The following is a 144,179-nucleotide window of genomic DNA, read 5'->3' as shown; positions in this document are numbered from 1 at the left end:
ACTGATAGTGTCAGACTGGTAAGCACATTGCTGATTTTATAGAATTTGTCATGCCTAACGCTAGTAAAATGTACCTGGGGAGCCTGTTAGCTGCAAGCCATTCTTCAGCACTCCTCACAGTATGCTTGGAAGATGCAATGATAGCAATCATGTAGTCCATCATATTTACAGGACATCTTTGGCACTGGAATTACCTGTAAATTCTACTATCAGGGGAAAGCACGCTGTGCAATGACCAAATAGCAAACAGATCATAAAATGAGCACGGTCACGTCGTTCCCAGAGTGTAGGCACGTAAAGGAGATTCCACCTGGAAAACGGCAATAACCTTGAACTGGAGAGTATACACGAAAAGCGTTATAGAGAATATCGGTGGGAGCTGAGAGCAAGAAAGCTGGGCTGAGCAAACAGCATTCAGGCAGTCTTGAAAGTGTTGGCTTTAATTTTGTGGTTTCTGTGTGGTGGCACGTGTGGCCAGACCTTCTGTACAAATGGAACAGCTTCTTGGGGATTTAAATTCAGTTGAGAGAGCTGCTTTCCCCCATCAGAATGTGCCAAGTGTTGCTATGTGAGACTCGATTTGCATTTTTATTATGAATAGTTAGCTTCTGTGGATGTTTTTTGTAGTTAATTACATTCATGTTTTCTTCATCGCACTTATATTAATTATTTATTGCTGAAAAGCTGTTAGTGAATTTGTACATTTAACGCATGGTAACAATTAGAGACAGTGATCAAGATTGGAAGATATTTAGGCAGTGAGGCTTTTCAGTGTCTTAACCCTGCTTCCTTTGCTTTTTACTATCATTTTGCTGCATAATATGATTTACACATTGACTCGCAAGCTTTTTCAAAGCACATGAGGAAAGCGCGATAATGTGAAAGGCAGCACAAGCAAGTGAAGGGAGAAGAAACCTAGACTGAAGGCATTTTCACTGTTATCGTATCGAGTCAATATTACTGCCGGAATAAGTGTTGTGTGTCTTCAGAAATGCATCAGGATCCAGCTTAAAATTTGTTAGGTTTTTTGTGCTGACCTGTAGAAAAGACGTCTGAAACTACACTTGATTCTATATGATTAAAAACTTTGTCATATTCAGAATAAATTTAGAGTGTACCTTCATGGCCAGTTTAGAGGAATTTGTTGCTGTAAAAATGGTCACCTTTTTCATCATCTTCTAATATATTTTGCCAAACAAGTCTATATGGCTCAACACACGCAGCTCATACTGTTTATTTTTTGCTTATCCATGCTTAAATTACCGTCTTACCCATTTATGTGCTGGTACCACAACATATCTACCTAACCTAGGTATGTGGTACTTAATCACACACTATTTCCCTCAGAGTATCTTATTACATTAATTGCATGAGAAAGAATTCAGTGGCTTCAGAGAAAATTAGGTATTATCCAATTTTTGAGTGCCTGACTTTGCAAGCCAAATAACTATGAAATGAAGTGACTTTTAATATATATGATTTATTGAAGTTCATTGTGGTAACAAAGTAGCTTAGAATAAAATTGAGTAGATACCATATTCATTATGCACCATTATGATAAAATATGAGCATGCATTAGTTATAAAGCTTGAGATATTTTTATTTTCAAATCCATATACTCTGAAGGTGATGATCCAGCCTTCTTAATGTGAAAGTATTCGTTTTAATGAGCCTTGAATAAGGTGAAAATGGAATAATTACAGTTCTGAAAGCAGAAAATAAATGTGCTTGTGACAGCAAGATTCAAAATAATGTCATAGCAATTTGCCTATGCACTATTGCCAGGTTTTGTAATTTTACTGTAGTGCTAGCGTGTTCACTAATTTATCTTTGCAGTCTTCTCTTTTGGGCTGATATAATAATCTTGCACTTTGAGAGAAGAAATATGACTGGCAGTGTTACAGCGTCTCTTCAAGCAACACATAAGTGCATTTTTGCTGTGCTCTTGTAGGTGTTGACAGAGGCACATTCAGCAATGTCTTGCAGATCTCTCCTGTTGTAGACATTCTTTAAAAAATAAAATCTGTACATGTTGTCCCCTAAACAAGTTTTCTCCTTATTTCTTTTGCCCCTAAACTGTGCTGAGGTTCATCCAACAGTGCAGGTCCAGTTTCTGAAACTTTAAGGGTTTTCTGCAATTTCCTGATGCCCATTACTTCTGGCCTCTTATAATTCGCTATTATTATCAGATTTGATGATTATGAAAAGTATGCTATTAGTGTGTATTCTCTTAGTTATTTATGAAGGTATTATATAGTTTTGTTCCCTAAAAAGCAGCTTTTGAAGCATCCTTCTTTTCAGCTTGAAAATTATGTTTGTTTTTTTGTCTGTGGACTATTAACCTTGGTTGTATATCTTCCATATATTTTATCCAAATTTCTTTTGCAAACGAGCCTCTCATATAATTTTACGCTTTTGTTATTACTGTTGTGTGCCTAGGAGCTCAGAGCCTTCAATCAAACATACCTGTACTTGGCCTAATTCTTTCTTCCTATGCTGGAATTCATGAAAAACAACTCCACCGAACTCTGTAGTGTTACTCCTGGTCTAAACCAAAAAAGCAAATCAGGCCCATATGTTTGCTGCATCCCTTCACTTACTTTTAATTTTCCAAGGGATGTGTAAATACAACCAAGTAATTTAAATAAATATAGGAATCCTTATAAAAGTTTACTGGATCTGTGAAATTATCTATTCAGGCTTTTGTGTGGAATTTCTCACAAACTCAGGTTTTGAACAGGTTTGAAACTGCACCAGAATGGCATTTTCTGTAACGTAATTATGTGTCCTTTGGGAAGCCTGGGTTCTAATGAGAAATCCAGGGGAGTGTTGCACATAGAAATCAATAGCCGAGGCAACTCTTCAGATCTGCAGAGCTGAAACACTGAATTTTTGCCTCTAGCAAAGTGGGAAACATGTATGTCAACAGTAGAGGTTTCTGTTCATGACAGTATTATTGCTCTTTGCGACTGCAAATTAAGAACTGAGTAAATTTAAGTTACCATGATAGCAATACAACTAAAACCATTGAAGATTAGCAGGGAGATGGCCTGAAATTAGGTGTAAGCGCTCAGTTTAGCAAATGCTCTGAAACATGGCTAAATCATATCTGAGAATTTGAAGAAAAAAATAGCACCAAAAAGCTGAGAAACATCTTGGCACAGAGATGAGTATGTTTTAGCAGCAGGTATTGTTGCCCAGTCTGTCCACGCTCAGAATAAACCCGTTTTCTTTGCTGAGGCGCGATGTGCATCAAACGCAGAAATGGCTGTGAAAATGTCAGAGCACCATACAGGTGGTTCATTATGGAAGTGCTTAATCACTCACCTGCATTAGGGAAGAGGGGTGGATAACCAAAAGTTAATTGCACAGTAGCCATTCAGCCTTATATAAGCCGCATGTGGACAGACACAGGTTTTGCAGGTGTGAGAAATCATGGAGGAAATTTAGCTTTTGCTAGGGAAGGAGCTGGTGACTCACCTTTCTAAATCAGTGGAGACGAGGGAAACTTTCCAAAAGGAATGAGGAACAGCTCAAGCTCTTCTTATATTTCATCAGGAATTTAGGAATGAGCTGTGTGAGGCAGAAAACATCCCCAAACCTGCGTATTTGCTGCATGGAAAGATTATTTTTGAAGTGAAAGTGGATTTTTTTTTCCCATTTAAATGAGATTAATGTCAAAAAGCAAATGACAGTTTGAGTTCTGCATGGCTTTCAAGTAGCTGTTTTGCAGATGTATCCAGAATGTCAGCGTTAGAAAGCTACAGATGAAAACCAAAAATTGCTGTGTACAATTCCTTGAGATAAAAAAGCATAGATACTGCCTTAACTGTACTCACTCTACCAGTTTAAGAAGGCAAAAATATGGATTTGGGGTAATAAGAACCAGCAGAGCATTTCTGAAATGTTTGCAGAAGTTTCTTTCTGAAAAATTTTCACCATCTGATGTCCAGTGTCAAGTGCAACAAGGATCTCCAGAGAAGATGTTAGTGCTTGTCTTTTGCTGGAAACATTAATGAAAGGTGTGATTAAGGCCCTTGGCACATAACAGGGATCAGCTCTTCTTTTCCTGGTCTTCCTTTACGTCATTTGTTTATTAATGCAGTTAATTGGCTACCCAATATAGAGCTTGGACTCTAAGTGTGCTGGATATCTGGTTCTGGCTAAGTCTGGAACAGATTAGTCAACAAATAACTTTGGGGCTTTGAGTCTAAAAAACCTGTTATTGGCAGCCAGTATGGTGGATGCTGGGTGGAAATGCAGGTGAATGTTGGGTTGTACCAGGCATGGAAAAATGATGGCACCCTTAAGCATCACCGAGGGAGGAGTGTTTAGGAAACATTTTGCATTGCTGCTTAATCTTGCAGCTGAATCTACAAATGAATCTTGATAATGCCCTTTTGGGACTATGCATTTTAGGAAAGGTTTTAAGGTCGGTTTGTCATTTATTATTATTCTGCTCTTTGGCAGAAATGATGACAGATGGAAAAGCAATTGCAACAGAACTTGCCCTTGTATTTAAATATCATTAATGTATGCTAATCTCTATAATACAGGCTGTATTCAGAGACCTATTAGGCTTTGATTTATGAATTGGAAGTTAGAAAAGAATTAATTTCAGCAATATTCAGTTTATAGACCTGGATGGTTCGTTATAGTGAATGCTGTTGCCTTCATTATGCATCATAGAGCAACATCATTTATTTAGGACAGGTGTATCTTGTGTTTGTTTGTGTTTTTTTAACCAACTAAAACAGTAAAATATTTTACTAACTTCTAAAATGCCTTGAAACTGAAGATGTAGTCAGATTTATTTCTGAAGAAGAAAGTAACTGAGTTAAGTTTAAATTAGTTCGGTGTGCTGAGTAAACACATAAATCTGTATAAAATCTGAGTACAGATAGTGCCCAGAAGCTGATCTCAAATGTTTTATTAGAGGCAGCATAGGTAAGCATGAGGGAGTCAAAGTACTTTAAGAAGTCTCATTAAGTGTATTGATGAATTTGAGTCAACCACAGGACTTCTTTGTTGTCCTCTTATTTCCCAGCATTGTTTTCTGTAGCAGAAATGGACTTCACCAGTTATGGCCATGGGAAGTAAACTCAGGTCAGAGACTAAGTGACTGATGCTTATTTGTTTGTTTTAAGAGCTCGATCCATTGCAGCAATAAATCTTTGCTGCTTTCTGAACTTTCTCCTGGACTATGGACTGAATAATATTCATGATAGTGGCCTTGATTCAACTCCCTTATATTGGGATAAAGTAAGAACTATTTTACAAACTTTTTTTTTTTTCCTAAAAAGCAATACACGTTAATTTAATGGCTTTCACATCTTTAGAGTCTTGGTAACCTTCCTCCACAATGATGGAGGGCAAGTATACTAGGTTTATTGAAATTGTTGTCTGTTATTACTACTACTTTCTTTGATACTAGTACTATTTTTTTTTTTTTCATATAATACTGCCTAATAAAACAAGATATGAGTTTGGCAAAAGGGACTGTGATTTTATTGCTTTATATTACAGAATAATTAAGAATCAAGGTTTCATTTTCTTGTTAGAAGAAATCAGGTTGAAATAAAGGTAGAAGTTGCTAAAAGGTGTCAGAGAAAGCCGACAACTGTTATCTATGTGAACCAGTAAACATGTGCAAACACCCTGGCCTCTTGTTTTACCATTGAAAAATACAATATAGGTCACTATACATCTTTTAAATGCACATAGTTTTACTAGATTTAGAGTTTTTGTTTGTGGGTTTGGCTTTTTTTTATTTAGTTTTAACCTATAAATTGGGAAATAGATTTAAGTCCTGTCATTATATTCTGCAATAACAACTAGTATATCAAAAAGCAAAGGTAGCAAGACCTGCTGTGCCTTGGGTAAGTTGTACCCATTTAACATGTGGAATCCATGGATATATTAGTGTGAGATGAAAACAGCAGGACTCTGAGGCAGGATGGTTTCTTTAGCAAATTGCTGGGAAAATATGCTTTGGCTCCAAGGTGCAAATGTCTCATCCAATATTAATGAGTATGCCCTGTCGTAATTGCTGCAGGTCAAACCCGCACACATTGTGAAGATGAGCACCATGCATTTCTACAGGGGCACTGATCACAGTAGTTGCTGCTACAAACTGGCGTGAAATGACATTAGATGTCAGAGATCAGAGCTTTTTCATTTTAATTCCTGAGTTTGCATCCCATGAGTTACAAACCTCTCCTGCCCCTGAGAACCAGGACCTGTGAGCAAGCCGAGAGCAAATACTGAATTGGATATGTATCTCCAGCATCAAGAGTTGCTGTTTAAAAGAGCCTTGCCATTTTTTTACACAAGTTTGATACCTAACTTCAGGTTTGCAGCTTCAGCAGTATCAGAGTCTAACACCACTTCACAAATGATTTTCCTTTGGCGTCATAGTTCTAGACAAATAATGAACAGCAGTAATCACTCTGAGATTAGAGCAGTCCAAGAAGCTTCCTAATCCAAAACAGCAAAACCAGACAGGGTTTGATACCAAGGATCCTTCCTAAAAACCTGTTCTGGTAGATGGTCTGTAGGGGTAGAACTGGATTTTATCGTAGGTTCTAGTTTTAATTGTTGAACAGCACTTTTACATCCTAACGCTATAGGACAAGAGTTGGGCAACCATATGTATCCAGTGTCACTTTTCAGTCTGTTTGAAGCTCTAGAGAGGGCAGATCTGTAACTTTATTCTTGTGTCAGCTGGAGGTAGAAATGGTAAGTGAAAACAGAGATATCGCTCTCATGGTGTGCTGGGGAGTACCAGAACAACCCGGAGCTCTCTCTGGAGCATCTCCAAGTGCTCCTTCGGGCACTGTCAAGGCTGCTGCTTTTGTGGAACATTTCAATTGCACAAGGTAACCCCAAGCAGATAAGCAATAAAATCTGAGCTTATTCTGTTTATATGTGCTGTTAATGCTCTTGGGTAGCCATTTTCTTACCTTCCTCTTGGTGGAAAAACATTTGATTTCTCCTTGTTCTTACTACTTGAAGTGAGACAAATCACCTATCCCATCTCCCCGTGCCTTTTACAGGGTGCATTTCTAATTGCTGCTTCTGTGCCTTTTGTCTGGCTGCTTTGGAAGGAAACTTAAATCATTCTGTTTGTGAGGCAGAAATGTCCAAGCTGTTTTTTTGCCTGCTCTATGTAATTTGTGTGCTTTCCTCTGTCAATCTGACAGATACACCTTCTCTTCACCTGTCATCACCCTGGTGAGCTGTGTGGAGGGAGGAATGCTCTGTCTTACCACTTTGTCTTTGTCTCAGACTCTCATGGATCAAGCGAAAAAGAAACATCTTATTTCTGTGATCCCTGAAGTTCTTGAATATGAATAAACTGGAATGATCAAAGCAAATTATAAGCACTCACTTCTGGCACAACTGTGTTGCGGATAAGTAGCATGTCCTTGGAGCTGCATTGCCCGAGAGCTGACAGAAATCAGACCATGACCACAAAAACACCAGTGTGGTCTCCAGTTCCCTTTTTGTATCACGGCACAAGCAATCAGCTGGTGTTTTACTGAAAACAGATCATTTCCCCTTGCTGTGACCTCACTGCCCCATTTACAAGCCTGGAGCAAACTTCATACTCATCTGTATGAGTCTGGGCTGAACACAGGATGAAGGTTTAATAACCCATTGAACCCCTTCTGGTTCACCAGTTGTGGAGGGGGAAAAAGTGGTCTTAAACATCCTTATAAACACAAAACTGAGCTGCATCCTCTTCATCTCCCATGTAAAACAGGCTTTATAAGTGTCACGGGGGGAAACAGTCACTTTAACTGTCAATATCTGAAACATGGATCCATTAAAAATATGGGTGGAAGGAGATGCTGTGCAATAGTGCAGGTTTTTAAAAGTGGGAACAACTGGGGCTAAGTGCAAAGAGGTTAAGTTTCAGGGGTTTAAAATTTCGCTGCAAGGACTGCACACAGATCTAGCAATGCAAGTGAAAAACAAAGTGATTTTTTTCACTGAGGAAAGCACAGCAAGCTCCCTAGCAGCTCAGCCTGCGGCTGTGTGTAAGAGATTATTAAGATATGTTATTTCTACTATTTTTTAATATAAGTTGTTCGGGAAATCTAAGTTAAGTCTAAAAAATGAGGTGATCAAAAAGCATGTAAGGAAACGTCAAGGGTTTAGATTGCAGGGTGACAATAAAACCCTGGCAGATGTATTGTTAACCTCCTCTTCGCCCTCTTCCCCCTTTTGCCCCTCCCTCTCCCCCTTTCCCACTCAGCACAGGCGATCGGGAGGGAAAGAAGGACAGAGAGAAGAGAGTTGGAAAAATTAAAGATGTTTTACTAATGCTACTAATAAGAATAGAGAAAATAACACAAAATATACAAAACCAATCTTGAAAGTCTCAGCAACTGCAGAGCTGGCACCCGAAGTCCTGGACTGGACTCTGCAGCCAACTGGAGCTGGATTCAGTCTTTCACTAGGCCTCAGTTCACAGGGACGACTAGCAAGGTCCTCTCCTAATGTCGGCCATAAGCAGAAGGGAAAAAGAAGGGCAAAGTGAGACGAGATCCTCGTGATCTCTGACTTTTATATGAAGTATTCACGTGAATGGAATGTTATACACAGTTGGTCAGTTTCTTGGTCACCTGTTTCGCGTTGCCCCTCTTGCGAGATGTCTATCCATGCTTATCAATAACTTTGCATTCCATTGCTATGTTTACCAAAACATGTATCTGGTTCTCCAGGAAAATGCAGCTAATATGAAGCTTTAGCTGACAGGCAAATTCACTAAAAGAGAAACTTGGTTTTTAACAAAACCAGGACAGGGAAATATGGAGAAGAGGACTTTTTTGCCCCTATGTCTGTGATAAAAGTATACATAGTCTATTTATCTTCTATAAAAATCTCCCAAAAGCAAGAGAGACCACTTTCTTTCCCATTGTAGATGTCAGGGATATTTGTTTCAAGTGAGAGGAATCTCTATCTTTTATAAAAGAGTGAAGTAATTGAATTTAATTAAACTCTGCTCTACATGGAGCGTTATAGCTCACTAGTTATTTTCCAATAGATCCACCCTTTTCTAAATGTCTTTTCTAAAGAAGGAAATTGCTTATTTTCAAGTTATTTATCTAATTTATTAATACCTATCTTACAACTAAGAACCTTTATTCTCATGTATGTATGGACTGAAACATACCCAAGAGAATATCTGCTTTAGCTCTTTTAAAGTTGTTTTTAAATGCCTGGTGAAGTGGCCACATTTAAAATCCATAAGACAGCACTTAGTTACAAACGATGCCTTACATGTCGTCTCTGGCCCCACTAACTTATAGCTTACAGAAAAGCCTTGAGCTAACAAGGTCATTTCTCAACGCAATGTTTTGTAAGGTTTTAAAGGCTGCAAGACTGTTGCCAACTCAATTTTTAAGACAGAAAATCCACTATACTTGAACATTTTTCAGAATTATTTGCAGACAGATTCTTTTTCAGGTGATTTCTGCTGGCATTCACAAAATTAGATATTCATTACTCCTCACTGGGTGGTTTTGTAGCAGCTTTTTCCTCAGCAGATTCCGTATCCTCGCACAGAAAGGGGTGAGTGTTGTGTTTTCAGTGGGTGTTATTGAAGTCCCTCTCTGGTACAACACAAGTTAATATTTGCTACTGATTGAACACTGAACAGTTTGCATGAAAGGGATTAGGTCAAAATTCCCGAAGGAGAAAGTTTCAAAGGTTTAACCTGATTAATGCTTTAATTTAGTCCCCAGAGCTGTGTAAATGTAACTTGCAAGTGTAACTGAACACCTGATTGTTGCAAGATTGGATGGAAGTGTGATTTTCAATGCTTAGTAGGAGCGTGGTGTGCTTTTTAGTTAGTGGCATTCTTGACATTGCATTTTCCACAACTGTGTCGTTCCACACTTATTGTATTTTATTATTTCCCGAGAGAGGGGAGACTCAAGTCTTTAGTTATCACCTGATGGGGCAGCTTCACTATGAAAGTCTCTGTGTTGGCATAGTCCTGACTGGGGGAAAAATCCTGCTCCTATACAGACATTGGTGTGTTTTTCATTCATTTCACTGCAAATTAGATGGTGGCAAGGAGTGCAGGGATCATTGATAGTTGCCTTATTTAAAATAGACTTATAGTTAAAGAAGTTGTCAAAGCAATACCTGACCTTCCTCAGCAGTGAAGGGACTCAAACACGCACCAGTTACCAGGCTATTGCTTTTATTGACTTTCCTGTGCATTCCCTTTTCCATTGACCACCAAAAAGACCCAAAGCAGTTCTTGTCTGACACTATCAAAGAACAGGAGCAACCATTTAATACACCAAGTTTGAGGCAATGTTAAGGGATTAATGTGAACTTTTTGAAAGGTGAAACTGTAATCATTACATTCTCTGCATTCAATTCATTCTATTCCCAGTAGCAACCTGAATTCTGATAGTTGGTAGTAATTTTATGTTCCTCTCTGAATTTTGCTGGTAGATAATTTTCTTACTGGATTGTGATGATCTAAAGACTATACTTGTGTGTGGGGAAATTTCTTTTTAAAAGTTACACTACCCCGTAGTCTTACTTAGTTTGGAGGTGTTGGTTTATTTTAAAGTAGTGCTTTTCAACAGATTTCAGTGAGCATACTAACATTTTCAACTACTTTTCCTCCTCTTCATTTCATCTCATCCCTTTATGATTACTTGTTTCATGAACAGTGACTCATTTCTCATGTTTCCATGAGTCCATAATCATACCATGCAGCCCACCTTTTTTCTCACCTTGCTCTCTATTCTCTCAGAACTAATTTTATTCTTCTCTTAGTGATTCAAAGTATGAGGTTTCAAAAGGGGCGGTGGGAGGTGAGCTAAAAGAAAATGATACATCCACAAGCAATTGCAGAGGAAGGTTTGGGGAATCTTTCAAATTTGCTTTTGCAATTTTTGAGAGGTTAAAATTAAAGAAACAGAGAGATGAGCATCAGGTAAAAGCTCACAGGGCTTTGCTATTCATGTGAATGTAGTTTTGAGCCTATTCACTGCAATGCTGCCAGTTTGTTCGCTCATTAGGCTGCAGGAATCATCACCGCAACATGTGGCACCCAAGCATTCCAGTCCCAGACAGAATTGCCATTTTTCAGCAGTTGCCATAGTAAGCAGTGATTTGGAAACAAATTTTTCCAACTCCTTGAAGGCCGAGCACGAGCATTGCCTGTAGTAGCATCTCAAATGGGAAGTTTAATATTTGAGGCTCTTCACTTCTGGTGGCTCCACGGTCGTTGCTAAGGGAAAGCTGCATGATCAGTGGCACTTTTCCCCCAAATTCTGAGGAATAATTTATGGCTGTCAGCGTGTGGGGACTCAGGCATTTCTGATTCATGCCAGGATGACAGAAAAGCGATTACCTGTGTCTGATGCATTCCACAGCTCAGTGAGGCCACGGGTACTGATCCTGAAGGTTGCTATTCAAATCCCACCAAAAGTGAGATCTCTTCACAAACAGAAGCTCAGGCTAAACTGTAACACACGGTGTGAGCAAGCACTAGGAAAATTGCACAGAAAGCCAGTTACAGCCTGTATGGGTTTCTTCCTAGTTAATCTGAAAGTAGTAAATTCATTGCAAATTAAAGATTAAATGCATTTCCTTTGTGGTGACATAAATTCAGAACAATGAAATAATGAAAGTTTCGGCAAATGCTCTTTCTCTCTGTACAAAGGGGCGTCTGTAATGGAATCTTGCCAGAATATCCAGCAGGACAGGCCAACAGTTCAGTAACTAACACTGAAGTTCAGAAGAAAAAGGACCTTATTTTCTCTGGGGAGATGAGGTACATGGTTTGTTCCTCTCATTTCCACAGCTCATCAGTTTTATACACAGTTAGATGTGCTCTCCTACTTGTATCTGACTTTGAGTAGAATTTGTTGAAATTTCACTGCTATTTAAAATGAATTTGAAGTAGACACTAAATCCCAATGAAGTCTTTGGATTTTAAGGCACTTTTTCTCTTTTCTGCGGAAAATGAAGGATTGAATGATGTCATTTTGTACAATTTTTCTCAGTTATTTTGGAGTTTTTTGATACAATGCTACTGTCTGGTTTTATCACCATGTAGTAAATCATGGGTGGCCCCAAAGTTATGCTTTAGTTAGAAAGAAAACACCTTTCTGTTGGAATATTTAAAATTGAAATATAGAATTTTGCTGACTGACTCAGTGACTTATGAGTAGACACTATGGCCTGGGTGTATATATATAAAATGTTGATCATGGGACCTGACTGCACGCAAAATTGAAGCTGATTTAGAGACAGAAGTGAGACACTACTAATGAAAAATATTGACATCAGAAGCAGATTCATATTGTAGAAAAAGGGGTGTTTTTGAAGTCTTTTAATATTTACGTTGATCATCATCATAATGACTATGCTTTGAAATGAATTGCTTCTGAATTAGAGGTGTAGCTTACATTAAAACTATTCAAAGTACAAGGAACAATATACTTCCAGTAGCATCACACCCATATCATGAACATACCCAGTCTTGGAGAAGCAGCAACTTTTAGGAGACCGATGTTCATGGCTCTGAGGTTCGTCTGAGGTTCTCTGCATATTCAGCTCTATTTATTTTTTACTTATATTTTTATTTTTAAAATTTATATCAGCTAGAAACAGTTTTTACATCAAATCTGAGTTTTTCACCTCACTGAGTGGTTCCACTAGACAACACTCTGATAATGTTTATGCACCAACCCACCTCTCAGAGCTTCTGAACTAGGAAAATGTAGCAAACAGCTGTGCAAGTTTCATTGGTTGCATCTACGTGTTTTCATTTGGGGTAATTTCTGGACTCAGATGTACTATAACTGCATCTGAAATAAAGTTTAAGGAGTTAACTTGAAGAACAATCTGTAGGGTCAGGAGAGAGAACATTAATTGATACAGACAAATTGAGTTGGACGAACTTAAAGACCTGGAGAAGAAACACTGATTCATGTTTCAGCCAGAGTAAAGCACATTTTCATGGGTTAGAAGTGTTTTCTTATGAGTTTCATAAAAACAGAGAAACCAGAACCCCCACAACTGGTTACTGAAATAATATAGTTTATGCTATTAAGTGAGGGTGGGGGGAGATGATGATGCTTATAGGCAGCTAATGACTAGTATAGGAAATATAAGGAAAGCACAAATAGGAGGTTAAAATAAAACTTTTTTTGAATAGAAGTGTAATATTTTGGCTGGAAAAAGAATATTAACATGTTGCCTTTGTTGAGTCTTTAAGTAAAGTTAAAATCATATGAAATCTAAGTTTAATAACAAGTCTAACTACTAATTAGAGCAACTGTGAAAATCTCCATTGGGAGAGCGGAAGGAAACAAAAAGAGATTAACTCCTGCAACATAACAGCAGAGCTGAAATGTGAGGAGGTGGCCCAGATGGAGCTTTGTTTCCTTCCCTGCACGTTGCATCTGGTGCTGCCGACACACATCAAGATAAAAAGTGGTGAATTAAAGTCACGCGTTTGTCTGGCAGTCTGCACAACCTGATTGCAAAGACTGATTAGGGATTAAAGCCTTCTGACAACTGAAGCACTTAATAACAGAGGTTTCATAAGGCGGAAGGCTCAAGGCAATTGGACTGTGGAACAATTAGTTTTTCTTTTGGTAGAAAAACAAAAATAAAACATCACTGGAAAGTCCAGTATATTCACTGCAGGTAATTTGTTTTTCTTTTGCTTATTTGAATTAATTCTACCTTCCTTGTAGAATTAAGCATTGACCTTAAAAATAAAACATTTGGGTGGGGTAGATGAAGCAGGCAGGCAGACAAAAAGCAGTGCCATTGAGTTTTAACTGGCTCCAAAATGCATTGGAATTATTTATCTGAGAAAAGTTTTGCCACTTAGCAATTGTTAGAAGCAGCTCAGAGGTGAATTTTGTAATAAATAAATAGAAAAAGTTGACATCTACCAAACCCTGAAGTGCAGAGTAGAAATCGAAACTGGAACCTGTCTCTGGAGCTGAAATACTTCTTGACAGGACTGTTTGGGGTTCCGATTCATAGCTAGACCCTCTTTTTAGGTTTGAACTAAGTGTGACAACTTGTGATAATTTCTCCTTTTAAAGATTCCTTGAACTTCTTACTCTTCCTCTCAGAAAGTAATGCACAGTAAGTCAGAAGAAATGGAAGGAAATTACTTTTCAAATGTGAAAGTGTCAGTGGTAGTAGAAGTCTATATTATTAGCAAATTTCTGAAAAGAAACATTACTGTTTAAATCATGCTTGTTTGTCAGCGTGTTCTCAGTTTATTTTTCCCTTAGGTGAGATTAAGTCTGAACTAATTAATCTAGAATTACACCAGCATTACCAAACTAAAGTGATTGTTTAGCATAACAAAGCTGGTAATTGGGATAATTCTAGAGATATTAGAATCAGCAGCAGTGAATACCCCTGTGGGATTTACAGCCAAATTGGGACTCTCTGGAGACATCTCCATTCAACAACATTGTCTTGACCAGCTCTGTTATCTTGAAGCTCTTTTGGTGGTAACTTCTCCCTCTGTCTTGAACAACCACAAGTTCTTCAGATCTGTAACTGCAGCAGCTTTTCTTGGACAAGCTTGGCCAGATACAGATAATGATCAGGTTGTGCTTCTCAGCAGATGAGTATTGATTAGGTAGCCAAAAGTTTCCATCAAAACAGCCTGATTACCTCTGTCCCCAGTGCATTTGCTGTTCGGTCTCTGTTATTGCTCTGGGTACCCAGCCTTCTCACTGCTGTTGGATCAAATAGATCCATAGGCATGTGGGGCTGTATTTTTTTTTTTTTAGAGAACAATTTGACTTTCAGGGATGAACTGCCCCAAAGGCACCTTAAGAGGTTCAGTGCAGGGGTGATGCGTTGAATGCCTTCTAGATCTTCTGCAGCCAAATCTTTACTCTCCAGGAGCTTCCAAGTGTCTTGACGACATTGGTACAATTTGGGCAGGTGTGACATACATGAAGTAGAGAGGGCAGATGTCTTCTGGGCAGTGGAGTTGGGATGGGCAGGTGGTATTTTCATTTGTAAATTCCCTCATATTCAACTCACATCTCAAAAAACAGTTAAGAACCCAAACATTAATTATTGAATGTGGAGTAATGTTTCTGTTGAATACTCAACTTCAACCAAATCACCCAGGAAGCATCAGCAGATGGTATCTCTGTGGGGTTGCTGTAGGAGTCCTTGAGGGTCATATACCTACTGTCTCCATGTAAGGAAAGCCCAGGGACACCAACGTTTGTGCTTGCCATCACTTATAATTTTTTTCTGGGTTCTCTGAATTGGCTGAGGTCTGACTTAGAGGTAATTTTACTTTCCTTGTCTAATATTTAAGTGTCTGTTTTTTTTTTCAGTTTAGCATAATTTTTAGTTAGCAAATACAAGGTAAATTTCCTCCTGGACTGGCTTAAATTTGGCTCGACCTTGGTTAACAGTTTGCTTTTTCCCAAGACATGAAATATAATTTAATAATGAATTTTATAATGAAAATTGCCAAGAGGATCTCATCTAATTAATTATTTACTAGTATAAGTGTTTTCTGTGCAAGTGAGAGAGGTGATTTAAAAAATTTAGTTTCTCTGACCCACACATCAGAGTATTTGAGAAACTGACATAAGCAAATTCTTTTCTGACATCTTCTTTCTTAGGAGACTAAGGCTGACATTGTCTTCATCTCTTGCTGTAAGATTTCTGGGGTCTTGCATCTTGCAGGGGAAATGAAAAAGCTGTTATAATTTCCATACCATAGCTGGATAGTAATAGTAGATATCTGGAAAATTTTCTAGGAGTAAGGCAAATGAAATTCTGCAATAGATTGCCCAGGGAAGTTGTGGAGTTTTTGTTAGCTGAGGTGCGTAAGAATATAGACAAACACAAGCAAATTCTTTGTTCAGTTCAAGTGATCTGGCATTATATGTAATTTCCAAATCTGAAACACGTTGTGGCAACAGCATCAGTTGGCAGAAATCTGAGGACTCCGTTATGTCCTCGAAATTTCAGCCATGCCTTCTCTTAAAAGTAATTTAACTATCCACTCATTGCAGTTATTTTCACATCCCTTAGTCCATTGACAACTCTCCTGTTTTGCATTTTTGCGCAGCTATGGAGAAAGGCAATACCAACTTTCTGTAGTTCATGGGTGCAAAGTTAAGCTGGAAAATGAGCAAAGGGACATTGTAGAAATTGTGGCTTTGGGCAGAATAGCGTATTGTTGTCAGAGAAGAAGAGCGAGAATCAGAAAATCTGCATCTTATTCACAAAAGTTCCTTTGACCTGTTGCGCAATGCTGGATAAAGAATGTTTTAATCTGTTCCTACTCCCACTTTTTGTCTGTCTGTTTAGAATGCTACCTCAGACTTTTTCTCTTCACAGAATCACATAGAATCACAGAATGTCAGGGACTGGAAGGGACCTGGAAAGCTCATCCAGTGCAATCCCCCTGCTGGAGCAGGAACACCCAGATGAGGTTGCACAGGAAGGTGTCCAAGCAGGTTTGAATGTCTGCAGAGAAGGAGACTCCACAACCCCCCTGGGCAGCCTGGGCCAGGCTCTGGCACCCTCACTGAGAAGAAGTTTCTTCTCAAATTTAAGTGGAACCTTTTGTGTTCCAGTTTGAAACCATTGCCCCTTGTCCTACCATTGGTTATCACAGAGAAGGACCTGGCTCCATTCTCCTGACACTCACCCTTTCTATATCTGTAAACATTAATGAGGTTACCCCTCAGTCTCCTCTTCTCCAAGCTCCAGAGCCCCAGCTCCCTCAGCCTTTCCTCACATGGGAAATGTTTCACTCCCTTAATCATCTTTGTTGCCCTGCACTGGACTCTCCAGCAGTTCCCTGTCCTTTTGGAACTGAGTGGCCCAGAACTGGACACAATATTCCAGGTGTGGTCTCCCCAGGGGAGAGCAGAGGGGCAGGAGAACCTCTCTGACCTACTGACCACCCCCTTCTAATACACCCCAGGTACCATTGGCCTTCCTGGCCACAAGGGCCCAGTGCTGGCTCATGCTCATCCTGTTGTTCACCAGGACCCCCAGGTCCCTTTCCCCTACGCTGCTCTCTAATAGGTCATTCCCCAACTTATACTAGAATCTGGGGTTGTTCCTACCCAAATGTAAGACTCTACACTTTCCCTTATTATATTTCATTAAATTTTTCCCTGCCCAACTCTCCAGCCTGTCTTCTTTGTCTCTACCCTGCTTTGTACAGCACAGGCTCAGCCTGGAGCTGGTATTCCAGAGTTTCACTTGAAATGGTAAATATTAATTGCAGTGAGGATGATCTCTTGCTGTGTAACTACACAGCACCAAGCAAACACATCCCATTAGGCTGAAGCTCTGCTTAAATTTAATGACAATATTAACTGGTAGATATCCCATTCCAAAAACCAATGTTGTCCAAGCAATGTATCCAGAGAAGCCCACAAAACTGTGTCCCCGCCATGGTTTTTGCATATGTGCTTTAGGAAATGACTTGCTAAAGCTGAACTTCATAGGGGAAAATTATTTGCTTGCAAGTTGAAAGTGTGGCTGTCAGTGTACTGAATAAGAGAGTGTCAGGCAACTTAAAGCACTCTGAACTACAGTATAGATCAAGGTCTCATCAGATGAATTGGAGAAAGGGAAAATCTGGCTGTCATTAGAAGTTTTTCACTAGTAAAACTGATTAATGTCTAAAGGAGGACCATAGCACTAGAGATACATAGCTGGGGGCTGGGCAAATCAAGAGGAAAATGTGCTGTAAAGATATTTTTTTACTGGAAAAGAGATGGCCAGGACAGTTCCCATTCCCAGTGTGTAGTCTGCTCTTGTATATATTTCCATAAATAAAAGGGATGTTTTTATCTATAATTTATATATACCTATAGCATATAAAAATGTTTGTGTCTGCTTTATAAGTGCTGCAAGAATCATGTGCTGTTTTTTGCTGCAGCTATTACATTATTGATATTTCTAGGGCAGATTGTGCCACCCAGCAAAATTTACTTATAACATACTCAAACTAACCAAGTAACATCAAAAAGCCCCCTCACAAATAAGCCAAAAACATCAAACAGAAGCTCACAAATAACCAAAAAAAGCAACAGCTTTAAAGTTTCAGTCAATAGCAGAACTGGGTCGTTATCTAATTCTTCCTATGTGTAGGCTTGTGGACATGGCTTTAGTATGAGTAGGTGTTGTAGATATAAAAATAATTGTACTTTATAAAGCACAGGATCAGTGCACAGACTTGAATACATTTTCAAAATATATATACATAACAAAGTGTTTACTATTCTGCCCTTCAGTTTTATTGCAGAAATTTTGCAGTGGAAAGTTCAGCTGGTTATTCTGGACCAGCAGCTAAATTTTTGTTCTCTCAAGCTGGTATCAGTTTGATTTTTTCCAAAATTTGTGATATTACTGATGATTACAGGTTTACTGACATAATTAGCTGTAGTAATAACATAATAATAACATGATAATAAAACAGTAATAGCCCCATTGAGTTGAATGGATCTCAAACGATGAACTGAAATTTCTATCCTGGCTTGTTCTACATGCTCGAGGTTGGCACTTAGCAGCGTGTGATACTGTGACTTCTGCTGTGGGACAAGTTCAGTGGGTGCAATGGTGTAAAGCTTAACTTCATCTAGTGCTGCATTTGTCAGTGTAAGTGTGACAGACTGAAATCACAAATCTGAAGGAGTTTTTTGGTCTTGAAATTTGAAATGTCAACACCCTAAAAATAACTTATTGGTCTGTCTCTCTTGCCATTAGCACTGAAATAGTGGGGTAGATTGTTCTGATCATTTCTTTCCATTTCTCAATTCTAGAAGAGTAACATTAAATTGATAATAACTGCTAGATTCCAAGATGTGAGGCATTTTGGCTTTATAGGCCAGGAAACCAATAGACAAAAGCACATTACACAATAGCATCTGAGATAATGCCATTGCCAAACAGGCCCTAAAAGTTTTGAAATAAACTGCACAAGCAGATGGTGAGACACAGTGTGAAAAATCCCAACCTCAGGGCTGCTTAAAGCTGCTGCTTATGTAAAAACAAAGCTACTTGCAAAAGAGAAAAAGTCTGATTTCCCAAGAAATATCACTTTAAAATGATGAGTGTTCATGACAAAACAATTTGTTGTTGTTTTGTTTTGTTTTTACATGAAAGAGACAGAATTTTAAGGGCACTTTTGTGCATTCTGAGACAACTGTGAATGCCCCAGGGAACAGAGCCCCAAAAAGCAAAGCAGCAGTGAACCAAATTGATGTTGTCAATATACTGAGAAACAGGGAAGCACCACTTAGTTCTGCACCCAGGGTTCAAGCTGTACTATAGGAACCTAGAAGCCTTGACACATATTTTAGCAGGCAAAATTAAGCTGTTAGCATGGCTTTTCTTTCACAGATGCTCCAATTTGCAGCTCTACACTGTATTTCTGGACAGTGCAATGAGTCACTGCTTCCCAGTTGTCATATTCTTTAAGATGCTGATCCAGCACAGTGTCATGAAGGGGAATGCTAAATAGATTATATTTCCAGGAAAGTACATTCAAATATCGAGCATGTTAGCTGCATGCAAAAGCAAGGTTAAGACAACAATGAACACTCCCAGGTAATTATAAACTGTGCATTGGAGAGGGACTGAAATGATCAGCAGATGGCATTTTTATTACTTCTTTTAGACTGTGGTGCTGAGGTCAAAGTTTTGACCTAGTGTTGGGTCCCCTTGGACTGTGAAGTCAAGTCTGAATGACAATAATTGCCAAGAAACTTCCATAACAGACAGCATGGAAAAGACCAGGGAATAAAGAAACACACTTTACCAGTAACTCTGCTCTTGTTCTCAGAGCTGCCCACCTTGCTAAGAGCTAGTAAATGTGACAAAATATTCTGCAGTAGATTCCTCCAGTGCCCTGCAAACGTCAGTAGCTCCTGTATTTTTAATCACAGCTCTTGGCATGCATAAAATGGAAAGCTCTGTCCTTGAAGAGGACAATAATTTAAACTGTGTACTGGATGTTGCAAATGGAATTATTCATATGCATGTTTTACATTCCTAAAATAAATTAATATAATTAAGGTAGTTGTTTTGGGAAACAAACCAAACCAACAAAAATCCCAACCCACGGTGCTTTCTTGAAGCAGTGACTTTGTTGTGTGAAAAGGTATCAGGATCTTCTTAATCCAGTGAAACTCTTGATCCTTGTTAGTGTCGGTGAGATTTTATAGTGATTGCTTAGTGACTTTTTCTGTCTCAGCTGTCTTAAAGCCTCTCTGCCAGTACAGCAGTTTGAAACAAATACATTTAACCTTGCATTAAATGTAATTTCTTCAGAATAATACTTTCTCTGGCTAATCCCGCTGGCAAGCATCCCCAACATTTGTAATATATGTGGCACATTCCTATTTATTTTTAATAAATCTATAGTCAAGACTGCAGGCTACAAAAGAATAAAAGAATGTTACTGTAAACTAGCAGAATAAGTTCAGATATTGTGTGGGCTCATTTTTAGTCTGTGCATTTTTGTGTAGACCGAAAGAAAAACTACACAGATGTGTTACAAGCCAAACAGCTTAAGGCTAAAATGAGAATTAGCTGGTATCAGGCTGGGATCGGCCTTGTGAAGGGAATGGGAACATATTGGAATAGTTTCTGAAATAACTAGGAAGTGAGGAGGAAGGAGTGGAGCTGCTGTGGCAGGGATGGGATGCACATGGTTCTTAACTTCTCTCAGTGCCCAGCAAGGCTGGGGACTCCACAAAGGTAATGGCATTGAGAATGTGGGCAAAGACAAGACAGGTGATGGGAAGGAAGAAAACATCAGAAACCACCCTGGAAAAAAGTACCAAGAATTCACTGCAATCAGATTTGAGTGACTGCCCCAAAAATTTCAACCTGTAACTCTAAGGAAGATCCCAGCCCTTTCCAGGTTTGTAAATTTATAAATATATGTATAGGTATACTACCAGATTAAATGAAACAGAATAACAGAAACATATAAACTATAGATGGATGAATAGCTTTTTGTTCAAGATCTCAGTGACCAGCCCTCACAAGAGAGAGATCACTGTACCTTGCACTGTGGTTTTTCAATATTCATCTTGCTGGAACATATCTTTTATCTTCATCAAATTGCTGCTTCTGAAGTATAATACTATTAAAATACAAGTAACTATGTTTAAATGTCTGGCTTGTAGAGGGAATAAGGTAAAAGTATGTTTTTTTTTTTATTATAAACTCATGAAATTCTCTCCGTGATGCCTTGTCTCATTTCTGGCAAAATCAATCACATCTTCATTTGATGTTTCTATGCAACTATTAACAGTAACCCATCAAAAATACTCAAGTGTATGATCAAATAGGACAAACAAAGGAAAGAAAGAATACAATATGGGATGTTGACTTAAGAGCAATTGAGACTACATGAACAAATTTGTATTCCTTTGACTACCCTCAGGCCCAGGAAATTTATGTTTACTTGCAGAGAACTGGAAGTTCTGGATAATTTCCATCCTAATATTTTGAAAACAGAAGCCTGGAGCAGGACTCTGCATTAAGAACAAGACATATTTTATTACACTTCTGTTTAGGAAGCTAAGAAAAAATGCAATTCATACATTATTAAAGAAGTTGAGGGAGAAGTGATAAGGCCCAAACCAGTTATTTGGTTTGAATTAAATGGAAGACAAAGATTTAGAAACAGACTTGTGAAAGGAAACAACTTAAATATAGAAGTAAAATGGGGAAAAAAAAAAAGAGAAAAAAGTAATGTAATTCTACAAAAAGTATATTGTCAGAATAATCTCATTTTTCTTTGATTTTAACATTGATAATGAAGAAAATAAATTGAAAAAAATGGTAGTAAGTTGAACTGTTTGTCACTGTAGTATTTGCTATAGTATCACCTGTGAAATTACTTTGGGTAGGAGGGGACACAATACAGATTTTATGAAGTGCTAAGTAAGAGAGTGGCTGTGAGGAACCAGCAACAGGCTTTGTTGAAAAGGAAAGTACTGGACTAAAGAGAAGATGATTACTTTATTTCCTCAATAAATATTTTTAGGTTCCTGGCAAAAAAGAAGGAAGAAAGGAAGGAAGGAAGGAAGGAGCGAGCTAATAAATTCCTTCTTGACCTGTAATAGAAGATGAAAAGTAAGTCCAGGTTACTAAGAGAAAAATCACTTCTGATGTGCTTTAATAGTAAAAAAATGTTGGTTTAGTCAATGAAGAACAAAACCTATCAATCCATGACAGTAGAAAAGGGCAATATTTCAACACTTTTTCTGCGTCAGTTAACTGCAAGCAATTCAGATAATTATGGGTCTAGAGGACAGGAGTATTTCAACATAGAAATGTAAATACAGTTTCCATCTTTAAAAGTATAGCAAGAGGAGAAAAGAATGATAGAGCCTAAGAAAATAAATTCCATAAATTTCTATAAGAGTCTGAAATAAATGATCATATACTTTATATGGAATACCTGGCAGGTAACCAAGTGTGTTACAGACTGGGTGAATTTTCCAAGAAGAAACTGTGCCAGCCAAAACAAAATATCTCTCTTTCCATCAGACATGATGAGCAGAGCAGAACCAGGAGATGCCATTAATTTTGACAGTAACTTACATGATATTTTCCTAAATACAGAAAATGCCTGCATGTTTACTATAGGGTGGATACAAAACAGGCTAATGGATCTTCCCTGGGGAGGTTTTATGCATTGGTCAGCATCATAATATACTAAATAGTGCTTTGCAGAAGTTAAGAATAGTGCATTTCTGCAAAAGGAGTCACTCGTAACGGGGTGTAAAAGCAAGAGAGTGGCTTGCAAGTTGTTGGCTCTCCTCCCACTTTCTTAATCACAAGCAAGATCCCACCTGGTCTCATTTTGACCACTGCAGTTTGAGAAAGGTAGAGAAAATACATGGAAATGGGAGGTGGTTGATCAGTAGTGTAGAAATTATAATCTGTGAGGAAGAAAAAAAGAAAGAAAAGAGAGAAAGAACCAGGTTTTGCTAGCCTGAGGAAGAGAAGACTTGAAGCAAACTGAGGCATCTCCCAATACATATGCCCCCCGCAAAACCTATTAAAGAAATGACTGGCACAGTCTTCAAGTCGCAGGGTGTACAGGGGTGGTCTGTTCTCCCTGTTCGTGCTGAATAGGGTTGAGATTCTAGCAGATGTTAGAAGAAGCCCTTTTCTAATGGTGAGGATATGGCAGCTTTGGAAGAGACTATATTGTCAAGGTGTGGTGGTGTCAGTGCTGCTGAGTTGGAGAAATATTTATCAGCAGTGACAGTCATAACTGAGTCTGTCTTGGTGCAGGGCAAGGACTCCACAACCTCCTAAGGTGTCTGCCAACCACTCATTTCCATGATTTTGTGACTGCAATGAAAGATTTGTGCCAGGTGAACACTTTCTGTTTACTATATTCTCTTGCCTTCCTGCTTGTCAAAATGAAAAATAGCCCATTCTGGCACAGAACTGTTCCAGATGAAAGTGTCCACCAGAAAGCTCAAGGCCACAGGAAAGCTGCTTTGCACATACATCCTTTAGGAGATTAACTGAGCAGTTAGCATACCGATCCCAAAGCCTCAGAAAGTATATAAAGGACTTGTAGAAAACTGCCACAACTTCATCAAAATGGCATTCATCCTATCCTCAGCACTTCCCTAGTAGTCTGTGGTCAGTAAAACCTGAATTAATGGGCTATTATTATTCTGCATGTGTGTCACAGCTTCTAATTGCTCAAAGATTTCACTATGCACAAAAATGGGGGCTCAGGTATCATGGAGAAACAACTATGAACTGGTGTGTTCATGACAAATGTGAGCTTTGTTTTTCTGACATTGTCACTAGATAGGCACAAAAAGTTTACAAGGACCAAATACTTACAGCAAGAAGCATAAACCAATGGCCAGAAAATGTTTTTTTTCTCCAAACCAACCAAACTAATGTAATGGATTGAAATATTTTTGAAAATGGGAACAGCAATGTAGTTTGGCATATTCCTCTGAGAAAACAGTGTATTAAATCAAAAATAAGCAAGAAAGGAATATGCAAGTTCCTTGATAATTCCAGGTTTCACTAAGCTTCAATATGTAAGACAATATTGTACTTCTGTGCCTGTGTTTTTCTACATTCCACGTTGCAGTATCCAATGATCAGTCTACCCAAATCCAAGAAACCTGTGACTCTAAAGTGAATATAACCCAGCTTTCTTTTGCTTTCTTATCATCCTTCGATCTCATTTCTGAGGATAAAAAGATTTTCCTATTTCTCTGCCACTTGCTGGACTCTCATATCAGCAGCATATTTGTCAGGTACAAAATATTGGTTGGTATGTGGCCTTGGCTCGTTTGGAGGCTGCACACAGAGGAGCAGAATTGACTCTGGGATGAAGATAGTGACTTCTTGCCCTATTTCACCATTGACTTGCACTGTTGTCTTCAAACAAATCATTTATTTACTCTGCCTCAGTTGCCTATTGGCAGGACTGAGATAGTGCTTCACCAATAGAGGTGGCTCAGTGACATTATGGCAGGTTATTCAATAAGTAAAAATTCTGCTACAGGTTTGTGCAAGCTGCACTATTTGGACTATGACTTAAATTATGGTTCACTCTGGCATCCATTGCCAAATTTCTTCATAAAATTTCAGGTAAGATGAATGAGTTGGGAAATAATTACTGTAATTCTAATTTGAGTGCTGGAAGCAGATTCTTAATTTGATTTATAAAAATATTCAAGGAAGAAATACCTCTGGAGAAAACTGACAAGTTCTTATTTCAATAAAAAATTACTTCAGCAATTTATTTCAATAAAAGTTATTGTTTTAATAACTCACCTCAGAGTTAGAGTTTAGTATTTTGTTCTTGCCTTGTGAATATTCGAGATGAACTTCGCTTCTGTCATTAGAGGGAAGAAATATTTGAATCTGCATTTATGGAACTTTCAAATGTAAAGTAGAAAATACACCGAACAATTGTATCCGGTGAATTTGTCTTACTATATAGCATAAGTCATGGATCATTCTTGACCGACTGGCTATCCAGAAGGACTGAATCAGAAGTATAGATTTAAGTTTTGAGGAAAATGTATTATTAAGCAGCATATGCTTGTACTAAAACATTACTCATTGCATTTTTTTCATTACGTTCTATTTTGTCCTATGACTTCATGTAAAAATCTTTGTAGATAGTCACAGATTATTATCATGCTATAGTTCATGACCTATTAGAAAAATTTCTATAATGTTATGTAATAGGTATAAACATGAGTGTTGAATTATGCCCTTAATATGTACTTTTACATCAGCTCTGAAATCAAGACATACTAGGAAGGGAAAAATCAGTAGTGAAGACAAAAAAGGATGTAAGACAATAGCTTCTATTTGTTTAGCGTATTTTTTCAAGTTAATTGAGTGTCTGTTTGTTGGACCTGGTTACACCACAGTATCAGCAGTTTATTTTCACTGTTAAACTAGAGCCCTCAGACACTTATACGGTAATGAAAGCAGCAGCGCACTTAAAAGGAATAAATTTTCAAAAAATCCAACTACTATCATGGGAGAAAGATGAAAAATGTTAGCAATTCATAAAGCAATGTCTTCAGCAGGCAGAGAACAAGTGTCCCTTCCCAGGAGAAAGGTGGTTATTAGCAGCAGGCTAATAACCTGGCAGTGGTTATTAGCAGTAGGTAATCTTGCAATTTCTTGTGTTGACACTGAAATTTGAGGATTGCGTTTTCCTCAGCACCTGCCATACAGAATCCTGTCAGCTATGTGGTCTGCTAAATTATTCTTTTCAATTATTTTTCGAGCAGATCCCATAATCTTCATTAGAGTTTGTGGTGATGTGGCATTTCATAAGCAGCAATAACTCCAAGAACGATAAGAATTTTCTGATACCATTCCCAAAGAGACTTTTAAAAAGGGAAAATCAAAAAGGTTGAACTTGTGCATGTGGGAGTGAATGCTACAGTCATCAAGAGCAGTGATGATAAGTCAAACACATGAAATCACATTTTTGTAAATATACAAAGAATAGTTGATCAGAATGTTGGTGGGCTGTAGGATTTCCACAGTAGGTTTCTGTGCTGATACAATATTGAAGCAGGGTTTGTTTGATTTAATTTCTTTTGTTGTAAAGCAAAATAATGAAACAGTATACAGTATGAAAAGATAAGGCACAATTTTGTATTAGGAGTGCAATATTTCCCCAACCACTCTATTAGCAGGTCAGGATAACAAGCATATTGTGATTAATACCTACAAAAGAAGTTTCTGGGGATTAGGTACTTCAAAAAAAATTCTAAATAGCTCCATGCAGCAGGTTTCAAACTAATAGTATTTTGATCCACATCTCCAGGAGCCATAAACTAGCTTCAGTCCATTGCCTTTTGTGAAATAACTCTGATTTATATTAGCTCAGAATACCTCCTTTGTATTGTCAGAATTGTTACTGCATGGTTTCATTGCTCTAGCTATGAAAAAACAAGCAGCAGCAGCCAAGGCTTATTTATAGTTTTGTTAAAGATGTAGCAGTGCAGGTGTTTTGGAATGAACTGAGCTGCAGGTGCTTACATTCAGTTTGTAGATGGGGCAGCATTTTGGGGTTAGGGGTGTTTAACAAATGGAAATTAGTAGCATAGCTCCTAGAGAACTTCCACTTCTCATTCTGGCTGTTCATCAGGGCTTGATTTTCCGTAGAGAAAAAGGAAAACAGGTGTAAAACAATAAGGAAATGGGTTTCTTCATATTTCAGAGCTTTAGTGGACTGTTAGAAGAAAACGGTGGTGCTTTCTTGGCCTTTGTCAGTATTGCTGCTCTTTTCAAAATGGATTTCACTCCTGCAGCCCTGTATATGATCCAGTGATTATCCATAAAAACGGACACATGCATCCAGACTTTGTGTTGTGAACCATGCTAGATTAATCAATTTATCTTGTAAAGCTACATCAATTAGTCACCTTCAAAGCATCAGACTCAACTGTGTGTATAATGGTACGTAATGTGTAGTGACAGGACACGATTTACTGCAGTGAAGTCAAATGCAATTACCTGACTAAACCCAGTATGTGTTATTTCCCTGAACTGTTGTAGTAAGCCACAGAAATTCAATTTACTCCACCCTTCCACAATTTCATAAAATTATACAAAACCATAAAAAAGTGTTAATAAAAATAACAGCAGTGATGGAGCGCTCAAATTATTTACAGAATGATACCGTTCCTTTTTCTTTCCTAAAGTAACATCTGGATGCCTATTAAATTCACTGATCTGTAGGGCTGGTCTCGCTGTTTTGGCTGTCCTGTTCTACTGGTGCATTCTCCATGCTGCTTCTCAACCACCACTGAGGAATCCCTGGAGGTCTCAAGGACAAGTGAGAGGTTGAACGCCTTGTTCTCAGGGGTGAACAGAAGATCCATAGCAGTGATACAGACTTACCTACAGATCATATGTCCAAAGAGCTACTGAATTATTTTGCGGTTTCCCTAGGTCCTCTAGGTTCACTCTCTTTTCTTTAGAGTTTTACTGTTGTGCCAGATATAACAGGATCTCTTCTTGAGACACAAGACTTGGAGTTTGTGCATGGTCTCTTGTAGAGCTTCAGCCATTAGGCACTACATTTATACTTTGTTTCAAGTGGGAAATTATTGTCACTTCTGAGTGTCAGTTTGCTAAGGTTTCTGAACATCTTTACAAGAAATCAAGGCAACATCAAGACTAAAACGCTCTAAACCTGTTCCTCTCAGCTGCTTTGTCAGTGTTAACTGTTCTCTGGCTATTAAGCATCATTCTCTGAGTCCTGCACATGGTTCTCCTGTCTTTCTTGTGTAGCCAATTTTCTTTTTCCTTTGCTGATCCAACAGTAGAAATAAACATGAAGACCTATACTTCTTTTCCAGGTTCTTCACATACATGAGTCTCTCTGATTTTTATCTTAATCTGCCTTGACTGTGTTTTTCTGTGCCCGGTTTGACTTGTGACACCTGTGAATCCCAAAGAAGAGACTAAAGATCTTAATCTCTATAGGTAAATATAGATCCCTATGCTGAGGCTTCTACCTGAGTATTAGTCAGCAATGACCTCTGTTATTCTGTCTTCAGGAGACATTGAGAGATGGGTTCTATATTAACTCTATTTTTTTCACTGCTATATCACTGTCTTAGTTCAGTGAGAATGGTCTGTAAGTGCCACATGGATATATGTTCTCAGTACAACGCTTTTGAGGTATTTAAATTAACACATGCCAAGAAATGAGCTTTAGTAGCCAAACTGAATGGAAGGAATTGCAGGTGAAATGAAATCTGAGTCATCTTAAGGTAATTATCAAGTCCTATTGATGTCTTATAAATGTAGTTAAATCAAAGCTCATAGGTTTTAAGAACTTCTTGACAGACCTAAGGTGTGTGATATGCCACATCTCGGTTTTTCTTTTAACTCACAATTCACTGTGTATAATTTATTAATATTCAGCTCTCTACTTTGACAGAGATAAATACAAATTTGAGATCTTTTCTGGGCTGGCTGTTCATTGCCTGGTCCTTGTGTATCACATTATGGGTCTCTTTCACAATTACAAGGATTTATGTACTCTCAGAATTCTTCCAAAACAGCTCTTCAGGCATAGTTCCAGTGTAGGTTATACTAAATAGGAAAAAGACACTTTAAAGCTGAATTAGAGAGCCTAGCATGGTAATTATTCTTGACTAGCTGTTTTGGTAAAGTTCCAAATGCAGACAAATCCTAAGAGTTCAATTAAATACAACTACTGAATACATTTATTGGAGTTGCTCTGTTATAGTAACCATTGAATACTTTTTTTCTTTTTTAATTGCTCCATTAAAGTAATAATAGTTGTTATTTTTTAGGACTGTATCTGTCTTGTTTTATTTCTTATCTGTCAGCCAAACTTTGCTTTGAATTAGACCAGCCCTTCAGTACAGAAAGCAAAGCTGCGATAACGCCATCTAGAAGTAGGATGAGATTTACCTCGGTTCAAAACAGTTTTTTATCCACTGATTACAGGCTCTATGGAGGAATAAAACTGGGATATCTGTGATGTTTGGGGCACTGGCACAGGGCTCAGCTCCAATGCCTACAGGTAGGTCACTGCTTTTGCCTTTTGCACCTGGATTTCTCCTTGAGGATTCTGGTTCATGTGCCTTCTCAAGGATTAGCTGCCCTGAAATCATTGTGCAAGCAGTTTGTGCAACAGATGCAAATACAAAAATCTGCAGAGGATCAGTTCAGTCATACCAGAAATTTACTATGAATTTGAGAAAGCTTATCACAGTTTAGAAAAACAATTTGCCATTATGTTGTTGACTTGTATTTTGTCATATTCATACGTACAAATATCACAGTCATAGAGTGATGAAACAAGAGATGGCAGAGGATACTACTATGCAAGACAACTCTATAAGAATGACAAAGGTAAATCATATGCAAGACAGAACAATGTATTGTAACATATTTAGAAAGTCAGAAAAACATAGGGAACCCTCCATAAATTTGTGGATGATACTAAAAGAGGCGAATGGCACTGCTTTGCAGAGTGGGAGGTCAGAATGGACATGGTGGGAAAAACCTTTTCAGTTGGGAAATAGTGCAGTACCATTGCAAGATTTCCTAGAAAGGCTGTGGAATCTCCCATCCATGGAGGGTTTTAAGACATGGCTTGACAAAGCCATGGTTGACATCGTCTGTTCTTTGCAATGGTCCCATTTCTAGAGGAAGGCTGGGGGAGATGATCTCCAGAGATCCTTTCTAATGAGTATTTCTATGATCTTAAAAGTAATAATAACTACTGCATAACTTTCAGTGCATTTCATTCCATTGAAACCTTTTCCGCAGAGCTGTTCTCTGCCAGACTTTTCATTACACTGTCTGCTCCTGAGTTTTCTCTGCCTCCTTCACCCAGTCAGACACTGGTTAGTTCACTATTTTTTTTTTCTTAATGGCTGTATGTTACTTAATTAGTAGCATACTAATTAAAATTAGTATGCTAATACATAACCATCCTTCAGAATTCATAATTGCACCTCCAGCTCTATTTCTGTCAGTTGCTATTCATTTACAGTCATCATCACAGATTTAAATTTTTAGATTATCATGGGGTTTTTTTTAAGATCCACAGGTCTCAAAAGGTTCTAAGATGATATAGTTTATTTCAGTTAGAATTTGTCCAGAAAAAACCCCACTAAGGACATTGAAGGTTTTACCTTAGGAAGAAGCACAGATTATGCTCTCCTATAGCAGTGCAAATTGATGTTTAAAATTTGGCTGTCCTAGCAGGGGTTTGCAGAAGGCTGCAACACTGTGGGATACAGCTGGAATATCATGTGATAAACATGTCTGTTGATCTCTTTTAAGGGAAAGGGAATCTCTTCAGGAGTGTTTCTTCACTGAAACTGTTGACTAAAATAAGAGTTTGCTGTTTTTTTTTTTTTTTTCCTTTTTGCACCACAAAACAACAACAAGACCAATCTAAAAAAGAGAAGAATATTTTGTTTACTACTGTGGAAACAACACTTTGAAGTAAGAGTCCCTCTAAAAGTCTTTAAACCACGTGCAATAAAAGCTTGCTGAAGTAGTCAGAGAATCTATTTCTTTAACTGCTGGCAGAAATGAAACAGAGCAAACCTGTCAAAAGTTCTTCCACCTACTCCAGCTGAGGAAATAAACCACATTAGACCTATTGTCCCATGAAAGACTGAAGAGAATCCACCGACTTTCAAGAGCAGTACCTGCAGATAACTTGGGCAGTAGAGTTCTGTAAATATAAAACAAAAACAATTTGTCAAAACAACTTTAGGTTTGAAATCTACACATTAGTGTGTCGTGGTGTTTAACGAAACCATTAGTATGATGTAATATTGACTTTATTTGTGATTTTCAATGTAGGTTCCCTATATGACTTCATGTTTTTCTAGTTTAATTGGTTATGTCAACTTGAGAAGTTTATCTGGGGAATAGAAGGCGAGAGCCTAAAGCAGGGGTGTCAAGCTCTGTTTCACCGGGGGCCGCATCAGCCTCGCCATTGCCTTCAAAAGGCTGAATGTAATTTTAGGACTGTATAAGTGTATGAGTAGTTACATTTCAACAGCCCTAAAAGTACATTCAGCCCTTTGAAGGCAACAGTGAAGCTGATGCAACCCGTGGTGAAAAGAAGTTCGACACCCTTGACGTAAAGGATTTGCCATATATTAAACAAACTGTGAGCCTGATAACCCAGCTCATTTTACATGAAAGGCACAGAACTAATGAAATTTTAGATGGGTCTGGAAAATTACATTTGCTAACCCCTCTAACCCCATGATGGAAAATCCATCATTGCCATTAAGTTTTAAAAATGTAACGTGTGGAGCTGGTACACTAAGAATTCAGAAATTATATTACCCCTATTAAAATGAAGCTTTAATGTCCTTAAACAATTAAAGCTCAAATATTATATGCCTGTTAATGAACTTCATAAATATTTATAAGGTGCTATTAAGGTTTACAGTATAAAATGAGTAAGAAAAGACTTCATCTGCCTTTTGCTTAATTTGAAAGTATTGTGGCATAACTTGGAGACTACCTATCTGTTGCATGCAATTCAGTGTCTTTTGGCCATAGTAAATCAGAGGTAATTACATTAATGTCAGTGAAATTATACCAATGTCAAAACAGTATATATGAAATATCTTACCGTTACACAATGTTTTTTTTGTCTCTACTCAGTCTGCACTTTGGCACCAGAATGGCTGGTATAGATACAAGGAAACCACAAGATTGCAGATTGTACTGCCAAGTTTAAATCACTGCTGGTTCATGGATGGGCAGGAAGGTACTAGAATTTTCAGTTTTTTATAGCTGTGGTGCAGTATTTAAGAGCTGCATAGAGAAATCTTTTCAGCAATGTCCATCTTCTATTCAAATGCCAAGAAACCCTTGTTCCACTTAAATCAGGGCCAGTGAAGTTAATGAAACTTTATTCATGTAAAACTGATATGCCTGAAGGAAGGGATACAGCACAGTGGTTTTAGCTCTGGTTATAGCTCTGGTTTCGACCCTGTTAAATGGTTCTCTTTGTCAAAAAGCCCCATTGTAATAACCCCCTCTCTGGCTGCAGCTGTGGAGCCGTAAATACTCAGATTGGATAGTGGGGATATGTCTGGATAGCTGGGAAATGTTTCCTTTCTCCTCTGTCAAACCAATGAACTCAATCATATTAGGTGTTTATGAGTATTTAGGCATTCCTACTTTTAGGAAGTTGTGGAAGTTGTTGATTAAAGTAACGTGAAAAAATATGCTTGTAAACAAGTTAGTTAAGCTTCAGGCTTACTGCACAAAAGCAAAAGTTTTTAAAAAGCTGCCCTTGCTCTGCTTGTTTTCCCTCGTCAACATGTTGGCCTTTTCTTATAAGTTGTAATAAATTCCTTTCACATCAATTTATTCCAACTCTTCCATTAAGGCTGGAAGACAGAAAACAATTGCAGTGTATGTGCTTGGACAAGAGACTCATCTCCAGCCTTTGTCAATGTGATGGCCCATCTCAGTCCATTACCTTAAACTATTTGTTCTCCCTTTGATATCTGTCTTGGGAACCTCTTGGCTGGCATCACACAGCTGCATTTCCACATTAATGAGTTTTCATTGTATCTTCAAATATTATTGATATTCACTCAAAACCTACCTTATTATTTCTGCCTTAAAAAAAAAAATCCCATTAGAAATACTATATCTTAGTTGCTTTGTCTTGTATATTTGAGTTTCCTTACCATAGCTGCTGGATAGCAACTAACTTAATAGATGAGTCTCTGTTTTTCTCTGTCAATAGCTCACTGCATCACTGCTGCTACACAGCAGACCCCAGTGCATTAGTAATTGCTTCCCAGATGAAGGTGAAATGCTTGTAGTAAGTGTTGGAAACACGTAGAAGATGAGCATAAGCAGCACCCTTTCAGACAGCACTCTGGTGTTTTTCAGAAATTACAAGTCCCCTTCTAGACCAATAACAGATGGAGTTTCCTGGAAATATTCTTCCTTTTTGATTCTTTAGGCCTTGCTGTAGCTGCCTGAATTTCATCCATGGAAGTGGTACAATTTTAGAGATACAAAAAATATTCCCTTACTGGAGGAAACAGAGCAGATTCGCTGGTACAGGAGGGGTTATACTTTGCTTTAATTATGCAAGAGATCAATAATGAGGCAATTTTATTTGTTTAATCAAAGTTACCGTTTTAACTTCCCAGAGTATTTACACAAGGAGAAAAATAATTAAAACTCTACAAATGCTGAGATTTAAATCAGAGCTGACTGATCATGTTTAATTCAAATGTCTTAATGGCTGTATATTTGTATTGGGTTTGCATTGCAAGATTTTGGTAGCCGGGGGGCTACAGGGGTTGCTCCTGTGAGAAGCTGCTAGAAGCTTCCCCTGCCTCTGACAGAGCCAATGCCAGCAGCTCCAAGACATGGGCAAGGCCAAGTCCTTCAACAAAGGTGGCAGCACCACTCTCTGATAGCATATTTAAGAAGGGGAAAAAAGACTGCACAAACAGCAACAGCAGCTGATGAAAGGAGTAAGACTATGTGAGAGAAACAACTCTGCAGACACCAAGGTCTGTGAAGAAGGAGTAATGGAAGTGTTCCAGGAGCTGGAGGAGAGGTTCTCCTGCAACCTGTGGTGCAGACCATGGCGATGGCTGGCTGTCCCCCTACAGCCATGGAGGTCCATGGTGGAGCAGAGATTTACCTGCAGCCCATGGAGGTCCATGGTGGAGCAGATACCCAGCTGCAGCCCATGGAAGACCCAGTGCCAGAGCAGGTGGATGCCCAAAGTAGGCTGTGATCCTGTGGGAAGCTCCTGGCAAGACCTGTGGACCGATGGAGAGAGAAGCCCACACTGGAGCATGTTTACTGGCAGGACTTGTGACCCCATGGGGGCCCAGGCTGGAGCAGTCTGTCCCTGGAGGACTGCACACGTGGAAGGGCCCTACGCTGGAGCGGTTTGTGAAGAGCTGCAGCCTGTGGGAAGGACACACATTGGAGAAGTTAATGGGGGACTCTTACCCATGGGAGGGACCCCCCACTGGAGCAGGGGAAGAGTGTGAGGAATCCTTACCGCTGAGGGAGATGGAGTGGCAGAGATAACATGTGATAAACTGATCACAACCTCCATTCCCTGTCCCCTTGCACTGCCAGTGGGGAGGAGGTAGAGAAATCGGGAGTAAAGTGATGCCCAAGAGAAAGGGAGCCATGACGAGGGGATGGAGTGTTTTAAGATTTAGTTTTTATTTCTTATTACCCTACTCTGATTTGATTGGTAACCAATTAAATTAATTTTCCCCAAGTCAAGACCGTTTTGCCCATGATGGTAAATGCTGAGTGATGTCCCTGTACGTCCCCCACCCTATGGGCTTTTTGTTGTATTTTCTCTCCCCTGTCCAGCTGAGGAAGGGAGGAAGAGAGCAGCTTTGCTGGACATCTGGTATCCAGCCAGGGTCAACCCACCACAATTTTGAACAGAACACGGGTAGGTAGATTAGCTAATCCAGGCTTTCTTCACACAAAGGAAAAAGAAGTCAAAATCTCTAAGACTTTGCTCCAAAAGAGCATATAAACTCACAGACTAATTCAGGCAACTAACAATTCCACTGAAATCAGCAATATGACTTGCTTAAAGTTCTTTTTGCATTGAAAGGCTTGAAATATCAAGAGCTTAATCTTGCAGTAAAGTTTTTTGCACCAGAAGAAAAACATTTCGATGGAACTTGAATATTCCTCTTGTCTCTGATTCACAGGGGACACAACAAAAGCCTTTTGCTTTTTCATCTGGCATAGTATATTCAAATATACCAAATAATTTTCCAGGCCATGGGGGAATTAATTCCATCCAGAGCAAAACAGGACATTATTTACACCACTGGGGATAATAAAATGTTTGGATGTATTTAAATCATAGTAAAGGAGGGTAATTTTTGGCATTAATTTTGGGTTTCATCAGATTTTGCTTCCAAAGCAAAGCATCCAAATTTTAACAAGGGCTTTTCTGAAGGCATATGATAAACTTCAAGTAGTTTTAGAGATAATTATAAGATAGGAATAAGTACAAAGTATTTTGAATTGTGAAATTTTTCTTCTCCTGCCCGTTTTGCCAAATCCACATCTTTGAGAAGGAAAAAAATGTTGAAGATCTCTGAATACTCTTTAGCTTAAAGTCTCTTGTCTAAGCTCGTCCTTTTCCTATAACAACTTGGTGAATGGAAAACTGGAATGAGGTTTGTGAAATTGTTGGTGCGCAAAAATACATTTAAAGTTTGATACTGTACCTAGTTTTCAATTCATCCTTAGATTCAACAGTTCCTCTTCAAAGATATCAGTATAGAGCTGGTATTGAACAAGGCAGTCACCGAGTAGCCATCTTGACATGGTACATAAATACTTATGGCACCTCATTAAGCTGAGTTGTGATCTACTGTTTCAATACCCGCTGCATTTTATGGCTAATTTTTAAATTCCTGACCAAACAAGATTTTTAACGGAATTCTGACTTTTTTATTTTATTTTTTGATAATCACTACCAAGTAGCAGCAGGAATGAGTCTAGTCTATGTAATGATTAGCGCTGTTATACCCTAACTCATGTCTCTTTTCTGACTGGACTACAATGACAGATCACGGACGTCAATCATTTGGAAATGTAGCACAACTGAAGTATAGACAGAAAAATAGGTAAAGAATCACTGTTGGATATACAGAAGAAGGAAAGTATGAAAACCAATTTGCTTTTATAAGCTCTAAGCCATATCATTGACTCCAGACCTCCCAAATAACAAGGTAATAAATCCATATGAAAACTGAGCTTACTACATCTGTGCTGTCATTCAGCTGGGCTCATTTTCTCTTCTTCCAGGCAAGTGCTGCTCTTAGCTCCTTCTTCATGAAGACATCATAGAAATATCCATTTACCGACATAGGAAAAAATCAATCTTTTAAAATTTCTGTGTTTCCTGTGACTTCACAGCTGTCCCTAAACATAGAAGGGGAAATAGCTGCAGATAATTTCTGTTGTCTATCAGCAAATGTTGACTATATTAATGAGATTAATTAGTCATTTAGAGGTTAAACATACTAATTAGATGCTATTTTATTTTAATTTTCTGTATGCTAATGAATATTTTATATTACACTTTAGTATACATTTATTATAATTATATGCATGCTCTTTCCTTGATGCATCTGTTTAAAATAATGTTAGCAGCTCACACACTATGGGCAATATTTCATGAATTCAGTTCCCTATCATGTTATTAATATCTTTTAATCAACTACTTTTGCATGGAGTTCTTTTTTCTCCTCATCTACCTGCTAAATCATATTTAGGCAAAATTTTTTCCAGACACTGAGAAGTATTCAGGAGTTCTGTCCACAGCCTTGCTTCAGTAAATTCACTTTTATTTAGAGGCATCTGCATTCATTCAGTTGTGAATCCCTGACTGCAGGAGCTCCAGACTCCTGCCCTGTTTTCTCAAATGGGTTTTGTTAGATCTTTGAAGATGTCTCTCCTCTTCAAATCATTTAGTACCTCTGACTTAAAGTTGCGTTCAAGCACAGCAAATATTTAAGGATGTATTACTAGCTGAAAACATAGTCAAAGGTGTTAACCTCCCAATGAAAGGACAGGGATTGCATAGAGCTTACAGAATGTGACCAAGCTCTGAAATATTTAGAGATGATCTTTTGAGAAACATGGGAAAAGAGTTGCTGTGAAGGAAGAGTTTGAAGGCTACTGTTCCATTTTTTCACTGTTAGGACACAAATTACACATCTGTCAGTGCTTTTACATTGAGAGAATTCTAAAGCCTTCATCTAGGATTTACTAAATCTTACCAAGACAGCCCATTCTCAGCAATGCACAACAATCATCACCTGTGTCTTTCCATTGCATTTTTATTGTTATTACGGCATCTTTACAAAATAGCTTAATTATTTGTTTGACAAACAGAAAAAACACTAAAGAGAATGCTAGCTGTCCTAAAAAATGTCAGTATATTCTTCCCCTGCAGTGCTGATGAATGAGTTTGGTTATTCAGTGCAGCACTCTGACAGAAGCACCTTGTCCTGGCATCAGCCACAACAAGACCTTGTGCTCTTTTATTTCACATGGAAGTAACTTATACTGACCTTCCTCTTGGCCACTCAAACTTGACTTCAGTAGCAAGTTTTCAAAATTGTCACTGGACTGTTCTGTTTTTTCTACTGAAAACCGGTTTAATTAACATTTAATATTATGGAAAAATTTAGTTTTGAACATAAAAAGGCTCTATTTTTTGCTAGTAAGAAATCACACATCTTCCTACTTCACCTGCAAGTGCCTTTCAACATTTTAAATTGCATTTTTAATGGTTATTGTAAAATATCTCTGATTTAAGTTGCCAACATAGACCGTGAAGAAGCTACATATCACATGCCACCTATTTCCAATAACGACACTGCTTTTTTGAGCTGTTAATAGATGTTTCTACCTAAACAAAATTTTTTGGGTCTAAACCATTTTGGGTTTAATGAACTCTTCCTGATTTCAAACCAAGGTTCAAAAGATTCATCGTAAAATGCCTCAGGGCAAAGTTTAAAGCCAGTCTGCATAAGGAGTGCTCTGGAAATCCATTGCACATACCCAATTAAAATAATACCATCAAACCTCAGGTTCCCTGAGAAGCTGTAGGTTTCTGAACATTTCTAACTCAAATTGTTGGTTTGGATTCTGGAAAAAATGTAACTTGGATTCTAGGAACAGAATTTTCCCTAAAGATGGAAACCTCTGCTTTTTGATCAGCTTAGCTCTGAATGTTGAACTGATGCTCCAGTAGAATTCCTTTTTATTAGCTTAGAATAAATAAGCAAGAATAAACTAAGAGAGTAATGAGTCTTGCGCTTTTCCTGGCTGTGAAAACAGCAATACACTAGCACTAGAAACAGCCAGATGTAGAGACATTGTGCTGTGCAAGGTGAAAAATTAAATGAGATGACTAACTCACAGAAATGGAAAAACAAAAACATGTTATTTTATCTTTTCTAACATATATAATTGATTTGGTATTTTGTTCTATGTAATGGCAATTAATTAATTAGGAATTAAAAGCAATATCTTATCATATTATCGCACTGTAGTGCTCTTGGCATTCAATTCTAATATGTTAATATCAGGATAAAATTGTGAGTATAGATTTTGCCAAGAACAGGAGAGTAAGTGCAGACTCCAGGAAAAAAGGAAGAGATAAAGTGCAGCCGCAGGCAAGAGCACTCCGGGGACTGACAGGGTATTTGCATTATTTCTGTTTCTGTTGCTTCCATCCAAGTATTTTACTCTTTGTCCTTAATTATGCTTTGCTTTTTCTTAATTGCTTTCCATGATGAATATAAATTCAATCCCGTCTCAACAGTCTTGCTGATCCAAAGCTGGAGGTGTCTGTAGATGGGTATAAACTGTGCGCCGCAAAGTAAAAGCTGGAAAGGCTGAGGTGACTCGAGAGAGATGCAAATCACACTTGGATTAAAATGCACTTCTCAGAATTTTCAGAACAGGGAAGACATCCAAATGTGTATCTAGTTACAGAACTGGGATATTTTGCACGTTTTGGGTACCCGTATTCCCCTCTGGATTTTGAAATGTCACAGCACAGTCAGGAGAGCTTGTTGTGAAAATTCCCTTTCCACAATCATTTTCAAATTTCAAAAGATATTTATGAGCTGGTGTGGCATGAAGTTTCACTTTGTGCTTGGTGAATAAATTAACAGGAAATTAGACAGACAGGAAAGTTATTTCTGAAGGTTTCCAAACAGTTTGAAGGCAGTAACTAGAGAGCATTTCAACAGGATGGGTTCTTTAAGGATGTGGAAAAGCAGATGATGAAACAAAGAGGTCAAGGTGATAGGAGTCACTACTGGAGCTTGAGACTTCGCTAAAAGATTTAAGAGGCCTCCAGTAGAAGAACAGGAAAGAACCAGGGTGGAATCTTTTGAGATTAAAAGGTACTACTTTTTTGTTATGAGCAACATGGTAGCATCTTTTTGGCTCTGATTGGGTTGAGTTTTCTCACTCATTTGCCTGATAGGGTAAAAAAGACATTTTGAAGTATGTGCTTGATTTGCTGAGGCTCAATCACTCACAGAGACAAATGAGTAGACAGCGTACACAGGTAAATTATCAGTTATGGCATGTGGGCTCATTGTGTCTCTCACTATGTGTCATTGTCATGGGTAGAAGATCGTCACCAACACTTGGTTGAAGAGGTGGGAAGGGGTAAATGGGAGAGGAGGTACCTGGTGGGAAGGGTGGAGAATGATGGGGTAGGAGACAGGAGAATGTAGCACTGCATCCTGTTGCACTTAGGAAGGGCAGTAAGATCTTGCTCAAGCATGGGCAAGCCTGAGGTGAAGGGAGAGATGACATGATCAGATGTGTCAAACAAGAGCTGAGGATGGATGCCTGAGTTAGGGTGGCATGTAGGGTTGATGTGAGGCTATCTGCAGGATGCAAATTACAGTAATTTTCTAGCATTTCCTTTTCCAGATATGTGCAGCATCTGGGAAAAAAGGGTGATTGGATGATAATGTTTGGAGGGATAACTGGTGCCATGAGAGTAAAGGATCAGAGTATGGAGAGAAATTGCAGAAGTACTGAAAAGCTGGAGACAAGGGCTGATAAAAGCCCTGAGTCTTGGGGTTCCTGGGATCCTTGGGCAATGGCTGGAAGTGCTGAAGGGAAAGGTAAAAGCCAGCAATTTGAATGGGCAGTTGCCAGTTGCTAGCTGGTATAGATGATAGTTAAGGAAACATAATTGCTTTTAGTTTCTCTCTCTCTTACGTGTTCATGACTGTGAACACTTAAGTATTTTTTTTCTGTGTAGTTTACTCCTTAATTAGTGTAAAAGGTCATTGGACCTTTTGCTTCTGTGGCATATTTGTTAAAACACTTCTTTGGGGTGTGAGAGGAGGTCTTCCTCTAACACATGTGAAAATAACATCCAAACCACATTCCTTACCTCCCAGGGAAATTCTCTCAGAGAGCTATTGGTAATCTTTGCAGAGGGCTTAATCTGCCATAGCTGTGGGGTTTTGTAAAATTAATTAAGTACTTGCTGGTTTGGATTGAAATAAAGATATCTGCAACTGAGTTTACAGCCTATAGGTTGGAGTGCTCTCAGGGCATGGCAGAGATTTGAGTCTGTGATGCATCTCAAAGATGCAGGGAATATTGAGTTAGATATGCTATGGAACAGGTTCAGCAGAAAAGATGGGGATATACCTAAGCCACTCTTTAACCCACAATTTAATGTCAGAGAGTTTGGATCAGATGAGGTAGAGGGGAAAACATGAGCCAAACTATACTACTCATTTGTTGCTGAAGTAGTTGCAAAGACACAGGGTGTTTGAAAACCCTGTCAGATGCTACCTGTCCACTGCACTGCTGTATGTGCATTAATTATCTGCATTAACACTCAGGTTTGCTTGTGGAGCTGGATTTTGTACAAAGCCTGGAGTTAGTAGGCTAAGGAGCTACTACCTTTTCTATAGGTGCTATTAATCTGCATTTCCTCACACTTTTTCCTGCCTAATATTACTAGATACACACACTGAAGCAGTGTCCAAGTTAAGCTAGTTGATCTGTTTCAGCAGTTTACAAAAAATGTCAGATAATGACACTGATAAGATTCAAAACAGCCTCATAACTGAAGGCATCTAAGAGCTATTTTAGAAAGCAGAGTTAGAAACATAATTACAAGAGAGACTAATGAAGGGTGCCTCCTCAATTTCCCTGTGGCCCTTGCTAAGAAATTAAATCAAGTTTGTACTGGATAAGCATGACTGAACTGTTAGAAATGGGGGAAAGGAAAGATTAAAGTGTTATCTTCTAAACAATAAATACATAATGAACAGAAAATAAAAAAGAAAGCCATTATAATGATAAGCAAAAAGAAATTTAATGGACTGTATAAGACCCAGCACTTAGAAATGGTACTAGAAAGAGTCAGTCAAGAGTTTATTTTGGAGGAATAACTCCTGAATTTTGAAACTTTTAAGTTTATTCCCTGTTTTCGATGAAAACTATGAAGTAGCATCCAGGTGTTTGAGCAGAGGAATGGAATGCAAGTCTTGCGGACATTTTTTTAGCATCATTTCAGGTCCCAAGACCTTGTTTTCCTGCAAACTCAATCCCTCTCACTTTCTGTTCTGTTTTGTTTGGCTAAATCAATTTACCTTCCTAATACAATGATTGTCAGCACTCAGGTTACCTCTGTTTCTGAAATAAAAAGATAAATCAGCAATTAGTTTGTGGAACTTTTCCAAATATGCCTATAGGGCCCTTTTTAAAAGAATATGAATCTTTGGCAAACAACATTTGGTTGCATTAATTAATGCTACAGACACTTGCTACACAAAATCAGAGAGAAGAAATGCCATAGTTATCGCAGATATATATATTTGGGGTTTTTTTGGAAGACTGGGTCCCTATTCATATTATGGGTTTCTGGAACTTCCCAGACTTCCAACTACTAACACCATTTTCCTGTTACATCCTTTGCTTAATTTAGTAGTCTTAGCATAATTTTCTTTTTCCTACACAGCTTTTACAACTCTCTTATCATGGCATTTCTACAACCCTCTTTTATTCTCCTGCAGGGCCATTTTTTTTTCCTGAAACCTTAAAGTTTTCTCTCTCTGGCTACTGCCCAGTTCCTGTGTTGGAATATGTTCTCTGTCTTCAGTAGCGAACCATGAGTATGAACAGTCCAACATTTATCACAAGTTACAGAAGCAAGGTTCTTAATGAAAGACACTTGGGCATGTACATGAAGGTTACCTAGCACATTATGATAGATGACCCTCCATAGATTCCATAGCTCACCTATTTTACCAATTTCACAATGTGATAAGCCTGCCCATCATATAAAGATGTGAATAATTTCACCCACTCCATTACAGTTAATATCTCTCTGAGATGTGTCTGTTGGGGAAAAATGATACACTTATGAACTTTCTGAAACAATCAATTTTTGTGCCAGCTTTTCCTGTGAAGTTAACTCCCTAGTAATTTATTATTTTATATTAAATCTGCTATCTGAAAGTAGGAGTCAGCAGATCTACATGAGGAAAGAACAGTCAGCTGCATTTGCAGATAGAGCCCAAACACCCTGTAGAATCGAATGCAATCTGCATTGAATGAGATAAATGGTATATGTCTTTATGTTTACTTATGGAAAAACAGGGAATTAGTCTAATACTTTGGGAGTTCTTTGCATTTATTATCATGTTCTTCTAATGTTCATACAGCCTTTCGTAAACACAAGAATATGATAATAAGTGAAAGTACAATTGTAATGGTTTTGCTGGTTCAAGCTGGAGAAGGAAGGATGGTACTCTTTCTGAGATGAACAGAGAAAATGTAGCATTTCTGCTGTAAAAAGTGATTACACTAGGCATCTAGTCACTGTAGCTAATGTTTGTCTAGTGCTCCGTAACTGACTCATTAAGAACTTACAAGTTAAGACTAAACATCTTAGAGTCAACAGAGGAGGGAAGGCAGATAAAAGAAACAGCTGCAGCAATACACACATATGAAAATAGTGTGCTTGTACTGAGAAACCTCACCTCTGGAATGATTTCTGAATCTGATCACAAAGGATGGACAGATCCTTTTGGACAAGAAGTAAAGGCACAGACATGGAAATGGAAATAATGGAATAAATAGAATAAATGGGCAGTAGAGAAAGATTACCTAGATGTGCTTTGAAATGAGGGGAATTTTCTCAGAACAGTAGCTCCTATGACCTTGTTCTGCGTGGATGTCTTCCAATTGCATTCTGCCAGTCACTGGCTGTCAGCAGAACCTTTCAGGAAAATAAAGCAAAAATGCAAGGAACTTCTGTCACAGATTTTTTGGCTTTGACTTGAATTCAAGCAAGGACTTAGGATGACGCCCCCTGAATTTACAAGCCAGTCCTCTGTTTTTTCTCATTAGCCTAACAAAATGCTATAGAACGGAAACTGAAAGCTAAAATATCATTCAGCCCATATGCCTAATTTTTACACTGAAGATTTATGTGTGAGGTTAACTACATAATTATCCTTCTTAAGGGTATTGCTGGGTTTCTGAATGAAGACTGATAGCATAGATGGACAAGTAAAGGTCATTCTTCAGCGCATTAATTCTTTGTTGATGGACAATTTAACACACAAATATTTCGTATTTAGCATGAAACCTCTTTCATGAAAATCACATCCCACTGCCAATCCTTATAAATATTAATTCAGAAAATGCATGTACTTTGTGTAGCTTCTGACAGCCTCTGTGGTGGAGCTGACAGGTTAGTCGAGAGAAGTACAAAAAAAAGGCTGTAAAGTTTACTCTAAGGTGTCAAAAGGCATTAAGATACATATTTAAATATAGATTTCTACTGAGTTGCAGAGCATAAGCATCAAGTTGAAGACATTCTGATAGATGAAGATGGAACCATCAGTAATATATTCAGATCTTAAAATTCACACTGTAGGTGGGAATCCTTCCAAAAGGGCTATGACAAAACAAAATGGCTTTCAAGAATTCAGATTACTGTTCAAATCTGCATTCTTGAGAAGTCTTGACTACCAACCACAGAACAGGAAAATCTCAGCTGAAGTTCTCCTGAGAATTCTCACTTTTATAACAGAGAAAATTAAACCCCTCTGTTAACTCTGATTTATAAATTTCCTTCAAATAAAAAATTATTACATTTCTATTGTTGATGGAAACATAACTACTCTTTGCTGTTTTCAGATTACTAAACTTCAGAAACACTTGTCATAACTGGATCCAGCCTCTTTTATGTGTCAGTCTGAGGTACCTGAGAAATTCTGCACCCAAGAGGAAAAACAGCTTGCGCCATCTCAGCCCTTTCTGTAACCAGACTCTTGTTTTGAGGAGAGACAGTAACCCGTTCTATGAGATGTTATGCATGGAATAATTTCATGGTCTGTTTTTCACCTTCTAGGCAACTGCAGTTATGCTACAAAAAGTAGGGCACATTCTTGAAAATAGAGATTATAATGTCATTTGAAGGTTAAAATCTGATATAAATGTATATTCATTCACGTGACAACTGCCCTGCTCTGCCACGCCGTCACATACGGCTCTAAAACTATGTTTCTATATCTGCTGATGCAATACCTTCATAATTTAGTCCCTTACCAAAATTTGTTTTGTGGGATCCTGGCCAAAAGTTTAAATCCAGAGTCATGGTAGTTTTCCTGAGAGGATGTGTCTCCAAGAAGAGCCATAAACTGCATTGGGAAGCTGTCACGTAGTCATGTGTCTAGAGCTGTGTATGACAAAGCAAAAAGCCTTAATGTCACTATTAACAAATGTACTATCACTCAGCCTTATCACCTCCTGACATCCTGCGACTCCAGCTCCTTCTTATCTTCTCACTATCCTCAGGTACCTATCACTACAATAGCAGTTGCTGCACACAGATAGAATTTAGATCAAGTGCCATGGTTCCCTGAATAACCTTCCACTTCTTTTTACCTTTGAAATGTAAATTATCCAAATGTAATGTTTTTCAAACCTCCTCTGTCTAGAACTTTAGGGATGTTCAAAATGCATCTCTGGTCCACCTGGAAAAATACCGATTCCTGCTACAACAGATTCCATGGAGATAACCTGAAGTATCAAAAAAAAAGTGAGTTAACACTTGGATTTGTGAAAATAATATTTAGTTGGTTGTAATGTAGATTACACAAGTATAATTTCAAATGCAAAGAGCAATGAGTTCTGTTACAAAAGTTGTTTGAAAAATAATGAGGCTTTGCCTCAACACATATTCGTTTTGTAGATATTAGAATTTGTCTTCAATAATTCATGACCTGTGCTGGTTTTTGTGGCATCCCAACGTTTTCTGACAGTCTCGCTCTCTGGCAAGGGAGGGATGAACAGAACAGAACCTCACGTGTGAAGGATGACTGATTTTTGTAATGTTGCAGACCTGAGATGCTACTAGGGAAGCCAATACGTAGTTCAGGATGGAAACATTTGGAGCCTTTAGACAGTTCAGTATGTAATTCTTGTAATACTACAGAGTTTTTCAATGCTGATTTCTGTAATGATTATTCAGACCTACGAGCTTCAGTTATGGGTGTACTACAACTATTTTTCTTCAGAGCTAGATCCTCAATTGCATTTTTTACACAATATGTTCTCTTGTAAGTGAAGGTGCAGTCCAGTATCAAATAACTTTCTATTGTCTTGCCCTTGTCTGTGTCCCTCTCTGCCCCCTCACTGCACTGTGCTGGACCTATAGGCCCTACTTGTAAGTAAGGATGCCTGTGGGGTGAATACTAAAGTATCCAAGCCTCCCTGTTAAAAAAATCATTATTTTTAAACCAGTGGCATCATTTTTGAGTAGCTGTGGGATGGGGTTGTGAATTTTAGCATTATTTTGTGAAAGATGGATACGGTTCGTTCTACCCATTCATCTTTTTGAATGTTGTTACATTGGTTCAATTTACCCATTTACTTTGATGCTCTCAGGACTAAGGGAAAACTTCTATTCTACAAAAGCAGAATTGAAGGGAATTAGGTAACTTGTAAGCACTGCTAGGCTGGAATGAAGGGCTTTTCAAGGACTGTCAACATATGAATAGGATTACCTTGGATGCACTGGTGACCAGACATATTTTAAGCCTTTGGCAGACAAGAACGGAACCTCCAAAACCAGCAGGACTGCCACTCAGAATGAAAGAATTAATAAGCCAGGAAACTAGGGAAACATTTTGAACATTACAGAGGGGGAGCTGAAATTTTTGGAGAAGTGGACAAGGAGATAGGCAGTGCCAAAAGCAGAGACATACTTTTCTGCCCCCCCGCTTTTAAAAATAGTAACAACATCTTAAGAAACCAGTTATTGACACAGATGTGAGAGGTCTTGGTAAGGAGTCAAGTTATGAATATATGCAAGAGGCTTTACTCTAAAAACACTAACAGCCCTGAGCCAAGATGCACAGAGTAAGTATTGAAAATATGATAATCTGTAGCTTCTAATATGGCAAGGAAGAGGCTTTTCCTAGGTTTGCTCTTGCAGCCACACTAGGTCTAAATCAGCAGAGTAACACGGCTTGTTCATGCTCCTCTTTGTAGCAGTGGCTGATGTTTTACATCACACTGATCATCAAGAGTAAGGTACCGGCGTCAGATCTCATAAAAATAAGTAATAAGGATGTATTTCTCCTGTGTGGGACAAATCCAGATAATTTAAAAGCCCCACATGTTCCTTGCACCTCTCATATGTAGTTTCACGACAGAGCAGAAGATGCCATTTATAGCTGGTATTAGAACTCACTAGAGTAGCATTCTTTCAGGGATTTGGTCCCTGGATACCAGGGCTTTTGTTAAACCTCTCTAGAGATTCCCTCTTGTCTCCTGAGCCACTTCTGACCTGTCACTTTAACCTCTCTGTAGTCAAGTGTGATTTTCCCTTTTGCAAAAGAGCTGATCTTGGTAGTTGCTGCCTATTTCATTTTCACACAGGTCTCTGACCATCATAGAACAAAGACTCCTGGCATTTATTTTTTAAGTCCTAGATAAAAATTTTTAGCTGTTCTGTTGCAGTCCAATTCCAAATTATGTGTGTTGTCTCTTTGAGATACCACATCTCCTAACCAGTTTGGGCCAGGATGCTGCCAATAGCAGATCACAAAAAGTTGACAAGAGGTGAAATGTTGAAATCCGGTCCTTAGTTAGGTTTTCATGCCAAGGATTTCTGTTGTGTTTTCTTTCTAGGTCACCTTTAGTTTTAGCTCATGTAATCAGTTGCACACAGCATATTTGCTTCTTTTCTGGATTTGTAGTTGGCTCTACAGTAATGTGCTGTAGGAGCTTCCAGGTTGGTTCCCCTTAACTCAATGGATTCTTGCCAGTGTGTACTAGAAATTCCCACACCATATGGAAGTTCATCTTAGCCTCAGGTATTTTTTTTGCCATGCCTGGGCATCCTTTATTTTTCTTTTTCTTTGATTGCATAGGTCCTGCTTATCTGTTGTTACTAAATTCTAAGTAGACTAGATTTGCATTGCTCAACAGGGCAGTCATAAGTGTTTACTGGTCTCAGTATTGTAGCTGGTGTCTGAAGTCTCATCCTTATTAGTGTATGAGCACCAGGAGCATGCTCTTTGAGAGAATCTCTTGGTCATTTCCATCTACCACATTTTGGTTGATGTCTTTGTGTCTCAGAGCACAGAACCTGAGTTTTATTTGGATGAAACTAATTGGAAGATCCACCTAATCTGAAAGCTGGAAACTCATCTAATGAGTTTTTTTTAATTAAAACTCATCTAATGAATGCCCTCTGAGGCATTCAGTTCAGGGCACCAGCATGGAACAACCCCCTCAAAATATAAGTAATACACACCAAATGCACAGCACCGTTTCACGCTACAACCCCACTCCTAGCAGGCTGTACTATCTGTTAACATATATACATATGCAACACATACTAGTCAGGATTAAAATATTGCCCTGTTTTCAAAACTTTCCCCCCTGGCGTTCCTCATGAACAGAACTCCAGATCAGCTAAAAGTTAAACACAGATGTTACAGCAAGATTCTCCTCTGCTGGGATCTCCTTTGTTTACTGCATAACTTGTTTTTCTTCTGCAGAGACTCCACTGATATAATCACAGCTGAAAGCACAGCATCTTAGCCTCAGGATTTTCCGATTCTGCCCAATCCTGAAATGAATAGTGTGAGACTTTCTTAGCTTTTTGTTGCTGTTGTTTTTCAATAAATGTCATAGGAAATATAAAATCCTTTCAGCATCCCATCAAGTTTCAACCCCCCTTTCATTTTTGAAGTGAACCCTACATTTAGCTGTACAGTCTTGCTGAGGTACAATGTGTCTTGTGCAAACCCCCTCTCTGTGAGACATTATTCTGCTCATTTGATGACGGCCTTCAGAGCTTTTATCGCTCCACCATGACGTAAAATCTGCTTCTACAGGGGCAGCCTCCCATCTGCTTTGTTATTGGCACGCAAAGTCAACTTAATACAGAAGCAAGGGCTGGGGGATGTTGAAAAAGGAAAGGAAAACTGAATGTTTCACTGTAATGCTCCTTTCATTAAACGTGAAGTCATTTGATGTGCAAGCAGAGAAGCTGTCCCTGTTCCCCGTGTGTATGCCAAGATCTGCCAGCTCGGGAAGAAGCTGGTAGTTCATAGAGAAATCACTGTTTCAGTAGAGTTGATCAGACACTATAAGTTTCTACGGCAAATGATTTCTTTTTTGCCTTCTTTCATTTTCCTGAGAAGCAAAATGTTTCTACTGTTTGACCTTGCAGGTAAAATAGAAGATTTCCCTGAAATCAGATCCTTTCAATGAAGAAATTAATTTAATCTAAACCCTGCATTTTCCAGTTTTGATAGACTTGAAACCTGAGTGTTTCAACCATTTTTTGAAACACAGAAGGGTTTAAAACCAAAACGTTAATTTTTACTGCAATTATATTTTGGACGCCTATAAATGACAACATCTTTACATCTTTACATATCTATAAATGTATCATATCATATCATCCTATCATTTATTAAAAATGACTTCCACTTATGACACAAGCTCTAAGATTGCTTAGCAAGTGGAAATACCTTGGAAATCTGGGGATATTTTTGTTCGTGTTTCACAGTTCAGGTTTCTGGCTGGAGAAGGTCACCCAGAACTCAGCACCACCCTGGAGTTTCTCGGCTCCCACTAAAGGTCATTGATTTGCATTAAGACATGTAAGTTACTGGGGAGAGAACCAAGATCTTTGGGATTTATGGGAGAGAAGGAGAACCCAGGTTTTTAATCATAAGTTGAAATAACACCGAATGTCATTGCTGCCTTTGTCCTAATGATGGCAATACAAAAGGAAAGATTTTGAGAGTAGGTATTACAGTGTTCATTGTAACAGCCTGTAAGACAAAAGGTATTTAGTACAGAAATGTATTTAAGTACAGGAAATGTATTTAAATTTACGTGGCAAATAACAGTAAATGAAATAATAGATAGTTTTCCCACATCGCATGGCAAGTTTTGATTCATTGAACAATTTGAGCTAGTACTTTCATAATAAATATATATGCAAAGTAGTGTATGTGATACATTCTGTATTATCAAGTATGTTATTTAATATTTGTACAATTCTTTTAAGAATTACAAGTAATACAAGGCTAAGAACTCCAGAGGCTACAGTGCATTGGTTAGGAACTGATAGCTTCATTTTAATTTAGACTGTGATGGCTTTGTGTGTCTTTGAAATTGATATTCTCTTCAAAGAAAAAAAAAAAGAGCTTTAATTTTTGTTTAAAATCTATTTCGGTTTGCAGCTGTTTTGAAAAGAACTCAATTTTGAGTAAAGAGAGTGTTATACATTTTAAAATGTTAATATAAATACTGCACGTTGTCAGCATAAAACAGGTGCCCCCTGTGCACAGGACTGTGTTTTTGTTTATGTCTGATCTCTTGAACATCAAAAGTTTCAGACTGTTATGAAAGGGGCTTTATAAAAGATGGTTCGATGACTCTACTAAAATTGCAAAGTGCAATGGCATTGTACAATTACATCTCAGGAGCTGAACTTAAGTCTTTTTTTCACTCTCATATTTATCTACTTGTATCATTATCATTTATACAGAGCTACATTTTTTTTTAAGAAATACCTGATTTTTAATGCTTCTATTATTTCATTTCTTTATTTAGGCACTTAATATTTCAGAGACTTTGAACACCCAGACTCCTACTTTTTCTGAGCCTTATTTTCTGTCTCTAGATACCAAATAAGCTGCCCTAATAGTTTTACTGGCAAGAAGGAAAACCACAAATCTTTAGCCTGACTTTTCTATTCTCTTGACAACAGTTTAGCATTGATCCGATTCTGTAGAGAGCTTGAAAGGCATGAAAGATTAAAAGAAGCTGTGGCTCTGTGCCACAGTTAAGAAACATGGATTTCTCCCTTACAGGAACTTATGCTGTGGACTCTTTTCCATCGTGTGTCTGATGCAAAGACCGATGCCCGTCTTTTGACTTACTGCTGGAGGACAGTTGAGGACTCAGATCCCCCACTGATACCTTCAGAGCTGGAAACCGGTGAGCTTTTGCTTTCATTCAAAAACCTTGCTCTGTGTGACTTTTTGAAAGTGCTTTGGATATAAATTGAAACGGGGCTAATTTGGATTACTTTTACTACAGTGTCTATCTGGACAGCAGGCAGCACAGTCTCAGTTTCTCAAAGACTAAGTGCTCCAAGACAGCACTTTCCCCTTGAATTATCCCTGCTAAACCAAAGTTACAAACTTCTCTTTCTGCCAGGTCTATGAAGCTCACACAGCTGTAGAAATCTGTTGTGCCATCATTTACTGAAGGGAAAATTATGATCTAATATCCAGCGTTTATGACTTTCAAATATTTGCAGATGAAAAAACACACCTTTCATACCTATAAAATGATGGTGTTTGCTTTATGATATTTGCTAAACTTTTCCATTACTATCTTTTCCCAGTTCACAGTAAACAGATGGTGCTGGTTTTTATCACTTAGTCATGTCAATTGAAATTTAAACCTGGTAAACTTAAACCTTAATGCCCTTCTCAAAAAGTAACTAATCAGAGTATAATAATCTTTATATTATGTTATTGTTGTGTCATAAAACCACAACAATAAATAAGTGGGAACATTTCTGGTACTTCAGGGTCTACTGAAGATTCACTGATATGCCAATGAATAGGTTGTCAAACTGCAGTTAATATCTTCTCATTAAAAATAAATATCTGTAGTTTACATCACAACAAATATACTATGAAATATTAACTCTATGGTATATCTAGATGCTTCCTGGAAAAGCAAGGAAATAACAAATCCAAACAATGTTTTCTGGGTGAGGATCTGAAGGACCTAGTCCTGAAAGAAATGATGGGAACTTTCAGCCCAAATCCATGGGCTGAAAACAGCGTTGAAACAAATCACACAGCGATTCCCTTGTTCAAAAGTGGCCTCTTCCACTACACCGCTAAACCCTTTGTTTCCTACTGTAAATCTAAAGAAATACTCTGTTCACTGCCTCTAGTAGGAATTAGAAACATAGCCTTTCAACTGCTTTTTACTGTTGCAGAAAATTACAAAGGAGGACAAGCCATAGTCACTTCAGAAATAATGAAAAATCAAGGCTATATTTGGATTATATTGATGTGAGAATGCTTTGATATTTTTGAACCACCATAAATCTAAACTTCTCTCCATTTCAGTTCTTTGGCATGAAAAGGATCACTCCTATTAACTGTGTTAATACCAGTGTTAAAACACCAGCCGGTAGTTTATCCCCTTTCTCCATCAAGGCCTATACTGTGTTCCAGTAAGTGTGTTTTGATTTTCTGGGGCTGGGAGAAGGTGTAACTGTTTGAAGGAGGAAAAGAAACCAAAATGATGGGGAAGAAGAAGAAGAAAAGGGAAGAATCAGAAGAGATGTGGCAAAAAAGAACAAAAAAAATCACAAAGAACTGAAAAGAAAGGGTAACTGAACTTGTTATTTGACTCCAAAGATTCATTCATTCAATTTATTCGACCTGAGTGTAGAAAACTTAGATGGAATGCCAGTATTCAAAAAACCTGTGTCCAAATTTCAGGAATGTTGGTAAAAAATGAGGATACACAGTTTTGGAACCACCAAAACAAATAATGTGCATTTTTAATTATTATTACTAAAGTTAGCTTTCTATGTTGGTATATATTAGTAATGAATACTTACTGTCCACTGTTTAGAAACTACTCAGTATTTTTTACTAGCAGAAAACAAGAGAAGATTGTATAAATACTAATTGTCAAGTAGTGACAAAATTGCAAGATTGGAAGATAAAATGAGAAGATTGAGAATCCCGAGAAAGACAAATTCTCTTAAGGATTTTAATACTTAGAAAGCACTCTGATGTGTTCATTTATTCTTTATTTGCCATATGCAACACAAATCTAGCACAATGGACTCTTAGCAAATTCAAACATTATCATAAACAACACTGGGGACCAAAGAGTAGAAGTTGTCTAAATAGACACTCGAATACATTGTTTTTTCTTATCTTTCTATAAAATTATCAAATCTCTTTCATTCTTAGCCCTCTCTTAAAGAAAAGCAGTAGGGAAAGGACAATATATCTCTCAGCATAGTTAGTAAAGTCAACCTAGTGGAAGAAAAAAAGAGCTGTATTGTCTACACAGGAATTTTCCAGTGTGCTTAATTCAATTTCTAAAGAGTATTTTAAAGCATTTTAGCTAATATTTGCGATTTTACAGTGCCAGCCCAGTGAAAGAGCCTCTAACTTAACTCCAGTAAGTACCTTTGCTTTCTTATACCAAATTTCTGATGAAGTTGAGTTAAATATTCCCTCTAGAACAAATTAAGAGCACAGAACATGTCAAGCCTTCCCCTAAAAGCCTTGGAAACTCTAACAGAAAGCCTGTTATATTTGCAGGCTGCATCACTAACAAAGATGCTCCGTTCTTTTTTGTTTGCAAAGACTAAACATTCAGAGGAATATTAGGTTCTTTCCCAAAAACCAGCAATGAGTAGCTAACATTAGTACTCCTGTGGTACCACACTGATTATGATAAATACATAGAACTAATTTTAATTAATATAGAATTCTGTAGGAATCCTATAATTTCAATTAGTTTGATTTGATACCTTTTTCAAAACTGTGTAATTTGTGGCTGAATCCACAACAGGATCCTTTTGTGGGTTCTTGCACAGCAGAAAGATCCTTTTGCCAAAAATCGTTCTACAGTTGAATATTTGCACACAGCAGCATTGGTATAGCGTAGTGTTAAACAGCTTGCTTTCTACCATCAAACATGTAAAAGCTTATTCTTTAAAACCAGTTGATTAAAATCTGTCAGTAACCATAGAAAGTAAAATATGCATGAACTGATTTTTCTGTAGTTTGCTCCACTATAATGATTTACAAATCAATACCTAAGTTCAAAATATGTTTAAAAAGCCAAATAAAAAATTAATATTTGCCTTTGGCTTTCCCAGAGAAAATTGCCCAGCAATCAAATTGTTTATTTCTACTTCTAACAGGAGACACAGTTGCTTCGTGAAATGAAATCTAAATATTGATTACGCATGGCCAGCAGCCACATTGCTATCGCCTGGGATGGCGCCCAGCTCAGTGCAGCTAATTTAAATCAGCTGCCTATCATTTTACTTCATCATTATCAACAACTGTTATCATTTTCCAGTTACATATGGCAACCAATCTCTGGCTTACCTAGGAAGTACATTTAGATTTGCCAACTCATGGAGCCGCTGGTGTCCGGAACTATAGGATTACCGCATAAATGATGTATACTTTCCCTGCTAGGCAACATTAATGGCTGCTGATCAAACTGGCTCAGAACACAGACTGCTTTATGTTGTAAGCTGGTTTTCAGCCACCGTGTTTAATTAATTAGTAGTCTCCTCTTTGAGGAACTACAGCAAGATTTGCAAATTTAGCAGTAACATGCACATTCACACCAAATCAGCTCCTTAGCCTAATCAGGCTGCAGAGCTGTTAATTTTTTCAATACAGATAATACGGAAGGCAAAGAAAATGAAAGAAAGTACTGAGGCTGTCACAGTATGGCTCAGGTAAAAATAAGCACCAAGATCTCTCAGGCTTTCCCAGTCTACCTTGCAGAAGATAATGAAACCATGAATACATTTTCTAGGCATCTAAAAAGTAACGCTCTTAACACTTGCCCTGTCCTTCCTCTTGCTGACTACTGGTAAAGTATATCCTTTAGTACATATTTGAAATGATAAAAATTAAGCCACGTATCTTCATTTGACATAAATCACTATGCTAGGTGAGCCTGACAGCAATTACTTCTCTATTTAAACACGACATAAATTATGACTAAGTAAGTGCTATGAAGCATGAATTCCAGGGTTCAAGCTGGGGAACAAAGTTTTTCCACCTCAGTCACAAGTAGCATAAAGTGTTCAAATCTAATTTCAGTTTGATTCAGCGGCATTCATGGCAACCGGTGCTAAATCAGGATGTTTCTGCCCTTCTCTGACCTATGTTATGTGTCTGAGAAAACACCAGTGATGTATCTCGATTAGCCATGGAATTAAGAGCACTGCTTCTGCAGTTATTGACTGGACAGCTCAGCATTCAATAAGGTAAGACCTTGATGGGAGGATAAAGTAAATTGCTCCTTCTGCAGCAATGTGGGTGAATGTCTCACAACATCACAGAATTTAAAAAGGAATGAAGCTCCTGGTGTTTCCTAGTCCCAGGTTTAGAAATCACTTTTCCAGTAGCTCGCAGCTGCAACTTGGAAACCGGTCTTATTCTCATCTAGCAGAAAATCGTGTTTCTCTGCCTACGTATCACTGAGATGATCGGTGGCTGAGGAAGACCACAGAGCGGCAATAAAGCACGATTTCTGCTGGGAAACCCCTGACGCATTGTTTTTGAAGCTCTCGGCACTGCAGCGAGCACAGACACCAGAACACGGTGTTCTCCCAGCGCTGGGAATGCAGATCCAGTGTGCTGATACAGAGCCTGATTCCTAAGGCTGTGCAACAAATGGCATACTTAAAGGGGAATGCAGGCTGAAGCTGCATTAATACACTGTCTCATTACATTTTTGCTGTTCCCAGGGCTATTTCCAATAGAATTGGGTTAGAACAAAATCCTGCTCTGAGTTTCTTTCTCTGAGGGGTGACCTTATTAATGTTTACAAATATACAAAGGGTGAGTGTCAGGAGGATGGAGCCAGGCTCTTCTCGGTGACAAACAATGGTAGGACAAGCGGTAACGGGTTTAAGCTGGAACATAAGAGGTTCCACTTAAACTTGAGATGAAACTTCTTCTCAGTGAGGGTAATAGAGCACTGGACCAGGCTGCCCAGGGGGGTTGTGGAGTCTCCTACTCTGGAGACATTCAAAACCCACTTGGACACGTTCCTGTGTAACCTCATCTGGGTGTTCCTGCTCCGGCGGGGGGATTGCACTGGATGAGCTTTCGAGGTCCCTTCCAATCCCTGACCTTCTGTGATTCTGTGGTTCTATGATATTTGAGTTTCTTTATTACACAAAATCCAGATGAAATGGCTAGCAGTTTGAAAAAATCCAAATGAAACCTGAACAAATGGTTCTTCATTGTTACCGAGTACTAAACCATCAGGCCATATTCAAACTTTGGAGCGATTGTTTTGCAACTTCTGTCCAATCCAAGTGGCCATTTTATTATGTACTCATGTTGTGCTTGTTCTTCCATTTACCTCTTATATTTTATTGTCCTGCTTCATCACGTTCCCTTTTGGGTCAAGAGTAATTTCAAATTACTGTGGCAACTGTTGCCAAGTTTCTACTACATTTACAAGCAAAAACCCCCACAAAACAATAGAAAAAAGTAATTACACAGCCATTCCATTGAAAGCAATAATACCATTCATGGCATGAAGTGTTACTTAGGATTAGAGATAGCAGATGTCTGCTCTAAGTCACAGTCTCCTATGAAATGCTGTGCAAAAATACTAAATATTCTAAATGTGAAAGAGTTGAATTTATCACAAGTTTACTATGGGAACATAAATACTTTCACAACTGTAACTCCACAACAATATACACAGTATATTGAGTACTAAAGCTACAGTGCTGCAAATGTCTATTGGCTCGTAAATAACAGGTATCAATTTCATATATACATGAATTTAATTACTTAGACTTATCAAATTTCACCGAGATGCTGATTATTAGGTGCAATAGCGCACCCACTGAAAATTTGTCCCTCTTCACTGTGGTGAAGCACAGTTATAAATAACATATTTAGAAACATGTAAGCCGGGGTTCAGTAGACGAATTCCAGTGAAAGCAGCTGCAGCGGAGTCCGCAGGGCCGGCTGCCCTGGCAGGGTGGCTGTTCGGGGTGCATGGGACATGGTCCAGGTTTGCCCTTGCCCCTCTGTGGGCAATAATTCATTTATTGCAGTGTAGTTCTGGGCCACGAGATGGCTCCAAGCACATACATTCAAGGCTAATAAATTTTCAGACTCTATACTTGACACAATTTCATGAAATGGCAACTACTGAGACACACTGGTGCATTAATGTTTAGAAGAACTGTTTAATTAGGCACAGTCATAAGCCAATTGTAGGCACTTGTATAGTGAATAAATAGAAATGTTAACAATTTGCTTTTATAAATGTTTAAATGGGATATCTAGAGCAATTAAGATGTGCAGGGTTACATCATGCTGATGGAGGTTTGCGATATCTTTGAGCTTTGTCCTCTGAGGTTTCTTTTGTCTTACCAACAGATACTTAGGAAAGAAATCGCCGGCAGTATATGTGGAATAGCAGAAAAGTCCACTGATGATAGGAACTTCTCAGCTGCCATATGCATCTGTGTAGACGTGTACAGAATAAGTAAAATGTTCTAAGTCTCGACTATGGTTTCCTTACCAAAGCCCTCCATGACTTTGGGATTACTCTGGTGGTAAATCTTCAGCCAAGGGCTGTGCGTTGCCTCCGGTTGTGCAGCATAGATCGAACTCTCCAAAGACCAGCAGTGCTACTTAGGTTTCTCTAACGGCCAGAATATTTCTTCCTCAAGTCAATCTTTGTGATGTTGTTGAAGGTCAGAACTAGAATACAGTCTACTTTTTCATTGACATATACTTATTTCTAAACCCCTGGCTCCCTAAGACATTTGTCCTATACCAGGTAAAGATTGCTAAGCCCTAGAAACAGGTTTTGTTGATGCAAATTAAATTTTTACATCTCATCCAAAATTAACTTTTCAAAATTATAAAGGTAAGTTGTAATAGACTAACAACATGTAATAGACAAAATCTCCCATATTAAACTATTTAAACTATTTTGTGCTGGCAGCGTTCCACTACTCCAAGAAGTCCAACCAATTCAGAAAGCTAAAATTCTTGACTGACATAAATGGGCAAAAGACAGTTTAAAGTTCAAGTTCTTGGCTGCCAGTCCCCTAGAAGAGAGCTCTGTCTGTATTTCAGTCTTAATTGCTTCAAATGTCAATCAGCACAAAGCAGTAGCATTAGGGTAACTTTGTGAGTGGAATCCGGACATGTGGTGTGCAGAAGAGGAACAGAAGTAGCTTTTCCCCATAGTGACCTGAACTTAATTAGCCAAGCAGACATGAGGAAGATTAAGAGAAGCAGTAAAAGGTAAAAGAAAAAAATACTGACAGAAATAAAGACAGTATAAGAGCTAAACTAGCCTTTAATTCATGTCTTATTCTTTCAAATAAGATTTTTAAAAATGGATTGTAACTGCTGTAGAATAAAAAGCCATCCAACTGTCATGCCAGGCTTGATTTAGTGATTGTTTGGCCAAGAGTTTTTGCTTAATCACCCAGTTGTTTACAGACTTAGGCAATGGGAAACTAGAAATTTTGTTAATGCGGACATGTCTTAATGTATGACTTGGATGGATTTGAACTTCCATCAGTTTTATGTCCCATGACAAATCTGGAGGTAAAATAACTCCAAAATGAAAGTTGGTTGCCAAACTGTACCTGATTTTGCAGCAGGACTCTGAACATTTGACAAAAGCTTTAGTCAACATCACTTGAGTCATTCTTAAAACACACAAAATTATTTCACATATATATGCTGCGGTGAGACCCTTGCCTGGTTTCAGAGCTCATTCCAAACTCCTTACACAAGTTTACAAAGAATCAATACTCTGTCTCCTTTGCCCTACAAAAAACCTGTAGCACTGAAGTTGAGCTATGTAGTAAATCCTACCTAATACTTGTGTAAGATATTATTGTTATATACTGGAGGCATAATTCTTACTTTCTGAAAGGCTCTTCCTGAAAGTTCACTTACTGCTGACTTCAGCAGTAGCAGGCTCATCGTGAAGAAATATAAACCAAAGTTCTCTGCTCTCAGACACTCCCCTTTTTATATAAAGTAATAATAACCAGTGATTTAATGGCTTCAACAGTGAGGCATTTAATCAGTAAAAAGCCTCAGTAAAGTTATAAAGGGTAAGACAGAAGGTGTTTGGTCCCTAGACAGCATCCTTGTTTCAGGTATTTGACACAAATTTCTCTGTGCGGTATTTTAACGTTCTAGGTTTGGCTTTCTTTTGTGGGCCATCTTTTAGATCTCAAGGAATCCTAATTTCATTAGTAATAACAGTAATTACTGGTAATAACTGTAATTTGGTAATAATACAAAATAATGGCCGTTTTTCACTGTTAAGTAGCATGGCTCTGAAGCATTTGTGTAGGACTGAGCCACCCAATGTAGTACAAACCTGTCATGTAGTCTTTCTTTGCGCAACCAGCTAAAGCGTTCTGTAGATGTGCTTTTTACCATAGAAATTAATAACACAAAATATAGGCTAGTTGTTTCTGGAATGAGCTCTAGTAATTAAGAAATGACTTACACAGATTGAAGAGTTTTTCATGACGTACTTATACCTAGAGATTTTCTCAGAAATAAATTATGTACTTATACATCTTCCAAATTTCTTATTCTCTTCATTCCCCATCGTTTTGTTTCAGGCTAAGTAATCTAAAAAAAACGAATAACAGACAGAAAAGGGCTATGCAACTACAACATCTTGGAAAAAGTTCAGGGAAGAAAAAAACAGTGGCATTTGTTCACTGGCTTATGTGAACTGGTCACACCAGTTTAACTTAATGAAAGAGTTTCACATGGTTAATCACCTGGAATCAATTAGATGAACGCGGGCAGACACACTTTGGGGATCTAAATGGCTCTTTTATTTGAAAATTATTTTAATTTCTGACATTAGAGTTTAATTTATTCAATTCTGTAAAAAATACACCAAAGTATTTGTATTTGTATTCATAGATTAGACACTAATTCGAAGCATTAAAAGAACAATAGAAAAATGTACTTTACCCAAGAAAGTTTCAAAAGAGAGTGAACTTAATCACTACATTTAATGATTCAAGAATGAACAAATGTGAAGTCCTAGTAGTAAATAACCTTTGTTTTCTATTAATGATAATAATGAGCTATTTTCTGAAATCCTGTTTTAAGTGGGACCTCTTGAGCAAGCACAATTACAGGAAATTTTCAGGATAATTTTGATATGTTTCATTTTGGAGATATGGGAGTTTTTAACATCCTGAACCAATAGAAAAATTCCTGTCAGCTTCAGTGGGCCTCGAATATGACTTTCAATCTTATACATTTTTGCAGTGATATGAAAAACAGAGGTTGTTTAAAAGTGTTAGCCTGAATTTCGAGATAATCTTTGTTTAAATTAATCCTGCTATCACTTCCCCTCCTGAAACCTCTGAATTCTGCAACTGATGGTGTGTTCCTTAGGATCTAAATGTTTTTCTTCAGCTTTTGAAGCACTACTGGTAATTCTTCACAGATTATGTATTTTCTTCACTTGTGCAGCCTGGGAATGCTTGATTTATCAATTTTTATAGCAAATACTTGTCTCTGATACAAAACTATAAAAAATATATAAATGGTGGAGCTGTCCAACAACTGTTTTGGGCTGGACCTGTGATTTTTCTCTAACTAACCACCGCATGTAGCCACATAAGGCTAAAAAAGTCAGACTTCCATGTAATGTTTGTAAGAATCATTTAGAAGGAAGAAGAGTCACTATCAGCCCATGAAATTCCATGGACATAAGAGCTTCCCCAACCAGAAGACCTAAAAATGAGCCAGACAACATTATTTCTAGTGAGTTGTGTTTTGTCCTTAAGATTCCAGAAGAGTCACAAGCCCTTAGGAAACAGTCAGAAAAAACAGCTGCTGCAGTTTCAGTTGTTCCTACCACTTGGGTTTTTGTCACATCCCTTTTGCTGCAAGTTTGCTATTTTCCACAGCTTTTTCATGGAAAAATCAGTCTTTTTTAAACTTGGTTTACTGTGAGCTGCAAGATTTTGCCCCAAGGCAGGTAAGAAGCACTCACACTTCTTGCCGCATTGGCAAAGAGTTGTGACCTCTGGAAAAACCATATCAGCTATGCAGGTGTTTCTGCTCGTGAACATCTCTCGGTGGACTAAAAGCAGGCTGCAGGTGGCCCAGCCTTTCCTCCATGTACTGAGGAGAAGATTCAAGTAGTTTTCTCCTTTTTGCTCCCCAACTGGAGTCTGTACAAAGAGAGAGTAATCCTTGTGTGAATAAGACGCTGAGAACCCTGGCCAGCCACCTAAAGGGTTTGGTAGCTACCTCCATCAAAGTGGGATTGATTCTCTCTCCTTCATAGTCACTCCTAAGAATATAAATAGCATTGAGAGCACCTGCTGTGCCTGTTGTAGGGGTGGGATGAATAAGAAATTGGGTTATTCCCAGGGCCATTGTGGTTTACTTTGAGCATCTGCTGCCGTGCAATGACTCTGCACGGCTCCTACTGCAGGGTTGTAGCTTAATGGCACAATGTAGCCTTAAATCTGTTCCTTGACAATTATCCCAATAATTCATATTTAGTTTGAAAGTCAAACCAAGTTTTGTTTAGCAGCCAGCTGCAAGCTGGGTCTAGTTTCCAAAAAATCAATCTGAAGTATTTATGCTTCATAAATCACCATCAGCTGACACATGCTGGAGAATCAGAACATTGCAAGCAGATAGATGCAGCAGGATGAATTTTGTTTAATTTCTAATTTATAACTAGTATTGTTTGTTAGCTCTGCTGATAACAGTTGAATGATTCCAGTCTGTGAGGAATATCAGCATTTCTGTAGCAGGATATTAGCAAAGGTACTGTCGCAAAGTCAAAGGGACTGAAGGATCCACAGACTAAGACAACACAATTGAACAGGTATATACAACTCCGGGACAAAAATGGAAAGAGGAAAAGATGTGTGACTGTTTCCCCTTTTAACAGTATACACATCTAGATGCTCAAGTAAGGCAAACACATCTTACCCGCTCCTGTCACCTGCCTCCTTTACAGCTTGGGTGGAACCCATTGCTGCAGTACAGACCACCAGCATTATCTGATAGTCCCTGCAGCTCCTCGTTTCAGGACTGGCTTGATTCACACAAATTACAAGGCTATTTCTGTAAGGAAGGACTATTCATGAAAACAAAGGTTTTTTCTTGCACACACCTAGGAACAATGTACATACGTGATCAGTCACTAAGGGCACAAACTAGAGGAAGTACAAATATTTGACAATAAAAGACAAAGCAATTGAGTGGGAAAGGGGACATGTCCTTTACCACCACCAGCAGCTTAATGTGGAGATGTCACAACTTAGTTTTGTTTCCTGAAACAGACCCACATGTTTTAAAATCCAGGCTATAAATAGTTGACCAAGCTCTATTAGTGAATTAGTGAAATAAGGCATAGAAGGGAGAAACATCTCCTTTGAGTAATGCGAACCGTTAAAGTGCTCTCCAATGCCATTTTCTGGGCTTCAGTCACCTGCCTTGCAACAAATTTAGTGCTGGTGTAGTTAATTTGAGGATGAGGTTAGTACGGAAGCTTATGCCTCTGTTCTTTGACAAACATGATCCATTTTCACTACATGGTAGTTAAGTCAGAGTTCAAAGCTTCCATTTGATGCATAGTGGATATATTAAGCAACTGGTTTAATAAAGCCCCTCTAGCATTAATTCTCTAGCAATAATCATGTAGTAAAGGGATTTGGATCCCTGCTGCAATAGTGATGGCTGTTTTGTAACTATGTGCAGTATTAATAGCTATGAACACTTTCCTGAAGGACATGCCTTCAAAGGCCACAAGAAAGCAGATAATTAAATGCATTTAAATGTGAATTAGTGTGGTGCATTAGAAGGCTGAACTTCTTTTACAATAAAGATGTTCAGCATTCAATCCCTCCATGCAGAGAGGAAGTTAAATGAACTCTGTGCTAAACTAGGCTAAGGCAATACAAGGATTAGGGTGGCTCAGAGCTCGCAATTGACAGGAATGGAGGATGGATTGGAGGAATCACAGGAGGAAACCAAGACCATGATTGTTTTGCTGCCTTTCTGACATCCCAGCAATCTGCAGTCCCACATAACCACCTCCTCTGCCTGTTTGTTGAGCTGGACCCACCTCTACGAATGAACAGACACTGAACTAAACACACATTTAGGTTGTAACACCACATGCTGGGCAGAATCTCACCAAGTGAAGCAAAAGTGATATGCTGGGTTATTTGCACTAACAATAAGTAGGGTTTAATATGACATGAATACCCAAATGAGTGCAAAGCCTGTCATATACATACTGCAGAAAGTATTCAAACACTGTTAATCCTTTATGCAGAGATAAAGTAAACGTGCCAAGGTCAGGGTCAGCATGGGTGGTCTGGGATCTAATTGCCCCTTGCACAAACTACCAGCAATATGTCTATATGTCTTTATGAACAGCGTCTAATGGTGCTTCCCCCCCCTGATTTTTTTTCTCTCCATCTTTTCGGGAGCGTGGTGTTTCACTACCGATCAGAGGCGAACACAGAAACGCCAGCCCAGCTCCTCATCGGAGCTGTACCGAACCCAGGAGGTCCGAAATGCAGCATGTTGCGGGCTGTTCCATGAGGGAGCTTCGGGGAGGCAATGTCAGCCCCTTGCACCCACAGGCAATGGCTTCATTTCATTCCAGCTAAGGATGGTCGACTGTTGCATTAAATGAGGCAGGAGAAACGCGCTCTCCTTCCCTTCGTGCACCAAAGGGCGCCACGTCCCCCTCCCTAGCGTTAGGCAGGGGCAAAAACCCGGGGGCCGCCCAGAAGGGCCGCTCCATCCCGGTGGGACCGTGGGCGGGTGGCGCAGAGCCGCCCCGGGGAACCGTGCGGGACGGCAGCGCCTCGCCAGCGCCGCGGGGGCGGGGAGGGGAGGGGAAATCCCCAGGATCCCCCGGCCCCCGTGCCGGGAGACACCGCGTTAGTCACCGGGTCCCTCCCCCTGGTGCCGGCGCTCGGCTCCGCCGTGTCAGCCTGGTGGCAGCGCCGCTGCTCGCTCCCGCACAGCGCGGCCGCGCCGCCGACGGGACGCGGTGCCTCCGTGAGGGGATGGAGGGGCCCGGGCTGGCCCTGGCGGGGCTCTGCGCCGCGGCCGCCCTCCCCCGGGCCGGCGGGGCGGGCTGCCCGCGGGTGGCGTGAGGCCATCGAGTCGCCCCGGGTGCCCCCCGCCCCGCGCGGGGAATGAGAGGCGGCGCCGCGGGGCTGCCGGAGCCCGCCGGGACCCACCATGCGGGAGCTGGCGATCGAGATCGGCATACGAGTCGTGCTTTTCGGGGTCTTCGTGTGAGTACCCGCCGGGCAGCGGGAGGGCGAGGGCGGCGGTGGAGACAACTCCTGCCGGAACGGCACCAGCGGGTACCTCGGTACCTCCGGGACTGCCTCAACTTTCCTCCTTCCCCCGGGGCCGCTCTTGTGCCTGAGTCCTTCCCGTCCACCCGGGCGCGGTGCCGGATTTCCAAGCCAGGGGAGTGCGGGGTGGGGATGCGGGGCTGGGATGCAGGGCTGTCCGCCCCTCGGCGCGGGCTGACGGCCGTCAACCGCCCCGCAGCCTCTGCTGGAGAGGCGCCCAGTGTTGACAAGCCGGACCCCGCTGCGGGGGAACCCCCCAGGCTGCCGCTGGCCCCATCGGGAGCCCTGAGCGAGGGGGAGCTGCCGCCGTTCCGGCGTGCTGGGAAGAATTTTTCCCTGGGGTGAGTGGTTACGGGAGCAGCGGGGAGCCCTCTCTGCCTTGGGATTTTGCAGAAGACCTGCGGGATTTTTGTTTTGTCGGAAAAACTACTGTTTGTGAGAGAAGTGTGCAAAACCCAACTAAACAACAACAAAACCCCCCTCCTGTTGTTTTCTTGTGGACGATTATAGTTTTTACTGCGAGGTCTCATCTGCCAAGGCTGTAAATGCACATCAGGAGGTGGTAGCAGCAGTGGGAGCCCGCAGTGGGTGAGCTCGGGGCAGGGAGAGCGGCAGCGCTGCCGCTCCCAGCTGAGGAGGAACCTGGGGCTGAACGGGAGCGGTGATGGAGCTGGGGATGCACATCCACACACTGGCATGTAGGAAGGAAAGTCACGAAAATCTGGTTGCTGAAAGATGCGCAGCCATCGCTGTGGGAGCACTCTTTGCCTTCTTTAGGAGAAAACAGTTACATATACCGTATACTTTAGGCAGGCTTACCCCTTTCTTAGGGTTTTACCTGTTTCTTTTTTCTGGCAGATTGTGTTCTCCATGCGTTTGAACAATCAAAAGTTATGCTCTTCATTGAAGTTTGCGTTTCAGTTACCTAATGTTTAAAGATGACTATTAACATCTTTGTGATCTCAAAAGAACCACAGAAACTAGATCAGGTTCTGCTACTGTTCACTTGTTTGTCTGCTTAATGATGGATTCTGTTCACAGGTGTGGGCAGGAATAGTTCAGGGCATCTGCTAACTGGTGATACTGACTTACAGCTGGTGATTCCAGAATGCTTCGATGTGATTTCGTTCTGAACTTCTCATGGTTAATGAATAACATGCCTAATTTACTGGGATTTGAGTTTTTTCTTTGTGCTCTTTCTCTTGAATATTGATGCAAATCTTTTGATTTGCAACATGCCTTGTAAGTGTCATCCTCTTCCTTTTAGGATAAACGTTGATACCTCCAAAAACTGGTAAGGTACCTCTGATATCTTTCAGTGCAGTTACACCTTACTTTGAAAGCAGACCCTTTCCTTTCAATAGAACAATTCCAGGTGCAATACATTACTTACACCATCCAGTAAGACATCTCTTCATGCAACTTATTACCATGATATGTAGATCATACTCCATTATAAGTAGTAATCTCTAGGTTATCCTTCTGTGCTCATTTCCTCTCTGAAACATTCTGTCATTTTCACTATTTTTGATGCTGTGGCTCTAAAATCAGCTGAGGGGTGGCTGCAGGTAGAGCCACCGTAGTGCCAAATGACAAACGGCTACACAAGCACTTTGCACATTTTCACATAGCTCAGCTTTTTTCTTCTTGGGATTCTGAGGAATAATTCTGATATTGTAAGAGGTCACTTGGAACATTCATTGACATCTAAAAGTACCAAATATGGAGTATTCAGAATTCACATCCAGGTTGGTGTTTAGTTTTTTGAAGAACTGTACTTTGTTTGTATTGGCTGCAAAAATGTAATCTCCAGCTTTTATATTCAGATAGTCTTAACACCAAAGTAATAATTTGTTATTGAAATATTATTCAGTATTTCTCTGTCCTTCCAGAGAGGCAGTTACTCATATTCTGGAACTTTTGTGATATAGAAGTTTAAATACCGTATTTTCTGTGGTTTTGTAAAAAGCCAGGGCAATGATTTTTATGGAGTGCTGAGTTCATTGAAATATCTCTTCAAGGATGACCAATTACTGGTGAATCTGGAAGCCCTGGGACTGAGGCAGCAGGAATGTGAGCTCCACTGCAGAAGCTGTTTCTAGGAATGAAAAGGCTTGTAATGCTCCCACCTTGCTTGAAAAGGAATGTCGTTAACATCAATGAGTTGAAGCAAAGTCTGGGATCATCTCTATTGTGAATGCCAGATGTGACATAGATATTTGTCCACCAGGACCTGGGTCTAAGAGAATTAGTTCATTCTGAAAAGGTTTTGACGTCTTTGGGCCACAACCAACCTTTGTAGTGTTAGAAATCTCACCTTGAAGATAATAGTTTCATAGTTATTTGCCAATTGTGAACCATCTGTGCCTCCCAGATGTCTTCTTAGATTCAACCTACTGATTAGTATAACTCAGAGTAATATACCGGCATATTTTGTACCATAAAATGCAAAACAAAAAAAGATTCATATTCCATGTTGTAGTTTTGCTTGGTGATAAATGTCGTTTCATAAAAATGAAGGTGTGAAAACTTATGCTGATTGCTAAAATTGAATTTATTGTCAATTTGAATGTATTTTGCAGCAACAACCACCATATTCTCTATACTTAGGACTGGCAGCTTTTTTTCCCCCACGTGCCATAATTATCAAGTTTAGTCATTTCACTGAAGGCAAAAGTCTATACTTGTTTTAAGTTCTCTGTTGTCATGAAAACATGCACCGTTCAAGTAATACACATTTTTGCTGGTTGTATATTGGTTTGGGTGAATTTGGCAGACAGTCAGTGAAGATAATGGTAAGAGCTGACTCAGTTCTCGATGTTGTGTTCTTAACAATTGATAGGTGTTCACTTAGCAATTAAAGACGGGTTTAGGGGTTGAAATTAAGCAACTCAAGCTTCTGTGTGTTTGTGAAGATCTCTGCTGCAGGGCAGTTTAACCCCTGGGATTTACTCCAATTGAAAGAAGGATTAATTAGGAGAGATTTATTAGAAGAACTTCAGCTGCCAGAAATTCAGAAGCAGGAGTTGAAAACAAACAAACAAAAAACCCAAACAAAACTCACCCGAAACCAAGCAACCAAACCAAAACCCACACACAGCTGATTGCAGTCAAACCCATGCTTGGTGCACACTTTACTTGGAAGGTAAATAGAAGTTCTTTGAGTACCTTCAGCAATAGCTCTCAAACCACAACTTACAAACTGTAGGGATAATAGTGATATTTCTTTTCTGCCCTACAGTTTTCCCCAGTTCCTTAACATTGACAAACTGATTATTAGTTTTTACAGCTTTTGATTGAGCTGAACTGATCCTAATGGGCATAGATCATTTCCTACTGTAGGCAGGAAAAGAAAATTCTCGTGCTATAATTTGTCCATTACGTTTTTACTATGTTATGCAGTTTCAGATATTTTTCAATTAAAGTTGACTTAAATAAACTCTCACTATATTTTTTGTGTAGTTTGTTTTTTTTTTTTTTTTAATTTATTAAGAAATATCTGTGAGCACAGAACTGGATTTTTTTCATGAGAGGTCTCAGAAGTAGAAACCATCTGTTATTTAATATCACAACTTTGAGTACGTACTTAGTTTATAGAAAAAAATCAGATACTAATTTGATGAATGATTGAAGGAGGGACTCACATCTTACTTTTCTTCATTTTGTACTGATTTCTATGACCTGGAGCATCTTAAGATGCCTGATTAATGCTAAACCAGGTTAAATATGGCCGGCCTTTCATCTGCTCCGTGTAGACAATGGCATTTGTAACTTACTGAATGCTTGATGAAAGTGAATTGTTTTGAGTGACTTGGTTTTATGCAGGTTGGGAAACTGTAAAAGGATTTGTGAGCAAGTCTGATATTTTACACAGGAATGATGCCTTCAAAACAATGTTCTTCATCTGTCCTAAAAAGAATTCACAGAGTTGCGGCTCAGGGTGAGGCTGTAATTGCCAACAGGGACGTCCTAGTTTCTTAGCAAAATAAATGTTGTTCTAGTTCAGACATCTCCTACAAGGAGAACTTTTTCATCAATTTCAGAAGTTTTAGAAGATCACATTATTGTATTGGTAGGAAGATAGAAGAATTTGCGTGTGTTGTAGTATATTTAGCCCAATGACTTGTCAACAGCATATTGCTGATGTTTCTAGAGCTGTCTAACTGATTACAAAGACAGTCTTTCAAGGATTGCTTCATCAAACCTCGAGCTCTTCAGTGAGTGTGATGTGATTAAAATATAAATGTCATTCAGAGTAAACGGGTATCTTCCCTACAGCACAGTCTCATTAGCAGCCTCCCTTGGGTATAAATGTTTGTCTGCAGACTAACATATGTATATACAACATACACGTGAGTGTGCAGTATTGACTAGTGCTTACATCTGTATGTGTGTGTGTGTGCCATGTTCAGACTCTGGTTTAAGTAAATAAAAGCTGATTCTGTGCATGTTGGGTTTCTTACGAGTTTACAATATTAAGATTTTAATCAAGCTATAAATATACATGAAATGATTTAGTGTGGAAAGCTCTTTCAAGTAGCTTTCATTGTCATGGGTGGCAATCTTCTGGATACTCTGCATATGTTGCCTTCGTAAATGATACTATGTATCGTGTTGTTAACACAGACAGAAAATCAATTAGCTGAGGGAATTCCACAATGCTGAAGTTCTGCTCTGCTCTTTTCTCACAGTTCACACTTGCCTTTTGTCTGTCATATCTACTGGATTTTTGGAAGATAGACTGAGCTGAGAGTCATGAGCAGTCAGAGATCTGTAGGTAATATAAGCAAAATTATACTGAGAAGAAATCACTAGTCTGAGGCATAAAGATTTATTTCTCCATGCTGACAAAAATGCTGCCAAATTACACAAGTCAGTTAGACTAAGATTTCAATACACCTTTTCAGCCAGGCTCTCTAGCTGAATTTTTCAGCTATTTGGCCACATGAGCTTCTTAATCTTTTCATGGCCTACATTCTGGATTTGTATATGTCATAATTCTAACTTTGTTTGGAACCTGATGTTTGGCTTCTGGTCATCTTAAAAGTCTTGAACTTCATTTCTCTGTATCCTAATTTCTCATCAAGAAAGGGAAAGTAATACTTCTTTTTCTTGCCATTTGTTCATTTAATTGACAAATACTTTATTATGGTGTTTGGACAGTAGCCAAACCCATTGAACACAGAATGTGCTTCGAGCTTTTTTCAGTGTTAGTTGAACTGATAGTAATGATAATAGAAAGTGAGAACCTCAACATGTTTGATTACTAACTTGTTTAAAAAAATAGGAACTGTATTGTAAGCTATAATTTAGACAATACTATTATAAAATGGGGGAAAGATTTAGCTTTGTGGCCCAGGCTGAAGTGTAGTTCACTGAGTAGGGTTAATGAACAGTTAAGGGAAAGATATGTTATAAAAAAGACCTGAGCCTTTCTGGTGCTCAGGATCTGAGAACAGATATCAAAGGTTGCATATTGAGCTCCAGTTGCAAGCGACAGACTTGTTCAGTGCTCAGCGGAGTCTGGGATACCTTTGAAGTGATGGAAGAATTAGAATGCCACAGAGCTCCTGTAACGCACTGAATGCAGCCGATATATCACAAAGTAACCTGAATTTTAACTTTGCTCAGCTCTACATCCTTGAGAGGTTACTGTAAAAACAGAAGGCCATAAATACCTATTATTTCTAGTGTAATATGAAGCGCAGAACAAAATGACCATGTGCCCGTCCTAATATCTATGAAATATCACCAAGGTAACAGAGACACTTGGTACTTAGTGTTCCACTGAGCTGAAGCTTCTGTTTCCATTGTTTTCTTATTTATTGAAACTAGGGTACGATTTTACTGACTTTGATAACTGCTACTCAGGAGAAAGCATACCTGTCTTTTTAGTGCAGACTTTGGTCCGTGCGAAAGATAGGCTGTTTTACAGACTATTGTAGCAATAATTTTAGATTGTGCATCAAAGTTTATTTCATTTGTCTTCCCTGAGTCCCAGGGGATGGGAAAAAAAAGGGGGATTTAACCGTAGGAATTCTAATTGTCCTGTTAATAGGATGGGATTTACAGTTGATGTCCATGGCTAAACTTGCAGCCGAATACATGCTAAAAAAGGATGTTGTTGTAAATGCCAAAGCATCTGCTCCAGATTTTTGAGGAGTAAATGGTCACTTTGTGTCTCCTTTTGTTGAACCCTATTTACTCACTGACTTGGGCACTTTCTATTTATTTGCTCCCAGCCCTGATTGAGGATGTTTTATAGTGAGAATGCTACTAAGACTGATGGGGTTTCTGTAACAGAAAATTTCTGTTACAAAAACTGATTTGTATACTTTGGTCTAAGCACAGTCTTGCTGTGGCACAACTATGTTTCTCATGGCAAAGTCTTCAATAAAAGGTACAGTTTTCTTGCTGAGAATGCACTCATACCTGACACAGTAAACCAAGATCTTTACAGCTTCACAGCCTGTTGGTGACTTTGAAAAGTGGGTACTTAGAAATAATTGGCAGAACTGTTGATGCTAAAAGTGGATTAAGGATTACATTTAGTGCGTATTGTCACTTTTTGCTGTAGTAAGCACTGTACTGATACTGAACAGGGGATGTTTGAGGGCTTTGTCTATGTTGGCAAGTATTAGTGGACAAAGAGAGAAAGCTAAAGATGAATACATATGTCCCTCATTAAAGTATTGGTTGTAATCCAGTAATGAACATCAGGGACTTACATGATTAAGGGACTTGAATGATTAAGGACAGCTCCACTGGTTTCTGAATCAGAATAACTGCTTTACAGACAATTCAATTAGATTGTCTTCATAGAAGAGACAAACTTGTCATCAGATGTGGTACTTAAAATAAGCTTTTCGTAACTACATGGGTTTTAAGGTACTTTCCACTCATGATTTTCCCTTGCCTTGTAAATGGTAAATTTGTAATTGCTGGACCATGAGTTATTGCTATGCAAGAAACTCTGTGACTGATCAATATGATTCTGCAAAAAAACTAGATTAGGAATGTTTATTTGTTGTAAATTGAATTGCTACAGTCACTGTGTGCTGTATGTTTTTGTTTCTCTGCATTAAAAAAACACTTTTAGCTTTTACTGTCAATTGGCTAAATGCTTTCCTTGTTAAAATACCACTGAATTTTAATTAAAATTGCATATAAAAATGCAATATGTGGGAATGGTTTTACTGTAGGCTAGAGTGACAGGGTTTACAACAGGTGTTTTTGTAGTAAGTGGCAGATAAAGATTACACGTGTGGGTGAACTTCAGAGAACAGGGGAGAAGTGAGAAAGATGGTGAGAGGACTATAGAAAACGACTTTTCTAAGAAAAGGGGCAATAATTGAGCTGTTTAATCTAGAAGTCTGAGGAGACATGGCAGTGATTAGTTGGAACGAAATAAGGACTCAGCAAAACAAGTCGATTCAATGTGAATCACGCTAAAGTCATTTATTACAGAAACAAGTCTCCTTATATACGTAACTATATTCTAATCACGCGTCCACACTCCAAGCATGGATTTGCTACTTGAGCATCGTAGGCTGTCCATGCACTGGAGTCTCACTGATGATACGTCCGATGATACGTCCACGCCAGGACCCCGGTGATTGTGGAACGCCCCTCTCTCTCACAGCAGATTCTGTTCTCAGCTTCTCGAAGCGGCGTTGGGATTCCTTTGAGCCTGACTAATTCAGCAACAAATCTTTATCTATCAAAACCTCTCCACAGTGATCTTCACGTGTAAGCAGCTGCTGTAAAGATATATGAACACCACAAACTGCTCTTCATGTCCTTCAGGAATTGCACAGAAATAAAATGTTTTTAAACTTGTATGTAGCAAGGGAATCTCACTCTGAGTGTGGGGAAATGCAGCTTGATTTTAAGTATGTTTGAGCACCGTGATTGCCTGAGGCATGTGTAGAATCTCCACCAATGGAAATTTTAAAAAGCAAGTTACAGTGAAGTATCTTGGGAGTATTTTACATCGTTTTGCTTTGCTGTGTGGTTGCAAGGGGACAGACTAGGTGGCTTTGTAAGCTGGCATGAACCAACTTAGTGGACTGAGGTTTATGCTGCCTGAGAGCATTCCAGTGTGCGGGGAAAAGTTGAAAGACATTAAAGTAAAATTGCTTGTAAGGGATTTTTGGTTCATGTGGATGGGCAGAAAAGGAAACGGTGTCACCAATTTGGAGTCGCTTGGAGAATACTTTAGTAAAGACTGAGCAGGAGCTGATGATCTGTTCTGGCTGGAGGGCAGTGCTGTGTCAGATACCATGTTCTAAATACTCTGCGTTGACAAGATTGTGGGGAAAATGAAATCCTGGATTAGGCGAAATGTTTCACTCTGAAGTCTTGTAGTTAATTTTTACTCTATTTTGAGTGAGAAGTTTTACCCCTTCAAGAGAATTGATAATGGGAGTGTAAATGTCAGCTCAGAAATCCTTTAACTTTGAAGGATTTGTGGCACCCTGCCAAGTGTTGTTAAGCCTTGCAAATGGAAAACAACTGAGGAGAGTATCATTTGATACAAAGTGTTATATTTTCATTAGCTGCCAATTTGCACTAATGGGAGAAGAGATCTAATAGCCTGACTGTGCTCTCATAGCCCGCAGAGAGGCCATTAATAATTCGATTCATCCAGTGTCCGAGGTGTTTACAGGAGTGTAACTATTGCTGTTGGGCTTGAGTGTGTGCCACAAAATGCTAACAGTGATGTTCCTGTTCCCCATTACTGCATCTTTATTATTTTTTTAAATCATTATTAATGCTCTGGAACATGTAGTTATTCACACAAGTATTTTTGGATTGAGTGATTTTAATCTGGTTGGATCTGATTGTGAATATCATTAGGCAGGACCCTTTTTTCCCAGAGAATAATGAAGTCATTGCATGCAGCAACTGCGGAGGAAAAACTGGAACAAAATAACTTGTAAATTTGTATGTGATTTAGTAAATAACTTGGCCAAAATAGTGTTTCTTCATCAATACTGAAGTGTTTTATTTTAAAATCTGCATTTTAAAATTGCTTTTTTAAATTTTAAAATATACATTTTAAATTCATTTTTTTATTTAAGTGAGTTTAATGGATGACTAAAAATATTTCATTTCATTTTAGGTTAAAATGATATGTTCCTGCTTGACCAAAAATTAATGTTTTAATTTTACATAAAGAAACTCTCGATGGAGCATTCTAGATTGGCCCATAGTATTTCTCTCCTCCTTCACTTCCTTACCAGCTCCTGAGTTTTTGGTCTGAACAAACATTCTTAGAATGTGTTTTGGCACTTTGTTCTAGTTGGGGGCAATTTGTTTGCTACTACTTCATCCTCACTTTTATTCAGCCTGTACCTCTCAGGTACAGCATTATATAGGGACAGATTTTGCTGCCATCCAGGTCCTCTGTCAAGGTCACGTCTCTGTTCTGTCCATCATATGTTTAAAGAGCATAGCGGTGCATAGCGAATGGGATACAAGTAATAAACATTCACATAAGAAACATATTCCAGACTAAAAATAAAGCTTTGGTCATTAAGAGAAATGAAGCATTTTTCTGAGTCGAAGCCCTGACTTTCATTTCAGCAGCAAACCTATAGTCAACAGCAGTATAGCACACAGGTATGAAAACAGAAGAAACTTAATCAGAATTAACTCTTATCAAATTACTATGAAGTTAGGATAGTTGTCCAAGGAATTGTTGAGAGTTATTTGTCTGAAACAGTTTGAGAGATAATAAAATCAAGCATTAAAAAACAATAGAAGCTAAATTTTGACTGTCTGTAGTGTGTTTCAGTTCACTATTGGGATGTGTGCTTAGGTGATTTAAGCCTGTAGTTTTAATTCTGTTTTTCACTTCAGAATAATGTACAACATCAGTGCTCATATGCTGATGATTTCCTTACACACAGACACACGCGCACACACACAGAAATGGCTTTCATGAAATAGCTTATATTTAATACAGTATATTTAATAAAACAGAGCATAGAGGCAACAGTTAATACCATAACTCATGCTTTTTATTAACTAAAATGAGAGATAACACAGTGAATGCAAAGAAAACAGTAGCCAATAGCTTCCATTTTTTGGTGTGTATTATTTTTGTAAGAGAACCACCGTTATGATCTCTGTTACAGCAGTGCAGCTGGACCGGGTTGCCTGCAGTGTTGTACATCGGCATGACAAGCAGCAGCTCTGACCTGTTTGCTTTGTGCTCCAAGTGCTTCGCCAGCGCCCCGTGTGAGCAGCGATCGCAAGAACTGAATGGCCTTTTCACCTCCGGAGCAGCTAAATGCCAAAACAAATACGTTTTTATTTCAAAACAGTTTATTTTATATTCCGCTGACCAGAAAGCAGAAGATGCAAAGATCAATTTCAATATTAGGTCAAAGAAAGTTTACAAAATATAAAAACTCAGCCAAAATGTGTCAATTTGACTCATTTGTGCGGTGTTTTTTTTCCTGGTTCGGTATAGCCACTCTTGTCTCCTGCTCTTCTGTTCAAAGCTGCAATGCAGCATGACTATTCCTTTTTTCTTACTCTCAGTTTGCTCATTTCGAAATATTCAACTTCTGTAAAGAAGAAATGATGGCGAAAAGATTGTATCTAAGCAAATCAAGTAGTTTAATTTCTAGATACCCATTTTTATTCCCATTAAATGGGAGTTTTCTAGATTCAGTCACTTCATACTGGCAATAACGATACTCAGTGATATTTAGTGCTACTTGCATTTGAAGTGCTTAGCCCATGAACAAGTAGAATGGATGGATTGGAAGCTCTTGGATTCTTTCAGGCGCACAAGAACAACTGGCTGGCTGTGTTAATTGCTTGTTCTTGTGCTGTTCATGCATGTTCAGATAATCCTTTCCCTTTCGTCTTAGCTTTAGTATGACTGAAATAATGTCACAGGAAGGAAATCTTTTATCCAGAGAGATTTCAAATGCCAGGAATTGAGAAAGCAGTAGAGGTATAATTGAAGTACTAAGGAAATTAACATTAGGTTCTAAAACTCCAGGTTCTTCTCTTTTTTTTTTTTTTTTCAGCATTGCAAAAAGATTGCTGGTTCACTATTTCATATTAGGTATTCTAAGACCATTTATGTATTATTTCATAAGCTGCAGGACTCCTGTTATGAATCTATATTGTTAGTTCAATATAGATCTTAACAGAGCCCAGACTCCCAGCTGTTGCCCCCTTGCTGATTCATTTAATTCGTGTTGTTTCTTGAATTTGAACCAACCAAGGAAAAGAAAATTTGAGCAGAGGGGTTTGGTCTGGTTTTAACCTGTTTCTGTTCATATGTATACTCAGTGTGGGTACACGTGCCTCAAGTCATGTGTTGGAGCAGACTTGAGCCTAGTCTGGGCATAGCTGATTATGTCTTTATATAACAAATAGAGCCCCAGATGCTGTATCAGAGAAGGGCCCAGTGCCTCAATAATCAGAGCCACTGACTGGCACAGACTCCATCATCTAGTTGGACTCATTCTGGTTGAAGAACCTGTCCTGGTATCATGGTTGGCTTTGTTGTCCCAGTAATAGTACAGGTCACCCTGACCGGGGTGCAATTCCAGCTGCAAGGCTGAGAGTAAAGAGGGTGGTTGTTCATCTCTGGAAGAAGTCCTACCCAGATATAGATCTGTTAAATCAGTGTATAAATGAGACAAATCTGGGAAACCTCCTAGTAAGACTGAAGAAATATACTGGAAACTCTCATCTTTCAGCACATCTGGGAAATATGACAGACATGATAATATGTATATTTTTAAAACTGCATCAGAATTTATCTTCAAACCCTTCTTAATCAAAATGATTTCTATATCGGAGGGGCTAATGTGGGCATATGTGCTAATTCAATATAGCACTGCAATTGCTAGGTAATTTAAAATATCCAGAAATCTTTTATATCAAGTGATATTGACTCATCTGAAGACAAACTTTCCCCTGACAACCAGTTTTCTACTTACCAGGAACATCAGTAAAAACCCAACAATATTCCCCTCACCCTTTGCCCTTATCAGTCCCAGGATATAATTCCATTGGCTTTTGGCTGCTCCCCACATAAAGCTTCACCCACAGAATTAAAAGTGGAGAAAGCTGTATACATTCAGATTAGAAAATCAAATGTTATCAGGAAAGTGGTATGAAGCTTCTCAAAAATACAGAAATTCCCAGAGGTGTGTTGGGCACTGAATAGGGACTGAATGAAAGAAGCCTCTTGCAACATTTTTCTTTACCATTTACTTTCTGCCAGTACTCCTCTTAGTCTTGGTAAATACTTGCCTACAAATAAGGTTATTGCAAATGAAGAGAGGCATCGGATCTTCTCATTTCTGTAGCAATAAAAGCAGCTTCTAAATTTTCTTTGTAGGGTGTTCCTTATGAATATTAACTACCCTGTATCCCTCAGGACACTCAAACCCAGTAAAGCTCTATATTAGGATTATAGGTTGTTAATCAGAAGCAGTAGGTGTATACACTGCATGGCCTTGTATTGCGAAATAAAAGTTTTTAGCTGTTAAAAAGGTAGAGATAATATATTGATACAGATGCCTCTGTATCTCTGAGTGTGAATGTAAATTACTTAATGAACTGGTTTTAGTGCAGTTACCAGATGATAGTTATAACAATGCATTTCCATCAAAGCCTATGAAGAACCGATAAAACATTAATTTCTGTTCTCATCCATGTGCTTCTTACGCAATCAATATCTACTGCAATATAAATTCTAATGTATTTTAGAGTTTAACTCTTTACTTTTGATTTCATGGAGAAGCTAAAGCTGTTGCTTTCCTACTTCAATGCTTGTCAGCAGTAACTGCACAAAGCACAGCATTAGGAGTCTTGCTTTGATACTGATGTTGACACTGCTGGCTGGAATGATTTACCCTACCTTGCCTCGTAAACAGTGGCAGAAAACATCAAATCTCTTGATACATAGTGTTGTGCCTTAACGATAAGGAAGGTTTCTCTTTCTATCAAAACTAGAGCATTGGGATTACATTTTTAATTCATGTCAGCTTCTTCCTCAGTGAAATTGCAGGGCGAGGGTCATATTTTTTGTACCCCAATACATAGTTCTTTTCTTGATAGCTGAGGAGCCGTGGATTTCCCAATGCACTATCGAAATTACCTGGCTCAGATCTCATTCCTTATGCTAACCTCTGAGCAATCTCATCACAATAATATGCATAGACAGCCGCATTTCAGAAACTTAACTGCTCCAACATTCATGTAGTGAACAGAATGACAGTGATAAACCACAGGCATTGTTTCTTATCTCACCTCATCACTATCTTGTCTGCTTCAGTCTGTTAATTTTGCATTCCAGTCACAGATTATTTCAAGCTTTTCGTATTTTGCCTGTCTTTGCAGGATTTCCTAAAATAACCACTAAAAGTTACTTTTGTTTGTTTCCTTAATGTTACCTATAGGGAATAAACAAGACTAGGTTTTCTCATGGCATGGCAATAAGTTATTCTATCCAGTTATATCAAATAATGTGATGTGAATGCTTTTCCCACTATTAGTATATTTCAGAATGGATAAGTTAAATCTTGGATTCAAACGTGAGCAAAGGCAATGTGAATAAGCTGTGCCCAGTGCAATGGGCCCAGCCAAGGTAAACTCTGGGCTCCTCTCTTTAGCACAGGTCACTTGTTGGAAACCCCTAAAGCAAATTCTGTCTTTTGGAATATAATTTTCTTATCTCCACAGCTGTTGTGCCCTATGATATGTTCTACTTTATGGCTCTTCATTCATAATGTTGGGGCTGCAAACTGAGCATGTGAGAACTTCTCACTGAGTTATTTATTGTGCATATACCCTGTAATTAGGCCAACTTACACAGAGCCCTACCAGCTTCAGGCTCATCGATGCTGCTCACGACTATGCGGTTTTAGTGTCAGGACAACTGATTGCACAATTTAACATGGCAAGTACACTATAAAAGCTTTTGCTACTAGATTTGAGACCTGGCTTGGGGAATACTCAAGGAAATATCCATGTAAGAAAGTGCAGAATGGAGTTCCTCTAGCACAGTCACAGCTGATCAGCGCCTGTGGGAGAGGCAGCAGTGAGTTCACGTTTGCAGAGTTTCGCAGTCAGGGAATAGTAGTCAAAGCCAAACTTTATATTTCACAAGCCTTCAGAAGTGATTTCTAAGAGAGGTTCATGAATATCTGTGGCTTTGCTGTTGTTTCTTCATTACTTGTTCAAATGAAGAATTGCATATGACGCCATTTTAGGATCAGATTTGCTTATCAACAGATGATGCTCAGGAAGAAGGAGTGTTGGGCATTAGGTATGTAAGACTGAGTATCACGATCACCAGTTCATGTCCATTCTCATCTGGTGCTTTGTCATGCCATATATATCTATCTGTCCTCTCCTTTCTTAGTTATTGTCACCTGTTGCTTAGGACGACACTTACCTGCATCTATGAAGAAGAGTGATTCTTCAAACACAAAGCAGAAGGAAAAAAACCCAGATGAAACCCCTTTGTACATCCTTTAGTTGATGCTCAAAACCAGGAAGCAATCCCTAACCTTCCAATGTGCTATGGACAATCATGGAGCAGATACCTGTGTCCCCGGGTTTGCCAGGACAAAAGCCCCCCATGTCTTGTCTAGTGTGATTTCCTATTGTTACTCTCTGCAAATGGAGCTGTTGGCCAGCAGCCAGCCTTGTAATGCTTATAGGTGCTTCTAAGGTGGATGCTCATCATTATGTCCTTCCCGGTAGTTTTTATCTTGTGCTAACAGAACGCAACAATACAATCCTAATGTTAGGCCCATCTATCCTAGTCCTGTCCTGGTCTTATTGCTAGATTGGGAACATACTTTGCTACTCTGAAACATAAAGATTTCTGCCTTACCGGCTTTGCAGTGTTTGAAACAAAAAGGTGAGGTGTTAAATGATATCCTACTCTTATGGGAGGTGAAGACCATGGTGGAAGCACAGGTCAAAGACTCTGTGAGGACACTTATGCAATGTTTGATTCACTCGCTACTAGTGAATGGTTTCATTAACAATGTTATTAGTCCATATTATTACAAAACTACTGTGTACTTTTACCGTGATCAGTCTGTGATGTGGTGCTTGCATAGAAATTACCTTAAAGCACTATATTCTGTGAAATGGTAATGAAGTTGTAACTTGGAAATGCTTTGCCCTTGGAAATGAACAACATTTTTGTTTAGTGTAGTGTTCTAGGCAGTAATGTTAGGAAGTCCAATGCAACCTCTGGCATCTGGGTACCTGTTCTTCACTGGTGGTTTTTTTTTGGAATTAGGGCTCCTCTTTCCCTTAGGTTGCTTTGAAAGTCACAGTTAAACCTCTTGAAGTTAATGCAAGGCCTTTTATGCCTTAAATATATGTTATCAGCCTGAAGTGCTCAAAATCTTGCTTCTTAAACTGTTAAAAATGGTGGATGAATATGTAAACATGCAGAAAATCTGAGGCCAAAAAGGCAATACTAAATTTTAATGTACTAATAGAACGTAAGCTTCCTAAGTTGCCCACCTGCTACCAGGGGACATTAGATGATTAAGCTGTATTTTCAGCCATAACAGAAGATGTCTAGAAACCCATTTTCTTTATCCAAGGATTACATTAATTTCTAATAACATCTAGTCATTTAAACACGCTTGTGCTGGCTTATGAATAGTAATAGACTGTACTTTTGGCTAGGACGAAGAAAGTGTCAGGCAGCTTAGAAACCAGTATTTCCTCATGATTGTTTAATAGAGTACAAAGGGAATTGCCTTCAAGCTAGTTAAATCTCATACCCAGTCGCCCATTGGTGATGCTTCAAAAAAGAAGAGAATTGTTCTGTTATGAGTCTTGGCATAAAAATTTTATTAGCAGCTGAGCTCTTTCTGAGGATGACAAAAAAAAGTGATTTCTTTTATATAGTCACTTTAACTGTTTACTTTGTGTTTCTGAATTGTTCACACAGAAAAGATCTGCTGCCTTCTACATCTGCTTTTTTTCCCTTCAGTAGCAATTTAGAAATTATTTTACACAGTTTCAGCAATTTTTTTCATTATGTTTCAGCATATTTGAATGCTGTTCTTGGCAGAACACAAGTCAGAGGAAATGGATACATAATCAGATTTAATATTTAGTGTATAAAAACCTGCTGTTATTAAATAAAATAATAATTATAATATTTATTACCATCATTGATGGATTTGTTGAAATGAATCTTTCTTTAGAAGAGTACAAAGATAGTGAGTATATTCTAACCAGAAAATCAGTCCTCAATTGGAATCAGATACTATTTATGTTATCATAGCTCCACATCTTTAGCATATGTGTTATATTACTTTTAAAGGATTAAATCTTATGACTTAGTGTGTATTTGCGGTGTCATAATATGATTCTTGTGAGAGCTATGAATTTCATTTTTCTTTACTTTCTCAGATTTAAACAACTATACTTCAGTCTTAGTTTTCTTACTTTACAATGAGAGGGGAAAGAAAAGAACAAGAAGAGCCCCAAACCTTTAATTCTCGTGGCCTCTGCTCATGTCAAATTAATTTAATCTCTGGTCTAATGTGACACATTTTCCAAAAGTGCACAGATATACTGAGTTGACCTTGAAGCAGAAATGTTTGTGTGTTTGGGTTTTTTTTTGCAGTTAGTAGAAATGCTTCAAGATGTAGATATGTTGAAGAACACTTCTTTGCTTCAAGGCATTCCTTGGCACGTCCATCAGTCCCACCAGTGCTTTGAGAACTTCTCAAAACAGTACCCAAACCAGCAGATACCCGGGGGAGCATGTCAGAAATGATGTGACTGCCGAAGAGATGTATTAATAGTCATTGAAACTCAGCTGGTGTTTTTAACTTCTTGTATGCCCAGAGGTGCATGTACTTATCTATTTGTTCATGTTTAGATGACAACAGTGAAGTACATCCTGGCCATGGATCTTGTATAAATCTTCATAACAAATGTGAAGTCTTGGACAATATAGCTGTGAACTTTGCTGTTCATCTCTCTCAGGTCACACATGTTGGATGTCATACCCAGGCCTGTGACTTTACTTGGCAATGGAACCATTTCAACTAGCAGTTAATTGCTTCTGGCTGCCATCAATATCTTTAAACACTGAAAATAAGTATAATATACTTTAGGACTCTCAGATGAAGTTTGGAAATTTGCGTTGTCTGGAAATCAACCTTTATTTTTCTAGTTGAGGAGAAAAAAATTATAAGATGATTTTTTCATATGAGAGATTTTATTTCCTCGAAATGGTCTTGTTTGGAAATGTTTCCCTCTTTCAAGTCTTGCACAAACCATTGTTTTTTTAAACTTAAAAAGATGTATGTTTTTGTTTTGAAAACACTGAAACAAAGTGTTTTGGCACTTCTGAAATTCACCTTGCACCTTCTTTGAAGAGAACGGTCAGACTGGATGTGAAGAAGCTGAGTACAGTAGCAAATATTCTCTATGCAATACCAGACTCTCTGAAGTTTCCAGAAGAACCTAGTTGTTCATGGAGGTCAGTAAGGAAAACATAACTATCAGCACAAGTGACAAGGCTGTGTTTGGCTTGTTTGGTCCTCAGATTTTGTTGTTTTTCTTTAGCCTCTTTGGAGCAGCCAAGGAGCTTTGTACCTTCTGTCTAGTGGGAGTCCAAGTGTGCTCAGGTAAAGGGGGCAATAGTTATGTGTGCTGGGGATGTGGGAGAGTGTAGCTGATGCACAGATCATAGACTGTGGTGAGAAAATAAAGAACAGCTGGTCAGTCCTCAGGGGGGATGAAAAGAAGGATTTCCTAGGAACCAGAAGACTTGCTGTTGTTCAGGAAATTGCTGAGTTGGCTGGATTTGAGGACTCATCTTCATGGGGGAGAGTTGCATATGTATAGTTTAATTTTACTCTGCTTTAGAAGTTACTATGAACTTTTTCTATTTACAAAGGCAATTGTTGTAGCTGTTATTTGTATAAAACCTGGGTTTGGAGAGGTTTAAAGCCTTTGGTTTTGGGAAATTTACGGTAAAAAAAGCGTTGGGCCGCTACACCTCTGCTCCATGGGCAGAAAACTGGTCCCTGTGTCTTGTCTCAGCAGCCGTTCTGTCAGTCCCAGCAAACCAGCCCCAAAATGGGTAATGTAAATGCAAAACTTCCTAGGAAATCTGATATGACTTCAGAGTTAAAGGACAGTGAAGGACTGTGGAAAAAAGGAGTATGGTTTAAATGAAGGGAGACAATTTATGTAATCCTAAAAAGCTTTTGAAACTTACTACCATCAAAGATCACAATTCCTGCTTCAGTGCCAGACAAAAGAATCACAGAATCCCAGAATGTGAGGGATTGGAAGGGACCTCGAAAGATCATCCAGTGCAATCCCCCCGCTGGAGCAGGAACACCCAGATGAGGTTACACAGGAAGGTGTCCAGGCGGGTTGGAATGTCCCCAGAGTAGGAGACTCCACAACCTCTCTGGGCAGCCTGTTCCAGGCTCTGTCACCCTCACTGAGAAGAAGTTTCTCCTCAAATTTAAGTGGTACCTCTTGTGTTCCAGTTTGAACCCATTACCCCTTGTCCTATCATTGGTTGTCACCGAGAAGAGCCTGGCTCCATCCTCCTGACATTCACCCTTTATATATCTGTAAACATGAATGAGGTCACCCCTCAGTCTCCTCCAGCTCCAGAGCCCCAGCTCCCTCAGCCTTTCCTCACATGGGAGGTGCTCCACTCCCTTCAGCATCTTTGTTGCCCTGCGCTGGACCCTCTCCAGCAGTTCCCTGTCCTTCTGGAACTGAGGGGCCCAGAACTGGACACGATATTCCAGATGTGGTCTCACCAGGGCGGAGTAGAGGGGAAGGAGGACCTCTCTCGATCTACTAGCCACCCCCCTTCTAATACACCCCAGGATGACATTGGCCTTCCCGGCCACAAGGGCACAGTGCTGGCTCATGGTCATCCTGCTGTCCACCAGGACGCCCAGGTCCCTTTCCCCTACGCTGTGAAGATATCCACACTAATAGTTTACTTTGTGACAATGTAACCTCAACATCTGATTTGATGCTCTACATTTCAAAGTAACATAATTACAAAATTGTAGGTGTGTGTTGGTCGGTTTGTTCTATTTTTTTTTGTGTGGCTGTTTTTTTAAGAGAGGTAAATGACATGAGAATGAAATTAAAGCAGTCAGCTTTAGTTCTGGTAGAATGCAAAATTTCTGGTAGAACTATATTCTTCTTAAGCTTGGCAGCCAAATCACAATTCTAGCAATCTGAAATTAAAAAAAAACCCATGTTTCTATGAGCCCATCCTGTTTTAAGAGTAAATCTCTTTTGGAGATATTCTCTAAAGTTATCTGTTCTTTCTATCAGTAGAATGAATCGTTTGGGCTGCTTCTTTCTCTCTGCTTTCTGATCCTGCAAATACAACTGTCATACTTCAAAGTCTGCATCTTGACCCTTGACAGACACATTTTGTATTTGATATCTGGTATATAACTTCTTCAGTATAAAACATCTGCTGCGTGTTTTTTCTAATCCTGCAACATTCTTTGCACACTTTTCCCACAAAATATAAAATTACAATGTATTCTACACAGAGAAGTTTATGGAGCTTTTATAAAGTTGTAGAATATATAAATTTAAAATAATTTTCCTAAGGGGGTATTTGTGAAGGTTGTGTTACTAAAATGCAGTGAGGTACAATAGCAATGCATTACAAGGGTAATTCATGGATGCTATACCATATTTAACTTTAGGAGAAGCTTTAAATCAGCAGGACTCTTCTGGATTTTATGGTCATCATGTTAAACTGTGAAAACAATTTATTTTTAATTGTTATTTTCAGTTTTACCGAATTTTTGGATCCATTCCAGCGGGTTATCCAGCCTGAAGAGATTTGGCTGTATAAAAATCCTTTGGTGCAGTCAGACAACATACCTACGCGTCTTATGTTTGTAAGTACTAAGGGTTTATTGGTCATTTGAAGGCTGTAAGCTAAGTACACTTTCATTTGATAAGCAGTAGGAAAGTGTAGGATGTTCCTTTAATTCTAATGACAATTGTTTTCCAAACCAGGGGTGTCCAAAATAGCAAAATGTAGGAAATCATGGGGAGTTTCTAAAAAGCAGCATTACCATGTGACTGAATTTATGAATGTTGATTTTACAGTTTGAGAGTTAAGCTAGTGTTAACTTAGAGGCATGCTAGAGAAACGATTAGAGAAGCTTTTTGAATTAGCTGGTTGGGTGACCTGACAAAACCTTGCCATGCTCTTACTAGATTAAGTGCTTAAATTTTGAAATCCAATTTGTTTTGAGTGTGTTAGGCACTGAGATATTTGCTTCTAAATACTTTTTTTTCCATGTAGACAAAATCTTTGTTTTAGCTTCTGCCAACAAGCATACTAAATACACCATAGAGCTTTTCTGCTGTCGCTGTTCTTCTGGCTCTCCCTAGCACAACTCACGTTCACAAACAGATTGGCTGTTGGATTTTAGTGGTTTATCCGGTTACCAAAATTCATGGTTTTGATAGCCGACACTAGCAACAATTAACAATTGTAATAATCTACATATAAAATTATAAGAGTTCAGTAAGACAGACCACTACAGAAATGCTGAGAAAAAATATGGGTATAGATCAGGCTATTAAAACAAGTAAAAAGTTTTTTGCAAAAGCTTCCATCAGTCCGAGTGGTGATTTTGCAGGAATGGGCATGGCAGATGAGGTCAGATCCTAGTACCCTTATGTGCAAGCATCTTTTTCTGTATCTTCAGTGAAGTCAGGATTTTACGTTTCAGAGTAAGATTTGAATTCAGAATAAATGGCAATCATCTATGTAGTTTGTGGCTGTTTGTTTGTTTAATAAAGGCTCAGGCCTTCAGTTATGGAAACTTGAAAAATAAGTAAGGAACAACTTCAAAGAAGGTGCTTCCTATTTATGAGATGATAATATATCCTAGCCTTCTAGACAGAGGCTGAAGGCCTAGTTTTACATTCACCAACATATTGTATTTTGCATTAAGAAGCAGGTCTGTTAAGGACTTTTTCAGCCTGAATGAGTGAAAATATAGGTTTTTCCTGAAATGGAAGACAGCTTTGTTAAAAACAAACAAAACCAAACCAACCAACCAACCAAAAACCCAACACACAGTAAAAACCCAAATTCCCAAACAAAACCACCACCAAAACCAAACAAAACCAACCAACCGAAACTACCAACAACAAAACCTCACAGAACCAAACATTAAATTGTTGTGCTAGAAAAGACTCTGATTTTAGCTCTGCCATTTTTCCTATGTTGAGCATTATGCTGCTACATGATTTCTCTGATCTGTGTTTGTAAGAGTTCAAGAACCAATAGTGAATCATTGTACAGGGGTTTGCTATTCACCAATAGTGAATCATTGTAAGGGGGTTTGCTGCAGTGGAAAAGCCATTTTTGAACCTATTTTCATTCTCTGGCTCTGACCATTGGCATCTCAGTAACTCAGTGAACAGCTTCTAAAATTAGATAATTTCTAAATGTATTTTCTTATTTCTTTAATTAAAAAGAAGACAAATCCCACTTTAGCATTGATCACAAGCTTTCATTATGTAAAGAATATCTTGCCACTAGTGCTGTACTCTGATGTTGAAACATACAGGCCAAGGCTTAACAGAAAGCAGAGTTTGAGCTACTGGATAATTTTCTATGCTGAGAGCTCTGAATTCAAGAGAAATGTTTTGAATACTCCAGATCCACATCCAAACTAGACAAAGCTGACCTCTGCATGTGCAGCAAGCAAACCATAAAGGGCTGAAAACATCTGAGCCTTGTTCTGTGTATCTGTCAGTGCCTATTCCTTGTCTTGGAAATTGTAAGGTACTGTCAGCTTCTCTTGAATGCATATGTGGGAGTCCCTGTAACTTTAGCATATCTCTGGCTTGCCAGAATGAATAATGAATGAGAGAGATTTTGTCCATGTTTCACAAAAGCAAAGCAATGTTGGAATATTTCACCGCTGAAAAAGGAAACATTACTGAGGTGCATCTGAGGAGAGTGTTGCTCATTAGGCCGTTGCCAAATCCATTACGGATACGAGCCATACAGAATCTTTTTGCAAAATAAAGAAAAAGGAGTCTTTAGCAAGCCAAACTTTCTTTATATGTTCATTTTGCTGCAGAATAAAGAGCTAATGCTTTGGTGTAGGAACAGCAATGTACTGCAAACACAAATAGCTCTTCATCTCTCTCAAAAATCCATAAGCTTGTGAAATACGAAGAAATCTGCTGTTTTACCAGATTTCTGAAGATTGATTGTGAAGTTGTTTGGAACAAGCTGCTACTTGAATTCTGTTCTTTGTTGATATTTTCTGCTGCTCCTGCTTGTTCAAAAGATTTCTAACTCCATTAAACCACCACTATAAGCCTGTCAGCCTGGCTATATTTCTACAGTTTCTTCCACAATGGAATGCAGATATCTTTCTTCTTTTCTTTCCTGGTGGCAGTCCTTACTTTGCGGAATGAAACTAATAGTTCTAGGTTTTGCTTTAACCGGTTTTATTTCACTTTTTGTCTCTGAAAGCAGAAATTAAACTCTTGTTGAGGATAGAGAGAAGGGAGACTTTCTAGAGCAGTAACACAGCATTAGCATCCTAACTTAAAACTCCCATTTATCTACAGTGTGTTTGAGATTCAAGTGGAAATGAAGCACCTTTTGCACAAGACCTGGCACCTGCCTTTCTAAATGTAAAAAAGGGCAGCAAAGTCCAGACTGTGTTTTAATCTTTTGCAGATGCAGCTGAGGGGAATCTGGTCCAAGATGCACTACCAAAATAAGACATACAGTGCATTTTGCTTTTGTTACCTACTTAGATATTCTAAAAGCATAACATGAGGACTAAGATTAATATGCATTATAGAAAGAAGAGAGTCACATGTCTTTTGTTATCACACTTCTGTCCTGAATCGCTGTGTCTGTTTCTTATTTTGGTGGGGCTGTTTAAGAAGTAAGTCCCTAGTCAGCCTCAGTAAAGAAAGACAGCATAATCTTACTTAAGCCCTGGTGCCTCTTGTGCCATATAGAGTTTAATTTTTGCCGTATTCAAAAAAAGCCATTTTCACTTTTCTTCAAGAGAATAGATGCTTTTGAAATGTGAATGTGAAGACAGTTTGTAGACTCCAAAAAGGAATTAATTAACTTAAACTGGAACCAGCAAGAAGCATAAACGGACTACCTTGCCTACAAGTTGCCTTTTTCCTCTGCAATTGAAGGTCTGATACAGAAGGGACAATTTGGGAACAAAAATCAGAGTTTCCACAGCAAACTACTAGCGAAAAACTCCCTGGTGTTGTGCTTAGGAGAAACTGATGGGTCTGTCTGGAGAAAGATAATAAATACCTGATCTGGAAGGACAGACTGCTGTAAATGAACGCTGCATGAAGTAGGGTGATTTTCAAGTAACCGGTACATTTCCAGTGAATCGTCAACCAATATCCTAATTGCTCTATGATAATGGAGATGCTGTTAATGGGAATCAAGTATGTGCATTGATGTGCAGATCCCATTTCAGGTTCCTTGTAGGAGGAATCCGGTCCTACAGCACTGACAATTAAAGAATATGGTTCTGCCAAATACATGAGTAGACTCATAGGTTTTCAGGTGGTGTTTCAAGCAGTTGATCCCACATCCAAACACTTGTAAATGAAAGAATCATAAAGACATGATCTTCTCAATGCATTCAGGAATGACAGTTAAAAAGGAAAACAAAAATAAACGAGCATTTTAAAATGTCGGGAAGTGGGTGCTGGAGTCTGTTATGTTGAACAGGGTCTTACTGAGAGCGCAGCCTGGGTGAGCTGCCTTCTGGAGCAATGCTGAGTGTGGAAAAATGTACACGATCTGTATGCAGCAGTGTATGAATTTTGTGGACCTTATAGACCGTTGCTTTTTCATTTATGAAGCTGACATTTTAAATATAGCTCCAGGCAAATACAAATCAATTATAACCCACAGTTATGTTACGGTTTAAATGTATTCGTTGCCCTGTAGCTGCAGAAACAAATCATCCTACTTTGCGTAAGGTCAGGAGTTTGATAAAGATCATTCAGCCTTCTAGTTTAAATGGAGCTAACTGTAACTAATTATTAATCAGTTGGACTGAAAAGGAATTGATGCTCTCATACATGATATTTGTTATCTCTTACAGGCAATTTCATTCCTTACACCACTAGCAGTCATTTTTGTGGTGAAAATAATCCGGCGAACAGACAAGACTGAAATTAAAGAGGCTTTCTTAGGTAAAGTATGTCATACTTCAAGATGGAAAACGTGTGATAGCTCTCAGAGATTGATTCTGATTGCAGTCTAAGCCTTGAAGAAAACCTGACTCTGTTACAGTCCATTACAGTAGTTTTCAGTGCAGTTATAGTTGCAAGCCATCTCACAAAAGCCTTTGCTTTTATGTAAGTTTCTAGATGTACAAATTATGTGCCTTAATTCAACAATCTAGCTAGCAAGGGCCAGTATTGATCAGTGAGGACAAGACCATCTGAGTGACTGTTCAGGTGTGTATTTTTCTGTTACAGCCCATCTGTTACTTACCTCATATTTTTGTAGCTGCAGTTATTCTAAATCAAGGGTTTGACTGGCAAGTCCTGTGAGATTCAGCTGCTTAGTGTAGGAAATTTCTCCTCTCATGGTTTTCTCTGACCTTCTCCTGCAGTTTACTGTTTCCCATTGCAAAATCCGTGCTCGTGGCTCAGCTTTTCTGATCACAAGCTGATCTTAAACTGCCAGTGGAGTTAAATGTGCACTTAATCCTGGACAGTGAACTGCTATGGCTGTGTTATGGGTGAGGTCTAATTGCAGATGTAGGCAGCAACTTTAAGCAGAGGAGGAGGTAGGCAATGGGGGTGGTAAGTCTTAAACTGTTCCAGCTAACCTATGCCTATCTTTTGAAATCTTTTAGTGATATATACCCAGATCCTGCCAGAGACCAAAACGGACTAAAGAACTTTCACTGGCAGAGGATGCTTTGAAGGACTAAGAACTGCAAATGTTGTTGTTGGTAGTCTGTTTGAAATAGACCTAATTCTGAAATTCTGTTTTACTGCCTAATTTACACTTTAATTTACTGGCCCTTAGATTATAAGGTCAAACTGATACTCAATCTTGCCTTAGCTGGACAGGATGCCAATGGCAGTATTTATCTGCATTTGAATTTATTTTTTTAAGACAAAGCTGGGTTTCCATAGCTTCATCTTTCTCCAGTTGCTCTAACACAAGTGTGAAAAGATCCTAGTTTTGTTTTGGCTGCTGCCAGTCATTTGTAGTAAGTTCTGGAATTTCTTTTAGTGATATTTTACTGACAAGTCCATTCAGTAGAAATAACTCTGATTCATAAAATACTTACAGTCACAGTTCTGAGATTCACTTTTTGTTGTTTAAGAAGGCAAGGAGCTTTGGATTAGCTTTGCCATCACTTATTCTCAACTTTTTGTTCTAAAGAGATGTTCATTTGCTTTGCTCTTCTTGCCTTCTGTTATGATTCCCTCTGTAAGGTCCAGGAGAAAACTTTAAACTTAAAGAAAAGTAGATCGTACAACACACATATTTTCATGATCTGTAGTATCCTGAGGCAAAGATTTTATGGAGTCAGGATGGGTGCTGCTGAAGTGCAGCATCTGGAGCACCAGTTCAAGGAGAAAATAGCTTATGTAGCTGTTGTAATCAAGTGTTACATTACTGTAACTGTTCTGCTGCAAATCAGACATTTGCTTGATATTTTTTTTTTTTTTTTTTTCTGATGAGAAATAAAGTTCAGTGGCTTTTGTATTGTACCAGGGAGCTATGTTGTAGTTTGCAACATTAAATCAGTTTTAATCTAAAAGGACTGTATACACGGGATCCAAGTACCACTGAAATCAAGGCAGAGATCTTCACAGCCTTTTGATAAGGTTCTTTGAAAAGTCTAGGGACTCAGCATGCAATAAAAGAGATGATTCAGTCATACCTAGTATGACAGTTCCTGTTTATTACTCCGATTTTATTAGGAAAACTGGTTAATCCTTGGAGCAAATGTAAGGGGAAAGTGCCAAGATTTTTAGTCAAAACATTCACATCCTTTTGAAAGAAAAATAAAAAAATCATCTGATTGTAGTTTTAGTCAAAAGAAAATTGTTTAGCCTGAAAGTGGAGTGTTTAATTGCTTCATACATATGTATACGTACATATATACACAGGTGTATGTATATCTGATGTGTCTATTCTATACAGGAATTCTCCTTGACCCAAAGAGTGTAAGATTTTCCTTTGGTAAATTGCAAAACTAATAAACGCAGTACTTGATTCTCTAATAATTGTTTCCCTTTGATAATTTATGCCTGTGCAAAGGGCTTGGTAGGAAAACGGGCTTTGCATGAGGAAATAAGATTTCTCAAGAGTAAAAGCAGAACAAAGTGATGTAATTATTATGGTGCCCTGGGGTTTGTCCTTAGCCTGGGCAATAAGGAAAAATAATAGGTTGCAAAGACCATTCAGTTTTCAGTCCAGTAAAGGTTTCAGTCTATAAATCAAAAGGTGTAATGCTGCAATTTATAGCTTGGTATTTAGGTTATTATTGTTCTGTTTGTTCATTCTGTTTTGTAGCTGTTTCCTTGGCTCTAGCTCTGAATGGCGTCTGCACAAATACTATTAAATTAATAGTGGGAAGGTAAGTCTTGTCATGTTATAAATGATTGCTTTAACTGTTAGGAGAAATGGAGGCAGACTGATTAATAAAATACAACTTAATAAAAAGAGAACTGCTGCTCCAAAGCACGTTGAATTAGAATGGGCCCCTGTGAAGCTGTCCTTTCCTTGGTGCAGGTGTCGTACAACTTCATTATGTGACATCCAACTGTGGTAGGAACCTGTGCCCTTGTATTTTGTTGTTTGTTTGACTGGTTGATGGATCCAGATAAACGAGGAGTTTGAAAGGAAAGTTGTGAGGTAAAATCAGTCCATTAAATTGGCAACACAGAAGGGAAGAGTCACAGCATGTGGGAGTTTAAGATGCCAGTGCCACTACTCTGATTAAATAGGAATCAGTTGAGTCTCTATATAATCCACTGCCTGCATTTTGTGGGAAGCCTATTACTGAATCTGGTATTTCAAGGTAACACTAAGATCCATGGCAGGACAAACTCTGGAGCCAAGCAATAAGTGGAATCCTAGGTAGGCCATTTTTTTAGGGAAGCAGAAATTTGAATCAAGGGCTCAGACAAATCCTAGCAAACATAAGTCTTTGGAAAATATTTTTTTTCAGGTATTTTTTGGCTATTAATCAAAATTTTAAATAATTTCAGCTGAAAAATATATATTTGCCTTCAATTAATACTCTTTATAATAGAGTTCAATGCTGCTTTTGTTGTTTTGCAGCATCGTGGAAGCTGTATTTGTGCTTGGTTTCTGATGAGCCCTCTGTGCTACAGTACTGATGCCCTGACAATAATGGTACTTGGCACTTCTAAGAGTGCTTCTGAAATATAATTAAGAACGTCTGTGCCATCTTCTTCAGGCAGACATGAGCTCATTTTGTCTGCACTCCAACCCAACTAGTTGCTCTGTCAGCTTGTCTCTGAATCTGTGGTTGTTCGCCTTGCTTCTCTACCTGGTTTATTAGCTCAGGATCAGTATGACACCAGTCAAACCCACGTGCTCTCATTCAGCTCAGAGCAGGGTCAGAAGAAACTCAGAGGTTCGTTCAATGCAGTTAGAGAGTCAGCATCAAGGTTGGGTTTAGAATTTGGTGGTTTTGGTGCCAATCTTGTAGCCTAAGTTGTGGTCCTGTTCTCAGCTAGATGTGTTGGCAAGACTTGTGCAATTTTGTGGAGTTGCTACACCACGTTGCTCTGTCACTGGAGGTGCTGTGCGAGATTGATTGCTCTGGGCAAGAGTAACCCTGCGTGTTTGTTTCCTGAGACAACTCCCACCTGCTTGCGGCTCTTGAAACTTCTCTGAAAGAGCCTGCCTGCAAAAAAAGTGACCTTGAATTGAGGGAATTTAGTGGCGGACTTCGCAATGTTAGATTTACTGTTGGACTATATGATCTGAAGGATATTTTCCAACCTAAATAATTCTGTGTTTTCTGTCGCTGTGTTAAGGCAAGAGGGGATGAACTCTGTAATAACCAGTGAATGTAATAATCACTTTGAGGTTTATTTGTTACTACAGCTTTTATATTTTTGATATCCATGGTGTTTTTTGTAGACCGCGTCCCGATTTCTTTTACCGCTGCTTTCCAGATGGAGTAATGAACTCTGAAATGCACTGCACAGGTGATCCAGATCTGGTGTCTGAAGGCAGAAAAAGCTTCCCGAGTATCCACTCTTCCTGTAAGTTCATTTAAATGCAGTGCCTCTTTTCTAAAAAGCTGTCCTGTCTGTGTTTCAGAATTGCTCTTTTTTTTTGCTAGATCATGAACCTGTTTTTTGCTGGAGGGGCTATAGCGGGACTATCAGTAGAGTGAAGCACTATTTAAAGCTAAAGAAAACAGTCTGGTGCTGAGGGGGAGTCTGTTCCCTAATGCAGACCTCTGTATGCAACCTTTGTCCCTATAGTAAATATTTATTTTATCATATTCCATTGAAGTATGAAATGTGACAAGGCATGTTTGACCTGCAGAGTTTTCACAAAATCTATTTAATGTCTTTCAAGTACTAGATGCATTAAACCAGAGTTCAAGTCACAAAGACAGTTCAACTGCTTTTATCATTAAGGTTTCTTCACGGGAGGTTGTATGCTTGAAGATGGAAGGGGTGGAAAGGAATACGCAGAGATCATGGTGCATCATTTGGGTGCTGTTCATCCTAATTAATGGGGTACAAAGGTTCAAGAAATCTCTGTGGCACTAGAAGCTGTCAGTAGAAGGATGATTCTTTCAGTCCCTGTTTTCTTACAGTATTCACTGCTGCCTGTGGCTAAAGAAGGGATGCTCTTGATTCTGAGGGGTTCTTATACTTTCATGTTCAGATGTTGGCGAGGGTTTTGATTGCGGGGTGACAATAAAACCCTGGCAGATGTATTGTTAACCTCCTGTCCTCCCCGCCTTCCTCCTTTTGCCCCTCCCTCTCCCCCCTTCTCACTAAGGACAGGCGATCGGGAGGGAAAGAGGGACAGAGAGAAGAGAGTTAGAAAATTAAAGATGTTTTACTAATGCTACTAATAAGAATAGAGAAAATAATACAAAATATACAAAACCAATCTTGAAAGTCTCAGCAATGGCAGAGCCGGCACCCGAAGTCCTGGACTGGACTCTGCAGCCAACCGGAGCTGGATTCAGTCTCTCACTAGGCCTCAGTTCGCAGTGATGACTAGTAAGATCCTCTCCTAATGTCGACCATAAGCAGAAGGGAAAAGGGACGAATAAGGGACGAGATCCTCGTGATCTCCGACATTTATATGAAGTATTTACGTGTATGGAATGTTATACACAGTTGGTCAGTTTCTTGGTCACCTGTTTCTCGTTGCCTCTCTTGCGAGATGTCCATCCATGCTTATCAATAAGTTTGCATTCCATTGCTATGTTTACCAAAACTTGTATCTGGTTCTCCAGGAAAATGTAGCTAATATGAAGGCTTTAGCTGACAGGCAAATTCACTAAAAGAGAAACTTGTTTTTTTTAACAAAACCAGGACAGATATTTACTACTGCTGGACTGCTTTGCCTGGGCACAGGCAGGAATAAATGGCAGCTCTGTTCCCAGCTCATGCAGGCAGAAGAGAATAGGCAGAATGTCCTGACTTTTCTATCAGCCTGTGATGGGGAAAAGGTGTCTCGATAGTACCTTATTTAGAGGAGCATGTGGGCAGAGAACAGAGGTAAATTGGGCACAGTTTGGAGTTTCTGTGGTTTCTTGTCTGCTCCTAAGAGAGCACAGTCACTTGTCACTCCACTTGGCTTTGGGGGGTCCTCAACCTAGGTCTGATAGATCAGTTCCTCCTAGCTCATGCTGTGTCCTGACAGAGGTTTGGGTGGCTTGATGAGAACTCATATGTCTGATTTATTTAGTTGTGTTAACTCAGATGTTTAAAAAGGTTCCTTCCTGACTTCTAGGGTGTTTTATGTCAAGTGTCTAATAAAACCTCTTTTCAGCTGTAAAATAACTTGATTACTGTAAACATTTTTTTCATGTCCAGTATTGTTTGTTGCTTTGTGCTGTTCTGTTTCTAAAAACTGTCAACTGAGTACCAGTATGTCATATATCTGGAATTTGTTTTTCTGATCTTTTTGAGAAGCACTAACTTCAGATTGTCTAATCATGCCAAATTATATATTGCAAACAAGTTGTGTAATGAGGTGAATGAAGTTTTAAGGCGATTGTGATACCTTTTTCTTGTTTGAGTCCCAGAAACATATAAGGGAGTAGTAGATATTTGTGGATATAAGCTTCATAGTCATAAATGACAAACCAACTTAGTTGTCTTTATTTTTGTATATAAGCTTCAATTACATTAAAGAGACAATAGCGGAATACATTGTATGCTCTTTAGAACAAATCGTATTTATTGCTGTTTCTAGTCTGTCTTCATATCTGGGTGTCACACTTAATTGCAATCCTCTTGGTTAAGTATTTTGTCAATGTATCACAGCAAAGGCTTAAAATAAGTGCATGTATAAGTTGATGTACTAGAATTTACAGACCAGCCCTCAGCAAGTGTTGTATTTGGTCACTTTCCTTTACTAAAATGAAACAGTTTACTCCAAGGCTGCAAAGTGTGACTTGCAGAAGACACCCAATGTGCTTTCGGATTTGCACAGATTAGAAACACTGTGCATGTGGCTGAGTTAGCTGTATTTTCCACTACAAAGCCTTTTATTACAATGTGATAAGAATGAAAAGATATTGTGCATGTGGTAATTTTTATCTGTTGGTAAGTGTGTGCTACAGTGAGGCAATTCTAAAGCTGCCTGAAGTACTTAACTTTCTAAGTCTCTGACAAGACTGTATGTTTTGTAGCCTTAAAATCCATACATATTTTAGTCTTATAATGGAGAAGAAAATAATTTTAATTTGATAATATTGCAATGCTAACCTCTGCTCCTTCTTTGTAGCAAAATTATTTAGCTAACCAGGATTGTTCATATTATTTTATCAATAATAGTTTATAGTTGTGATAATAAATTTAGTTTCTTGCTATTACTTCATCCCCCACTTGACTGAAGAGTGAAAAGCAAAAAATATTATGGGAAACACAACATTATACTATCCTCCCAGACATAGGAAGCAATGAGGATGTTGATATAATAATTCACATTTGGAAAATTTGCTATAATTCTACATTTTCAATACTTTGTTTTGTATAGTGTATGAACTGCAACTCCTTGACCTCCCACTCCCTGTGAAAAATGATTCACTTAATCTCAGCTTTTAAAAGCTGTCCTTCCCAATTTTTTAACCTGTAGGTAGTTGCAAACTTTCCTTCCATAAACTTAGTCCAAGATGTTTTCTTGCCTCCTTTCTCCATCCTTTCAACATAAAATCGCTAATAGGTAAAAGGAGTTCAATTTTTCAGATTTCTGTCATCCTTTCTCTGTTTGTTGCGGCATGCATGAAGTGGCACCACAAAAAGGTTATTTGTTTCTGTTACTGTTTGTGGGTTTCTTTTTCCAGTTTTCATAGCTGTGGAAATGGGGAGGATGCAAGTTGAAAATAAACTATAGTGCCTCTCTTGGAGTGATAGTTACAAGTAGCCTACTACAGCTTGGTATTTTCTGCTTCACGTGAACACATGAAGAAAATAAAACACAGTAAAAGCTGCCAGGCAGCTCATAAAGAGAGGTGAGAAGCTTCAGTCAAGAGCCATTTTCATCTTCAAAACAGTCTTTCCTAGAGCATTCCTTGGACTGGCTGTCAATCAAAAGCTTTGTTATAGCAGGATCTAAAACCTCATCCATGCAAAACGAGGCCTTTAACAAGAAAGTCTGCGGTGCTGTGAATGTTGTGCTGTAAGAATGTGGTGCAGGGATGTATAACGAGTGACAGTACTGACACCCCCAGATGGTCTGGCCTGACCTTGTGTACTCGATAAAAATGATGTGAACTACCTGTGTCCCACTTTTAGAGTCAACTCCTGCCCTGAAGGAGTGTGCGTTCTCCTTATTAGAGAACAGATGATGTTCTTGGCTTAAATTACCATGTCTTTCATCTCTCTGTGCAAAGGAGTGCGTCTAATACAAATAAGAACATTGTATGGAGCACAAACTGTTTTGTAAAACCAGAGTGACTTGCTGGTAGATGCAGGCTATAGTTGCCTGAAACAAGTGAGGCATTTTGTACCAAATCAGAACAGGAGGTTGACCCACATGAAGACAGCGGTGTTGTTAATGCCTTCTCTGAATGAGGAGCAGAAGTCTGCCTGCAGTGGCTGCTGGAAATGTACTTTGAGCTGGCATATCCCATGCAAGGCTGCTGCCTCCCAGCTCTATCTTGTGCCCTCCTTTTCTGGAAGGGCTGTTGAAGTCAGATGACTCTTGATAACTTTTAATAACAGCAACAGTTTAGAATCTACATGAGCACAACCCAACATTCAATGACTCCATTGAGTTCACACAGTAGGGATTAAAGAAGTCCCTGGGCCATCTGGGATGTCTGAAGCGTGTTTTGCCTCTTTTCCAGTAGAACTGCCAGTATGTCTTGTTGGAGAGAACCAACATTTGGGGGTAAGGAGTCAAGACTCCTGCCTGGCTCCACTAGTTCAGAGATGTTGCTGAGTCCCAGGTTTATATGCAGCTGTTCTGACCAAAATGTAAGTCTATTTTTCCGTGGTTTTAAAATCAATTGGCAGTTTTATGCTATTTAAACCTACAATCGGTGAAGATGCCATGCAGCTTCTCTACGCACATACTTCACTGAAAGAATGTCATTCATGAAGATCATAAATGCAGCATTTTTTCTTCCTGCCTGTGTCCTTTGTGTGTGTCTTCTGTGGAATTACCTTGCAGAGAGTTTTCAGGCATCCTGCCTTGGAGATACCTCATGGCAGGTACCTCTCAAGATATGTGGAGTAAACACACATACTCTTCAGAGTTTGTTCTGGATGTACTTTGCCAGCTTGTTATCCAAATAATAAGCAAGTCTCTCTCAAATGTGGCCCTGAGAAGAGTGGGAGTTTCTAAACATCTGAAAGCCGGTTACACCATCTAAAAGTGCTGGCCATAGTAAGGAGTGGAGGAATTCGGCCATTCTCGTGGTGAGCTTCTGAAGAAGCCTCTTCTTGTGTTTGAAATATGATGGGAACTGTATTTTTTTGTGTGTGTGTGGGGTGTAATTTCCACACAACCTCCTGATGTGCAGCAGAAGTGGGTGTCAGGTTCATGACTTGCAGCTCACATTTGTTACAAAGGAAGAAGGGACAATAATGTCCTGGGACCTCTAAAGAGTCCCGGCAGAGGTGCACAGAGTGACAATACCAGATGTAGGTGTTCACCCTAAATCAGTCATATATTATAACTTTCAGAGATGATGAGAAGTCCAAATTTCAGTTCCACACCAGTCAGAATTCAGTTGTTTTCCTAAGCACAGGGAAATGTTTTAAAATACATGAAGTGATTAACATGCCCATTCCTTCGTTATATATGAGATTAAACCTTTACTTTGCAGGAGTGGGAGATATAAAAAGTTAATTTTATTTGTTGGCTGTCTCTGGTAAGATAGTAAACTATCTTCCAGATCCTTGGTGGATGTCTATCACAAGGCTGCTGGGGTGGCTGAAAGATGCACAGTGAGCATCATCACAGTTGATTAGAACTTCCATTCACAAAGAACGATGACTTGTTTGAACCACACTAGTGCTTTATCAGCTGATGCTGACTTTCGTTTTAAAACCCCCTGTTCTTACTCCATTAATTGAAGCAGTGGAAGATGCATGCTCAAATCCAGCAGTTTTACAAGCAGAACGAATGAACTGCAGCAATCTGTAGCTGATAAACTACGATTCTGCTGCTAGAAGAAGTGGGGGTCTTGACAGAGAGGCAGAGGAGAAGAAAAGAATATGACCAGTAAGGTAGATGTGATGTTGTTGTATCACCAGTCAGGTGGCTGTAAGTGGGGCGAGAACTAGAGTCAAATTCTCTTTTCAATTTATGCTCCTGATAGTGTCAGAAATATAAACTAGTTCTATCAAATACTGCAGGTTTTTCCCTCCCTCTCACTCCCCATTTTGAACAGGGGAGCTCAGTTAAACTCTTGAACCCTTAAAATGCAAAAAATGTTCAGTTTGTATATGAAGTTTGGGAATATCTGCTATCCTCTATCTGTTTTGGAAGCCATGTACACTGAAAGCTTGCAGAGCTCAGTATGGAAACAGACCTCATCTTTCAGGTCCACACATAGATTCATAAACACTGAAGATGGAAAAGCCTTCTTGTATGATTTACAGTAAATCAGTTAATTACTATATACAAATGATTCCTGACAAATTAAAAAAAGTTCTTATATTAATTTTAAGCATCATACACAGTAGGATTTTCCTGCAGCTTAAAATTAGGCTGGTTATTACATGGTTTGAGAGTTCACTCTAGAATAAATACCTCTCTGGGGTCTAATCTTGAGATGCCTAATTGGACATCTCTTTTCTGAGCTTGGTGCCTCATTTCAAATTGCTCTGAATTCATCATGTCAGTGTGATTCTCCTCTATTAAGCTAGAGTTTAATATTACAGTTTACCATGTGTTCTATTAATCTGCTGCATTTTTTTCCTGCCACACTAACCTTATCTTCTGTAGTTGTGTATATAATTGGTAGCACATTTTCTTGTTTTTCTCACCAAATGTGCTAATAAGCAGTTCAGGAGATAATTCTTTGGGCTATTGCACTGTGGAACTTTCCAAGTATCAAAAACATTGGATAACATCTGGTCATATCTGAAAGAATTGCATGGTAGAACTAGGTAAGACGAGGAGGAGGAGGGAGGGATGCATGATGTGCTAGAATGAACTGCAGCAGGTGAGAAGTTCAAGTCTCCCTTGGTCCTTACACTATTTGTGGGGACTGATGCAAAGAGACCTGACCGTCAGTTGATACAAAGACTAAGATGATGCTTTAGGAGCTGTCAGAATACCACTGATATTCTCTTTTAAAGCATATTTATACATTTCTTGGTGATACAGAGTGATCATCAGTGCATGTTGTACTTGTACAGGCTGTAAGTTGCCCATGTTAGGGTAAGCTTAGATGTTGGGTTCCCATCAGATAGTATCACTTGTGGAACAGTCTATGTAGAACAAGTGTTTGAAGACAGATTCTCTATAAAATAGATGCCATCACAATATATGCTCTAGTCGTCTGAAAATCCCATAAGGAGCTGTATGATGCGAAGCAAGGAAATTAATTTTAAGGATGCATTTAAAATCTGGCAATTTGAGAAGTGGAGCAAAGGAACTGAGGCAGATTTCCATGCTTTAGGTCTGAAATCTTTGCAAGGCCGGCCTTAGTATCTGGTAGAGTTTTACTTTTTCTTATTTATTTAACAGAAGAGACTGTCACTTACAAAGAGTTCAATTACTACCGACAAAAAACTATTTTAGGTCAGATCTTTTGAAGGATCTTTATGGAAAAAGCTGCAGTTGTGCAGTGCATGGACAGAGTCTTTGACCAAATCAGGTTACAGTCAAAGAATGAACACCCGTCTACTTTACTGGATATTTTTAGACTGTTTTTATACTGCCTGGTAATAGATTTAAAGCACAATTTCCCAGGACTGCAGATAGATTTCTGCAGGTGAAGAAAGAGTTGAACATAGTTTGTGTGGGTGATGAAGGGAGACTAATAGGCAGTTTACAGAATGAAGAGGTAGAAACTGAGGGATATTCCAAAGATAGGAAAAACAGCTATCAAGAAAAGCATGTTTTAGAAGCACCAATTAATGGAAAATCCAAGTCTTGTTCTAGTTACTGCCTGAAATTAATTTTCCTAAGCTTTTAGCTGTGAATATTTTGGCTTAAAAGTATGAATCCAGATTGTCATAATAAAATATATATATATATATATATATATATATATATTTTATTATTAAACTACTGAAGTAAAGTCCAAAGCCATATTGTGTACAGGGAAAGGTGTGTCTAGAGACCTATTTCATATCTCAGCTCAACAAGCGATATAAATACAACTTTGCAACAGTAGCAAAACCCATTGTGTTGTATTCTGATCTGCTTACTATGTAAATGATTTCTGAATGATCTATCTGCTGAAGCTTTCTTAGAAAAAAATAGCAATTCAACAATGCAGACTTGCTTCAAATATTGTTCAGTAAAATAGGTTGTTTAGGTTAAAAAAAATATCCTAGACAGTCAGATATCTTACATGCTGATATGATTGTAATAATAAAGTCCTTGTTGACGCAAACATGGGTAAATAATAGTAGCACAACACATTTTATTTAGAAACACCAAAAAACCTGTGTGAATGAAATGCCAAATTTTTGACCCTGTTTGCTTTCTTAGAGGAAGTGATTAATTCATCATGATAGAACTCACTTTAGGCTCTTATTCTACTCAAAGCATTTGCAAGCAGATTGCAGTTGCCAGGGTTTTGGCCTCAGCTTTATTTCGTGACTATTTTTAAATGTGTTATTTCTGAATTGATCAGAACTATTTAAGATGTGTTTATCAGGCAAGGAATGCTGTCAGAGATTTGAGGAAGTTGCATGAAGCTGGTTTTGGCACCTTTGTGCTGAAGGAAAAAAAGAATGGCTTGGTGAGAGGTTGATTTAATCTCCTTGCATCTGTACTTAGTACTGGTAGGTAGTGGCAGATCAATTCCGTGATTGTCATTAATACCCACATGTGCATCTTGAAGTTGATGTGTCTGCTACGAATAAATGAATAATCACTTGCTAATTTCACACAAAATCACAGAATCGACTGGGTTGGAAAAGACCTCAGAGATCACCAGGTCCAACCCTTGGTCCAACTCCAGTCCATTTACTAGATCATGGCACTAAGTGTCACGTCCAATCTCAGTTTAAAAGCCTCCAGGGATGGTGGGTCCAGCACCTCCCTGGGCAGCCATTCCAATGCCTGACCACTCTCTCTGGAAAGAATTTCTTTCTAATATCCAGCCTAAATTTCCCCTGGCAGAGTTGAAGCCCATGACCCCTTGTCCTATTGCTGACTGCCTGGGAGAAGAGACCAATCCCCACCTGGCTATAACTTCCCTTCAGGTAATTACAGAGAATGATGAGCTCACCTCTAAGCCTCCTCTTCTCCAGACTAAACAAGCCCAGCTCCCTCAGCCTCTCCTCATAGGTCTTGTGTTCAAGTCCCTTCACCAGTCTTGTTCATATCAGCTTCTAGTTTGATTCACAGAGTTATTAGGTTGAAGGCACCTCTGGAAATCACCAAGTCCCAACCTGCTGCTCAAAGCCGGGTCAGTGGGATGAGGTTCCTCAGGGTGGTGTCCAGTTGAGTTTTGCATGCAACTGAATATGAAGATTCCACAACCTTTCTCTTGGTCAATTGACCACCCGCACAGTGAAAATCTTGTTTCTTATGTTTAAATGCAATTTCCTGTGCTTCAGTTTGTCCTTCTGGATTTCACATCAACTGACTGAAAAGCAAACTTGATAAAAATTAGTCAGTTCAATAACACAGTGGCTGCAAAGATAATTAAACTTACAATTTCATGTTGAAGTAGATAGATTAATGATAATAAAATCAATAAAATCCACATTTTCTGGATAAAAGTGCTGTCCTAGCAGAAAATGAATAAAATACTTACGGTATTTTTATATCTGCAATTTAGTTGCTTAAATTATTTTGAAAAGTTGACTTTGGGCTAAATTGTGCCATTGATTTTTTTTGTAATAGAATTTTTTATTGATTCCAGAGGTTCTTTTTTGCAAGGAAAAAATCAAGGTTTGAGGAAATGATTTAGTGGTAATATCTCAATTTGATTTGTATAACTTCCAGAGTGAATGTTAGCACAGTGCTGTACAAAAGCTCTTATTTCTCCTTTGTGTGCTGGTTGTGTTGTTATTGTGTAGAGTTTGTGTTTTGTTTTGTTTCATTGTATTGTATTGGCTGAAAGAGAGTTGTAGAGATTACTGTTGAATACAGCTGAACAAGTCAGAGTATTTCATCAGAAATCTGAAATGAAACATGTAATCGGAGTATTGGGTTATTGGGTTGGGGGGACAATAACTGATTTTATTGTCATACTTTTTTAATTGCCTCCTTGACGAATGAAGGGGTCTTGATATGTTTCAGAGAAGTGAAGAAGAAAATTATTTGCCTTTCAAGCTATAGCATGCACTTACCTCACAGTATTTGTAGACAAGATGATAAAATATATTTAAACACTCAACTTTTATGTATTGGTTGACCCCATTTTTATCAGGAATTAATGCTTTTAAAAGAAACAGTTCCTTTCACTCTATATTTTTAATAAGATGCACTTGTAATAAAAATATGACCTAGGTAGTAATATTAATTATTGTTAATGTAACCAACATTAATGTAACCAACATTAGCAGTGGCCAGACTTGCAAATTTGTAACCATTTGCAACATCATGAAGAATTGATTTTTCACAGTTTTGTTACTCAGGATGAGCCTTTGCAGGTCTAAACTCATCGCAAATCAGGGTAAACATCCATTTGCAGCCCAGGGCATAATCTTATTCAGGTTAAAAACAATGCCAGAACTGAGTTGCCTGGAGAATTCTTAGCTATTAATAGTCATCATTACTGCACTGGAGAAGTCATCAGCAAACGGGGTTAATGGGAGCAGTGATCAAGGAATTAGGATCTTAATACCTACTGTGCACATTAATACAGCTTTAAGAAAACATTGCCAGTGGACGATGTTACACATGGTAGATTCTGTTTATATTAAAGGTAGGGTATGCACATTATGAGAGTACTGGATATGATGTAATCTGTATTTATTTGTTGGAGAAAGAACAGTGTCTCCAAAAAAGGAAGTACAAACAGCAATAGGAAAAAAGTAATTGGTTTTCCTTTTCTACTGGCATGATAAATGAGATTACATCTTCAGACCAGTCCTGAATAGTAATTGCCTATTTTAAGTAGCCAGATTCCATTATGAATGACACCAGTAATTGCTCATTCTGTTGTGACAAGTTTAAGAATATATAAGAAAAATTCTTCTGTAGAGGTGCCTCAGCCCTGTCTTCCAATAAAGAGAGAGGAATCCCAGCTGGCTTTTGTCACGGCAATACCATTCCTTCCTTTGTGAGCAAGGTCAGCCTCCGCATCCTACAGATATTAGGAATACGCCTGCCTTTCCCTCCAGCATATCTTCCAGAAGTGGAGTGCACCTCTGAGCTTAGCTGCTGGGAAAACTTGTTTATTCAAAGCTATTGCTGCTTCTTGATTATTATAGTTGTTCAATTTGCTTTTGTTTGTGTAGGGAAGAAGCTTAATTACCTTGCAGTCTGATTGTCCCTTTCTTCTTGCCTAACTTCAACTTTCCAGGTAAAAAAGCTAAGGTTAAGGTAGATGCTGAATGTTACAGCTTGCCAAAGACTTTGCTGTGGTGTTGTAGACTTTAGCTCTGTGTAAAACTAAGACCATTGTTCTTCTGACTGACCTTTTCAGTTAAAAGGATTCTGAGTTACACTAGAAATCTAAAGATCTATTCTCATCTGTAAACCTCAGTGACAGCTCTTCTCTGGAACAGAATAGGTCAGAAAGCTCCAGACAAATTTGAAAATGGATGGCTAAGTACTCACCTCAGACAGAGGAGGTGGGCACATCAGTTTCCAACTATCTTTAAGACAGAAATCTCATTATGGCACTAGCAAATATTGAGATCCCTTGAAATTGCCATTGAAGTCTGGTTCTGACGTTACACTCTGAAATCCATCCAGTATGGTTTTTTATAGCACTTCTGTGTAAGAACAAACCAAATGTAAAGATGATGTTGTTATCTCTTCCTTAGTAATAAATCCTTCAGTGTGGAGCTTTCTTTAACGTAGGTAAGCTCAACAGTGAATAGCCCATGCAAAACTGTGGCTTGGTTGCACGTCTGTTGTGTTCACTGCATAAATGTGTTTCTTTGCTCTCTTCTCACTTTATTTTCAGGTCAAACACTGGCCTAATGAGGAATATTCCTTCATCCTCCTTTTCAAAGAGGAAAATAGAGAATCAAATGTAATCAGAATTTCTGTTTTGAGACCTAGAATGTGAATATGCCCCCAGGCCCATCAGCTGTGAAGCATTTTGCTCAGGTTTGATCAGGAACCACTGCTAGAAGCAGCCATTGTCCCTAATCTTGATAGGGTAATTTTCTATGTCTGTAGAGACTAAGGGTGAGACTTTCTGTGGCTTCATTTTCATTCTGATCAGATATACACTGTTGGAAGTCCCTCCTTGTACACTGTGCTTCACATTATGTGTGGTCTTGGAGCCCAGAATAAGAGTAAACCAGAATATGTATGAGAGTGTTCTGCTTAGACTAAAGCTACTTGGAATTAAAAGCAACCATTCTGTTTCCATGGGGACTTTAAATCTGTCTACAGAGTAGTCACCTTCATGAACTGGGGCGTGTGTTTTCCGTTCTAGAAGAGCTGGTTGTGATCAGTCTCCGAATGATCCTGGTTGACTCAGAACCCTTTTGAGCAGGAAGGGTGATAGAACTGACTCATGTAAGTGTGTGTTCTGATAATACAAACAACCCTGAGTCAATTCAGACTTTTTTCAATAAAAACAAGAGTATCAACTGCAGTTCTGCTGTAAGCAAAAGAAAAATAAATCAATAACACCCTTGAAACTGAATTATAAATTTGAAATGCAAGGCACCTTTCTTCAGAGCTGGCTGTCGGATTTACCAAATTGCAGGAATATCAGGCATAAAGATTTCTGAAACCATTAATTTAGGTCTCTGCAAAACAAGGTGATATTAAAAGTGTCTTGAGGAAAGCTATGAGATAAATGTGGGAAATCAAGCATAATACTTATACCACAAAAAGAAAAGCACAGAATGTCTGCAGAAAGCCTCGTTCAGATTTTGCTGGTACTGTCAGTTCTACCTAGAAAGCACCAACTATTATGGATAAGTAGGTAATTTTTTTCCCTCCCTTCTGCAGAGGACTGAGGAAATAATGAAGTCAATGTTTCATCTAACGAAACCTACACAAAGAAATGTTTATGCAAACCTAATACTGCTTTGTTGCAATCAACTTATTTCTCTGGTGATTTTTCTCTTGAGAGTTTTAGTTTTCGCTTGGCTCAATGTGAACCAAGTGTCTTTAGAACTCTCTCAGACTGGGATTCCTGCGTTCTGTTCAAACAAACAGAAACTTTTGGAAAATTATTATGTCAGAAGGCAGTGTAAGTTGGACTCATGAATGAAACAAGTGAATAATAGCATAGCATGTCTTTTAAAAATACCGTTCTTGTGGGCAAGGAGTGGGGAAGGAGAAATCTGTGGATGATTTTACTGAGGGAATTAATCAGAAAATAGAAATCTGAATTGTTGACTAGATATATCATAGCATTTCCACAGATACTTAAGACGAACTATGATTTGAGTTGGTGAGTAGTGCTCAGTGATGTCAGAAATTCTCCATCATAAAATTAGCGATTTTATCCTTCATGCATTAGCCTTGTCTTCTCTGTCTTCCCTGCTCTGGCTTTCTTTCCCTTGTTTCCCTTGAAATCAGTTTGTGTGGATAAACATAACAACATCCTGTCTAGAAAAATGGAACTACCTATTGCTATAGATAACAGAAAAAGTCTAAAGGCAAGAATTAATGATATTTATGTTCTCAAGCAATAGAATAGGGTATAAGTTTCTGATATCGTGTAGGATGGCAAGGAGACTGGAGTCTGGATGAAGAACAGAGTGTCACTGTATCCACAGAATTCCTCCTGCGCTTGGGTGGGTAATGGTGGGAGTTAAATCTGAGGACCAGCACTATAATTTGGATGTTCCTACCCTGGGAATGCCTGTTTAGATCTAGAAATTATAGTCTTGGTAGCGGGTTCACATACCAGTGTCTGCATTTGTTTGGATGTGTCCCATTCCTCCCGGCTAAACTGCTTATTTGGGCAGCACCTTTGCTGTTGACTGGCGGATTGGTTAATATTTCATTTTCTCTTTTATCTCCACAATTAACTGTTCCACTCAGTGTTACTCTATTCTGCATTACTGTTCTGTGACCTCCCGAGGAATTACCTTTTCTGATGATATCAGAGCTGATTATGTAGTTCATGCTTCCACCAGATTTGCTTGATGAAGCACTAATTAAATGAATGTAGTATTTGCGGTGTGTCTTGCTGAGTCACTAAAAAGAAAAAAGGCGACTGGAAAACTTTATGTCTTTGGAGTGAAAGGACAGCTAATGCCTCTTCCCCCTTTTCACTAAATAATTGTCATTAGTCAGTTGTAAAAATGAGAATATTTTTACATTTTAAAAGCCATCCATTTGAAAAATTCAAATTATTTATGTGCTTCCAAGTTTTAAAAAATTACTGAATTTCAGTAGAATTGTTTGCTATCTTGTAATAATTTATATAAAATATTACTGCAGGACACATAATTATACTTGGGTATCTAAATTTGAACTGTTAATTATCTTTAGCTAGCAATTTCATGGAGGATAATCATATTTCCTTCAGTGGAAAGTGAACATTTTAAGTAACAGATGAGCTACAAGCCACAGGTTTTTGGCAGTAATTGCTGTACTCCCTTATTTTCAAGATAAATCTCTTAATTAGCAGCTGTATGGCAGTGTGTCTCTGGAATATTTCATCCTCTTATAGAAGAATCCAGGGAGATACGGAATGGATTTCTGAGATATGCAATGAAAAGAAAAACTCCTGTGGGGTTTATTGACTTCTTAATTCAAACTGTAAGCATAGTCTGGAATAGTTGTGTTTAATGCTTTTACCTCTTCTCTGACATATTTACCTCTTAGTGCTCAATAGCAGAGGCTGTTTGAATTCATGAGGGGCTTGTGAGATGAACTTCTAGAGTTTGCTTTTCCAGCTCTAGTAATAAATCAACTCCTGCTAGTCTGTTCGAGGTTCAGATTATGTATATGTCTCAAAAATACCTGATGATCTAAAGCTTGTAGCTAGATACTGTATTTATGCTAGGTCTAGCAGAAAGAGAAATTTATTCTCTGGTTGTAGATAATTGGCAGGGTAGTAGCTGTTTAATTAGTACTAGCCTGTTTGAATTAATGTAGCAACACTTATCCTAGTTTTTTTCTGTTTAAAAAGTAGAGGTATAGTATCAGGACTTTATTTCATAAAGGGATGCACATTTGATCTAACAAAATAAAACCAAACCAAGCAAAACACAAAAAATCCTCCACAAAACAAACAAGTCCACCCAGTCAACACTTGGTATGAGCCAGGGACCACACTAGAGCAGCACTATCATGGGTGCATTCAGGGACCAGTTGCATCCCGATATCATTCTCTCCTAGGTTTAAATCTGATACAAGTGAGTAGACTAAAAACCATACCTTGTAGAGAAAGATGTTTTTCTAGTCTGATACAGTTGTATGATTGGGGCTGAGTTTACAAGACAATCTCTTGTAGCTCATATTAATGCCAAGGCCGCTTTGATTAGTGCATGAGTGCTGACCTCTCTTCAAGATAATTCAAGAATCTGAGCCCTTTTAGGCTTGTCTTTACTGTGTTCTCAGAGAAAGGGACTTTGTTCAAGGTTTCCATCAACAGAAACAGAAAAGGTTCGCTTTTAGGACATTTTGTAAATGGCATCATTAACTGGACAAATCAGAGCTTAGTTCTCATTTTTTGGTAGCAGTGAGGTGCACCCTGAGACTGCTTCACATATTTCAGGTGTAAAGAGGTGCATGAAAAGAAGATATGTCAGAAAATAAAGGTTCATGAGAATTCACTGTGACGGTCCTGCAAAAACAAATTAATGACTCATACTCCAGTTACTTGCTTTTCAGATAATGTAAGTCTGGTTTTGTTCTAACATGTCTCTGTCTTCGATATCTCCTTTGTTTCCCAAGTCCCTGCATACATTTATAATTTGTGATGTGCTTTTCATGTTGCTTGTGCTGAACTCTGTTTGTGAAAGGAAATTAATAAAGCTAAACCAAAGGGAAGGTGATTGACTGTCCCACTTGGAGAAAAAAAAAAAGTTGTCTGTGACAATAAGCTCAAAACATTCTCTGGGAATTGTACTTCTATAAATTCCTACTTGAATTTCAGTATTAAAATTGATTCAGCCATTTGGTATCATACTTTTTCCTTCAGGAAAGATAAATATTTCAGTCTTTGAACAGTGTGAAACTGAAAACATTCACTAGTAGCCCCAGCTAAAATTGCAGTAGGCTGCTGTGCCATTCTAGTGATGAATAATATGTGTTTGCATTTGGAAAAATATACAGTAATCACTGCAAGTATAAAGCATTACAGACAAAGAGATGGATTATTTTATCTGATTGCTACATAGACTATTTGAATGGTTGTTTTGCAGTTTCATAATTTGTTGCCACTTAAATAAGTTGAGGATTTTTACTTCAAAATCTTCTTAGTGTAAAGAAGACATGTATTGTGTGCTTCGCAAAACATCCGTTAAAACTTGAGAAGCTGAAGTTCCTCATTGGGGAAGTTTAATTTCCAGAAAGCACCCACAAAAGCAATGACATCTTTAACGAATAATTTATTCGGGGTGCTTTAGATCAGTTTCTTTTTCACAGGTTCTCAGTTCATGCATTTCAACTTGGTAATCGGTTGGGTCTGTACAGATGGGTTTTCAAACTCATCTGGATCACTGGTTGGGAGAGAATTCTATGTCAGGATGGGGTCTGCAGTGTCTCCAGAGGCTGTCATCATCTTTATTGCAGTTTTATTTATTTCAATAATGATAACACCCAAGAGGAAGCTGCTTTTTGACACACTTTAAGTACCATTATTGTATGGTTTTAAAACACGCCTTCCAATAGTGGTCACAAGGTGAAAGGCACACTCTTAACTTGAATAATTCCTCAACCATTAGGATGTAAAGGTGAAAACAACAGTTACTTGTCCTCACACAGAAGTCCACAGCTATCTAGTAAGTTCTGAAAACCCATTCATCTGGGGTTTTTTGACTCTTCCATTGTTTTTTTTTGTGCTCTCCTGGTTGCTTATTTGTCAGCTCTGCAAGGCTTGGACCTGGTACCATTACAGACTGCAACCCTGGTTCCCTGAAAATAAGGCAGGGCCTTATATTAGTTTTTGCTCCAAAAGATTTTACTTTTTTACATGTATTGCTGCCTGTACTGTAACTAGGGCTTATTTTTGGAGTAGGGCTTATATTTCAAGCATTCTCAAAAATCCTGGAAAATCATGCTAGGGGCTTGTTTTCGGGATAGGTCTTATTTTTGGAGAAACAGGGAATTATCTCTTTCAAAGTTTTCTGTGGTGTCAAGGTTCAATCCAATTGCAGGATGAGGTCTTAGTGCATGAAATCCTTGGGCAGAAGATGTGCCAGGCTTTTGTTTTTTTTCTATGAAGTATTTTGCTCATGTCATTGCTGTACCGGTAAATATACATACTTAGATACTTCCTTTTGCTTCTACCTCAACACGTGCCTGTAACAGAGTGTTTGTATCAATTCTGCATGTACTTGATTATTTTAAAATGGGAGCAGCACATCTTGTAGGAAGGCTGTTGGAAAACATTACTCATTTTTTGTCTACATAGCAGTGTTTGTATTTTTCTTCCTATTGTGTTTTCCTGAATCAGGTCCTCAGATGAGGATGGCCCATGACAATGGTGGTTTACCATCAATCATGATTTTATCAGTAAGAACTTTACCAGGTGCTGGTGTTACAAATCTTGCATGTGAGATAATTCTCCTCCTCTATCTTCAGATTATTTCTGTGAAAACAATACTTTATTCAAACTGACATTATGGTGCTCACCGGATCATATCTAATGGCGTGATGTACAGGAGGTCAGATGAAAAGATCAGCTCGTCCCTTCTGGCTGCCAGCTCTGAACTTTTGAACAATCCATATTCAGCAAGCAAAATAAACAGTGTTATCTGCAGAGAAAAACCCCAGGACACGTTGTGAACGCAACCAACTTAAAGTGGTGACTTCAAGTTGATTGATACCGTATATAACAGGTTTTTGAAAGTCTCATGCTGAGAATGGGAATAGGGGATTCATTTTGAGGAGCAATGAGAGACAACGTGCTTGCACTCTGCCACTCGCTGGCTTGGATCCTATGACAGAACGTGCAGTGAGTCTCTGGATGGTTTATAGTCATGCTGCAAACAAAACCTTTGACTGGCAGGTCTACATAACCAGTAGCTCTGCATTATGAAAAAGCAAAACAGCTAGAACAAGTGCAAAAAGTGCAAACCCAGGATTTTTACTGGTGTTCAAATAGCCCTGTTAGCCCTAAACCGATTATCTGATGCTATCAGCAGATCAGGCAATGCAAGTAAAGAGTAAGAGGACAAATCAAATATTGCTTAATGTGTTTTCCTCTCATTTCAAGTCTTTTAACCCCTCCCGCTCTTCACACTTCACCTCCTTTGCCTTTGTACCTCTAGGTGCTGAGCTTTGGGACACTGACCTCAGTGTGTTTGCATTGCACTTAGAATAATGGTAACCTAGTCGCAGCTGAGATCTTTCAGAGCTTCTACAATGCAAATCTTCCATTTTCTGTCTTTCAATACATTTCTATAGCATTTTATCAATCCCTGACACAACACGTGGCTTGTCTCAGGAGACGTTTTCCTGTGTTCAGCAACTTGTAGCATCAGGACTTTAATTTGAGTTAGCTACAGAGATTGTTTAAAATACCTCATTTCTTTATACTATGTCTTTGATTAATATCTTTCTGCTCTTCCAACACTTAAAATCAATTAAATATTTCTGTCTGGAACTTGCATCTTGGGTTAACTTAGTTTTAACTAAATCAGTCTGATTTAGTTGATTTTCATTTGTGTCAATGTCTCCAAAAAGGGCTGGTTGGTATTTTGTGTTGCTATTGCCTTCTTTATATAAACAACGTATTAATTTCTCATGATCTGGAAAGAAACCATCTTAGCAGAAGTATTTGTGTAGATGAGTGTTGCTTTGCAGATTCTCTGAAATCTGTCTTCTTATGCAGAATGATAATTTTTATTATAATACTAGCCAGTATGTAATATGTTAGGGCACATGATGTGTGGATGTGTGTGTTTGAATTTTGTTTGTGACTCTAACTGGTGCAGAAAAAAATGCTCAAATATATTCTATTGATTGACCAATTCTTCAATGTAAATATCACCTATAGGCCCAGGATTCTTGAGGAGTGAATTGTTTTTCTTCACTTTGTTGACAGACAACATCTTCAAAATACAGTAATCAAGCAAAGTTGCATACACAGAGCACACAGCAATCGAGTGTTCTTGGAATATATAGCTGCCTTTATAATGGATATTTCCAACTCCCAGAGTGTTTTGCTGTTAATTCCATTTTCTTTGGTGCTGACTCTGCACATGCTGAGACTATTGGGTCAAGCAGCTCTTTCTGGATGCGCACACTCCAGGGTAAGGGAAGTCAATCTTACAATATTGCAAAGTAAAGCTGCTCTGCAGAATATTAGTTTCATAGCCACAAGCTAGGGCATCATTATGTTAGTTTTTCATCTTACATTAGGCATAAGTTCCCCTGCAGGGGTGGTTTTGAGTCTCTTTTCTTCATGGTCTTAAGTTTAGAGGAACACATCCAACGTGCCTTTGTGTTGAGTGCAGGTATAGATCCTGCTGAATTTCCATGTTCATTCGTGAACAACTCCTTCTGGAAATGTGGCAGATCCTGAAAAAAACACATTCTGGGGAAATAATTCCTTAAAAAAATATCACACAGTTTGCTCTAGAGCCCATTTAGCTATATCTGCTGCCACTGTCCACCACACTGACAATTGCTAGTAAAATTGCCTGGGAAATGCTAGTGATCCTGAATATGAGTTGGTGAGAACTGAACACCTATGCTATAGTTTGGGCTATATTTCTTTAAGCCCTCTAAATTGCTAGGCATTGTAGATGGCCTGAAAATGAAGCCACAACACACTTGATGTCTTCTATCTGGAAACACTGTCTTCAGATTTCAGTTAATTTTCTTCTAAAGATCTAATTAATAATAACTCAGAATGGCAAATGGAAATATGAAAACAAAACTAAATTTTGAGAGGAAGTATTTGAAAGTATTCATTCCAGGCTTGCACTGGATATTGAATATCCACAATAGATTTAGTTTTGCTCACTCTGGTTACTCAACTGGAAGATGGAATGAAGCAGATGATCCTGTCCTTGCAGAATGGACAACCCTGTCACGCAGGTGCCAATATGTGTTATTAGCCATTTAAAAAAACCCAACAAAATAAAAAACAACTATAAAGAGCTGCAGATCTTTGACTCAAAATACAATGCTACAAAAATTGTCAAGTGCAACAGCAAGAGCACAAGAGAGCAATGGTGATGTTGTCTTTTCTCATATTCCAGTGGCCAACCTAGCAAATGTGAGAGGCACAAGAGAAAGTGGACACTGAAAGAAGAAGGAATGTTTATTTTTGTTTTAAGTGTGTCAGTCTATACTGAGTGCTAAGAGTTGGAGAGGATGGCTGGAAAGGGAGAGGGGATATTCCAATTTTCTGAGAAATGTTGTCAGCATCATAGCATTTTTTCTTTCCATAGTGGCTATAGCCTGGTGCTCTGACTATGCGTCTGACACCCTGTTTGTGTAAGACATGCTGCTTTTAGGAAAACACATTCATTTCAACAATACCATGATACAGAAGTGTCGGAATATATTATTTCCTCCTGTCCAATATATAGTCTGAAAGGCAAAACTAATTTATATGACTTTCAAAGGTCTGTACACAAGAAGGTAACACAGTCTTCAAGAAATATTTATTCAGGATTGTTATATTTTTAAAGTTTGCCTCCCACTGTCTTCTGACAAGTATGGCATCAGCACTGGTTGAAAAAGTTTATAGGAAACAATATATTTGGTATAGTGTTTAGAAGACTAATCATCATTCTGTCTCGGTCTGCAACAGCAAGTCTAAAGAAGTGATTTATTTGTGTGTTTGAAGATGAAATGCAAATCTTCAGTAATTGCATTCAAATGGCTGTGTAGTAGAAACTTATGAAACCTCTCCATTGTACTGTCAGCTAAAATTGACCATCCCATAGATTCATCAGCAGAACACAAAGTAATTACTTTGTCACATCTAGTTTTTGGGAATGTGAGGAGAATGGCGTTTGAAAAGCCCTAGCAGGAGATTAGAAAAAAGCTGCATGTCTCACCCAGCGCTGATGGTGATTTTACCATTAAATTGACTGATAGCAGAATTAGAACAGAATTTTGTTTCATCAACGTGACCTGTTATCTCCTATACAGGTTCTTAGATATTGCAAAGATAAAAGCATGAGGGTAGTTAGAAAATGGATTTCAAATGCTTGGATAAAGATTTATAATTTTGCTACCTGTGGTTTATGTGCTATTTTGATCTCTGCCGTCAAGCAGCAAAATTGAGTATGATGGTTGTGGAGAAAATAGAAGATGTGTTTCACAGAGCTACCTGTTCAGCCACAACACTAATTTTTCTACAGGAAAAAAATAAGTTCAAATTAAAAAAGAAAAGGCATATTAAAAACAGCAACAACACACAAAACAAACTAAACATACAAACCAAACAACCAACCATCCGGTATCTCTCCGGAAGGTGACCAGCTACAAGAGTAAAAGAAGTTCAGTACAGAGACATGATGCCTGAGTTCTGTCATCACTGCCAGTAGTGCATGTTCTGTAAAAACAGGTTAATGGAACCTAAAAATCTCATTTAAATGTAATTCAATTGCAGCACAAACTAACTGAATCTTTTTCTCCTTTGGAACTTAACTTTTTAGAACAGGTTCTAAAATTAGGAGAGATGTGCTGAAGGTTAAGCATGAAATAGCTTTTGTGACTCAAGTTAAAAAATTGCCTAAACGTTTAATTTAATGTGCAAATAAAATGTGAGATTCTTTCCATGGCTGATGTTTCTCCCAGAGGAAAAAGATAAATTGCTAAAGGAAAAAAAATTCAATTACTATTAGGTAGATGAATGTCTAGAGGTAGCACAGTATTTGCAGACATGGGAGATCATGTGAAAGCTGAACATCTATGAGAAGAAAGTTGATTTGCTCACTTGCCTTATTGCTTGCATTGCTCCATAGGCAACACCAATGCTGTGGAGAACACACATACGCCAAAGAACTGTGTTTTATTAAAGTTTGTAAGACCATGATTTCTTTATTAACTAACCAAACCAATACAAGAAAACTCTCTACCTGGGCAGTTTGCTACATCCCTTTAAAATACAAAGTTATAACAATATCATTTATTTGGTTACATAGGAATCACCATTCAAATTATGAAACGTCTTCAGTGTTTTGCAGGTGGGTCTTCTCAACTTACCTTAGCTCCTAATATCAGCCTAGAAAATCCAAGACTTCTCTGCGGTAGAAGGATCCTGCTACCAGATCTTAGAGGATCTTAAGGGATCGTACCGCCCAGTGTTAATGACAAAATACTGTAATTCTGTGTTTTTCTTTATCAGTTGCATTTTCAGGCCTTGGCTTTACCACCTTCTACTTAGCTGGAAAGTTACACTGCTTCACGGAGAATGGCCGGGGGAAGAGCTGGCGACTTTGTGCAGCAATTCTCCCACTCTACTGTGCCATGATGATTGCCCTGTCACGGATGTGTGATTACAAACATCACTGGCAAGGTGAGCCATGGAGATACCTTTTTTCTATTTTATTTGTCTTCATTAAATCACATGAGTTACAACATGGTAGCGTGCTATAGACTTTCCTTGCTCCTGGATTGATGATGAGCGTTTCAATGTCTGAAAATGCTGCAGCGACCTTTTACAATTCTGTATTTATATATATATGAAATACATCATCATATTTATATACAAATCTACATCAGTGGGTTTTCTACGCCATCATTTTTTGCAAATGTACATCGACACCATAGCTGTTTCCAATGGATCCAGCTGTAGGCTGGATCTGGCCCATCAGATCTGTCGTGTGGCTTAGTCCTTGCCTACTGCTTTTCTGCATACCTGTTGGGTATGTGAGTGCTAAAATGTGTTTGTGTGTGCTTTAGACTAAACTGAAGCATCTGTTTGTAGCTGGTAATTGCAAGAATGCACTCAGTTATTTGTCTACATTCTTGTCATTTGATGCACATGATGTAATACAATGTTTTTCATTCAAATGAAAGCATATTGTGCATGGGGTGGGTTCATGGCCCCTGCTTGAGTAGTATAGAAACACTGCATACCGAGATACATAGCACAGGTTGTAACAGATTCTGCCCATACTGAAAACCTTGCTGCAAAGTTCAATGTTTTCTGCTTTCTTCATTTTTTTTGGCTAAGGCTGTAATTGCTTTCAAGGTGTCACTTCCACACTTTGCGAAGTCAGGTCCTACTTAAGGAAGAGAAATATTTCATCTTCTTGTTACATCCTATTAAAATGATTTTCTCTAGTTTAGGGCTGCAGTTATGAACCTGCTGCTCAATGTGTGATACTTGGCTGGTTGGAACTCTCTGTTAAAGACAGAGAAGGAGCAGTGTGAATGGGAGTGAACAGGTTTACTCTGGAGCTTTGAATGCATGTTTACATCGTGTATTGTCTCTTGCCAAGGGCAAAAATTATTTATGTACTGAAACATGTGCTATGAAGCAGATTATTACGGCATATTTTATATATGATAGAAGGAAACTACCCGCAAGGGGTTGTGACTGTGTCCATTACAGCTGCCTACATTTTTGTCTTCGAAGTTAAAGGAGATGGAGCTGAAAAATGGGTTCTTCCCAAGCTAAGAAGAGGGTTGGCAGACATTCTGCCTATGACCTATGCTTTTACCTGAAAGAACTGCATTCTCAAGGGACAGACTAGCTCACTCTGTAATTTACAGCGCAGAAGCTCAGGCCTCATTTTTTATGCTCAGCAGAGTCAACCAATTGTGATAAATTATTTATGGTGGCTTCATGATAGAGCCTTAACTATACTGTGGGGAATGAACAAGGACCATCAATATAATGTCCAAGAGTTAGCACACTGTAGTTGAAAGATGGAGTGGAGTATCCTTGCATTAAAAAGCCATTGAGTAGGCTCAGAATGTTAATATTATGAGTACATTATGAGCTCCAGTTTGGCTAGAAGATCTTAGTGGTGGTATTCGTGAATATTAAGGTATTTCATTATGAATTGTGGATGTATTAACTGCTTTTAAGTCCCAAGATCTCTGAAAATGTTAATTTACTCCTGAAATAAAAAAAGTAGAAAAATACGGAGACTGAAAGGATTAGATTAGGTTTATAGAAAATGAATCTTGTCACAATAAGTAAGTATTTTACAAGTTGATACTGTAGTAGTACACTATAGTAAAAGTTCATGTCCTTGGTACTTTTTGTACCATGAGAGTTTGACAGACAGTCCAAATTGCACAAAATCAGTCAGCTTTCAGTATGGGTAGGATAAGCTTCTGTCTCCTTGCAAATACTGTGTAGGCACAATCACCTTTTAAAATCTCACTTGGGTCTCTGTTACATTTGTTTGTGATACATTTGTTATGTCCTTTTGTGTGTAGAAGAGAACATAAGATTAGAAGGAATCTCCTAGGTCATTCAGTCTAGTTTTCTTCCTCAACAGACAACCGTGACTTACAATCACATCCCTTAATTTTATCCATCTCAATCTTAAATTTTTCAGGCTTTCTTGCTCTAGCTCTTCCAGTGAAAATGCTCTTCAGAATCTCACTGCTCTGATGATTACAAGCCATTTATTATCCACTTAAAAGTGAACATGCCTTTGTCCTAATATATACTACAGTGACAAACTAGGGCATTTACTCCATATTTAATTATTTTAGACATTTACATTGATTAACCCTGATTTGTCAGTAACCTCAATGATCCTTTATTTTTATTACACTGTGGTTTCTTTGTAATTGAAAGTAAAATACAGAAACACAGGTACAGACAGATGATATGGTGCTTAGTAAGCCTTGTTAAAATAAAACATGGTGTAAAGTCATATACTAGCGAGTGCATTCTGCCTCACTTTCATTACTGTGTTCAAATCCGATGCTTTCAAAGTCAGGGTGTATTTCCAGTGGAGTTTTGCTCTGGTTGCTTGAAAATGAAATGTAAGATCAGGCAAGTATATTAACAAGAAGCAGGGAGAACCTAAAAACAGAACAAATCCTCTTACCCTTCAGGTGCTGTGCAGTTCCCATTGAAAACTTGATATTGCCCATGTGTGAGAGCTGCAAATAACTCATTCAATGGTCTCATTTTAGTTTTCTCTTATTTAATTTTCTGGTAGGCATATAGGGTAGTAAATAGCATCAAAGAAAGATATTCAAAAGGTGTTAAATCAGTTATTGTTTATAAATAAAAAAGCTGGTGGTCATTGTAGATCATGGTGACTGAAAGAAAATGTATGGGTTCTCTACCCTTAAGGGCTGGTCAATGGTGAGCTGGAATATCATGAATGTTGAACACCCCATGGAAACCTTTCTATTTCCCTCGTTCATCTCTTGAAACTTAGCCAACCATCTACATTTGGGGTATACAAAATGTTGGAGACATCTCCAAAAAGTACTGATTTTATGTGTTCTGCATGATTCAGCTCCAAATTCATTATGAAAATTTGAGGTTTGCATTTTCTGGATTAACGACTTCCAGATTAGCCAAAGGTCTTTTATTTATTACAGTTGTCACTACTGGCTGTTCTTTCCATGATAACATACTTGTGGTTTTGTTGCTTTTCTTATCTAGATGCTTTTGTTGGAGGGATCATCGGCCTCATTTTTGCTTATATTTGCTACAGACAACACTACCCTCCTTTGGGTAATACAGCTTGTCATAAATCTTACGTCAGCCTGCTAGATCAAAACTCTGTGAAGAAAGAAGAGATACCTACAGCAGATAATGCTACTGGCCTGCCTCTGGAGGGAATTACTGAAGGTCCTGTATGACTTTGAGAAATGTGCAGAATGAACTTTTAGCCTTCTCACGTTTCCTCCAAACTGGTCTCTTAACACAGTGGTTCTTACTGTATGTGTTTTTTATTTTGTTTCTTTCCTTTTTATAAAGAAAAATGAAATATTTTATTTTTAATGCCACAATGTTATCATACTTCTAAATTTTCAGTTCACAGTGACTTACTGAATTATCTGTTTTCAGTCTACTGCAAACAGACAGACTACTTGAGGGAAGGGGAAAGAACATTAATAAAAACAATCCCATGAGGAGAACGGTTAAGAGGGTGATTTTAAGAAGATGTGGTTGAGGATATGGTAGGTCTGGAAACAGATTTTCTGAAGTACTGAGTGTCTCCTAGAAAGTTCTCGTCATCTTCAGCACTCATTGATTTTGATGGGTGATGAGTACACGCAGCACTTTTCATCAGATGTTCACCATCTGTTGTGGCCAGCCATTTCTTTGTATGATTTGATAAGTTGGGCATCATCCATATGTTTATCTTGTTACCTTCTAACACAAAAATCTCAACATGCTGGTAGAACTTTGTATTAATTGTCAACTTTTGACAAGGTCATTCTGAGCTACTAGTGATCAAGCAACTGAAGGGTAGGAACAGTTCGGTGTTTGTAAGAGCAAAGCCTCATGCATTAGTAGTTCTACAGGATGATGCTGATGTTCAAGGAATTCCACACTGTTAAAATTATCAGCTTGCAATAACAAATATGTTTATAGGATGGATCAGAAACTTGAGATTACATCATTAGCAATTTTTGAGAGCTCTCATAGTAATTACCATCGCAGCAAGAAGAAAGAAAAGAACACCTGTGATATTCAATAAGCTGACGTCTTTAAAACAATTTTTAAAAAATCCTAAAACTGTGAGGATAAAGAAACACAATGTTTTCTGTGAATCTCGGTGTGCCGTGTTCATTCTTGTGTAGTGACTCACTGCAGCGCTGGTGATCTGAAGAAGTGCAAAGATTTTCATTTGTGACTTTGGGCTCACAGCCATAATGCTCGTGGTGGTCTCCAGCACTGTAACATTTCCAGGGGAATGGCTGGAGACAGTTCACCACTAGACACATTCCTCATTTTCAGCTCATGTTCTTGAGCGTGGTGTTTGCAAAAGTTGACTTGGTACCTGAATTGAAACTCACCTGAATCAAAACAGTGTTGGTATGGAGAAGATGACTAAATCTATGACTCTACTATTTATTATCAGTAAGATCCTGTTTTGTTACATATGCACTATGCAGTATACATCACATTCCTGTGCAATTATGTACCTTTGGATGGCAGAATGTCAGATTCCAGATTTCTTTTTCTTAGATATCCTGTGAAAATGCAGGCAAATGTTCCAGACCACATCTTGGCAGCTGAACGTTTCTTAGCTGCAGCTGCTGGTTAAAGGGATCAAGATAGTGTTGATCAATGACCATTATTATGGTGCTTTAGACTGGAGGAGACTGCTGCCATAATTATAATTTATGTGTTCCTGTTGGAATATGTATTGGCCTTTTAGGCATTTTGTGATTCAAACAGCTCAATGTCTTTACGTAAGGCTTGTCATTTACTTTTCTCAAAGGTAAGCTTTGCAGATTTTTTGAGAAGAGCTGCTTTCTGATTGGCAACGCTCAAATTTTTATAGAAATCAACTAAATTAGAATTCCCTTAAAAATAAATTGTGTACAAGAGGATGCAACCATACTATGTATAAAGTTATATGATATTTGGAAATAATTATAAATAGGAAATTACATTATGGAGCAGGATGTAATAAGCATGAACCCAGGAGGGTTCTGTAGAAATTAAGCCTGATCTACTGGTAAAGCTGATACCAGTTTGACTGTGTCAGAGATAGGAGTTTGTACTGACTGTTAAGAGTATACTGAGCTCTGGAATAGAGACAGTTACCCAAACACAACTGTGGTTTTGATGATGCTTATGCGCTAGTTCACAAAACTAGCATCAGCAAAGCAAAATTATTCTGGCATTGCATTTGCATTGGATTTGGCAGAACACTTCCCTAGTGCAATTGAGGTCTTATGCTAGAAATCCACACAGTTTAGTGGAGGTTTAATCTTTCTGTGAAGTTTTTAGACCATCCTACAAAATTCAGTAACAGAGATATCATTTTCTATTTCTTCATATGGGAGGATTAATGAAAGCCCTAGAATAAGGGTATCATGTCTTTACATTATATAGGGCTTAGCCATTAGTTTTTTCTTTCAGCAGGAACCCTAGTCTTCCAGGTTATATGCAAATGTTAAAAAATAAAATCTTAAATCAAAATTAGAAGTTTAATACTGATACATAGAGCATTTTGCATGTTTTTATATAGATCTGGCTTATTCTTGAAAATGAGTGGGGCCTCCTAACTGTTCTGTACACATTCCCAGTATTTTAATGGCTTTTGATACAAACAAGTGATCTTATTTGGGATGGGGAAGCTTATATGGCCCTCAAATGAGTAGTGACTGTTAAAAGATTGGAATATGAAGTGTAATGCAGCATAAATATTTCCATTGCAAGAGTAATTGGTGAATTTGCAAAGCAGTAAAGAATAACATATTTTAATGGGAATAATTAAATTGAAAGTCATAAAATAGACAATGTAAAAGCTTTGATTAAAATGTAATTAAAATTATGAAAGAGTTAATGAAGTGAAACTTGTGGAGGGTTCTGTAGGCGCTGTAATTACCAGTGCAAAGTTGGTGTAGGGAAGGCATTTTTGTGGATCAATGTATTTTAATCTCATGCATTCTCAATGTGAAGGAAATGTAATGTTGTAACGCACCAATAAAACAACACATGAATGTGGGTTTGTACCTCTGTGTGTTATCATGCTTTTTGAGAAGAATAAAAGTTACCAAGTTATTTTCATTAATAAACCACACGGAGTATTAGAAAACCACAAGCCCTAACCTGACTGCGTTATTGATAAACAACAGTTCCAAAAGTTATTACAGATACCACTAAATTGGAACTGCCTTCCTCCTTTAACCAAAATATGCTGTCCAACTTTCATGTAGGAAAATGTAGAGTGTAAGTCTGCAAGATTGAAATTTTGAAATTACTAAACTACAACAGGTTCCTTTTATCTCTCAAGTTCTGTATAATGAAAAATATTAAAAGTGCCATATTGAATAAAAAATATGGTTAGACTGGAAAAGGATAACAAAATCTAGTCAAACCCAGCAGGAATATACTGAAACCAAGAGAAGCATGAGGTTGCAAACCAGTCAGCAAAATGCTGGTTCATTCTCAGATTTTGTTGTGTGCAGCAAATTCTTCCTGTTTAATGTACTTTCTATTTAACTCTACTACGTGTTTTTTCTTTTTTTTAAGCCCTAGTTTTATTTTATAGTACTAAAATTCCATTTACTTCAGTAGAACTACTCTGGACCACTAGTCACATCACATCTGGTAGGTGGAATAAAATCCTCTCTCCCATCTTCACAAGGTATATGATCTCATCTACTACATTAGAGTACACTCCATACCCATCTGCTAAGCAGAATTTTGACATTGGTTTCCTAAGAGGCTGAAACTAAATTAAAAGTTTCCAGTAGGATACAGTGTGTTTCATGCGGCTCATTATACAAAGATCTCACCGCTCTACAGGTGTGCAAATCATTCCGTGCTCGGGAACATGCTTTGAACAGAGAAAACATCATTTTGCCATTAAGTTACGGCTTGCTCAAGATGTGTAAAATGTATACAATTAAAATGACAAGACTGAGTAGATAATCCCTGATACGCTGAATTGAACTGAGATTCATTTTACAAATCCCCAGCACACTGGCTGAGTGCTACAGGATTTTTGCTTGAAGTTGCAGAGATAGCCAAGAAATCATTATTCTCACCATTCAAGCCGGATTTGGATCTTGTTTGGTAGGGGATAATGATACTAAAGGCATCTGAGCTGCAATAGGTGGATGCTGAAGTTACAAAAGTAAAGATCTGTCCATTATTATTTTGCCATCAGATTCTGAGAAAATTTTCTAAAGGGAAAACCAAGAGGCACTTGGGGATAGCACATGTTGTGCAATCTGTTTGGCAAGGTATGAATGGGGCATGGAATAGAAAACCGTTGCTCACTGCTTTGACTTGATAAAAACAACAGTGTAATACATTGGCAAATTAATGAGTATTGCAGAATGTCAAGCATGGAACACAATTCAACCGGCTCTGTAAACCTTAAAACTTTGGACTGAATTTTTCTGTTAATTTTAAAAAAGAAGCTCTTAATTTCACTTTATGGTTCTCATCCATTATTATGTGAATCTACTAGAGTTTAACATTTGATATGAAGGCTCAATTCACATGGTCTGGGCACAAGGAGGCTCTGTTTTATATTCCAATATTTATATATAGTTTCTTTTTATTTGGCAAGTTGTTCACAAGTATAACTGTGCTTTTTAATGACTCCCCATGTCCTCTGAGCCCCTTCACATCCCTTGTTCACCTGCAGGGCACAGAGCAGCCACTCGACTGATTAAGGGAATGGGAGGAAAAGTATATCCTGACATCTACAGATACCTTCTCCTGAATGGTGTCCATCTTCCTCCTCTCCTTCCATCCTCCCTACATTAATTATAGGATTTTAAAGTGGGTTGCTCTGTTATTTTGCTGTATATTCTCATGTTCCTGTTTGAAAACTGTTGTGGTGTTGGTTGGTTGGTTGTGTGGGTGTTGTTGTTGCATTTTGTTTTGGTTTTTTTTTTTTTTTGGTTGTTTTTTTGGTTGTTTTTTTGGATGTTTTTTGTTGTTTTTTTTCCCCGATGTCATAGCTTTAGTCAGCTTGATATGCATGACAGACACACACTCCAACCCCTTGCCTTTGGAGCACTGATTTAGACTGGAATGGTCTGACATAACATTTGCGACTCTCATTTCCACACTGAGGGAAAGCAGCCAGCACTTACTTTGGGATCAGTGGTTCGGGTTAACTTTCACTCTTTGATGTAAATGAAATAAATAGGCTGACACTAAGGGATCTGCAGATATAGACTGATACTCACGGGATCACAAACGCTGCAACTCCAAAGACTCTGCCCTGCACATCCCTGCCCCCCCAGGGCGAAGTGATGCATTCCTGTTCTCCAGGTGCAATGGAAATATCTGCCCAAGATGCATGGAACCTGTTCCACACCTGCTCTGTGAGTGGGAAAGCAAAGTCTCTCTCCCTCACCAGCCCCTGCTGCAGCTGCTTTAAGGAAACCCAAATGAGGAAACACTATATTTAAATCTGCACATTGGAAAGTCTCAGGAAGGGAAAAGTCTGGAATACTTACACTTCGTATGAGTAACAAATGGAGAAATTGAGACCTCTGAGTAACAGTAGTGGTACTGTGGCTAAACATAAATCAATAACAGGAAGCCACCAAAACAAAATAGCTTGGAGTATTAAGAATGAAGGATATAATAACCTAACCCCACCTCCCCCAGCTTAATCCCTTACACAGACTCTTATCCCAGAGAGGCAGCTTTTGTTTTTTCAATTAACAGAAGCATCAATATCTATAAGCTTCCAAGTCTAATTAATGCACTGACATAATGTAAACAACATTTACCCATAACACAGAATGTGACTCCTAAGGGGCTAGAAATCAGTACAAAACTGGCCAACTGAATCAAAACAAGCTCCAGCAGGAGGACTCAGGTTGCCATTGTCTGATACACAAAAACTCTCACTCTGAAGTCACAGGGCACTTCTAAGAAGTGGCTTTTACAAATCAGCATTGCAGTGAGAAAGGGTAAAAAATAAGTGTCCAAATGCACTTTTGCTCTCAAGTTCAAGGGAATTCTTATCCTGATCCACAGACGGAGGAGAAACAGATTCCTCTTCTTTGCATTCTTGATGTTACAGGTTGAGCAAATACACATCTGGTCTGCAAGATGCTACGAGTGACATTTACAAGTGTGGTTTGGGGACAAGGATTCAGGAAAATTCTCACTTGCTCCACAATGCTTTCAGAAGAGAGCCCACCAACACAGTTACACTCACAGCAGGTGAATGTTTTGCTTTAAAGACCTTTCTGAGATAAAAAAAATCTTAGTCTGTTCTGTCATTAAGCATCCTCAGCTTGGCACAGGTATTGTTTTGTTATCCATTTAAGAAAGCATGAATCCTGATGGGGCTGCTTCAAGAGGAGACACAGCATACTGGATAAAGCTGCTCTTCTTCAGACCACTGTCTAATGAAACTATGTTGTTAGCATCATTCAATGAAATACAAAACTTTGTAAAATAATTTGTTCTGATTCCCCTTATTCCCTGTTTCCAGCACTGTGGCATTACTGCCATTAGAAGCCTGTTTCTATCCTCAGGCTTTTTGACCCGTGGTCACTGCAGCACAGTTGAAACAATCTGTGAAATAATGACGACAAAAGTCTGCCGTTGTGGGAACCATTGGTATGAAAACCACAGCTAAGGCCAATTTTGCCACTGTGCTAGTTAGCATCGCTCTCTCCAAGTGACTTTCTGACACCAGGCAAAAGATTAAGAGCAAAGAGATGCTATTTAAGATACATGCCCTTTCTGTAATTCCTGGAAGAGATGTAAACAGGGGAATGTTTGATTTATTAGTCTCAAGAGCTTTGCCCATTGCCCCTTTCTGGACACACAGAGTAGATGATTCTCACTGATGGCTCCCGGGAGTCATATTATTGTCAAAGTTCTCCTTGAGCTTTGTATTCAATTCCTTGTATCAGGGTCATTAGGAGAAAGGAGTCCCCACTTTACTGAGGGCAATGTTTACAAATCATTTATTGTTACTCAAGAGATTGTTGAAAAACTCTCCTTTACCAGGCAGGCTGAATATACAGCACTACTGTGTTAGTCTATATTCTGTGCACATCATTTCTTATCAGCATTACAGAGCATTTGTGTATACAGAACTGCATTTCATCTTCCTTTCCTGTCCAACGGATTGAAGCCACAATAAAAGATTCAGATGTGAGTTCTTATTGAAACCAATATAACACTGTAAAAAAAAAAAAAAAAAAGAAAGGGAAAAGAACATTATGGCAATGTCACAATGTCACTCTTTAATCTAAGAGGTGTAAGCCTGTCTGTGGAGTGAATGTGTTGGAATTTGTATCTGCAGCATTGTCTGACAAAGATAAAACAACTGAAAACATCCTCTGTATGGTGTGTATGTGAAAAAGAATGGAGCTGACTCCTTCAGACAAATAATTTCATGAAACAGAGAGCTAGAAATCATGTTTCCAAAGCTTACTTGGAAACAGGAATTCCATTTCACAAGCACATGATAGGTTAGAAAACAGTCTTAATTCCATATGTTAATAAAATACAGAATTTTAGGAATATTTTAATGGAAAAAGCTTATGATCTCTCCTTACAGTTCAGTGTATAAAACCCTCTGCCAGCATATGGAGAGAATGATTTCCACACATGCTCTTCTGAGGCTTCCAACCCACTCATGTCAAGCAAATGCCCATAGTAGCACAGTTATTGTTGAGCAGGTGATTTGTTCCGTCCTAATTTGTTCCTTTCCTAATTCTTTCCTGGGCTGAGAAACCTTCCACAAAATGTCAGCGCAAGTCTTCTGTTTCTATGAATTGTTCTGATAGGAAACAGTTTCATTTGAATTCTGAACCAGTTTGTTTTTATCATCAGCTGGTGTGCCCTCTATTTTAATACTAAAAGAAAACTCCTGTGCTACTCACCCCCAGCAAGATGAGCACAGGTGATCTGAGTATCAGTTTAGGCGCAACCACAGACAAACCCAGCTTACTGCAGCAATGTTTTAAGAGCTGGAAAGCTCTGGGAAGGGACAGGTTTATAGTACAAGAAGACATGCTGCAGGAGTATATGGCTAGTAAGTGGCTTTACATTTTTCTCTGATGAGATGAAAACAGCCTGTATTATGTTGGAGAATTCCAAGGTAAACCCAAATGAATCAGTTATGAGTACATTTCAGCTGGGAATGTATGAAGTTTAAATGCTGTATGGTTTAATGCAGTGAAACTGCAGAACAGCTTTGTGTTGTGGGTAAAGGAGGGGGTAGAAAAATGGACCTTGTTTCTTGATGGCCCTTGGTTCATGGAGGGTTTCTGTGGCAGAAAGAATTGGAGTTGATCGCTTATTGAACTTTTACAGCCTCATACTGTTTTCCTAACTTTTAATAAACAGAGAAGCTCCAGGGTTTGTATTCTGAAGTGTTTTCCTATATGCCATTAAATAAAGGCCAGCTTCTACCTTGAAGTGTACAAATCAAGACTATCAATCTCTTCCAGCTCTACTTTTATGGAACAATTTTTCTGAAGAAGTCAACTAGTTTTCTGAACCTTTTTAATGTGTATAGCAGTTTCTAAGGAGTTACATAGAGCTGTTAGGCAAGTAAGTACATATTTTGCCATTATGTTGTCCTCACTAAAAATAAGGTGAAAACTTGCACTCCTTAATTTCCTGTACAACTATAGTCATGACAAGATGGTTTATTGAGTTTAATGGCACTGGTAATGTCTATTCAATAAGAAGCATTTATGCTGTAATTAATGCAGCTGTGAAGTAAGGTGCTCATAAGTCAAATCACAGGAAGACTGCCTCGTTATGTTGTGATAACCCACTAAATAACTAGAGTCACTGCTGTAATTAGTACTGATGTTCAGAATTGTATGTGAGGTTTAACATCCTCAGAACATAGTGAACTAAATTCTCCATCAAGGACTATAAATTTGCTGTTCTCTTTGCTGGTGGTGTTGTTGACGTTCACTGAGGCACATCAAGATTGTGAAGAATTTGTTTAAATGCATGAACTAATAGGCAATATACGATCTGAAACAATCCTGTGACCTGAATGTCAATGGCTTTGCTAGGAGAGTCTGGGACACAAATACATCTTGTTGTCTGCTGAACTCTACTAAAAGCTTTTCTGTCACTTCCCGATCACACTGAATTGTCACTTAGTTTCAAAGGAGGGCAAGAGGTATAATTTACTCCTCACAGTGTGTTAAAGGAATGAAGGTTAAGTTAAAGGGGGAAGCTAATCATACAATGTTCAGGCAAGTCAGGAAAGATTCACAGGTACTTTTCTCACCCGGCTCTCAGTGTAGCATCACAGTTGATATTTTATGATCCAGTGATGTGTTTTCAAAAAACATGCCATGTCTGTCCTCAGGCAAATTTGCATGTTTATGCTTTGGGTCATTTCAAAATGCTTACATTAGTACTTCCACTTGTTTTTGTAAGCTAATGCTACTACACAGGAAAAAGACAGATAGAAACTGAGGTTTTAGGTGTGAGGTTTTTTTTAAACGGGCTCTCCATATCTTTTGTGTACAGTGATTGCTCACTATTATTAAACAGTGATTCCCAAGCGTGTTTATTTAAGAAAGTGAGGCTTGTCTGTATTTCAGTGGAATGAGGGTTTCTCTTTGCTTTCAGGGTGCACAGCTGAGCAGTTCAAATTTTATCTGGAGAGGCTGGAATGGCTCACATAAGTGGGCTCTGAGCCAGGCTTCACCTCCTTAAATGAGTCTTAGTGGCTCTGAGCTTTCTTTATAGCCAACAGATCATTCTGTACTTAAGCTGCTCTAAAGGAGGTTTTAAACCCCCAGCTGCAAGTGAATTCCTGACTCTGTTTAGGACAAATACAGACATGTGTCTACGTACCTGATAAAGAAAAGTTTATACCAAAATTCATGTAATTACTGGCCATTAAGAAATAGAACTTCCTTGGACCAGTGAAATCAATGGAGGCCATTGTTGGGGAATGCTAGCATTAAATGGTGTATTATTTTCCTCTATATTTGTCTGTGATAAGATGAGCTGGCAGGCATGCTTATGCTCTTAGACAAGTCATCATTATCTCATGAGAAGAACTCATTTGAGTTTAACTTCCCTGAAATCTAAAAGTGGGTCAGTCAAACTGTTCCATTTCAACAAAAATTCACGCTAGTTGTTCACACTGATATTTGAGCTCTGATACAAGCTTGTGTTCTTGTCTGCTACACAGCAAAGCAGAGAGTGGGATGGGTAGTTTTCTGGGGCACACATGGGCTGAATCACTTCTAATCACCTCTAAAGCTTTGTTTTCTATTGTTTCTGGTAACATCCAATGAAAGACATGAAAGAGCTTGAGGGATAAAAGTAGCTCTCATCTTTCCTTTTGCTCTTCTGCCTGTAAACTCCACTAGACAGGAGTTGCTTTCCCCTTCATCCTTTGTTCAGTGCTTGTTACAACAAAGGTCTTTGATGCTCCAGCAGCAAGTTGCCACCTTGGTACCCTGGTGTCCCCATGGCTCTGTAGCAGCTGAGCCTCAGCTCTTCATCTGCAGCAGTGTAACTGCTGAAGCAAAAGAATCTCACAAGTTAACCCTTTCCAGAGTCGCAGCAACCAAATGTCAGAACACTCATTAAAAATTTAATGTTAAAGTTATTGATTTGCAGGGTTTTTGTTTTGTTTTGTTGGTTTCTTTTTTTTTTTTTTTTTTTCCCAAAGAAATGCAAACCAGATTTGATATAAAGAGCTCTGTGTTCTTAGACAATTCTTTTTAGAGTTCATCACCAAAACTTATTCTCCTTAGGTCTGGCAGAAACTGTTTCTCATGTTTAGGGCTGTTCATCCCTGCAGAAGCGGTGTCCTAGGAGGAATTGAATAGACAATGTTTTTTTTTCCTTATTTTTTTATGGCTAAATGAGTCCAATGGAAATGCTTTGTTCCTTCACATGGTGTGTTCCTAAGGAAACTATGCATGTCATGCTGGATGCATGATAATATTTCAGATAATACTTAGTTACATCAATACCATCAACTTGAAGAGTTGCTGAATTTATTTGCATTGAGCATATTAGCACCCTGTTATTCTATGGGAAAAGCCTGAAAGAGCACAACTCAGCATTGCCTCCCTTCCCGAGGTACCACTTTCATGTCTGGTGTTTCTTGCTGGAGCCTTATTTACTGTGGTGTCTCATTATTATCCCTTCCCTCACATCGAATAGAAAACTTGCTATATGACCATATTTTCTAAGAATATGTGCTTCTGATACCTTTTTCCTAAAGCTTTAGCATGGATTTCATCCTTCTGGTGCTGATAGTTATTAATTCCCCTCAAAATTCACCCACTTTGCAAGTCTGTAGCTGCTGCCCATGATCAAGATTTGCCTCTTCTGTGGGAGAATGTGGTTGAAGTGCCCCTTTCAGAACATCCCCAGGGTGTGTTTTTGTTGGTAGCCAAGCTAGTCACTGCTTCAACATGGCAAATGAATGCAAAGAGTAAACTTAGATATTTTAAAACCACCACATCAGCCAAAATTACATTGAAGCCTTGGAAAGCTGCGAAATTTGTAAGAGCCCTGTATTCATATAGGCAATAGGTCTGGAATATTTCAAGTAATTAACTGTTAATGTTTAGTTCTGGTTAGAATAATCCAAATATTTATTAAGTTCTAGATATTAAATAAACCTTCCTTTCAGGTACTTAAATAAGCTAATGTATGTATAGCTTGTATATTAAATTTCATAAAACACAGCATGTTCCATTTCTCCAGTTAACCCTCCCGGTTAATGTCAATAGTACTTTGAACATGTCAGTCAGAACAGTCCATTTTAAACAGAATGTTCTTCATAAAACCAAAATCAGTTGTTCAAAGAGAGACAATCATGTGGCAGCAAATTTTGTAGCTTGCTTATGCAAGTTCCAATATTCAGTGAAAGCCTTAATTACACTATTAAAACAGACCATTCCCATGTCTCTGGAGAAGGAAGGAAGTGCATGGATCCTCAAACTTCTGGAACAGAATTTCAGTATTTAAACTCAACTTCCTGAGTTGACTGAATACTGTTAAAACAGCAAGTGCCTCAAAACAGATACTGTCAGAAGCAAGTTGTCTTCTTGCTTGATTTGCTAGTATCTGTAGCTCGCAGGTGCAGGGTACTTACATCTTCTGCTACATCATCCTCTTTCCTTACATTGTTCTGAGGCTTCAACTACCATCCTGCTACTTCTATCTTCTACTCAAGGTGTTTTTGTTAATTTGCTTTGTTTCTGCTAGCTGTTATTTGGGAATCACTAAAGGACAGTGACAGAAGATTCCATGCTAAAAACGTGCATTCCAGCTGCTGGGATGGGATGAGGTACACAAGGAGCTCTGCATAAGGCACTTGCTGTTTCTAACTCTCTTGCTTGTCAAGGTGGTTCTTGAGAACAACCAGGGTTTTTAGCCTGATGATTGACTGACTTATCTCATTATCAATAGAAAGATAAAGGCTTATATGAAGCCCTATAAAACAATTCTTATGTGGACATCATGCCTCAGAGAACTCTACTCCAGCAAGAGATAATTTAGTCCTTTGCTAGAGTCCTATCTCTTTCTGATTAATACTGACTTGAGGTTGCTAATTGTCTCAGAAAATATATGTACTGCAGTGATAGTGTGCTTGGCTTTTCTGACTGCATCCAGCTGCAAGAATATGTTTGTATTACCTGGCTGAGTGAAGTTTAATAGCTATCATTACTGTGCCAGTCAATAAAGAACTGAGCAGAAAGGCTTAGTGCAAATCATGTATTTCAGGAGAGTCAACTCATTAATCTGATTACCTACAGGCTTCCTAAAAAGGCCTTATTGACTGTGGCTGTTGGAGCATCAACTCAAATATGAGGAACTGCACAGCGCTGAGCTAACAGAAACCTGCTCCATTCAGGCAGCGCAGCCCTGTTGCAAATTCCATTTGCATTGCTAACCAGGGCTGAGCAAAGGGGACGTGTGTGAACAGAACAGCAGTTCACAGTAACGTGTTTCTGATGCAGACAGTGAGTGGTAACTGGGTAAAGAAAGCATCCACCCCAAGGAGAAGTTATCTTGGTTTAACAGTCTGGATGCAAAACATTTGCTGATATCATTAGCTTAGTCCAATGAATTGTGAAGCCCACACTGGCTATCAAGAAATGTGTGTGTGGCTTTATTTCACTATAATATAAAATACCAAGTAAGAAAGCAAATACATGGGATTTATTCCACTTCATAGTGATAAAACTTGGATGGGGCAAGCCTAGGGCCCATTAGCCAAGCCTTTGGGCTTTTAAACTACAATATTTTCTCTGTACCAGGGTCCCTCCACAGTTTTTTGGAGTAGTAACGGTGTCTCTTGAGGCAGAGGAGTGAGTGAATTGAAGATGAAGGCTGGAGAAGCTCCTCAGCCAAAGCAGACACCAGACAGCATTTGATTTAAATCTTGCCAAGCTTGATAAAAACATGTGACAATTTTGGCTGTAGGTCCATTTGTAGCTGAGGAAGAGTGGCAGCCCAGACCTCTGTGGGAGGTGTGTTGGGTTTACTGGCAAATGGTCTGGTTGCTCAGCCCTAGGGAGGTTCATTTAATGCAAGTTTTGCTGATGCTTTCAGTGCCAGTACGGCTCAATAAAGAGTTGTCACAGAATAGACCAATAAAGCAGGAACCCATGTGAAAAGATGAGCTTTCAATAATAGGATTTAAAAGTAACCCCAATAAGAATGGGTGTTTCTTCCTTCTAGAGAAGAAAGAATGCAAATGGTTATTAACTTATCAGGAACTTAATAAAAGGTACTAAACACAGATGAACATGGAATTAAAATTTTATATAAATGCACAGGATAATTAGTTATATACTGGTTTAATTAGGAAAAAATCCTTTCCCCTTGCCAATAATGCTAATTATAAGGACTTTAATGCTTTAGTAAATATACTTGATAAGGAGAAGTTTGACTTAAGGAATATTAACTATTGTCATAAAATGAGGAAACAATTGTATGGGGAAAATGGTGTTAGAGAGAGCCCTAAACCATCATCACATAGTTCACTGAAGTGGTATTAAGTGAGCTATGATGATTTGCCCTGCAAGTCCAAGAGTATCTCAAGCTAATATGCTTAGCCTGAAATAAACACAGGCATCTTTAATACTCTACAAGAACATATTTAAAATCAGAAAAGGGAAATGACAAAGTGTTGAAAGCCAGTTTCATAATGGAATTTTAAAAATGCACCTGAAGTTCCCGGGAGTGTGCTATTTAGGCCCTTGTAACCCTCTACTTACATGTTCTGAAGGGATAATTTTGCTTCTAAATGACATGCTTATATTCAAACAGACAGTTAAATCCTTCTCAGCTCTTTCAGACTTGCAGATAGGGACTCCAGTATAAAACAAAGAGATGAACCTTCAATTTTCAGGCTATGGAAATTTTTGAACTTAGTGTTTTCACCTCCAATTTCTTTCACTCTGTAAAAGGTCTGCACTAAACAATTAACTTTTTCCATCCTGCTAACAGAACAAATACCGTACTATTTTTCCTTGGGAATGTTTTCCAATCTGAGAGACATCAGAATGAGGAATATTTTCTAATATTTTATTTGAAATTTACTATTTCACAATTTCTCCAGGTTTTAGTCTCATGTAGTGTCTTGTTTATTTCAGATCTCAGTTCTAATTCTCTTGCTGTCTTGAATATATAGAAATCTAAAAGTGTTCTGTTCTCTCTTTTATTATCTAAGAAAGATGTAGTTCTTGTATAGTTAAATCTAACATTATTTTTTAATCCACCATTTAGGAAGGCAAAACTATTTAATGTCATCAGTTATGTGATGTAAATTACTGTAGTTTGATGTAAACAGATTTAACATCTTCTACAGTTTGTCTCATATGGCCTTATCCTAATAACCTATGTAATACACAACTGTGCACATTGAGCTTTTTACTGCCTTTTTAGTAAGGGTCTAATCAGAATCTGATATGGTTCAAAGCCTTACACCCATAGATTTATTTTTAAAGTAGTGATGATGAACAACCAAATCCTGGAACTGCTATCAAAGCTGATAGAAAATTTGGAATGGCTTGGAGTATCTTCAGTGGGTTTTGGATTTGTGTTGCAAATACAGATTTGATCTTCATCTGTGTTGAAAGTCTGAACCAATTTTACCTTCTGTCATCTTAAAATAAGCTGTAGCTTTGTATTGGGTAATTTGTCCATCTCATGGGTTTTAAAATTTTAATCAAAAGGTTACTTACAAAACCAAGTTTGGTGGTATGAATAGTACATTCACCGGCACATTTGAAATTCCAATATCTGGAATTTACTCAAACACTTCAATAAGTCTACAAATGATGAGGGTATCAGACCCTGTTCTTTTTCCACGTTCTTGCACCTTTCTGAAGTATAAAAGATTGTGGGTATGAACAACTGCAGTAGAGTCAGAGTGCAGATCTGAAGTAATGTATTTTCTTCTTTCCTTCTCAAGGACATGCGTACCCTGGTCCAAACACAGCAGTTAGATCTGTGTGTGCTGCCAGATCCATTGCTAAAGGCAGCAAGGCTTGATGGCCACTGGAGTTCTTAATTTGCAAGATCTGGGCTGTCCTAAAAGACAGACCACAACCACAAGTCCAAGATCAGGGTCTGATGTCCAGGGCTTATATCCAAACTATCTTTAGCTTTTCAAAATTGTTTGGGCTTATGTGTCCATCCAGCCCACAGCAATTCTACAGGTCTATCAATATTCTCCAGCTCCAACATGAACTTACTTGGTAAACATGTTACTTAAAACTAGAAAAAAAAAAAAAGGAGTTGTAGGTAGTTAACACTAAATTCATGCGAGAAACTGAGGACTGTCATAGCTGGGTACCACAGTGTTGACCACTGGTCCAGTTTTGTCACCCCTGCAAGGCTGATGGGAACACCCCTGGCCTGGTCCTTCTGCCAAGGTTAAGTTTTTGCAGCAAATGTCCCCGCATAAACACTTCCTATCGCTGAAAGACACTTGGGCACACAGGCATGCTTGTCTGCGTACTAGTACTTCTTTCTAAAAACACAGATATAATCTCTTTCCAATTGATTTGTAAAGGGTGCATTTCTTTCTCGCCAGTAAATCACACAAAGTCACTTAGCAGCAGTTTTATATCGCAGAAGATTAATGAAAGGGAAAATGGAAAGCGCTCAGATAATAGCCCATCTTTTTGTTCAGAAAGTGCTTCTCTTTATACTGTTGTTATCTTTGTCTTTAAACAGACTAAGAAAAAAACAAACATTAAAACAAGTTTATAGAGCAGGAAGCTAACCAGTGAATTGGAAATGGTTGTTATGAATATTTATATGATGTGTAATGACGGCCACACACAAGAAAGGACTTCATTGATTTAGACTGGGGAGAGAAGGACCTTTTGTTAATCATTTAATAATTTACTAATTTGATGAGATAAAGGCTGAAATTTAGGTACAGTGGACAGACTCAGTTGAGACCAGGCTAAATGTGGAATACAGCCCCCAGCTCCTCAGCCTGCAGGTGCCTTGTGCTCTATAAAGGATCCCCACAGACAGAAACACTCAGCACGTTCACAGGTGGTTACATGCTCCAGGCTGGGATTACTCAGATCGTTTACATCCACCACTTGCAATTTGCTGCACTAATTCCACCAGCTCAGCACAAAACCTTGAGGTTGATCACAGAATTATTGCTCTTGTTCGTCTCATGATGTCTCTGGTCAGGGCTGCCACCAACTTAATTGAACTATAAGGAGCTGTTGATGAAAAATAACAACCTGCAGAGAAGAGACAAGTAAAAGCCAAAACTTTGAGTCATTTCATTTTGTATAAATATCACAAAGTCTAATTGATGTGAAACCTCTTGAGTCTGAACAGCTGCAAGGCAATAGAAACAAATGATCCTCAATCTTTGGTTGGTTTGGCTTTGATGTTGTGGTTTTTGGTGTGGCTTTGTTTGTTTTTATTTTGTGATTTTTCATTTGTTTTTTTTTTTTTTTTTTCTTTTTTGTTGTTTGGCATCTGAAGGTTAAAGCCAAAAACAAACAAAGGATGGAGAGGCAAGACTAAGAGATACAGGTCTCTAAGTCAGCCTGTCATTTTTGTATTTAATTTCTCAGTTAGATGGGGTCAGTCCCCTGTGAATCCAGTTCTGTGAACATTTTTTGGTACTTTCTGAAATTTAGCCATGCTCAAAGCCCTACAAATCAGCTTCCAAGCAATGATTTTCATTTTTTGTTTTAATTTTTGATAACTGTTTTCCTGCATTCGAAGTTTTACAATGCTTGATAGCTTATTCTTTAACTCAGCTCTGCATCTTCTCTTGTGTACGTGACAGGTATATCACTATATCCTTAGAATCTGTGTACCAGTGAGTTTCAGGCATTATTTAAACATACTATGAGGAGCAGCAGTTCTATGATTACAGTCTGGCTTTGAGTGACCTGGCAGAACCACGTAGGCATCTCAGGTGAATAAGAAATACATCTTGTTCTCTTTACAGGTAGGGAGAGGTGGCCACATGCTTTGCTCACAGCCCCTTATGCTCTCTCCAGGCAGTGAGCAATGTAGACTTTGAGAGCACAAACCTTTATATGTATAGATATATATATATATTTTTTTCATGAATTCCAAGTCCTGTCTGGTTGCCCACTGTATTGAATTTATTTGCCCACAGCACAGGGGCTACCTCAGCTGGCTGTCAATACACCCTTCTGGATTCGATCTGGCCTGGCAATCCATAGATGCAAATGGCTTTTCACAAGTTATGTTGGTTTTGCGCAGCATCTTTACTTGACTTCAGCAATTAATTAAATAGGTTGATTTCATTTTGATAATAGCAAAGCTGAGAGTTTCCACCTCTACAGGGGTTATCTCAGATTTCTCTGTATTGCATGCCAGTCAAAAAAAGCCTGAAAATAAATTTCCATCAGAATGGCTTTTGAACAAAAAGATTGTTTTCAACCAAAATATTTACATTTTGGTGAAATATTCATAAGGGTTTTTAGATAGAAATTTTTAAAATGAAAATATTTTTGATCTTTGTTGTATTATTTGTAGAAGAAATACAATTCTCAGCAATGATATACAGAAAAATATTCTTACACTTGAAATTAAAAGCCACACAGCACCAAAATATTATATGACCTACAATCCCAGTCTAATTTGCCTTACCAAGTCTTCTCCCTTCAGTGAAATTTTGGGACTATTTATAACTTGGATGATTAACAGAACAGTTCTAATACCTTTGGACTTACCACCTTCTCGGCACATCCGATGATGATGGAGACTCTCACTGTATCTATTCCTCCTTCCCATAGAATGTCATCACTCTCTCCGATGGATAATAAATGAACTTTTTGATAAAGGGCAATGTAAGAGAGTGTCCTTTTATACGAACTTTAAAAATATTTAGCAATATACACTATGCTGTTCATGCTTTTGTTGTTGAATGCTGCATGCCTTTCAAAAAGAGGTTCTCAGCGTATTCTGTCCTTGTATGGCAAACATTCCCTAAGTTATTTTAAATATAGGTGGTTCTTCTGATCTGCACAGTTAAATGCTGAAAGCAAAGGCTTACGTGAGGTGATGAACAGGAATTGCTGCATTGATTTAACAGATACTGATTAGCCTAAAAATATTCACTTAAGATAAAACTAAAAGTAAATGGGAGGAAAATTGGGTAATCATGATCTCATAATACTGCAGGATGTACATGGATTGAATAACAAGTTTGGTAGTCTTTGTAAGTACGTAGGAAAATTAACACTGGGATTACTCAGTGAACAATTATTGATTAACAATTAGGTGTGATAATGTTTAGCTTGTACAGTACAGAAAATTGAGACAACCTATTTCCAGAGGTTATGACCAAAATACATAATTTTTCTTATATCATTATTTGTGAAAGGTTTTTTTCCTTGCATTTTTTAAAAGCACAGAAACATATTTTCTTTAGCTGTTTCCTATCTGAAACAGAAACTCCCAGAACAGCTGGACACAAATCCATCAAACAGGCTATTTGAAAAGATAAAAGTATTTTATAAGTTAAAAGATAGGCATAAATGAATGGGAGCGGGAAGTTGTTTTACATTCTGATAATTTAATCATGACAGAGATGTGCAGCCCAGAAAGAGACATCAAAAGGAAAAGTATTTCTATAGTGATCTGTGCTCTATAACAAACAGTACACTTCTACCTATTCTGTTCAATAGAAGTTTAATACTTTTTCCTTCCTTGGAAGATGCCCTAGATAGCTAATAATGAAATTTCATTTATTCTCAACAGCTTTTATGTTATTAAGCTGTGTACAGGTAGAACATTTTTTAATGTGGATTTGAACTTGATGTTCTGTTCCCAAGCAGGGCTCTGTGGCGATGAGCCAGGCTAAAGTTGTGTCATGTCTCAATGAAAACTAGCTTACTTAACATTGGAAATGGAAAGAGGATTTCTTGATGGAAAGGTTGTTAAAGATCCATAGTCTTGGAATCTAACCTTATTTAGCTACTTCTGTTATTCCCAGTTTCTGATGGATCTGTTTTGAATGTTTCTCTCCACTACCTATTTCTAGGAAAACAAAAAAACACAGGAAAGCAAAAGGACTATTCTTCCTCAGTTCATCTTTACAATCTCACACCTTTCAGTTTAAAACAAAGTATAACAAACTGCTGTTTGTTTTTGTTTTCTTAATTTTTGATAGGACCCACATTATTTCTTTCAGGCTAAGTGGAATAACTTTAGTTGGTGAGTAGGGCTGTGAGGATTTACAGGGGTGTAATGAAGCCCAGATGGGAACTGGAGGGTATCATATGCATATTAATGGATGCAAAATCCTGGGAGTGGCAAACTAATGTAGTAGAGACAGCTTTAAGGTGCAGAGGGAACTGGTAATTAGTCTTCCTATTTGCTTTTTTTTTTTATCCTGAAGAATTTGGATGTTCATTAAATGACATCGACTGTGCAACCCCAGGTCAGAGAAGAAGAATGCGTAGGGAAACCACTGTCAGATATTAAAAGCAGAACAACATGAATGGGATGTGCTAGCAAAATTTGGGTGTGCTTATTTTATTATTGCTCTCATAGCTATCTCTCCTACACCTCTATACCTCCTGATATGCCAGTGCAGAGAGGACTGTGACCTACAGAAACAGAGGAGACCTGGAGTCTGTCCTCTGTCCCTTGACCTTACCCCAATATCAAATGTTTTCACAACCACACGCTATCGTTTCATCTTCAGCCTTATTGTTTTATTCTCTGAAGGCTGCCCTGCAATTTCCACCCCTTCACCTGAATCTGATTGTAATTGTGTTAAGCTCCCAGAGTTCCAGTGACTACTTTTAAAGGTTGCCTCTCCAGGCTGCCATAGCTGTTTATTAATTCTTCTTTTTCTTCCATTTTGGTCCTATCATTCTGTCTATTAGCTCATCAGTATTTTTTGTTTTCATCTGCCTCTATCTTTAAAAGTTAAAAGCTTTGGTAAATCTCTGCCTCTTGCAATGACCCCCTTTAGCACAGTTAGCTTCTCAATACATTCTTTTTACTTAGAAAAGCAGAAGTTAGTCTCTTTATATTGCTGCTCTTTGTTTTCTTTTTTTTCGTAACAAGTTAATTCTGGGCCTATCAGTCTTATTGCTGATTACCATCCCTTCTTCTGAAGTATTCATGGCTGTTTCTTTTTCCAATTTGGGATCTGGTTGCCACAAAGGAAACATTTGTATGCTTTTTTTGCCTTAAATTTCCTCCAAGCAGATATATTCTCTTCTATGAACAATAGAGTGTGAGTTAAGTACTTATAAACAAGTGACATGTGAGTAAAAGATAAATCCATGTATGACTGCAGTATTCACATATGTCGGAAAACTACCAGAATTCATGGGCACCTTAGAAGGTGAAATCATCTCTTGCTTGAATTTAGGTACAAAGCTTTCTCCCTGAAGTGATGGCTGTGTAGACATCTGTATGGTCATTGCTGAGCAGCAATGCTCAAGGTGCACAAGAAACCCATTTTTGTAAGAAACAAGGGTGAATGATTTAAGACTGACAATGACAAGTCTCAAATTAGTCGAACATACCCTCCCTCTTTTGCAGGAGACACTTGGTTGATGCATAGCTGACACATAAGGCAAAAGAAAAATCTCTGCATGATAATTAATATGAAGCAAAACTCCATTAATCTCTCCAAGCACACAGATAATTGTACTAACTCTGCTTTTTCTTGAAGTACAATAAAACTTGCTTTCTCTTATTCCTGAATTATAGCCCGGTCTCTGGGTTAAACTTACTTTGCTTAAGCAGTTTTATGGTTGTTGAAGTTCAAAAAAAAAAAAGTGAATTGGGTGCATGAGAAAATAAATCACTGCCATTACAAGTGCCATATGTTCAGGTAAAGACACTGCAAAATAAGCAATTTACATCCTGAGGGTCACTGATTAATCTTTAGTGATTGAATAGAAAGTGTAACCACCAGGTGTATCTCACTATCTCAAATATGCTCATGGAACCTTTTCCAGGAGTTATCTCCCACAAAAGAAAATGATGAAATTAAGTATTTTTTAATTGCAGTGTAGCAGATTAGGTGTACTTGCACTCTGAAATTTAAGAACATCCCATTGAGGGTGAAGGTGTTTATTGCTGTTGGAGCAGAGGGTGAAACATCTTCTGTGACAAGTCACTGCAAGGCATAACCACAAAAATACAGAGTTAATTTACTTTGGTGTATAAGCATGGAATTGCACTATGGAATTCTAAGTTAGGTCATGCTCAGAACACAAGGAAGAAGACTGGACACCTGCTTGTGACAGTGGAATCTACAAATAGAGGAATAAATAGTCTATAAGCAGTGCCATGAAATGAAATCTTTGTAAAAGACTACCTGAGTGCCCTAGATTCCCTGCATAGCTGTTTGCTGCCTCTTTGGTATGTGCCTTCTGCAGTGATGAAGAGGCGTATTTTTAATACGAAGGTCATAACCTGCAGGTGATGGCTATAATGGTGGCAGTCTTGTGGTATCACTTCTGCCCTCTGATAATATAGCGGGTTAAAGCACATCTGTCACACCCTCAGCACAGAGTATGCTGAAAATATTATTCTGCCTTGGCCACCCAGTTGCTCTGGCAGCCTCTGAAATGCTGGCGAGGAAACACTGCATTGCTCAGTTTGATGTGTTTGATTTGTATCTGAAAAAACATTAGGCCTTTGTACTTGTCAGTTTTAATAATTTCTGCTGCATAGCATCTGATTCCATGGCAGCATGGATTTTAATTCACGCAAAGACAGCTGAGGCATTGGGCAGACTTGAGTGATTTCAGACTGTACTTGGCAAGTGAGCTGCTATTATACTGCTGTTTGGATAACTGGGTAATGAGCCAAAGACCACAGGAAAACCTATTTGATTCTACTTTGATTTTTAAAGAGAAGATACTTAAAACTCTAGTTGAGTTTCTCTGCCTCTTGGATATGTGTCCATTGATTTATGTGTGACAATTGCTCCTTCAGGGAAGGTTTATGTCATTGCATGCAAATTTGTTTTATAAAGTGCTTCTCAAGCATACTTCAATTCAGAACACTTGATTGAACAGTGTAGTTGAAGAGCAATAATAATTGCCTTTTCCTTTGTTATTTTTGTGCATATTCAAGAAAGAGATGGCAATTTACATCTATGGCTTAAAAAAGAAAAGGAAAATTAATGAGTTGAAGGGATTCTAGAGGTATTCTCTGGAGTCCAGCCTCACTGGTTTAAAACTCTTCTTCCAACTGCAGGGGCTGCTGGCTGTGGTAAATCAATGGCAAATCAATAGTAACTGAGCAGGCTGGGTGCTGTCCCTGGGATGGAGAGAGAAGAAATTTTGTGGAAAGAGAGGTAAATTCCAGAAGTGGCTTTGTAAGAAGCACATTTGTAAAATGGTTTTCTCTTCTAACAGTGCCTTTCTAGCTGCAGAAATCTGAGTTCTGGAGCTTTCATAAGATCTTAGTCACACTGATATATAACTTCCAGGAGCCTGGAAGAGAGTGAAAATTCAGTGTCAATTCTAATTTATATCTTACTGTTATATTTTAAGGTGAATTTATTTCCTTTAAGCAAATTAACCAAGTTAGCCTCTATTGTTATTTGCTTTTTTTATAACTCTCTTTGAACTGTACTGGTGCAAAACATTGTGTAAGAGCAGGGTATTGTCATTATTCATGAAAGTAAAATTCTATATTCAGGACTCAGGCACAATATATTCCGCAGCAGTGATGACATTTAGACATAGCCCTGTTACTTTGTTTCTTAACCACCAGTTATTCCCCTTCCCATATCATCCTTAAAGAGGGAAAATATGGAGCATTGAAGGGTTAAACCCAAATGATCCAAACTGTATTACTAGTAAATTACTAGTAATTTACTACTAATCCTTTTTATTTATTAGTTATCCTTCAGAGTCTCTTTCAGACCCGACTCATGCTCATGTTTTATGGATATATTTACCCATAACAGCTGTATTTATTAGAAACATACTGCTAAAATGTGAGAATATGGATGCAGAGTTAAAGGTAGACATTCTGCTTGGTGTACGGGGCAATTCTTCACAAAAAATGAAACACAGAGAATGGAGGGAATGCGGACAAACATCTGAAATCAGGCAGTTCTTCATTTTGAGGTGGGTAAGGCAGCGGAATAAAGAAAACTCAACTGTGAATCACTAGATGCAGTGCAGACAGTATTCTATTTATACAGTAGGGAAAGCCATAAACAACTTGGTTAAAATGATCCATGACCATATGAGGTTAAAGATCTGGGTAGATTCTAGAGGAATCTGAGACACAAAGGAGGCAGAAGTTGCAAAGTATTAAGCTTCTTATTAGAGGTCAATAAGGATGACGGCCATAGGTAGGCTGGGAGGGAGTAATGCTCATTTCAGTAGCTGTTAAGCTGGACAAAGAACTTCCTCTAGAAGTTCGCTTTTTTTTTTAGTTAAATATTTCTTGTACTGTTGCATAGGCTGCTCTTGGGTGACACAAAAAAGACCTAGTTTTGCTGTCTATTAATTGATTTTGAGAAAAAAAAAAAGTGAAACCTTGCTGTGCTTACAGAGAACAATATTGTTTTTATGTATTATCTTACCACATGGGAAATGGAGGAAGAAAAAGAAAATTATGCAAGCTAGGTGAGAAAATAATACTATTTTGTAATTAATACAAATTAATTTTGTTTTTCCTTTGTATTATCTCTAGGTAACAACATGGTATTTCTTCCAGCCCCCCTCTCCCCAGTGTTGACTAATAGAGTAGCTAATGATCTGCTATGTCTAAACAAAGTGCAAATATTCCCAAGGGTATTAATCTTCATTAAAAGGGATTCATCTAAGCAGAAGCATTTTCTGATACAGAATTAATTTGCTATTTCATACTATGGTCCAATATATCAAACAAGGTTGAATTAACGCCTCCTTCAAACACCTCCAGAAATGTCAGAGAAATAGATTCTATTTTGCCTATTTCTCTGGAAATGTCTGCAAGCTGCATTTTCTCTGAAAGCAGAGTTCACTGTTTCATGGACAGCTTAGACCTCAGCTTGGTTGACTTAGTTGAATCCCAGCTCTAAGTGTTGGCTCTGCAATCTCTAGCACTAAATTTCTTAGGGCACTGTAAATCAAGGTCAAAGTATTTAATTTAGGACTAGAGGTCCCTCTCTGCAACAGGTACTAAAAATTAGGGTTTGCAGTACTTGATGCAAAGCCTGCATGCCCCTTGAGAGTTTAGGATTTGAAGTGTTTCTATGCATTACCATATAAGCAAAATTGCTTTGATCTACCTGTGCTACCAGCAGACACAAGTAAGCTGTGATAGGATGCTGTGCAATCCTAAGCCTGGTCTTAGTGTCTAAACATACACTGGTTTTAATGGACTTTGAGTGCAGGTGGAGCAAGTTCATATCTTTCTGAGAATAAACCATGTAGCTATATCTTGTATCTCAGCTCTCCACTAACAAGTTGTTCAATATCTTGAACCTGATCATAGGGGCACTGTGAAGAAACATGTAATGTAACACTGGGAAAGGCTGGTGTGCCATATTTATGAGGTCAGATATACAGTCTGTGTCACAGGAGATATGTAGTCATATATATATATATATATATATATACACAGGATTTTGTGTAAACTTTTTTAATTTTACTCAGTGCTTCAGAACAACAGACTGTTGGAAAAGTAGCCAAGTTTCACACCTAGAATGCACAGGTAACTTCTTAGTTATTCTTCATTTAAAAATAAGAATAAGTAGTTTTTTCCTCTGCAGTAGCTTAGAATGCCTGATAATTGAAGGCAACTGAGAGAAGAGAGACAGTTTATCCAACTGGTAAATAAACAGCACAAAGGAACATTGTATAGCCTTAATTATTGATAGAACCTCTGATGGGCCCAGCCATGGAATTAGGCAGACACAAGCATGAAAATCCTGGATCTGTCCAGTAGCCAAGTAACTGAAGCTAAAATTCTCTTCCATCATTCGAGATTCATTAACTGTGCAGGCATGGAGTTTTTAGCCTGCGATAAGTGACTCAGCTCAGTTTTTACCTGCCACGTGTAACTTGTTAAACTTCAACTGCTTGCATGTGCCCAAGACCTCCAAACAATTTTGGCAATAGGTGAATTAAATTATTTTGTGGGTGCCTGAGTGTCAGGAATCTAAAAAAACCATCTTACACAGTAATACAACTAGCTTGAAATCAGAATTAAAAGTTTCTGCCACTGCTTATACAGATACTTCTAAGCAAGCTTTTCTCTTATACTCCATTTGAAATGATGGATTCTGCTTCCATTTACATGCAGTCATGAACTGTTACAAGATTGGGATATTAGTTTATGAGCCCTTTCCACATCATTAAAAATACATATATCAGGCTACACAGTGCTATGAAACGTAGATCAATGACTCACCATGCAGCTCATGAAAATACTTCTGAAGGCTATAAAAAGTAGCACTTTTTACATTTTTAATTAGTTTTTGCACTTACATGTCTATTACAATGAGAAGGCAGTGAATGTATTTTTTTTTTTTGCATGCAGGCAGAATGCAGCACAGAAGATTAATAAGATAGCACTCGTTCCCTAACTGAAGAGTATTCACTCTGTATTGTCAAAGTCACTTTAAGGTATGCTTATGCAAAACAAACTTACTCATAAGCTTCCGTTGTTAAAGGTAAAATGTAAATTAGAATGTAAAAGAAAAGTTTAACTTGTTGTTGGAAGCCCAAGTAAAATTATTTTCTGAAGAAAAAACTGGAAGACTTTTGTCTTCCTCATCATGTCAAAGAAGAAGGAAAGATAAATCACTGCAATTCTCACAGCAGACTATCTCAGTTGCACATCGACAAACACAGATATAATCATGAGAAGAATACAGAATTAGCATCCAAGATATCAGAAACCAATAAAAAATAGTGATGGCAAAATGCTGTGGTGTATCACCTTGTTTTGGTGTATTTGAGTGCAATCTATTATTTTAAAGCTCAGATATTCTATTCTTCTTGCATTTTTAAGCAGCTTATTGAAAAAGTATTTCTAAGACAATTAAAAAAAAACAAACCAACCAAACAACTGCTTAAGAGTTTAATGGATCTTTTAAGTACAAATGGACTGGCTATTTCTGGCCAGCCAGGCCAACTGAATTGTCTGGTGTGCATCTCGTAAGTATTCTTTCTCAAGAAATGCAATATAAATAGAAATGAAAATGGTCCATCTCAGTATTTTGTAAATTATAATGTTCCTCTCGGATATCAGAGAACTGGGGACCTAGTGCAGCAATTTTGCAAACAGTTTTGGTTGAGCTGAACATGTAGTAATGTAAGAAAAAAAAACTTGTCCCAGGACAAGTCTGGACAGACTAAGTCTGATCATGGGCAGTGAGGCTGTGGCTCTATGGGGTGTTTAACAGCTGTGCCTGCTGCATATGCCTTACTGGCTGGATTTTGTAAGCAGGGACTTAGTAATTCTGGTGTTATTTTCTAGTTCTAGCTTCCTCCACACTGTTAATGTCACCTTTTATCTCTCATTATAATATAATGTTTGGACTAGTCTTTGCAGGAAATGTTCCTGTTAGAATGTCAAAG

The 144,179-nt window shown here is 38.4% G+C and overlaps 1 protein-coding gene and 1 long non-coding RNA gene across 2 annotated transcripts; both read left to right on the top strand.

Moving 5' to 3' along the window:
- Nucleotides 1-62,890: 62,890 nt before the first annotated feature.
- PLPP4 (phospholipid phosphatase 4) lies at nt 62,891-120,158 on the top strand. Its single transcript, XM_065066869.1, has 7 exons — nt 62,891-63,277; nt 83,169-83,277; nt 87,514-87,604; nt 89,955-90,018; nt 91,557-91,681; nt 113,884-114,054; nt 117,124-120,158. Exons 1-7 carry the CDS (start codon nt 63,222-63,224, stop codon nt 117,321-117,323), a joined length of 816 nt encoding a protein of 271 aa, XP_064922941.1. The 5' UTR covers nt 62,891-63,221; the 3' UTR covers nt 117,324-120,158.
- Nucleotides 120,159-124,685: 4,527 nt separating this feature from the next.
- Nucleotides 124,686-143,299, top strand: LOC135579743 (uncharacterized). Its single transcript, XR_010473407.1, has 3 exons — nt 124,686-125,176; nt 139,849-139,948; nt 143,137-143,299. It is a non-coding gene; the product is annotated as an uncharacterized LOC135579743 (long non-coding RNA).
- Nucleotides 143,300-144,179: the final 880 nt, after the last annotated feature.

This window comes from Columba livia, chromosome 6 (genome assembly GCF_036013475.1).
Source record: "Columba livia isolate bColLiv1 breed racing homer chromosome 6, bColLiv1.pat.W.v2, whole genome shotgun sequence".
NCBI lineage: Eukaryota > Metazoa > Chordata > Aves > Columbiformes > Columbidae > Columba > Columba livia.
This window is presented reverse-complemented; position numbering and strand designations above follow the sequence as displayed.

Bases quoted from the DNA above. Each gene is read 5' to 3' on its own strand.
- PLPP4 (XM_065066869.1), top strand. From the start codon at position 63,222: ATGCGGGAGCTGGCGATCGAGATCGGCATACGAGTCGTGCTTTTCGGG. The intron at 91,682-113,883 runs GTAAGTTCATTT...TTTCTTTATCAG, and splicing joins CCCGAGTATCCACTCTTCCT to TTGCATTTTCAGGCCTTGGC. The intron at 114,055-117,123 runs GTGAGCCATGGA...TTTCTTATCTAG, and splicing joins TTACAAACATCACTGGCAAG to ATGCTTTTGTTGGAGGGATC.